The sequence below is a fragment of the Plectropomus leopardus genome, chromosome 24 (assembly GCF_026936395.1).
Source record: "Plectropomus leopardus strain MGB_pleo_1.0 chromosome 24, ASM2693639v1, whole genome shotgun sequence".
Taxonomy (NCBI): domain Eukaryota; kingdom Metazoa; phylum Chordata; class Actinopteri; order Perciformes; family Serranidae; genus Plectropomus; species Plectropomus leopardus.
The window spans coordinates 457,254-599,699 of NC_142199.1; the positions used below are offsets into that span (position 1 = coordinate 457,254).

The following is a 142,446-nucleotide window of genomic DNA, read 5'->3' on the forward strand; positions in this document are numbered from 1 at the left end:
GTTAGTTTTATTTTTTTTTAATTTTCAGGTAATTCTTTCATAGTTTTTTTTCGGAGGGAAAAAATATATTTAAAATTATTATGAATACATATTATATTACAAAATTATTTGTAATTACGTTCCCAGATTCATTTCCTTGTGTTTTTTATTCTTACTTTTCAAATTCTTTTTTTTACAAATTTCAGGTATTCTTCCTGCACGTTTTTATATTATTTTATTTCACTGTTACTTTTTTCCTTGCTTTTTATTTATTTTTAAATTATTTTTCAGGTAGTTTTCTTGTACTTATAACTAATTTCTTCTGTATTTTTGGTTGATTTTTCCTTTTTTGCTCATTGCCTTCTTCTCATGTTTTTGACAGGAAAAACAGCCACTTTGCTCGGGTGTTAAAGGGTTAAGATGAAATCGTGCCTCTCCGGGAGTTTGGTTAATGAATTAAAGAACTTCCTGTTTGTTGTCAGGAGTCCCGGCCGTCGTCATGGCGACCACACTGGGAGCGACGTACAGCGGGGACGATCCCCTGGGATACCGACAGGAGGAATTGTGGGTCCTTTTGTTGTTTTTGTGAATATTTGAATGTTTGTGCGTCTTTAAATAATAAATAACTATTATTGTTGGTTTTCGTCGTGCAGTTGTTGGCTCGCCGCGTTGGATAAGAACAAACACTTTGATTTTGGGAAGCCGATGTTTTGGGGTTTCCTGCTTCCTCTCGCTATGATCCTGATCTACAACGTGGTCCTGCTGGTCCTAGTCTCGCTGACCACCTGCAGGACTGACCCCGCCCTTACCAGGTAACAACGTCCGTCAAAAAACCACACCCAAAAAAAAAAAGGCTCAAAAATACAGAGAATAACTCTGAGGTGTGAAAAATGACTTCACATCAAAAACACAGTCAAAATATTTAGAGAAATCGCTCCACAGTCAGTAGAAAGTCGAATTTCATCACCACAGTTGGAATGTTTGGAAATGAATCAGTAATATTTTAGGAATTAAGTTGTTTTTTGGGTTAGGGTTTTTTTTTAACAAAGTTGCTACGTTTCTAGAAATCTGAAGAAAAAAGTCATATTTTGGTTAGTAAGTCATAATAATTTGACAAAAACGTCATAGTCGTCGGTAAAGTAAATTTGGGCGCAAAATAAACATAAAAATATAACATTTTGAGAAACGTGTAAAAACGTGTAAAAGAAACGTAACAAATTTTTAAGTTGTAAAATTACAAGAAAAAAAATCATTATATTTTTAGCAATATTTTGAGGAAAAAAGTTAAATAACTGTGTAAAGTTAATATTTTTTTCAGAAAAATACGCTGTATTTGAGAGTAAAAATATTAACTTTATATTTTATTTAAAAAGCTGAAAATGTTTACAGTAAATAGGTTGTATTTTGGGTGAGAGGTAAAAATATCTGGACTATAAAGTCACAATATTATATATTAATACTTAAACAATACTAAAAAAGTGTGATATTTTAAGAAAAACGTTTCTATTTTAAGGAATTGAAGTTGTAATATTTGGAGAATAAAAAGTCAACATAATAGGCATAACATTAAGAGAACGAAAGTCTCATGACAATAAAGTTTAAGAGCAAATTTTTTTTAGAAATCTCAGAATAATGCGATTATTCTTATTAATATTAATAATAAATATTATTAATATTATTTCTCTTTATTATCAATATTCTTCAAAACTTCTGACGTTTCTGAATTCACGAAACGTACGACTTCATTCGAGAAATACTGAGTGTTTCTGAAAAACATTTGTCCCCGTGGAAACACGTGTCCCTGCGGAGACACGAGTCCCCGTGGAAACACGTGTCCCTGCGGAGACACGTGTCCCCGTGGAAACACGTGTCCCTGCGGAGACACAAGTCCCCGTAGAAACACGTGTCCATGCGGAGACACGTGTCCATGCGGAGACACGTGTCCCCGTGGAAACACGTGTCCCTGCGGAGACACAAGTCCCCGTAGAAACACGTGTCCATGCGGAGACACGTGTCCCCGTGGAGACACGTGTCTCTGCTGATGAAATCAAATCAATAATCAAAGATTAAATCCACCCACCTGCTTCTGTGCTGCAGCACCAAACCTTTGTCTCTGTGGAAGAAGTTCCTGTCCAGTTTCTCTCTGGCCGTCTTACTGTGTCTGTCCTGGACTCTGGGGTACCTGGTGCTGGTCACCACAGAACAGGCCCACCTGGTCCTCAGCGTCCTCTTCTGTCTCTGCACCACCACACAGGTCAGTTAGTCTCGTCCACCAACGTCAACATCCATCTGTTTGTAAAGTCTCAAGTGCAGAGACCACGTTTTAGGACAAATCTGTGACTTTAGGACATTTCTAGGATTTTAGGACATATCTGGGACTTTAGGACGTTTCTGGGGTTTTTGGACATATCTGGGACTTTAGGACGTTTCTGGGATTTTAGGACGTTTCTGAAAAATTGTAACAATTCCAGGATTTTGAAACTTTCTCAGATTCAGGGACATTTGTAGAATTTGTAGACATTTTTTAAATTTCAGCACGTTCAAGGATTTTAGCTTTTACTGTTTTCAGAATTTTATGAGGTTTGTGAGGATTTTTTTTAATATGGATTTTAGAACATTTCTAGGATTTTGGAACTTTTCTCAAATTCTAGGACATTTGTCTTTTCTGAGGAGCCGTCAGTCCCCCAAAAATGAGCTGCGGTCGGTGTTCAGGCCCTAATTTATCTTTTTTTGTGTTTTCAGGGGTTTCAGATATTCGTCCTCTTCACGGCCAGGACGCCGAGCTTCAGAGCCGCCGTGTCCCGGTCCGTCCAGTACGTCTCATCTGTCAGCATCCCGCTCAAAGAATCAAAGTACAGCCTGCCCGGGAAATGGGCGACAAGCAGATCCGAGTCCTACAGAGACCTGAAAGACATCTAGTCCTCCAGAAACCCTCACAGGGACGAGAACACGATGTCCTCTGGTGGACAAGTGAAATATAAAACACACATTTAAGACTTTTAGAGGAACTCGAACCTTGAATGATCCTCCTGCAGAGCCAGGATCCTCTGGAGGGACTACATTTCCCAGAATGCACTGGAGTCCCCCAGGACAAGGTGGAGCTGAGACAAAATGAGGACAAAAACACGAATGAGCAAAATACAACAGTGAAAATGTGATTTAAAGCAGTCTGCAGGGCAAATATTTATTATATTATAATATTATCTGAGATGCAGCGACTGTTTTTAACCAGCAGGTGGCAGAATTGAGTTCAAATAAATCAGCTTCATTCATGAAGTCCAGAGGAGACGGAGACATGTCCTCCGCGTCCTGTCTCCGCTGATCTTTGACTCAACCTCCTAATTTAAGGCTTCAACATGCAAATGAGCATCCTCTGACTGAATGTGCAGGGATTTATTTTCACAGCCGATTACGTCGGGTTCAACATTTTTGTTTCTTTTATTTATATTTGAATCAAATGTTTTTTTAAAAGACGGATATTTGTTATTTTTTATTTATATTTGTTTTCATCACTCCATAAATCAGATAAATATTGTCCATAAATGACCATAAATAACACATCATCACAATGTTTTTCAGAATAAAAAGCTCTGTAAATCTGACTATGAATGAAATATGAACAAATAAAATAAAATAAAATAAAAAACTAGAGAAACACAAGACAATATCAGTGTGTAATATTTCAGTCGGCTTCTAAGGGTTAAAACTCACATTTTCAACATTTCCTCAGAGGTCCTGTTCGGTCTGATCACGAGTCCTAAAACACAGAGATTCAGTTCCTGTGATACAAATAATGAATAAACACAAATGAAACAATAAATACATAAATAATGAAAAAAATAAATACATTTTAAAAAATGAAAAAAATAAGAAAGAAAGAAAGAAAAGTTTGGCGCCGACGTGACGAATCTTTTAACAGCAGCTCCGTGTTTCCGACACAAACACGACTCGAGTCCAACAAACTGACACCAGGAGCGGCTGCAGCCGCACGCAGCGCCGACAACAAACGACTGTCAATGCACCGAAACAAACGCGATCGGCGCTTTATTTAACGCCACGGCTCCGCAGTGACCTCATCGTCCGAAAACAGACGGCCGAACCAGATCGACGAGGTCGACGAGGTCAAAAAAGCAAAAAGTCCTCGTTCTGTCGAAGCCACAAACACCAGAGAGAGACCGACGCCAAAAATAATCCACCGCCACCGTGACATCACGGAGCGCCACCGCGGCAACGACGAAAACGACGACGACAACGACGGCGACGCTGCTGACAAAGACAGAAACAGGATGATTTTAGGACCAGTGACGCTTTTTAGACTTCAAGCACGATGACGGTGAGGGATTTTTCGGGGCCTGTCGCTGTTTGTTCTTCTTTGTTTTCTTTTGTTGTTTTTTTATGAGCACAAACATGTTTTTTTTGTTTTGGTTTGTTTTTTCAGAGCCTGTCGCTGTTTTCCTCAGTTTCTTTAGACCCCAAACTGAGGTTGTTTTCCTGTGTGCTGGTTTCTGGGGAGGAAGACTCCCATCATGCCTCTGTGGGGAGGAGGACTCCCATCATGCCTCAGTGGGGAGGAGGACTCCCATCATGCCTCTGTGGGGAGGAGGACTCCCATCATGCCTCTGTGGGGAGGAGGACTCCCATCATGCCTCTGTGGGGAGGAGGACTCCCATCATGCCTCTGTGGGGAGGAGGACTCCCATCATGCCTCTGTGGGGAGGAGGACTCCCATCATGCCTCTGTGGGGAGGAGGACTCCCATCATGCCTCTGTGGGGAGGAGGACTCCCATCATGCCTCTGTGGGGAGGAGGACTCCCATCATGCAGCAGCTGCAGTGTCCGTCTCCAGAGTGATGCCGGTTTGTCCGGACTCTGCGGCGTTCAGTGACGCGGCGGCTCTGACACCTGACAGACGTCACGTCGAGGTGGACGCCGTCTCCGCTGCCACACGTGACATCACGCGAACGCCACGTGCCGACCGCTTCACCAAAACCAGAAGTGACAGGAAGCACTTTTTCGGCAGCTTTTGATCATGTCCAGTTTGATGTTAAATTCATTCTTTCCTTACGTCTGTTTTTTGTGTTTCTGGTTGTCTGAAGGCTTTATTCAAACTTTGACATCAGTTTATTTCATAAAGGTCAAAGCAGCGTCTGAGTTCGTCTAAAACTAAGCGACCGCTGCCTGCCGCCGTCGGTGAGCGTTTATAAAACGTACACTTTATACACTTTATACACTTTATACACTTTATACACTTCACTTTATTGTTCTTACGTAACTCCATACGTCCGTCACAGCGCCGCTCCGTCTGTCCGTCCAGCTGACAGAGGACATGTCCACAAAACAGGTTACATAACGAGAGGGGGGGTTTGTTTCCTCTGCGGGGGTGCAGAGGCGGGGCGGGCGGGGACACTGTGTGTGTGTGTGTGAGTGTGTGTGTGTGTGTGTGTGTGCAGTCTGGAGCTGTTTAAACTGCGCTGACTGGAAGCAGATGTGGAGTTAAAGTTAGAGGGGGTTTCCTGAGTGTGTGTGTGTGTGTGTGTGTGTGTGTGCGTGTGTGTGTGTGTGTGTGTGTGTGTGTGTGTGTGTGTGCGTGTGTGTGTGTGTATGTGTGTGTGCGTGTGTGTGTGTGTGTGTGTCCTGAGGCGTGTTCAGACACAGAACAAGCAGATTTTCTCTCCAGTGTTTCATATTGAAACATGAAAACAAGTTTGTTTGTGATGAATCCAACATGTTTGTTGGAGAGTAAACATCACATCTGTCTGCAGGTTTTTTCCCAGCATGCAGCAGGAGCGGAGTTGGTTCAAACCGGAAACACAAATAAAATACACACTTCAAAGAATGTGATACTTTGTTCCAGCAGGACTCAAACGTCCCGTGAACGACGATATCGTCACGTTTCGTTCCCGTTTTGAACTGATGCGTTAAAATCATGAGCGCTCCGTTCCTGCGTCCGGCTGGCTCTTGCATCTATTTGTTCCTTCAGTGTTGTTTGTTTGTTTGTTTGTTTGTTTGTTTGTTTGTTTGTGAATCTGGCTTGTTCCAGTTTGTTCTTGTTTTGGGTTTTTTCTTCTGTTCTGTTTGTTTTAATATCTGAATATCTCCCTGCGTTCATTTTTTTCTGGTGTTTGTTGCTGCGTCTGCTCTCTCCGTGCGTCTGATTTCTCCGTGCGTCTGCTCTCTCCGTGCGTCTGCTCTCTCCGTGCGTCTTCTCTCTTCGTGCGTCTGATTTCTCTGTGCGTCTGCTCTCTCCGTGCGTCTGCTCTCTCCGTGCGTCTGCTCTCTCCGTGCGTCTGCTCTCTCCGTGCGTCTGCTCTCTCCGTGCGTCTGCTCTCTCCGTGCGTCTTCTCTCTTCGTGCTTCGGGTTAATTTGCTTTCACTTTGTCCTGACTTGTTAGTTTCTGCATCAGGTTGCTCTTGTGTTTGGTTTGTTCCCGTCCGGCTTTGTTCTGCTGGGTTTGTTGTTGCTTTTTGTGTGATTTTTGCATCTGATTTGTTCGTGTTCAAAGAGAATTCTTAAATGTTTATATCAGGCCCTCGTGATCCTTGTGAATGGTTAAATGAAAGGGTTAAATTAAAGGGGTTAAATCAGGAGTTCTGTACAGAGAGATCTGACAGTGTTGATGTTGGTCTCCTTCAGCTTGGATGATTTTGGAGCACTGCGGGTCAGATTCACGAACGTTTCCTGACAGTATCATCACTAACGGCGCTGCACACGTCACTGACTTATGAGCTGGATTTGGAGCCAAACTGCGTCTGTCAGGTGTGTGAAAGCGTCTCTTTAATATTCCCCTCGCAGATAAAAACGGCAGCAGATGTGACGTTTGAGGAACAGTGATGACTTTTCAAGAAGGAGCTCTTCGGCGACGTGTTGCAACATTTCCTCTCTGGCTGCCGCCGCTCTCGTTTCCAGTTCCCAGCTGGCTGTTTACTGGTTCGTCTGATTCACGGCGTGCGTTGGTATGTGGGAACCTCGAACAGAATCCCGTGCGTCCTAACCCCACTCTCAACTCCCAGCCAATCAGCTCCGCGGCCGCCACCTGCCAGGGCCAATCAGAGGCGGCGTTCTCCAGGCCGATCCCGGCTGGGTGAGAGCGGCGGCGGTTTGGACGGAGGCCCCGGCTGTCGGAGGCCTCCCCGGCTGCAGAGCGCTCTGCGCTGTAATCTAATTTTCTCTGTAATGGCGGTGATGAGAGCAGCAGAGTGGAAACATGTGGAGCGCCGAGTGATGAAAGCAGGAACCGTCCCTGAAAACGCACAACAAACACACACACACTAAACGACCTGGACCCGGCGCACATCGGAGGCCTCCAGCTGCATCCGAGCGCTCTTTGGGTTCACTTTCACTCGCTCCTTTGTTTACAGGAGCGAGGTTATTTACAGAGCCGTCACATGTTCCCTTCAGGAGCACAAAACTGCGTCAGCGCAATCTTTCAATTGGAGATTAGAGATGTGAACGAGATCCGCACAAAGCGAGGCTAAATCACATCTGATGTTTTGCTTCAGGCGCGTTCGTCCGCAGAGAGAAAATGTTCTGTGCTGCCGAGATTTAAACTTTGGTCGAGTAATTTCATTTTTGTGTGTTCATCCTGAAAGAGAGGAGCTACACTCGAGGATGAAATTACACCAAAATAATACAGTCTGCCAAAAACACAACTTTCTGGGGTCTGGATTTTGTCCACAACTGACTCAAGTCAAAGTCTCGAGAGGTAGATGAGTTTTTGTATTAAAACTGCAGCAAATCCTAAACTCGTCATACTGGCGCAAAACCAGCAGGATTATAGACTGATGCTTGTCATCAGTGTATCGTACCACCGCAGGAGGTGCCACCCAGCCGATCACTGGCAGATCACACTGCCACGACAGGTGCCTCCCGGCTGCATTACAAACTGGCGCCTACTGCCGGCGTATCATACTGCCGTGACGGCTGCCATCCGGCTGAGTGGTGGCTTCTCATACCGCCACAACAGGTGCTGTCCGCCTACCTGGCGACATATCATACTGCCGAGACGGGTGCCTCCAGCTGACCAGTGGTGTATCGTACTGCCGTGAAATCTGTCGTCTGATGGCATCATGAACTCAGACCGCCTGCTAGCGTACCATACACCCACAACAGGTGCTGTCTGGCCAACAAGCAGAGTATCATACCACCTTGAAAGGTGCCATCTGGTTGCATTTTAAACTGACGCCACCCACAAGGGTATCATAGCACTGTAAAAGGTGCTGTCTGGCCAACGGATAGCATATCATACTGCCGCGACATGTCCAAACCAGCTGCCTTTAAAACTGATGCCATCTGATGGCGTATCATACTGCTCTGACAGCTGCTGTCCAGCCAACCAGCGGCGTATTATACTGCCATGAAAGGTGCCGTCTGGTGGCATTATGAACTGCCCCCCCCCGGCAAATCATACCACTGCGAAAGCTGCGCTCTGACCAACTGGCGGCGTATCATACCACCACAGCAGATGCCGACCAGCCAACTGGTGAAGTGTCAGACTTGCACAGCAGCGGCCTCTGGCCGACCAGCAGCACATCACAGGTATCACGAAAGGTGAGATTCTGTCTCCTTTGTTTTGGTCCTTTTAGCTGCTGAATGTTTCACTTTCAGGTGAATTTTTTGAAGGTTTTATTTAAGAACAGTTATGTTCCTAAATAAAACCTTCAAGGAAATTAGAGATGATAAAAAAAGTTAAATACTGAATGGACTCCTGCAGGTGAAACGTGGTGGCTGAGCTGCTTTATTTTCGTCTCCAGCGTCGGTTCAACACGATTAAGTGAAGTTCGAGCTGTTGGCTCACAGATCTGTCGTCTCGGTGTGGAGTCTCTAAATGTCCATCAGCGAGGATCTCTGAATCCATAAATCCCAGAAATCAAACAGCAGGAGGCCCAAATATCTCTGAAATCACACCGTCGACACAAAACCTCCAAACGGAGGCTAAAGAAACTTCAGAGGAGACTGAGCCGTGATCCAGGCACGGCGGGAGGTTTTCAGCTCATTTACAGCAGGAACGCTTCGTTTTCCAGCTCGAGGAGGTGAAGAGGATTTGATCTGATGTACGTTTTAATGTTTCCTTTATGGTTTGGATCTGAATGGCTGGAAAATCTGAGGCCGGCTTCTCAAGAATGCACACAAACTTATTTTTCTCAGTTTCACATTTCAGGTCGAATGCAGGCGTTCACACGCTGTGACTGTCGGAGCTGTTAGTGCACTGATTTCTGACGCTATTTTTCTTAAACACAAAATAAAATAAAAATAAATGACTGAGCAAAAAAAAATTATCAGGTAAATAAAATAAAAATAATAAACAGAAAAACAAAAATGATTAATTAAATGAAAATAAAATAATTGTGCAAAACAAAATCATTAACTGAGTTAATAAACAAAATAAAAATAATGAAATGAATAAAATAAAACTATTTAATGAAGTAAAATGAAAATAATGAATTGAGCTTGTGCTGTAAACTAAAGTAATTAAAATTTTAAAAAATCAACTAAACAAAATAAAAACATAGCTGAGTAAAATTAACGGAAAAAATGTAGTAAAATAAAAAAATTAACCGAGAAAAATAACAAAAAAAATAACAAAATGAAGCAAAAAAAAAATATTTGAGTAAAATAAAAGCAATTCATTAAATAAAATTTGTAAAAATATTAACTGATTGAAATGAGTCAAAAAAATAATCAATAAATAACAAAAATAATAAAACAATTAACTGAGTTAAATAAAATAACCAACTAACTAAAATAAAAATAACTAACTGCGTAAAATAGAAACAGTTCGCTGGAGTCCGAAGTATTTGCAGAAGCTGTTTTCCAGGCCGAGCCCATGATGTTGACGGCAGCGAAGAGCTGCTTGGCGACATCATCATTTTCCAAAGTGAAACCCTCTTGGGTTTCAGCTCCCTGTCACTTTCTGCCTCATTAACCTCCTAAAGAAGATCCAGCCGGCCGCTCCGACACCGAAAACATCCATCAGAGCGCCGCCGCCGGCCCGGACGCCTCCTCGGGTCCCACACAGTCACACTTCCAGAGGAACGTCCATCTGGTGTTTGAGAGCTCGGCAGTAAATCACATTAACGCGTTCAGACTCCATTAATCTTCATCTGAAGGGACAGTTCACCACAAAACCCGTCCTCCGCCAGCTCAGCGCTCACAGATGCTGTGGCTGCAGATACGGGACGTTCCTCCGACAACCATCCACCCGCAGCTGGAGGCGCTGACGGCAGACTTTTTTTCTGATGTTAACATAAATAAATCAGTCACATGATGGATGAAATGAGACGGAGACGGCTGCAGATTCTGATAAATATCGGAGGTGTCGGAAACATCTGTGACGACGTCACTGTGACCTTTGACCACCGAAACCTCATCACTTCATTGCTGAGTCCAAGCGGACGTTTGTGCCAAAATCTAACAAACTGTGACTCCCTCTGTTTGTTTCACAGTGTTGGCCGCCGTGCTGGTGTCGGTTATGATGTCAGTCGTGGTCATGGTCCTGCTGTCGGTCCTGCTGTCGGTCCTGCTGTCGGTCCTGCTGTCGGTCCTGCTGTCGGTCCTGCTGTCGGTCCTGCTGTCGGTCCTGCTGTCGGTCCTGCTGTCGGTCCTGCTGTCGGTCCTGCTGTCGGTCCTGCTGTCGGTCCTGCTGTCGGTCCTGTTGTCGGTTCTGTTGTCAGTCCTGTTGTCGGTTCTGTTGTCGGTCCTGTTGCCGGTCCTGTTGTCGGTCCTGTTGTCGGTCGTGCTGTCGGTCCTGTTGTCGGTCCTGTTGTCAGTTGTGCTGTCAGTCCTGTTGTCAGTCCTGTTGTCAGTTGTGCTGTCAGTCCTGTTGTCGGTCCTGTTGTCGGTCCTGTTGTCAGTTGTGCTGTCAGTCCTGTTGTCGGTCCTGTTGTCGGTCCTGTTGTCAGTCCTGTTGTCGGTCCTGTTGTCAGTTGTGCTGTCAGTCCTGTTGTCAGTCCTGTTGTCGGTCCTGTTGTCAGTCCTGTTGTCGGTCCTGTTGTCAGTCCTGTTGTCAGTCCTGTTGTCGGTTCTGTTGTCGGTCCTGTTGCCGGTCCTGTTGTCGGTCCTGTTGTCGGTTGTGTTGTCGGTTCTGTTGTCGGTCCTGTTGTCAGTTGTGTTGTCAGTCCTGTTGTCGGTTCTGTTGTCAGTTGTGTTGTCGGTTCTGTTGTCGGTTCTGTTGTCGGTCCTGTTGTCAGTTGTGTTGTCAGTCCTGTTGTCAGTCCTGTTGTCGGTTCTGTTGTCAGTCCTGTTGTCAGTCCTGTTGTCAGTTGTGCTGTCAGTCCTGTTGTCAGTCGTGCTGTCGGTCCTGTTGTCGGTCCTGTTGTCAGTTGTGCTGTCGGTCCTGTTGTCAGTCCTGTTGTCGGTCCTGTTGTCAGTCCTGTTGTCGGTCCTGTTGTCGGTCCAGTTGTCAGTCCTGTTGTCAGTTCTGTTGTCGGTTCTGTTGTCAGTTGTGTTGTCAGTCGTGTTGTCAGTCCTGTTGTCGGTTCTGTTGTCAGTCCTGTTGTCAGTCCTGTTGTCGGTCCTGTTGTCAGTCCTGTTGTCGGTCCTGTTGTCGGTCCTGTTGTCGGTCCTGTTGTCGGTCCTGTTGTCGGTCCTGTTGTCGGTCCTGTTGTCAGTTGTGCTGTCAGTCCTGTTGTCAGTTGTGCTGTCAGTCCTGTTGTCGGTCCTGTTGTCGGTCCTGTTGTCGGTCCTGTTGTCGGTCCTGTTGTCAGTTGTGCTGTCAGTCCTGTTGTCAGTCCTGTTGTCGGTTCTGTTGTCAGTTGTGTTGTCGGTCCTGTTGTCAGTCGTGTTGTCAGTCCTGTTGTCAGTTCTGTTGTCAGTTGTGTTGTCAGTCCTGTTGTCAGTTCTGTTGTCAGTCCTGTTGTCGGTCCTGTTGTCAGTCGTGTTGTCAGTCCTGTTGTCGGTTCTGTTGTCAGTTGTGCTGTCGGTCCTGTTGTCGGTCCTGTTGTCAGTCCTGTTGTCGGTCCTGTTGTCGGTCCTGTTGTCGGTCCTGTTGTCGGTTCTGTTGTCAGTTGTGCTGTCGGTCCTGTTGTCAGTCCTGTTGTCGGTCCTGTTGTCGGTCCTGTTGTCAGTTGTGTTGTCGGTCCTGTTGTCAGTTGTGTTGTCAGTCCTGTTGTCGGTCCTGTTGTCAGTTGTGCTGTCAGTCCTGTTGTCAGTTGTGCTGTCAGTCCTGTTGTCAGTTGTGCTGTCAGTCCTGTTGTCAGTCCTGCTGTCGGTCCTGTTGTCGGTCCTGTTGTCAGTCGTGTTGTCAGTCCTGTTGTCGGTTCTGTTGTCAGTTGTGTTGTCAGTCCTGTTGTCAGTTGTGCTGTCAGTCCTGTTGTCGGTCCTGTTGTCAGTCCTGTTGTCAGTTCTGTTGTCAGTTGTGTTGTCGGTCCTGTTGTCAGTTCTGTTGTCAGTCCTGTTGTCGGTCCTGTTGTCAGTCGTGTTGTCAGTCGTGTTGTTGGTCCTGTTGTCAGTCGTGTTGTCAGTCCTGTTGTCAGTTGTGTTGTCGGTTCTGTTGTCAGTTGTGTTGTCGGTTCTGTTGTCAGTTGTGTTGTCGGTTCTGTTGTCAGTCGTGTTGTCGGTCCTGTTGTCAGTCCTGTTGTCAGTCGTATTGTCAGTCCTGTTGTCGGTTCTGTTGTCAGTTGTGTTGTCGGTTCTGTTGTCAGTTGTGTTGTCGGTCCTGTTGTCAGTTCTGTTGTCTGTCCTGTTGTCGGTCCTGTTGTCAGTCGTGTTGTCAGTCGTGTTGTTGGTCCTGTTGTCAGTCGTGTTGTCAGTCCTGTTGTCAGTTGTGTTGTCGGTTCTGTTGTCAGTTGTGTTGTCGGTTCTGTTGTCAGTTGTGTTGTCGGTTCTGTTGTCAGTCGTGTTGTCGGTCCTGTTGTCAGTCCTGTTGTCAGTCGTGTTGTCGGTCCTGTTGTCGGTCCTGTTGTCGGTCCTGTTGTCGGTTCTGTTGTCAGTTGTGTTGTCGGTCGTGTTGTTTCTCCTCCACCATCTGCTCTGGTGAAGATTTTCCTCTCAGTTTCTCGTCTCCTCCAGAAGACATCAGTTAATCAGCGCTGGCCCCCAGATCTCCCAGCGGGGGCCGTCCAAAGCGGGACCCTGATTGCTCGAACAGAGCGGGGGCGGGGCCGGAGGAGCCCTGATTGTTTGAGCAGAGGCCGGCTGTGGCCGCGGGCCGGCTGACGCTCCCACAGGAGGATCTGGATGGGAGGTTTTGGAGCTTTGGCTGGTTGTAATTACGCCTTCAGACCCATGTGGACTGTTGTTGCCTCTGGCTCAGCCCGTAAAGATCTGACGGCCTGAGCGCAGTAAACATCGCCGCACGGTCTTTACAGGCTGAAGAATTAGTTCAAAAAGCGCTTTTAAAATATAATTGGCTGTCCCCCGAGGCCCCCGGGGGCCCGGAGCTGGACGGGGCCTCACGTGAGCTCGCTGTATGTTTTAATAAGACGTTAAAGAGCTGCTGCAGGTCCTGGTCTGGATCCACTTAGCAGGAAAATCCCTCGGAGCAGAGTTATGTAAGAGTGAGGCTGATGGATGACAGCAGGAATCCAACAAGTACATTTCCTCTCTGCAGTACACATCTGAAGTACGAAAACTGCACGAAATTCACGTGAAAAAATTAACGAGTCTATAAAATCTGTCAACGGGTCCGTCAATCATTTAGTGAAAATTAATATCAAACATGTAGGCTAATTTTCCCAATTAACACATTTCACTTTTTTTCCAGGTTAAATAATATTAATAATTGTGGTATTAGTACTTTTACTGCAGTACAAAAATGCAGGATATTTACTTGTACTGAAGATAACCAAAGGCTTCTTACGTTCGTCTCATTCTCATGAACACGATACTTCAAACACGCCTTCAGGAAATTTCTTAGAATTCGGCACAAACGTTCACTTGGACTCAAAAAAGACCTGATTAGATTTTGGAGGAGGTCAAAGGTCACAGTGACCTCGTCTGTCCTTTCGTAACAAGATATTTTTTTAAAAACTCCTTTTAAATAAAGTGAAAATATTTGTCGGCTCCACTTTGAAAGGAATGTTAAAGTGTTTCGTGCGGTCACCGTAATTATGAACACAATTTTACGTTGATTAAAGCGATATTTTACAAACACGCTGAAGAACTTTCTTTAAATTTGGCACAAACGTTCACCTGGACTCAAGAATGAACTGATGAGAATCTGGTGGTTGAAGGTCAAAGGTCAAGGTCACCTTTGATCTCATAGGGCCTCATAAAAAACATGATTTCACAGAAAAGTCTAGCAGGATGAAATGATGAACATTTTATATCCAAAAGGTCAAAGGTCAACATTAGTTTGTTAATTCTAGTAGCAGAGTGATGTCGGCGCTTTGACTGCAGTTTGCTGACGTGACCTTTGACACGCATGTGACGTGTAAAGAGCCTTTAGTCAAAACAAACAGGTTCTGGCGACATAAACGGATCAATAGAAGATCTTTGTTCTCTGAAGCAGGTGAAATAATGACGCAACCACTCAAAGACCGGAGACATTTTAATGGAGACGGACGACGTTCACCAGAGTCCACCGAGACGTTTAGAGACTCTGCAGAGTGAGACGTGACGTCCCTGAGGACCAATCAGCTGTCAGCGAGTGTAAACAGCTTCTGACGGGAAACAAAGAGCTTCATTCACAGCAGGGACCTCTCACTCTGTCACCAGACCGCTGACGGCCTGCAGCCCTCTGTCAACCACCAGAGTCTCACAACACGTGTTTCACACCGAGAGGGAGGAGGAGAAAAGAGGAGGAGCAGAAGGAGGAGGAGAGAGGAGGAGGAGAGAGGTGGAGGAGGAGACGAGAGGAGGAGCAGGAGGAGCAGAAGGGGGAGGAGAGAGGAGGAGGAGGAAGAAAGAAAAGGAGGAGAGAGGAGGAGGAGAAGGAGGAGAGAGGAGGAGGAGAGAGGTGGAGGAGGAGACGAGAGGAGGAGCAGGAGGAGAAGAGAGGTGGAGGAGGAGACGAGAGGAGGAGCAGGAGGAGAGAGGAGGAGGAGAGAGGTGGAGGAGGAGACGAGAGGAGGAGCAGGAGGAGCAGAAGGGGAGGAGAGAGGAGGAGGAGGAGGAAAGAAAAGGAGGAGAGAGGAGGAGGAGGAGGAGAGAGGAGGAGAGAGGAGGAGGAGGAGGAGGAAAGAAAAGGAGGAGGAGGGGGAGGAGAGAGGAGGAGGAGGAGGAAAGAAACGGAGGAGAGAGGAGGAGCAGGAGAGAGGAGGAGGAGGAAAGAAAAGGAGTGGGGGGGAGAGAAGAGGAGGAGAGAGGAGGAGCAGGAGGAGAAAGGAGGAAAGAGGAGGAGGAGAGAGGAAGAGGAGGAGGAGAAGAAGGAGGAGGTGAAGTCCTGCTGCAGCTTCTCATCGCCAAACTGAAGTGAGCTTTTCGGCGCGTCAGTGAACCCTTTAACAGCTGGACCGTCATTAAACATCAAAACCTTCTGAAATATACAGTATATTTTTAGATTCTTGTTTATTTGTTTTTTTAATATTTTTTTGTTGTTTTTTTAATTTTGAGTAATTTCATGTCAAGTTGTTCCCTCCTCTCCTGATGTTTTAAAAAAATAAAAACAATTTGCTCAGGTTTTAAAGGGTTAAAAAAAGAAAAATGTCTTGAAAATTGCATTAATAATTTTCGGCTGTTTTGTTGAGGATTGTGTATTTGTACGAGCGTTTCTTTTCGACGCGCTCCGATCTCTCGTCTCTGTGTTTACGAAGCTTCAGGTGAGGCTCTCTGGGGCTTTTATTTTGAAGGGGCGGAGGAATGAGCGGTATGCGGGCCGTGATTGGCCGGATAAGTCTCTGCGTGTTGGAAACGCACGAGGTCGTCTTTAATGACGGAGGTCGCTGAATCGCAGACCGCAGAGACGGGCAGCCGGCGTGACGGGGACTCTGACGTCCCCCCTCTGGATCCAAGGACCACCGGGCCTGGACTCAGACCAGTCTGTCCTGGATTATGTAACTGGGTTTGATGGAAACCAGCGCCGCGGTTCAAGGACAGACGGCTCCTCAGGTTCCTTCTACACATGGACTCCTCCTGGTCCACGTGTCGGGGGGGCCGAGTCAGCACTCGTCTGGTTTCCCTCCGACACCGAGTCCACGAAACCACCAGCGGCAGGACAGATTTTTATTTATTTATTGTTATTATTTTTTACTATTATGTTCATTATTATTATCATTATCATTATTGTTTTTATTATTGTTATTATTATTATTACGTTTGTTTTTATTAATAAAAACTTGTTATACTACAACTACCACAGCGAGTAGTACTGATGATTATGGTTCTTGGCGTTTGTCAGACGACTGAGACGCTCCGAAATCTGTCGACTCGTAAACTAACAGGACGAGTTTCAAAGTGACAGCAGGTCAAAACATGTTGCGTCAGACAGTTTGACCTTTGACCTCCCCGCTGCCGGCTGTCAGACCTCAGTTTAAGGGAGAAAAGTCAAAAATCTGCGTCCTCTGTGGACAGATCCGGGTGGGAAGGCTCGCCATCGATCTCACCGGACAGGTCCGCACGAAGAAAGGAACCGACACAAAAAACCTGACCTGTCAACAGACCGAAAAACATGAGGAGTCCCCACTTTAAACGGTCCGACTGTTCTAACGTCACAGAACCAGGACGAACATCAGCCGGAGAATTAAAATGATTTCAAATGCTGAAAATTCCTGTGATCTGCAGCTTATTTTTAGTGTACACGCCCTTTAACAGCGCAAATTATAAATGTCATAATTTAGCTGCCGAGTACAAAATTAAACGATTCAGTTCACAGCACGGACCTCGTAAATAAACCTTAAATCCAACAACTGCAGTACACTGAAAAACTCAGACAGTACAATCAATCATTTAATTAAGTGCATTCCCTCCGCTCACAGGTCTGCTGAGCGGCGAGGCCACGCGGCTACTGTACGGTACTCCGCTGTACTGTACTGTACTTCACTGTACTGTTATGTACTTCACTGTACTGTACTTTACTGAGCTTTAATGTACTGTACTGTTCTTCACTTCACTGTACTGTACTTTACTGTGCTTTAATGTACTATACTGTACTTTACTGTACTGTACTTTACTGTGCTTTAATGTACTGTACTTCACTGTACTGTACTGTACTTCACTGTACTGTTATGTACTTCACTGTACTGTACTTTACTGTGCTTTAATGTACTGTACTGTACTTTACTGTGCTTTAATGTACTGTACTTCACTGTACTGTACTGTACTTCACTGTACTGTACTGTCCTGTACTTTACAACATCCACGGAGGAAACACTCGGAAATCTTTGCACTTCCAACAACAGCAGACGACACACACTCAGTTAGCGTAGCACTGCGGAGGTTATCTGAGGTCGGCGTTAAAGCCTCGGACCTCGATTAACGTTTAAAGCTGAACCTCCGGAAACTTCTCTGTCATCTGTCTCAGAGCGGGGGGTTCCCTACACTCCCCTCTGTCCTCCCCTCTGTCCTCCTCTGCCTCCCCTCTGTCCTCCCCCTGTCCTCTCTCTGTCCTCCCCCGTTCTCTCCACTCAGTCGGCCAAGTCCTGATTTTCCTAAAACAGGGAATCCCGGTCCAGATCAGATCCGAGGGGGAGTTCCTCCGAGTCATCACTCATCTGTTTGAGGCACTCGAGGAAACAAAGAGGGAAATAGATGAGGAACTCTGGAGGACACAAAGACGACTACGAACACAGAGAAAACTACGAGTCCTTTCACTTCGAAAAGATCTGAACTGAAATGACATGAAGCCAAGTCGTCCGACACGAGTCCAAACATCTGCTGTTTTTTCTGCACTTTGTCCGATTTCAAGTCCCTGGTCAAAACCAGCGGGTCCCAAGTTAAGACCAACATAATTTATGAGAATGAGACGGATGTAAGGTCACATTTACCTTCGACCACCCAACTCTCATCAGTTCATTCTTCACTCCAACTGAACGTTTGTGCCCAATTTCAGGAAGTTCAATCCTTTCGGACATTTGTGAGAAATGTTGTCATCATTACTGTTTGAATTCTTGAGCTATGGCCAAACACATGTGAGGTCACAGTGACCTTTGACCAACAAATTCTAATCAGTTCATTCTTGAGTTTAAGAGGGCGTTTGTGCCAAATTTAAGGGAACCGGACTTGCTGCTGAAACCTGGTGTGTTGACAGTTATGAACCCGACAGGTGAGACAGCAGGAAGAGTTTGGACTGTACCTGCTCTGTGGAGACGCTCTCTGATCTTTGACGCCTGAAAGACACAAAAACAGCAGCTGTGAAGTTTACTGTGGTCGTGTCTCCTCACCGTCCGTCTGATTTTAGGACAAAAAATGAGATGATTCACGTTGATGTTGGTAATTTAAAAGGTGAGAGTCAGTCGGACTGATGTGAGTCGCAGAGCTCAGAGGAAATCCCTTCCAGCATCAGCAAACCTATTGATTAAATATCCAATATATCCAATATGCAAGTGTTGTAAATTCTTTTGATTTCATTTGATGTGCATGTCTCTGTGCGGTTTCTGTGTGTGGTTTCGTGTTTTAGTGGCTCAGCAGGCGGCAGCGTGACCTCACCCAGCGTTCCCAGTGCGCTTTACTGGGAACGCTCGTGTGTTACATAACGGAGTGAAATTACAGCACAGCTATTATTCCTTTTTTCTTCCTCTGCGGTGAATAAACTTGTCACTTTTTTCCCCCTACGATCTGAAATAATCCACCGGTTGCCATGGCGACGGGACTATAAAGACTAGCGTTGCCCCTGCGGTTGGAAAAGTGATGTCATCCGTCACATCGGACCATGAAGCACAACTCATTCGCTTTTTTACATCGTTTTAATCTTTCCCTCTCTTCTTTGTGTTAGTGCATGAAGCATTAGTACACACTGTACACGCTCAAGAGGTTTGTAGTATCAGTACATAAAGATATGAGCGACGAGGAGCATGTTCCAAAGGCCTGTAGTATTAATACGTGTAGGTTTTAGGGATGCTGAGCAAGTTAAAAAGTATTAGTACGTGAAGATATGAGAGATGTAAGGCAGTTAAAAAGGTTTGTAGTATTAGTACATGAAGATCCGAGGGACGTAGAGCAAGTTAAACAGGTTTGTAGTATTAGTACATGAAGATCCGAGGGACGTAGAGCAAGTTAAACAGGTTTGTAGTATTAGTACTTTAAGATATGAGGGACATAGAGCGAGTTAAAAAGGTATGCAGTATTAGTACATGAACCTTTGAGGGATGTAGAGCAAGTTAAAAATTTTTGCAGTATTAGTACATGAAGTTTTCAAGGTTGTAGGGTAAGTTAAAAGTCTTACAGTATCAGTACACTAAGATATGAGAGATGAAAGGCAGTTAAAAGGTTTTGCAGTATTAGTACATGGACATTTGGGGGATTTAGAGTAAGTACAGTTTACTGAGGGTCTTCCTGACGCGTCTCTATTTTTAACGTAGAGGATAAATGGAGTCCGGTTCGGCGTTTCCCGCCCTGTGCTGCGGACGGTCAAAACGTGACATTTGTCCTCCTCATAACTGAGGGAAAGTGAACACACAAACAGAAGTCATGTCTCATGTCATACATTGGGACTCACGCTTCCCGAGGATGTCTTTATCGATGATGTCTGTCCACAATAAACGTCCAGAAATCCACTTCGAGCTCAGAGAAGAAAGGCGCTGCGGAACTGCGTTAACATTTATCGCGTTTTTACGTTTTCTTCCGTCTCAAAGTAATCTCGTGACAGTTGTCTGAACATGCGCGGGTTAACTAAAAACAGGAGCTCCTAATAGATCATTCGGCATACTTTTAATGGCAGTTTGACTAAATGTGAGAAATATATACTAAAAAACATTTTGCAGCTTACAGCTAACTGTGTAGCTAACTGTCTGTCCGGGTTACATCCCCTAAGGCATTATGGGAACTTTCCAAAACTTTATTGGCCCCAAAGACAAGACAAAAAATGATGACAAAATTAAATCACATTAAATTATGTTTTTCATGTTGTTCTTTCAGCACCGATAGACAACCTACAGCCGCTTATCTACATTACTGAATATGTGGCCCACATCTCAGTAATACTACAAACTTTTTTAACTCACAAATCTTCACGTACTTATACTACAAACCTTTTTAACTCACAAATCTTCACGTACTTATACTACAAACCTTTTTAACTCACAAATCTTCAAATACTAATACTACAAACCTTTTTAACACACAAATCTTCAAATACTAATACTACAAACCTTTTCAACTCACTGTACTTCCCTCAAATCTTCATGTACTAATACTAGAAACCTTTTCAACTTGCTGTATGTCCCTCAAATCTTCGTGTACTAATACTCCAAACCTTTCAAACACGTCGGTAAAATGAAGACATTTCTTTTAAAAAAGGAATCAAAACTTCTTTATTGTTGAAAATCAGTACAGAAAAGTAGAAAAACATCAACAGCATCATGTGTTAACATACATTCTCGTGTTCTTTACAAAGCACTTTTTTGTTTTGGGGTCTACGTATTAATACGGCTGAAAATTAAAGGAACAGTTCCCCGTTTTATGTTGCGGGGACAGCATCCGCCCAGGTGCTGCATCTTGTAGAAGAACGTGAAAATACCCTGCTTGACACCTGACATAATTCTTTTTACCTCACATGGTGCTAAAAAGATTTCATATTATTTTTTGGAATATTTTTTTCTTGTAATAAGTTTCGGAACGCCTAAGAGGCTAAAAGCTAACCTTGCCTTAAATGTGCTTTGCAATACAACAGCTAGAGGTTGGAAGTTCTCCCCAACAAATCGGATATCTTTGGTAATTTTGCAACTTACAATGCTTTATGTGTGATTTTTGGTAAAACTTTACTAAACTAAAAGTTAACCAGACAGCTAGCTGTCAAACAGCATAGTTTGGTCGCTAACAGCCAAACGAGTGGCTATTAGTTCTTGTTAATCTTGCTTTAGATATGCTTTAAGTTACAACTCGTTTAGAAGTTTTCTTCAATAAATTAGATATTTTTGGCAAAATGAAGAACTTTTGCAACTTTTTACAACTAGCTAGCCAAATAAGATAGTCTGGCGGCTAGTTAGCCAAATAACCCTAAAAATGACTGACTGTTAGTCGTTGTTAGCACCACTGTATTTGCGCTCCAAATATGCAAACTTAGAGTTCAGAGCTTTTCCTTCTTCCTCCATAAATCAGATTCAGTTGGTTAAAAAAGTCTTTAGATTTATTAGCCATCATGCTGCACCGTTAGTGTACCCCCCCTCCTGCTTTAGCATGAGGCAACAGGAAGCAGATTATCGTACAGTAAAGAGTAAAAGGCCACGGTAAGGGAAATGCATCTGCAAAAATGTACCGAAAACATTCATTCTCTCATATACATATAAATATATTTCTGTTGTGCAAACTGCAAGTAAAGAAGCCTCCGGACGGCTAAAGGCAGCTGGGTTTGGCACGACGCAGGCTGGACCAACACATCTGGTGTGCTGATTGATTGAATTTTTTTATGTTAATATGAATTTAATTAAACTGCAGAGATTCATGCTGCTAAACTCTAATGTTAGCCTGTAGTTTTTCTTGTCTGAATCTAAAAAAAAAAGTACATTTTGGCACTCTGTCGTCCGCCAAACAAAACAAAACACTGATGAAAACAAACTACATTTGTTAAATTTCGTTGTTATTGCAGCGTCAAAGTATAAATTAGCTTTAATTTGAGGCTAATGAACTCAGAGCGTGAGGCAGAAAAATATCCAGCAAGTTAATCACACTTAGCACATAATCTCCACATCCAGCAGACCTTCGACTGGCCGGCTTGTTGAGGGGACAGCAGAGGACTGGTTTGACTGGTCAGCTGCCAGCGATGAATGTCAAGCAGGACGGTTTCTAAACTACTTCTTCAACCTTTTGCTCGACTTGCAAATGAACAGAAATGAGCTGAAAACAAAACGTAAAAATCGTTGGACCTTTTGATAAATAAGTTATGAAAATAGTATTCCAGGGAGCCAGCTTCCCATTATTTTACACAAAATAAAATATATCTAGCGTGAGTCTGCCCCCCCCCGACGGTCCGGACAGAGACCAGACCTCCACGTATCCTCCTCCTCTTCTACCAGTTTGTTGCTTGATAAATAGTAAAGACGAGGCATGTTTGCTATATTTAAAAATGCTCTCGTGTTACTAATTCCCTGACGAGTATGTCCTGTACATGTTTTTACAGCTCTGGGTAAGGTGGTGGAACAAGTCCAGGAGATCTTTTCGGACTCCTGAAGTCGTCGTCATCCCAGCCAGGGTGACGGTTCCTCCCTGTCCCAAGAACGACTCAGTCCATTCACCATTTCCCGGGGATGGGCGTCCCACACTCGTACCATGAGACGTAGTTTATGTGGGAGTGTCCTCCTATCTGTCCAAAATGGACAGGCTCCTGACGCACAGCTCTGTAGAAACCTGGACCAGGGACAAGAAGATGTAAACCGTGAGGAAGACTTTCTTGGTTCAACAAAACTATGAAATAAAGGTTTTAAAATGTCTGGGCTGACAAGGTTCTACAAGGTCTGGCCGGAATCCCGACTCTATGAAATAAAGGTTTAGGATGTTCACGTTCACGAATCACGTTTTTTACCGGGTCTGGCAGGGAGCTGGTCTGCCCGGAGCTGCCGGCCTGTTTTTCCCTCCAGGAACGAATCCACAAACTGACAGTGGTCCTCACCGAAGCCGGTCTGGTCCCCGATGTTGTGGAATTTACCTGCAGGGTTAAAGAACCAGATCCGAGTAAGAAATTGACCCTGACACCCCCGGACATGAGGTGACACCAGGAACCACTACCCACCGTTGAGGGAGTCGCTTAGGTAGATCTTGTACCTGAGCGAGTTGCACAGCTGGACCCCGACGAACTTCCTGTACCAGGTTCTCTTGACGTACTGCTTACCGTGACAGTCCGAGTACGAGTCCGTCTTAAAGGGGAACTGAGTCCAGATGGCGTCTTTCCCTGCAGAGGTTATCGATTAATGTATTGATCAGTATAATGTACGAATTATCATGACATGTTCAGCAATATAAACTACTATAAACTACTGATCACACTGATGTACTGATTTAATGTATTGATCACACTGATGTACTGATTTAATGTATTGATCACACTGATGTACTGATTTAATGTATTGATCACACTGATGTACTGGTTTAATGTATTGATCACACTGATGTACTGATTTAATGTATTGATCACATTGATGTATTGATGACATTGTGGTTGTTTAATCGTACCTGAGACGTTCTCGCTCACTCGAGGATCCGCTGGTGAAGGAAACAAAGAAAAAGAGACTTTTAAAATTTTGAAAACTACTCTGTTAAAATATAATAAAAATACAATAATGATAATAATAATAATGATAATGATAATAATAATAATAATAATAATAATAATAATAATACTAGACAATGGATTTATGAATGCGTTGTTTACTTGAGAATTTTCAAGTTGAACTGTTTTTTCAGGACTCCTCGTCACGTTTTCTGATCACGTTTCTGTTTTGTATCTATTTCATTTCAATGAAACACGAATCATATGAATTTGGAAATGTTCTGTGGAGAATTTGCGTGTGAACGTCTGACAACATTTTCACTTCGGATGTAAATCAGGCTGCTGGACCGTACCCGACTCTGTGTTGAAGGACACCGGCTCACTGGGAGGACCTTCACCCAGCTCGTTCTTTGGCTTCACCTTAAACTCGTAGCTGTCAAAAAAAAAAAAAAACATAAAAGAGAGAAAGGTTTTGTGATAACTGGCTGAACAGTTACTGAGTTAGGTACATCTCTGTGAAACCACGCCCCCTCTAAAGCTTATTTGTCAGTATTTTTAAAACGCAGAAATTCATCAGTGAGCTTTTTTTAAGTTATGATCAGGTTAATAAAGATCCACAGAAAATGTGTTACAGATGAAACCTAAATCAAAATGAGGAAAGTACCTGAAGGTCTTTCTGTCGAGCATACTGAGCTGTTTTTAATATGACTTAGAGTGTGAGGAGGATGGCCTTAACTTCGTTTTGGGCCTTAATTATAGCGCCCCCATCAGGCCGACTGATGTCACATTTGTTGAGCGGCATTTTCACGCAAGTTTCAAACACGTGATATGTTAAATCGTTTCAAACGATTTAACATATCACGAGAATTTGTGAAAACGTTTCTAAAAATTCACACAAACCCAAAAAACAGAAATGATACAAAAGCAAATGAAGATGAAAATCACGCAGTAAAGTTATGATTAACCCTTTCAAACATGGCTCAAAGGGTTATTTACAATAATAATGAATTACTATAAAACATCAATGTTCTTTTGTTGCATTCGGACTTTTGAAAACCAAGCAAAGTGGTTTGCTTTATTTTGAAAACATACAAAAAAGGCAATGAGCAAATTTCAAGAAATGAGTCAAAGAAAAATCCCCTGAAAAATAAAGGAGAGAGACTATTATTAGAAATTATAAAAGAAACTAAAAGCTTGAAAAAATGCAGAAATCTGTATGAATCTTAGTATAGAACAAAGCAGGATGTTTTCTTGTTTGTTTTCGTATTGGACTTTGGACTTTATTGTTGCAGATTTTCATTTTTTTCAGATTTTTATTTTCTTTCCATTGTGTTTTTTTTGGTTCATTTCTTGGAAAGTTACTCATTTCCTGCTTTTTGCGTTTGAGTTTCAAAGGGTAAAAATACAATCTTATTAAAAAAAACAAATGAAAGCAGAAGACGAATTTGATCATTTTCACAGCTTCCCGTCAGCAGCAGGTTCAGTGTCGAACTGACGCAGCGGACTTTTGTTCCTGAAGACGTCACATACTGACAAACGTCTCGTCTCACCCGATTAAAGACAAACAGTCTGCGGCTCCTGCGTCTCCAGCCAGACCTCCTTCACACCAAATACTCCTCGGGTGTCCAGCCTCATTAAAACTTCAGGGAGCGAAACTGTTATTCTGCTCTGTGGGACGTCTGGCCCTGTTTGGACAGCTGAACGCCCCAAACAGCCGAGTGCAGAAACATCTGCAGAGCTGCAGCAGGTTTCCGGACCGTGGATGAGACCAGGACTCAGAAAGCTGCTTTTATGGACTTTCTAAATCTTATTTTTGTGGGTTATTTTAAATAAAAGAAACACGATGTGGAGCTAAAACCCTCAAAATCCACAAAACCAACAGATCTGTCTCAGAAAGACCCAGTCAGACCAGGGGCCGAAAGAAAGTCCAAAAACAAGTCAGGACCACATTAACAGCCAAAATGCTCAGAACCAGGTCTTTATGTGGGACAGACTCCCATTAAAACCAGGTCTTTATGTGGGACAGACTACCATCAGAACCAGGTCTTTATGTGGGACAGACTCCAATCAGAACCAGGTCTTTATGTTACAGATTTTGTCTTTTGAACAGATATGTTTTGGTTACACTAGTTTGGCTCTGGTTTTGGTCTTGCCTTGGACTTTACCCTCTTGAGACTTGATCCTGACTTTGGGGGACCTGGTCTTGGACTTGTTGACTGAAGTTTTGGACAGAGTCTACATAAGTCGTACCTGCTCTCAGGCTTTAGGTTCTCCACGGCGGTGTGAGTCTGGTTGGTGGTCAGGACGGAGACCTGCTCACCGTCGGGTCCCTTAGCAGTGGAGATGACCTCGTACTCTGAGGACAAGAGGACAAAGTCAACAGAATCATCAGATAGTCCAGAGAGGACGGATAGAAGACACTTCAGTCTACATGTTGACGTCATGTCTTTGTACCGGTTGTGTCGTTGTCAGTTTTCTCCCAGTCCAGGATGACGAAGGACGGGCATCCCTCCACAGTCACCACGGTGAGGTTGGACGGAGGAGACCTAGGCGGAGCCGTCACGTTCGTCTCTCCCGGTTCGTCTCCGGGGAAGTAGTTGAGGGAAGACGTGATGGAGCAAGGCTCATCTGGTTTCTTCCCCGTCTGGTAGACGACGTGAGGCGCTGTGGGACGAAGAGGAGAGGGATCAGTCTGGGTTCAGTCTCTGAATAAATTTTGGGCATCTTCTTGACAGTTTTGATTTCGTTTGAGTTCGTCAATGATCGGGCTGCAACTTACAGTTATTTTAACAATCGAATTATCTGCAGAATATTTTCACGATCAATCTGTGGTCTTTAAAATATCAAACTAGAATAATGTATGCCTCAGTGAACCCGTGAGGTCGAAGAACAGGTCGGTGGGCGTTTGTGCCAAATTTAAAGAAAGTCCCTCAGGGCGTTCTTGAGATATCATGTGGACGACCATGACACGGACGGAAGGTGACGGTGAAACGCCGGACATTTCTTTCTCTTGAACGTACCTACGTAACGCTTCTTCCCCAAGGCGTCGACGTCAGAGGCCGGCTGAGATTTAAACAGGTCCGAGTCCTCCCAGGTCTCCTGTCGAGTCGCTAAAGAAGGACATTTTACAAGATTAGATGGCACCTTTCTGCCAACACAAAGCTTTAAAGGGAAAACTCAACAGGTTTCAGATAGAAAGTCAAAGATCTTTAACCCTTTGAAACCCGGAGACTTCACTTCTCTGGTGCTGTGTTAATGCCTCTCACAAGGATCCAAACTTCTGACACCAGAACAAAATGGTTTAATTCTCTTCATGAGCACCGGGAAGCAAAGGACAATGAGCGAATTACAGGACAAAAGATGAAAAGAAAATAACCTGAAAATTAAAGAATATATATATTTAAGTTTTTTTCAGGTCATTCTCTTGTTTGTTCGTTGTTGGGTTTTTTTGTTGTTGTTTTTTTAACTTATTTTGTGCTTATTTTTGGGTAATTTTCTTATAATTGTTTTACTAATTTGTATTTTCTTTATTTTGTTATATTTGTTAAGTTGCTCATTGTCTTCTTCCAATATTTTTTGAAAGAAATCAAGCCAATTTGTTCAGGTTTCAAAGGGTTAAAAGCATGAAAAAGTTCTCGCCGCTGAATAATAATGACATATGATGCTGCATAGATTCTCATAAATGCATATATATATATATATATATATATACATATACATAGATATTTAAATAATGGTATGACACACCATTAGATTGACATTAATGTACTAATACCATGATGACATCATCAAACTTTAACATTTTTTTTTAATCCCCAAAGTTGAACCAAAGTTGGCGCCAATGCCTGGGGGGAAATTTCCAGGATTTAGGCCGTTTTGCCTGCGTCGCTGTAGAAACGCCGATGTCATTCGTATAAAATGTACAAAGGTAACGCATTAGTTTAATCAGAAATTTCAGCTTCTGCAGAAAGTGAGGATCTCTGTACCGGCTGTTGGCGGCGCTCCGGTCGTGGTCTGCTTCCGGTCCAGTTTGGTGGGCTTGGCGGTCGCCGGCGGGACTTTGGGTTTGAGGATCGGCAGCTTGTCCGTCTGCTTCAGGTTGTTCACCTTATCTGATGGAGAAAAACAAAACCAATAAAGAGACAAAAACGCGTAGATATTGTCTATGATTGTCGGGCTTAGCGTTAGCGCTCACCTGTCTCTCCGGGTTTGTCCACCTGGTTGGGTTTTTTGTTGATGGGGACGGACGGGCGAGCCGGGGATCCTGCAACAAACAGCATGAAGTGTTTTCAGAGCCAGAATCCGTCTGTGGATCAGACATCAGTTTTCCCTGATCTGCTGAAAAAATCTGCTCTTTCCTCCCGACGAACGACTCAAAATACAAACCGACCTGAGAACGCCAAATCCTGAAACCCACCGAGGTCCCGAGTGTTTTTACAAAAAGTCCAGAACCTGCAGCCAATTACCCCCCGCCCCCGCCCCCCGTCTTATTAGAGCCAAAATTCTTCACAATCAAGGAGTTGAGCTCCGTCCAGGTCTAAATGGAATAAATGCCAAGCCAGAAACATGAAAGATGACGGAGTCCTGAAACGTTTTAGCTCGTAACACGAAACAACGGAGACACATTTTTCTCAATCAGCGCCGTGTAAATATGTATGAAGGCGGGGGGGACGCCAGAGCGCCGCCAGTGCTTTCTGCTCACAGTCCAGCTCCCATTGTTCCCTGACATGGAACCAGTATGGACCAGCAGCGTCTGCGCTGGAGCCCGACGCTGGAAACTGTGATCACGCTCCGCACAGTCGGACTAAAGCAAATAAATACTGAGTGATTTTCTCTTTTCACACACAAACAACGAAAAGCAAACATTCAGACAGAATCCGCTCCATGCACGCCATGCCCTGCTGCTGCCGGAGCGTCTCCTCAACACGCCCACGTATCTGAGGCCCGGCGGCGCTCGCCGGCGGACAGGAAGCAGCGGCGCACGAACCAACAGCGGGAGGGTCCGTGTGTGACGGACGGCTCATCGCTCGCGGCTTCTTCTGCGAGAAAAAGCACAAAGCTGCAGCTCCTGATACAGCAGAGACACTCAGCCTGACAGGGGGGCCAGGGGCCAGTCACAGTGGCCCCTGACATGATGCAAGGATTTTAGGATGTTTCTCAGATTTTGGACATGTCTAAGACTTTAAGACATTCAAAAGATTTTCAGACATTCAAAAGATTTTCAGACATTTCTAGGATTTATGGACATTTTTATGAATTTGTGACATTTCTCAGATTTTAAGACATTTGTAGGATTTTAGGACATTAATAAGATTTAAGGACATTTCTAGTATTTCAGGACACTAGTGTCTCAGGTGCATCCTCTGTCGGGGGTGTGGCGGATCCTCCACTGGCTCTTTTTCTGATCAACAGGCTCTATTTTGATCCGGTTTATGCACTCTCTCAACTCTAACAATTCAGTATCAATCATTTCATTTTCACTGTTAATTAGAAACTAGTTGGGGGGCCACCAGGGGCCCCATCAGGGCCATCAGTTGAGTATCACTGCTGTAAAGTAACACAGACTCTGCTGCACAGGCTGGGCTGTAGTTTTCGGCCAAAGCTGATAAACTCTATCTTTGTTGCGTCTGGACTCTAAATCTGATCAAACATGCAGCGTTGGTGGCAAGGAGCAACTGAAGCGGCGGTCAGCCCGCGGTAACGGCGAGATGCGACATTCGTGCCTTTACCAACCATAAAACGGCTCCTCGACGATGGAGCCCGGGAGGCGAAACATGTCAGGGAGCTTCCTTTTCTCCGGCAGCGAGTTGTTGACTGCAGCAGGAAAAGGTCAAACTGACATCAGTCTGTGACTCGACGTCTGAACTCTGAGACTCTGAGACTCTGAACTCTGAGACTCTGAACTCTGAGACTCTGAGACTCTGAACTCTGAGACTCTGAGACTCTGAACTCTGAGACTCTGAACTCTGAGACTCTGAACTCTGAGACTCTGAACTCTGAGACTCTGAGACTCTGAACTCTGAGACTCTGAGACTCTGAGACTCTGAACTCTGAGACTCTGAGACTCTGAGACTCTGAACTCTGAGACTCTGAACTCTGAGACTCTGAACTCTGAGACTCTGAACTCTGACCTCTGAGGCACACTGCACACCACCTCCACAAAAACCACAATCCAGAATCTGCAAACCAGCCACCAGAAGAAATGAAAGAAATGTTTGTTTTTCTGCAAACCACTGAGACGTTACATCCGCACGTTATTTCGCAGCTGAAATTTTATGTTTCCTAACAACATCGAGGTAACGCTTCAGAAAAGATCACGTTTGGGCCTAAAACATCACATTTGTGACTCAGAAATCGGGAAAAAACTACTCCAAAAAGTGCAACAGAATCCAGATCGGAAACTCCGGCGAGGTTCTTGAGACAGAGTCGGTCGCCACAGCAAAATGGCGGTGCACACGGTGAACGGTTTGTGTGGTGAAAAGTGTAAAAACTTCGTGTGGCGTTTCCATTCAGCTGATTTGTGTTTGACAGAAGTCTTTTCGAGTGCATAACAGTCGACTCCTCCCGCGCACGCTCCTGATGTTCGGAGGTTTAGATCAAAAGTAGGAAAAAGCGAATTATCGATGCGATGGAACGCAGCATAAACGTGGACAAAAACACGCCCAAGTTCAGAGTCTCAAACGCTGAACGTGTTTTCGTGTTAAACGGTCCGGTTTGATGGTTTGAAAAATTTGTTGTTAGTAAAAAAATAAGCGTGTTGGCTCAAACGCAGTGTGTGCGAGTTAAATGCCCCGATTCGGTGCTGCAAAGGCTGCTGGGAAAGACCTCGACGTGTCTGTGAAAAACACCACAGAAATCCATGAAACACACGGAAGAGCCGCCCAAAACAACCGACGTCGGTATTTGTTGTTCTGCAGCTCGCGGGCGTAAAGTCAACTCAGACTGCGTCTCTTTAGAAATGTGACAGGAAATCGTGGAAAATCTGGTGGACAAACAAAAGTTTCTACGTTTCTGAAGTTTAAAAGAAAACAGATCCCAAACAAGAGAAAAGAAATAATCACTTTGTGCCCCAGAATTAAGGATTCTTGAAGTGAAAAAGTCCAACAAAAAGAGTTTTAAGATCAAGAAAAAGTCAACATATTAATATTTCTGCGCAACAAACTTTTCACAAGTATTTAAACCTTCGAAACTGGAGCACATTTTTTCCAAAAATGTGAAAAAAAAGAGCAATAAGCAACGTGGTGAAAAACGTCTCACATATTCCAAGAAATACGTAGATTTAGAGATTTTTTTAACAGCTAGGGTTAAACTACGGGTGTAATTATCAGAACTATGTTTTTTCATTTCATCATCGTTTTTCTTCAGGCCATTTCCTTTTTTGTCTTTCTCTTTTTTTAAATTGGAGTAATTTTTTTTGTACTTTTTACAAATTTCTTGCTTTTTTGTTGTTTTTTTTCGGTAATTTCTTGCGTTGCTGATTGCCCTCTTCCCGTGTTTTTGAAAATAAGTTTGCTCAAGTTTCGAAGGGTTAAAATGTTTTCAGACAGCTGACATGTTGAGCAGCCCAAAGAGCCCCAGCAGCTCTAAAACCAGACATTTAACCCCTCCACCACCACACCAGTGCTTCATGTTCTGCTCTTATGTAAGTCAAATAATCAAACTGTCGATTATTTGAGTCTTTGGCAGAAAGCTGAAGACCTGCAGAAGCTGGAGACAGAGGACAATGTGGACGGACAGACCCACGGATGGACGGATGAACAGAAAAGGATTAATAAACAGGATGGATGGAGACAAAAACACCAACAGCAGCTGCAGTGGAGGCGGAGGCGCTGGGGAAGCGAGTGAAGGGTTAATGATGAGACATGAAAACACAAACAGGTTTTTTTTTTTTTTACCCAGTCGAGGTCGGGACCATAAAGCCGGTTTAGGAGGGGAAATGCCCCGGTGCGGCTTTCCGTTTACTGCGGGGAGAAAACTGAGCGTTACCAAGGAGAGAAAACTGAAAACTGACAGCAGAACACCCGGCCGAGTCACACGTTCAGCCAAACGTCACGAGTCAGGGGACATGTCCCCAAATTTACAGGAGGACATATGTCTGGAACCCAAGGGTGAATCCTCAGCCCAGACACCAGAGGAAAACGTTGGCATTATACCTTTCTTACGAGCTGGAAGACAGCATTTTTTCCATTGCAAGAAGAAGTGCTGTTTTTTGCTGCGTTATGTGACGCAATAGTGATCTGCCGTGATAGTGCCACGAAAAGTGGTTTATCTGCCGGGATAGTGCCACGAAAAGTGGTTTATCTGCCGGGATAGTGCCATGAAAAGTTGATCTGTTAGGATAATGTCATGAAAAGTGGTAGTTTTTTACCGAGATGTCGGACCTGTTTTTTTGAACATGACGAACATGATGTTATCGAACAGTAACCGAGCGTGTCTGCGTGTAAACCTAATGACGTCGATGTTGGAAGTGTTAACGATAAGTTTCTACATATGCTCTGGATAAAAACATACAGATGTAATCACGGTTGGAGAAACGTACAACGCCAACTTTATTTTCTGATGACTGAGCTGAAATCAACAGAAGTTTTATGAAAACAGTAAAAGCTGATTCATACTTTTGAGGATTTGGTTGCATCATCCAACTTTTGAAATTTGACAAAGTTCATGTTTCAAACGTAATAATTTAATTTGTTCGTTGCCCAAATGTAAACATTTTATCGTCCCACGATCAGGTTTTTTCTCGTTATGAAGGCAAATGAAATGCTTCGGTCTAAACTGAAGGACTCGTGCTGAGAGGCGAGGGCGTTCGGAGACGGCGGCGCGGTGGTCGAGCTGTCGGCTTCGTTCGGCAGCTCACAGTGAGCCCACACAAACAAACTGTCACAGTGTTGAAAAGAGACAAAATCACAGATGACGGACGAGATCAATCCGTCTGGATTTCTGTCCTTTAAAATAAAGAAGCAGCAAATGATTAAACACAGATCCAGTCACGTCAAACCAAATCCAAAAACCCCAAAATCAGCTGATTCACCTCAACGTCTGCCGGCCAATCACAGCCTGCAGACCTGATCGGCCTGAACTCCACTCGTAAGAGTTTGCAAAAGAACAAAGATTATTGATTATTGGGATCCATTCAGTGATAGGAGGGCACAAAATGTTAGTAAAGGGTGTTTTGGGTCAATAGCACTTTCTGTAACTGAATTTAGTATCAAATCAGGTGATTTAAACAATTAAAAATGACAAAAATTGGCAGCGAATTCAGTTAATTCCAGTTGAAGTGGATTGCTAACTGACTTTGCTTTCTTGGTTAACTTTACGGTCCTTTGTCAATAACTTTCATTGAACAGAAGGGTGCACACTGCACAGAAATTGGTTAAAAGTTGCAAGAAAATTACCTGAAAAATTATCTGGAAAACTGCATCAAAAAAAAAAGAAAAAGAAAAAATAATGACAATTAAATATATATATATTTCTACAAATGTTTGTTCCATAACAACATTTAAAATACATATTTCAAATATTTCTAACTATAGCTTTCTGGATATTTTTACCATTTAAATACTACTACTACTACTACTAATAATAATAATAATAATATCAGATCTAAAAACCTCTTAAAAAAACGAGTTGGTTTTTTTTAAAAAAATGATTTCTTACATTTTATGGGACATTTTTCGCCGTGTTGGTCACTGACTCTTACATTTTGAAGAGAATGATGCAGCATGAGGCCTGAGCTAACACTTCCTGCTGGGTTTCTGCCATAAATGTTTTTTATCAGACGTCGCTGCCATGAAAAGCGATTATCTCGGTGGTTTGTGGTAATGAAAGAAAGTGAAGAGTTGAGGAGAAGGTACAAGGAGGATTACCCCCGAGTATCCCGGAGGTCGGGGGCGAGTTACTGGCTCTAGAGGAAGAGTGCGGCTGTCTGAGGCCGTTAGAGAAAGGAAGGAGGGGGTTTCTCGACGCCGGCCTCGTGGATCCGGCCGCCGTGGGAGCCGACGGGTCGAATGGCTGCAAAGACAGTCGTGGAGAGACATTTCTGTCGCTGCTTTGACCTAAAAGATCAAAAACAGGAGCAGGTCTTTTGTTACAGGCTGATCTTTACCGAAGCGCCAGCTAAGCGAGCTTGCAGCAGACCTGAGCGCCGATGTTAGTGATGGAGGCGTTTATGCTGACGGGCCGTTACAATCAATCAAACTCTGCATGTGATGGGATCATGAGAGCGCCCACAATCTCTGGAAACGACAGTCACTGAAGCTGCGGAGGAGTTTGGACTGTGAGATTGTGCGCCGCATGCAGACACCGAAGCCACGGAGGATGAAACGCGTTTGAAAAGCGCAACTCCGGAGACGAGCCAGCAGCCAGTTTCCTGTGGACAAAAACTTTCTCTGGAAGCTCGAGGGAACGAGAAGGGAACAGCAGACAGACAGAGCAAGACCGCCTCTGATTGCAAGACGCAGGGAGCGTTTGATGAGGTCATCATTACCCCAGCTGTTAGTTTTGGCTCTCTCATTGGCCAGAGCCGATCTCAGCAGCGACGACCCGTCCTGTGATTTGCCGAAAGCTGTGTGGGAAAGAGAGGGTTAAGCACAGAAGATGGTTCACAACCTGATGAATTAAAGTGTAAATTAGCAATGATATTTGGGGAACATCCGCCTGGAAGATTATGGAAAAAAGAGTAGAAAGCTCATTCAGAAGTCAAACTGTTTGCAGATGACGCTCTTATTTACACGGAGGTCCGACAGGACGTTCACCACTTCCTGTTTTCATTGACAGTGAACAAAGCATTCAAAAATCTTTTTTTTCCCCACGCAGAGGTATGAACAGAAGGTGGGACGGGAAACTGAGGCATGAAGGCTGAAGTTGCACCTTCATTTTCCCAAATGAAGGTTAGTTGAACTTTAAGGGGAGACACCGCAGGTGAGTGAGTTTTTAATTTGACATGTTTTATGGACTTATATGTTTAAATATGCAAGTTCAGCATTATTTATATAAAAAATGAAGATTTGCACATTACCACAATCACTTTGGTATGACAAGTTTTATGAAATTTGATTTTTAAATACACAAATGAGGCATTATCTCTTTACAACTGCACTTTTTACACAAATTTCCAGAACAGAAATCGAAACTAAAATAAACCTAAATATGTATAAAGGATTTTTTTTCGTTGGTCTGAGAGAAGACATGTCGCAGAAGCAAAATAGCAATTTATCCAAATTTCTTTTTATTTTTTCTCTAAAAATATTTTGAATTTTATTCTACACATCTTGAAGGGCCATTTTCTCAAAATGAGTTTTGGCTCAAACTCTGAGGCAGAAATCTCCTCTTCAGTTGCACTTATACACACCAAGTTTGAAGGTTTTACTCCTGTCTTTATTCTGAAGGTTTTTATAGAGGGGGAGTACTTCATATGTCCTTCGTGGTCTTCACTGACATCAACTTGGCAAGTTTCTTGACTTCAGTATTTTAGTATTTAGTATAAGTTTTACTGTTCACTCGAGTGTCTCCTCTCAAAGTCATAAAGACAAATCATCAAAAATAAATTCAACCACAGTTTTTTTTACGATGGACATAAACAAGCTCTCCTGAGCGATGAAAGCTGGACACGACCAAATTCAACTTTTCAAACAAATTTGAGACATTTTGAGAGCTCAAAAGCAGAAAAACCCACATATCACGTCCTGGAGCTCATTTCTCAAAGCAACGACCGAGTTTTATCAGTTCCCAAAGCCCTTTAACCACCGAACACACTGAAAGAGCGGAAAGTGTCATTCTTTGCAGATGACGCTCTTATTTTCACAGAGGTGATAAAGTAAATCTCAAAGGGGCTTTTTTCACATTTCCCTCCGCCCAGGCGTGAGCTTTCCAGCACAGTCAGAACCACAAAGTCATTTTCATCAAGATTCAAATCCAGTTTTCCAAAATGTGGCGATTATTTTACAAAAATGAGAACAAAAAGGGGAAGTTCGAAGTGGAAATTACCAGCAGGGTTATGAGGCTTCTCGGCTGGATTAGAGGTCGCCTTCGTGGTCTGAAGGGAGCCGTCATTGGAGGGTAATTTAGGGAGGGGCGTGGTGTTGGCGAGAGGGGGTTTGGTGGGCAGGAGTTGGGGAGACGCAGGAAGTCGATCTGCTGGTCGGTCTGTGTCGTTTCTAACGGCGTTTCCTTCGTCTGGGGCGAGAGAGGACAGAGGTACCGTGATGATGGGATCTGATCTGAGGTTAGTTTGGGGCTGATTGACGGTTTTAATTGGAATAAATGTCATAATGTCCAACAGGAGAAAAGACAGGCACCACATCCATGTCTCTGAAAGTCTTTAAAATCTACTGGGAACTGACCACCACAGTTTTGTTTTTTTTTTGGAAACAACCAAAACGTTTGAGTAGCTTGAAGTAAAACTGTGATTTGCTGTCGTATTCTTTGATTATTTATTTCCTGATTTACATAAACTTTAATTATGTTAAAAAAGTATCTTGTTAAGGTAAAGTACTTTTGTTTATGAAGTACCATTTTTCTCAAACTCAACTCTCCAATTAGCAAACAAAAATCCAGATTTGGTTTCAGTCCCATGATCATGTACCTCGTAGAAAAACAGAAAAGTCCAGAAGACAACAAAGTCCAGAAGACATTGCACTTGAGATGAGACGGACAAGAGGAGGACAGTTTTGAGGAGTTTGCAGAACGACTTGGGTTGTCTCTCCTGGGCGAGAAATCCAACCACGTCTGCGTCTGAACTGCTCGACATGCAGACTGAACATGGAGCAAAACCACAGGACGGACTGCAGACAGACGCAGGGACAGATGGACGGACAGATGGACGGACAGATGGACAGATAGAAAGGGGGAATCATCCATTAGTCTATGACACTGGATTTACCAAATCCCTCTGAACAAGTCGTTTAATCCCAAAATATTTTGGGACTTAAAGAATTTATAAAACTGCTGCTGATTTTTAAATTTATTTTTGATGCTCCAGATCTCAAATGGCTAACTGTTAGCGTGTAGCTAAAACAGCTCCAAAGCCTGGTTTTGCTTCAAATCAGAAAAAAAGAGACATAGTGGGAAAATCTGTACATTAAAATTAATTTTCTTCAAGAATTTGTAATAAGTTTGTAATTTTAGAGGTTGAAAGCAGCACAAAAAATTAAAAATGACTGTTTTTCAGAACGTGTTTCACATTTTGTAGAACAAAAGTCTAAATTAAAGGATAACTTGTTGAAGAAAATTAATTTTAAATGTACAGATTTTTCTACTATTGTCCATTTGATTATCTATTTTACAGAAGAGTTAATTTTCAAATTGAATAAAAAAAAGCAAAGCAACTGTGAGTAAGAAATGTTCCACAAACTGCAAGAAATGACAAGATGTAGAAAACTATTTTTTTTTTATTTATGGGAAAAGTAGAAGAGAACAAAAAGGTGGGGAAACATTTCTGAAGATAAAATTAAAAATCTGGAGGAAACTGTCAAGAATATTAAAAAAAATAAACATTTTGAATTTTTGAGCTGTTTGGAAGCTAAGCGCTAATAGTTAGCCGTTGAGACGTTTGGCACCAAAAGTTTGAGGAGAGACTTAAAGTGACAGTCAGACAACAGGAGGGCGAAAGAGGAAAGGCAGAAGAAGAAAACAGACGCCTTCGGATGCACAGACGAAGCATCGCAGCAGCGCCGTGCTTGAAAACAGCGAGCCGCGGCGGCGCTCAGGGTGGGCGGGGCAAAGTCAACTTACTCATACCACCTGACCTCCAGCGATATCACCTCCACGCCTCACTTTGACTTCCTAAACCGGACTCAAGGCATGCGAGCATGCAGCCAATCACTACCCACAGACCCCGCCCCCGCCCCGGTGCATCATGGGGCTCAGCCAAAGCAGGTGAGAACAGGATGTAGAGGGTTCTTGGTTAACAAAATAAAAGTCTGTCTGGTTACCGAGTGACAGACGAGGCCATTTAGGCTCCGCAGAGCCGAGCGGACGCAGCGTTTCCTGCCAGCTCTCAGGGGGCGCTGCAGGAAGTAATGTGTTTACAGGAAGCAGATGTCAAAATAAAAGTGGTGAAAGGAGAGAAATATCAAAATAATGGATTTAAAGAAGAGACGTCGGGTTTGACTGATCACGTCTAACAAACTTCATTGTAACGTCTGTTTCTGACAAACAGTGAGCAACAAATCTGATTCTGTGACTTTGAGTTTATTTTAATTATTATATTATTATAACAAAAGACGACCAAATTTGAATTTTTCTTTGGAGAACTTTGGAGAACGATTCGCACTGAACTGCAGAAATGTGGAAAAATAAACACTTTGCAATAAAGTCTTTAAGTCCTCAAATGAGACAATACAAACGTCCCAACGTCCTTAAACGAGACAGTAATTAAGTCTTTAAGTCCTCAAACGAGACAATACAAACGTCCCAACGTCCTTAAACGAGACAGTAATTAAGTCTTTAATTCCTCAAACAAGACAATACTAATGTCCCAACGTCCTTAAACGAGACAATAATGAAGTCTTTAATTCCTCAAACAAGACAATACTAATGTCCCAACATCCTTAAACGAGACAATAATGAAGTCTTTACGTTCTCAAACAAGACAATACTAATGTCCCAACGTCCTTAAACGAGACAATAATGAAGTCTTTACGTTCTCAAACAAGACAATACTAATGTCCCAACGTCCTTAAACGAGACAATAATGAAGTCTTTAATTCCTCAAACAAGACAATACTAATGTCCCAACGTCCTTAAACGAGACAATAATGAAGTCTTTACGTTCTCAAACAAGACAATACTAATGTCCCAACGTCCTTAAACGAGACAATAATGAAGTCTTTAATTCCTCAAACAAGACAATACTAATGTCCCAACGTCCTTAAACGAGACAATAATGAAGTCTTTACGTTCTCAAACAAGACAATACTGATGTCCCAACGTCCTTAAACGAGACAATAATGAAGTCTTTAATTCCTCAAACAAGACAATACTGATGTCCCAACGTCCTTAAACGAGACAATAATGAAGTCTTTAATTCCTCAAACAAGACAATACTGATGTCCCAACGTCCTTAAACGAGACAATAATGAAGTCTTTAATTCCTCAAACAAGACAATACTGATGTCCCAACGTCCTTAAACGAGACAATAATGAAGTCTTTAATTCCTCAAACAAGACAATACTAATGTCCCAACGTCCTTAAACGAGACAATAATGAAGTCTTTAATTCCTCAAACAAGACAATACTAATGTCCCAACGTCCTTAAACGAGACAGTAATAAATGAAATTCGACAGATCATTTTTCATAGATCAAGGGTTCTCTTGGTCGTCTCTCGGTTTGTCAGGAACGAAACGTTTGGTATCGATCAGTCTAAACCCAACAGGACGTTTGTGAGGTCAGAGCGTCTCTGCAGACCTGAGAGGGAAAATAAAAAGTGATAATCACCGAAGGACGTGCGAGGAGCTCCGGGGAAAGCGGAGGTTTTCAGCAGAGGAGAGAGTCGAGTCCTGTTGTGAAGAGCTGCGACACAAAATGATCACAGGAAGTAAAAAAAAAAAAACAACACATCTGTTAGTCTGAAATGATTACAGTAAAGTGCAAAGTCAGATCTTTTATTGTCACTTAACCCTTTGAAACCTGGAGCGCTGGCACTTTTCTTTTGCTGCTTTCAGACGTCTTTTACGAGTATTTAATTCTTTGAACCCCAAACTAACTGTTGCGATTTCTTTTTTTTTAAAAAAAAGTAAATTAGCAATGAGCAACCTGGGAATAAATGTTATACAGAATACAAGAAATAATTATATTTTAAAAAATATTTTTTAAAAAAAGAAGCTATCTTAACTTGTATCTGAAACTTTCATCTAAATGAAGATGTTTGCAATTCCTTCATTTGGTCTTTAATTATAAAAATACAAAGATATTTAAAAAAAATAATAATTTGAAATATCTGTCTTTCTTTTAATTATTTGAACCATTTCATTATTAACCAATTTTTTATACATATATTTTATTTTATTTTATTTTATTTATTTTTGTGTTATTCTGTTTATTTTTTGTGTCTGAAAAAAAAAATTGGAATAAGAATAAAAATGATTATTATTCGGCGCCCTTCTGGGCACCCAACGTCACATTACAGAGTAAAAAGTTTTAAAGTTTATTCGAGTTATTTGAGGATTAAATTCTGTTTTCTGCTGCAAATTAAAGAGTTTAGAAGTGAGAGAGAAAACCCTTTAAAATCTCATTAAACTGTTTTACACGTATGCTTAAATTCATATCTTTGCAGCACAGTCAATGATATTTTTTATATGTGATTCATATTTTAAGTCTTTTTTGGTAAAAAGTAATGAAAAAAAGATTTGAAGCTTTTCTTCTTATATAATTGTAATTTCATTTATTTTTAAAAAATTGATTTAAACAAAGAAGAAAACTTACTGTGTTTTCTAGCACTCCCTCTTTTACATTTAATCAAAGAAATCAGTAAATTAACTGATAAAAATAAAAAGAGTTTCCTTATGTAATCAAAGATCCTACAGATGAGTTTTTCTTCTTTGCGGTTGCGTAAACTGTTTTTGGACCTGCTGTTTGTGATATTTTTCCTGCTGCAGACAGTTTCTAACCGGCCCGAACATGAAACATGAAAACAGCTGCTGACTGTAGCTGCTCCGCCATTAAACAGATTCCTAAAACAACGTGAGGCAGAAATAATGAGAGAGTGTGAGCGGCGGCGGCGGCGGCGCCTCGACAGGCTCGGATTTCATGTCAGAACAATCAGAGAGTCTCAGTCTTACCGGGACGAGGAGGGAAGAGAGCGTGAGGACCCAGAGGTTTCTGAAAAACATGAAAACATGTTAAAAACATAAAACTCAATCTACATCAACTACAAGTCCCAGAGTGCACTGCTGTAAAACAAACAAAAAACATCCAATCAGAAGGCATGTTCTGTTGCTGGGCGGATTATCGTGGATTACATTTTGGATCAGTTCTTGAGCTTTGGTGCAACCTTGTAAAGGCTCATGGGTAATGTAGTATTAACATCAGATTAAATATACCTTGACTGATTTTAGGACATTTGCTGGGATTTTAGGATGTTTCTTGGATTTTTAGGACATTACTCAGATTTTAAGACGTTTCTGTGATTTGAGGACATCAGTGTCTCAGCTGTGTCCTCTGTCGGGGGTGTGGGGGATCCTCCTCTGGCTCTTTTTTTGATCAACAAGCTCTATTTTGATGCTGTTTTATGTCTCTGACACCTTATGGAGACTAAAAGGACAAAAACTATTCACAGAGTCAATCACTTTATTTTTACTGTGAATTAGAAAATGGTTAGGGGGCCACCAGGGGCCCTATCAGGGGCCAGATTTGGCCCGCAGGCCCTAAGTTGAGTAGCACTGCTTTAGGGGAATTTCAGGTTGTAATAAATAACAACAAATCAACATTTGGCTGATGAGAAGAGGCTGTAGTTAGATATTATCGGTGACCTACCAGCGGCTTGGCGAGAGGATTTCGCAGCTTGTACGGCTTCTGAGTGTTTTTATCTGAAAGATAGGATGAAGATCAGAGAGACAGCAGAAAGCTCAGGCGGTCACAAACGCTTCATCCGTAAAAACTGACGGACAGAACGAAGCCGGCGTCCTTACTGCCCATGTTGGTGTTGTGAATGATCGGTTTGCTCCACATCCCGCTGCGGTCGTCCTTGTTGGACCGGACGCCAAACTCGTACGCCGTGTTGGGTTTCAGGTTGTCGACCACCGTGTCGCTGGTCGGGCAGGTCTGGTAGATCCACTTCCTGTTCCTCTCCCTGTAGCGGATGGTGTAGAACCTGAAGGGAACGTCACAGTTATTATCTGCTTCAGTTCACCTGTACTTTACCTGTGGGGTTCCTCAGGGTTCCACTCCGGGTCCTTTATATTTTAGTTTACATGCTAATATGTCATTTATGATTCTTTGAAGTATCACACAGGTTGTTATAGATGACAAAAACACCTTTTAGAAGAATCCAAACGAAACCTCAAAGATTTGTTATATTCAGGCATAAAAACAAGTTAATGAAGTTTCTTTAATTGTTAGTTTTTGGCCTTTTGGGAGCAGCAAAACAAACTAAAAACATCTGACGGATTAACATTTAAAAATAGTTGATGCTGACATGTCATCTACTTTCACATCCATCACACACACAGCAACAAAATCCCATTCACAGTGTCTGCTATTACGTTTGGGGTTCCTCAGGGGTTATTTAAGATTGGTAACTTTTTTCTTCTTCAACTTTAATTAATTTATTTTTTGGCTACTTAAAAATAATCGTTTTTATTTTTGGCAAGCATAAAAAAAACTGTTATTTTTTCTTAAATGACATTTTAAACAGAACCATGGATTTGGAAGGCAAAATAAAGAAATTTAAGAAATGTTTTTCTTTTTTTTTTCATTTTTGTAAATTAGAAAACTAGTAAAATGGCAGTCATTTATCATTAATATATTTATTTATTTCTTAATTCATTCATTTATTTATTTAATCTTTTTTGTTAAAAAACAGATTTTTTTTTTCATAGAAAACTGACTAAAATGACATTTTTAAAAAATGTATATTAGGAAGGCATGTTTTCTTTAAATATGCCCCAGAATGAGTCCGAGGGTTCACAGAAGTCACTGGTTTTAATCATTTTGGGATCATGAGCGTCTGAGGCAGATTTCTTGATAATCGCTCGTGTATCCGTGGAGACAGATCAGTGAGGAGTCTCGGTGTTCGCAGTCTAAAACCGCCTCATTGAGGCACTTCATCGTGACGAAGCTGCTTAACGGCCCAAAACTGCATCTGGACCAGAAAACCGCCTTTGCACGGTTCGTTGACTTTTGCCCGTGACTGGAGTTTGGCGCCTCGCTCTCGCCGAGCGTTCGCTCATCAGCCTCAGCCGCTGTTGTTACTTCTGGCCGGCAGAGCTGCACTCTCACTCCATCACATCGTGTTTTCAGGGCAGAAGAATCCGAGGAGGCGGCCAAACCGTCCGCACGCTTTTAATAAGACGTGTAATAAGAGTGGCGGGAAGCTTTCCGACGGCGTCTCCAACTGGTTTGACGGGAGAAAAAAAGGACTGTTGGAGGCGGGACAGCTGATGGAAAAGAGAGCGGGTCGGTGAGACGTCTCTGAATCAAAGCGTTCGCATCGATCAGAAACACGTTTTCTATAAAGACTTCCTCAGCGCTCGTGAATACGGCAGGTTTCATGTTCACGTCGTCCGAAACAAGTCTGATCTGAAACACGTGCGAGCCTCCGTTACACGAGAAAATGACTTCCTCTGATTTTTCTTCCTCACGCACAAGCATCACATCACTTCCTGCTCTTTTCCGTAATTCGAACAAATATTTATCAGATACATTTCTGATAGATATTTGTTTCTAACAAACTTAATAAACATAACATGTTTTTTTGTGACCGTGACGATAAGATCTGACAGCTTTGAGGTATTTTATCGTGATTCTCTCGTCATCATAAACGGTTTCTTCCTTTTCTTGTAACTGCGATGATCGGATAAAGACGAAAAGATATTACCATGTCGTCTTTACAATAAAGACTCGTCGGATCTAATAACTGTAAGAGTTTTTTACATCGGCCATCGGTGTCGTTTTATTAGATATTGTCCAACTATCCGATCTCATAACGAAGATTTTGTTTCGTGATATTGACAGTCGGATATCGGAACCGTAAGTTACGTTCTTGTAATGCAACATCTGGACCTTTTGACCTCAGAATATTCAGGTGTAGACGTTATCAAAGCGCTGGTGTCTCACCCGTCCTCCAGACACTCGTTCATGATGTTGCCCTCGTACGGCGTCTTCAGGTAGTTCCCCCAGGACAGCAGCACCGCCGTGGGACTGACGGAGCCGATCACCAAATGCAGCGGCTTCTCCAGGTTCACCTTTCCTGTGGACACAGGCGAGGACAGAGTCAGACAGACAGGAAGTGTCCCCGTGGACACAGGTGAGGACAGAGTGAGACGGACAGGAAGTGTCCCTGTGGACACAGGCGAGGACAGAGTCAGACGGACAGGAAGTGTCCCCGTGGACACAGGTGAGGACAGAGTGAGACGGACAGGAAGTGTCCCTGTGGACACAGGCGAGGACAGAGTCAGACGGACAGGAAGTGTCCCCGTGGACACAGGTGAGGACAGAGTCAGACAGACAGGAAGTGTCCCCGTGGACACAGGTGAGGACAGAGTGAGACGGACAGGAAGTGTCCCTGTGGACACAGGCGAGGACAGAGTCAGACGGACAGGAAGTGTCCCCGTGGACACAGGTGAGGACAGAGTGAGACGGACAGGAAGTGTCCCTGTGGACACAGGCGAGGACAGAGTCAGACAGACAGGAAGTGTCCCCGTGGACACAGGTGAGGACAGAGTCAGACGGACAGGAAGTGTCCCCGTGGACACAGGTGAGGACAGAGTGAGACGGACAGGAAGTGTCCCCGTGGACACAGGTGAGGACAGAGTGAGACGGACAGGAAGTGTCCCTGTGGACACAGGCGAGGACAGAGTCAGACGGACAGGAAGTGTCCCCGTGGACACAGGCGAGGACAGAGTCAGATGGACAGGAAGTGTCCCCGTGGACACAGGCGAGGACAGAGTCAGACAGACAGGAAGTGGCGGGCGTACCTGTGCAGTGCTTCTTCACGTCGTTGGTCGGGATCGGCTGGACGGCCACCAGGTATTTGGGCTCAGCGTCTGCAGCACAAAGTGATGAAGTCTGATTTAATATCACACATGAAGTCTCACTGCAGGGAATTTAGGAGCTGAAATGAGCCCGAAACACTCTGACCTCTGACCTCTGAACTGTAAAGTGGGATTTTAGGACGGTGTGTAATCAAAGCCTCGGTTGACCCGGCAGCGTTCGTTCGCCTCCTGCTCTTCAGAGCTTCGGACAGGTGCGGACATGCCCCGCCTCCCCCATGACCTCATCAATCACCTGAGCTCACGCACAGGAGCCGTTTGTCTCTCATAATCCTGTCTTCTTTGCCTTCCCGTCTTGTTGGGACATTTATCAGCTGCTGTTTGTCCGGAGGGTCGGGAGCTTTCACTCGGCTGACGGGGATTATTTTTAATCTTTAGCTGGAGGCCAAACATCAGAGATTCGAAAAACAAGCACGAACTCTCTGCCACACGATGAAAAACGCCCGAAGTTCGTCTTTGACGGCGGCTTTCTTTTGAATCATTACTCACTAAGTGAGAGATTAAACGCGGCTCTTTTCTCCGTATGGACTCAAAACACACAAACATTTAGCCAAAGTTTGGCGGACAGATCGACAACAAGCCCAAATATCTACAGGCGATATTATGAACGTACGCTCTTATTTTTCAGGTCAGTTTCTGAGTCTGATCAGCTTCGTTTATCTCCTGCTGAGAGTCAGCTTTAAACAGTGCTCAAATATTACAGTTTAAATTATCAAAGCTAAAGAAATTCAATACATAAATAAAGTAAAATACATATTTGGACATACATACATACAAAATACATACTACAAAATAGAGCATAAATGATTATATTTCACTTTTTTTGTTATTTTTTAAATGTTCTCAGTTGTGAGAGCTTTTGTTGTAATTTGCTTTTTAAAAAAGTTTTAAAAAGTGTCAAAGTTTGGCTGAAGTTTTTATTGTTTTGTATTTTAAGAGCGTTGTTTCTTCGCTGATGATTAACTTTCTAACACACGTTAGAAACGTCGACAGAAACCCAACGTTCACGAACTCTTTGGCGGTGCGTTCGTCGTGGATTGAATCGAGGAGATAAATGATGCGAACGCTTCGCTTTGAGGAGGACGTTTGCTTTTTTCTGAGGTCGACTGCTGGTGAAACGGCGTGTGAGCGTCGCGGCGGCGTTCATGTGGTGTTTACCTTCCTGGTTAAAAGGAAAGCAGCTCGGAGGAGACGACCGCAGCGTCGACTCCTCAGATCCAAACTGGTTTTTGGTTTTTGGCCACGAGACGCAATAATTCAATTTCTGCAGCCGCCGGAAACTTCTGCTTTTCACTGGATCACAGCGAGCGCTCTGACATCAGGACGAGTTTTTATGCTTCCAGAGAAAAAAAAACATCCAGCAGACTAAAGCGAAAATGTTTTTTTTTCTTACTTACCAAATGAAAACTATAATAAATATAATAATAACACCGCACGCCGCATCTGAGCAACCCACAAGATGCAAAACAACAACTAAACATTTGAATGACTTAGATAAAAGGTTTTGCAGCGTCATTGTTGATCTTTTCACCAAACCTAACGTCTCAAAGAAAAATATCCAAACAACCACTAAACTTCAGCGAAATGTCAAAGTTTTTCAACCCATCTAAACAGACGATGCTGATGTCCGTCCACTCTCTTCAGGAGAGAAATGAACTGTTTGAGATTTGACAAGAAACTTAGAGGAGACAAAGTTTTTCATCGTAAAAGCTGTAAATGTTTAAGTCGTTGTTGATCTGTCGCGCAAAATTCAGCCAAATTTAATAAGAAAAGTTTGGCTTTTCACAGTTTACAACTAGAAGGAAAATATCAAACAGCTCATTTTACTACAAGTTGATGTTTTTGAAGCGGATTTATGTGGAAGTAAAGTCAGATTCTCACTGTTGATAAAACACCCAAAAGACAAAAAAAAGTCATTGAGATGTTGGGGACCTTTCAACCAAACTTCAGCCAAAATGGAAGAAAAATAATGAAAACACCAAAAACTTCAGCTAAATTTAGGTGTTTTTAAGCTGACTTATGTGGAGGGAGATCAGATTTCCACAGTTCATAAAACTTGAAGAAAATCACAAAATTCGGCCAAAATCTGGAGCAAAACGTGCTGCAGTCGTTCATGCTGAACAACAGCGAAAAGCTGCTGAACGACGTCGTTCACAGCTTCTCTGTTAACCCCTTCAGTGACGCGCCGCCTCAAACACGGCACAGTTTTCCGTCCTCTGACGGGATAAAGACCGTTGGCCGGCCTTCAGAAACTCGATGAGAACCACCTGCTGCTCCTCAGGGCTTCTCACGTTCGGATTTATTTCCCCAAAGTGTTTCTGCAGAGACTCGCCGTTTCCCACCAAAACGCCACGAGAATCTCTCATTAGATCAGACTGCTGCTGCTCCTGTTTATAAATCAGCCCTTTATCTACTCAGAGACACCGAGTGTAAAATACAGAAAACATCTGTTCAAACATCTGCAGCTGGCAGATTCACACCGAGCACGCTCTGCAAAACGTCTCAGAGACGTCCTCCAACTGCAGCTTTCAGGGAGGTTTTTACCTTAAATCCGGAGCAAATAACAAATAAATAAAATATTTAATTAAACAATATGAAATTTGTAAGATGATGAGTGCAGACTTAATGTCCTCTCCAGGCTTCCATAGAGGCCTGTCCCCGTCCCGTCTTACCCATCTCGGTCTCGTAGGGCTGCCCGTCCTCGGGCAGCGGGATGAGCTGTTTGGAGAACACGCTGCTGCCGTAGCCCAGGATGTAACCCTCCAGCTTCACGTCGGGACTCGGACGCACAAACTTCATGACGATGGTGTCGCCCGTGGCGTTGATCCGAACCTTCATGTTCTGACGCCGAACTGAGGACCACAAAAAGAAGACGGTCAGTAATCCGAACCATGACACCCTGAGACAGTGATACTGGCCCCTGATAGGGCCCCCGGCGGCCCCCCAGCTGTTCTCTAATTCTCTGGAATTTAAGGACACTTCTAATATTTTAGGATATTTCGAGGATTTCGGGACATATTCAGGATTTGCGACGTTTCTAATATTTCAGGATTTCAGGACATTCAGCACGTGAAATGAGGCGTCTTGTCCCTCTACAGGACGGATGAATGGACACGTCTCCGTGTTGTTTTAGCTGATTACTGCTGAGCCGCCGCACACTGAAACAATCAGCTGCGTCATTAGTCCCTCCGTCTCCGTCAGCGTCTCTGTTGGCTCTGTGAGGACAGACGGCTGGGACATGTGCGGTCCTGCAGCCCGCCGCTGACGGCTGATTGACTCCATCAAAGACTCTGTCCTCAACACAAACTCCTAAATCAACCCGTGGTGTTGTTTCAGGCCGACAGCTGCAGGAGCGCGAGTCTGAAACTGTCCCGCTACTGCACAGTACACACCAGAGTACACACAACAGCAGCGCAGGACAAAACGTGCAGTAAAAAAACTCACAAAGAAAAACTGTCCAAAAAAACAGATGCCCAAAAAAATACCACACAGAGGTTCAAGCAAAGTGTCAAAAAGGCCAAAAGTACTACAATAAAACTGCTGCCACAATACAACAGTAACACAAACCACCCTAGTGTACAATAAAGTACCACAAAGTACAAGAAGCTGTTAAAACAATGAATGTTAAGTACTACAAGGAACCATTAAGTGTACACAGAAGTACTACAGGAAGAAACTGCCAGACTCTTATAAGTACCACAAATGTCCAAAAAAACTACCACAAGTGACCCCAAAGTACTACAAACCAATAAAAGTAACACAAAGAAAGTAACATCATGTACTATATTGAACTGCAGAGTGAATAAAACTTTAACCAAGTGTACAGCAAAGTATCAAAGATAGTATCAAAAAGATGCACAAAAGTACCAAAAGACCCACAGTAAATAACCAAGAGTATAACAGTACTACAAGAAATTCAAAAGTACTACAAATCATTAAAAGTAAGACAAAGTAAGTACCATCATGTACTGTAAAGAACTTTAGAGTGTACAAAACTTTAACCTTTAAAGTACTACAAAGAACTTTGAAAGCTCTACACATCACAAACCCCAAAAAGAAGCAAAATAGCAAAACAAGTCCAACAGAAAGTACCACAAAGTACCAAAAGTAAAACAAAGTATCAAAGAATACCACAAAATACAATAGTACTGCAAAGACACTTATCGAGGTGCTTCAAACACATAAAAGTACTGCAACAAACCTGCTTCTGTGAAGAAATATTCACTGCACTGTCACATGTACAACAAAGCCATCAGAGTGCAAAGAATGAAGTATTATGAAGTACCAAGAGGACCGAGGTACTCAGATATACTTTGTGTAGTGTGTATTTCGAGCTGTGTGAGTGCTGCTGTGTGAAGCCCGTAAACTGAAAATAAAACGAGTCTCCAACTGTAAAACTCGAAATTTTTAAAGAGTCTTTCATGTTGTGGACTAACGAGCTGCTGCTGCTTTTACTGGAAACTCAACTCAACTGTTGCAAAATACTCCTCGAATACTCAAAGTACTGCTCTGAGAACATCAGTAAAACTGCAGATATCTGCGCCGCCTACAGGTCGACTCAAGAGACTAGAAACTGCTCCACATTGTTGATTTTTGGGGTAAAATTGTTAAAAACAGTAAGAATACAAACAAAACATAAAACATTGATTAAAGTCAAAAAGAGATGCAAAACAAAACAACAACAAAGAGATGCAAAACAACAAAGAGATGCAAAACAACAAAGAGATGCAAAACAACAAAGAGATGCAAAACAAAACAAAGACAGAGATGCAGAACAGCAACAACAACAAAGAGATGCAAAACAAAACAACAGAGATGCAAAACAACAACAAAGAGATGCAAAACAACAACAACAACAAAGAGATGCAAAACAACAACAGACAGATGCAAAACAACAACAAAGAGATGCACAACAGCAACAACAAAGAGATGCAAAAATACCAGAGATGCAGAAGAACCACAAAAAGATGCAAAAAGACAACAAACAGATGCAAAACAATCAAAATATATATAAAATAAGAAAGAGATGCAAAACAACAGAAAGATGCAAAACAAAAACAAATGCAAAACAAACACAGAAATGCAAAAAGATGACAAACCGAAACAAAACTACCACAAAGAGATGCAAAAAGAACGCAGACAGATGCAAAACGTCATCTGCACATTAATAGAAGTTTCAGGGAAGCGTTGGCGCCGCCTGCAGGAATAAAAAACAGAAAAATCTGAGGTGGCTGCTGTTGTTGCCTCTGATGAAATAAATGGTGGAAAAGCAGAAAAGTACATAATCAAAAGATTTATGGGAAAGTTTACAGCTCCGTGCAGAACCTTCACGTGAAGCTTCATGTTTTTTATTTGTTGTAAACAGTGAAATGGTGAAGCAGCTGTGGGTGTCAAACGTCCCCGCACACTTTAATGAGATGAGAAAATGTCCCCAAACAGCTGCAGCAGGACAGCTGAGGAAAACCCGTCAAAATTGGTAGAATCAAGATGTTACTCAAAACTTAGATTTTTTTTTTTTTTTTTTGCTCACTCTGTAGTTTCGTCGCTCATAAACTTCCATATAAAGAACCTCTCTCTGTTGTTTTTGGCAGCCTCTGGCCCGCTGAGGTAATCCTCTCCTCTGCGAGTTCTCAGACCACCGTGTCGCTCTGCACGGGGATTTGATCGTCTTACATAACTTTGAAAAGCTCAATGAGGCAGAAAAATCACAGGCTATATCATGAATTAGCCCCGCCCCCCTGCGGACGAGCCAAACACCTGTCTGCACGAGTCATCGCTTCACCTCCTAATCGCTCACATGTGCATCGTAAATGCACCAACATGCATTAAAACAACATGCAAAGAAGCTACATCTGATCTCTTTTCCTGCAGCTTCAACTCACAACACCTCAGTACTCTCAGGTACGGAGGATTCTGCACGCCAAAATTACTAAAGTTGGTCCCAAAATAGTGATCTCGTGATAGTTCGTTTCAGAAAAAAATTGGATGCAAAACAATCTAAAATAGACAAAAATGACAGAGAACTGATTTAAAGGAGCTGCAAAATGACCACAAAAAGATGCAAAATGCCCACAAAGAGATGCAAACTGAATTCAATAAGATGCAAAACAACAAAAAGAGATGCAAAATTACAACAAAGAGATGCAACACTATCATGTAAAGATGCAAAACAACCACAATGAGATGCACCACTACCACAAAAAGATGCAAAATGACCACAAAAGATGGAAAAAGACCACAAAGACATGCAACACTACCACAAAAAGATGCAAAACAACCACAAAAAGATGCAACATAACCACAGAGATGAAACACTAGCACAAAAAGATGCAAAATGACCACAAAAGATGCAAAATGACCTCAAAGAGATAAAACACTAACACAAAGAGATGCAAAATCACTGCAAAAATATGCAAAAAAAATTAGCACAAAAACATGTAAAATTACCATGACCATATGCCAAACCACCACAAAGAGACAGAAGACCACCTCAAAAAGATGCAAAATAACACACCTGCCTCAGACTGAACTCCACTTCAGCGTGCATCATTAACGTACAAACGTGAATAAATGTCTAAAAAATCTACCTCTGACGACTCTGCAGCCTCAACATCAAACACCTCCGAACAAACAGGTACGGAGGACTAAACACGCCAAAAATCCTCAATATCAGCGTGTTTGTTTCACCAGAAAACTTGACACAGATTTCTTCCAAACAGAAGTTTAAGCAGATCAAATCAAGTTTCTGACATTTAACTCTGTTTTTTCACATCTGGAGACTCTTCAAACCAGCCGTGCTGCTAAATGCAGGACGGTGAAGATTTTTGAGACATTTTCAGCCCAGAAACTCTTTAACAGTTTTTCCACCTTTTGCTGATTTGAGTCCTGTTAGTGTTTTATAATTTCATTTAAATCTGATTTTTTTTTAAAATTAAGTTTATTGAAGCATTTATGAACATCAGACTTTTGCAGTTTTGTTTTGTCTCTTTGCTTTTTCCTTTTCACGTTTATTCTGATTTTATTTACACTCAGATTCTGTGTTTCTGTTTTTGTTTTTATTTCACTTTTTCTCCTGATCATTTTCTGCCCCTCACTGTCCCTGAGTAAAGTGTGTCCACTTGCCTCTGGTCCTCTGAGCGGGGACGCCCTGCAGGAGCAGCAGCAGGAGGACTCGCAGGAGGAGAGCGACGCTCGCCATGACCTCTCTCAGCTCCGGGAGGATGAAGATGATGAAGAGGAGGGGGGGGATGAAGAGGAGCGACCAGGAGCTGGACAACTTCACTAAGCGTCTTCAGTCTTAGGACTTGTCAGCCGGCGGACGTCCTCAGTGTGCAGAGGACAGCCTCCCAGACGCCTCCATCTATAGGCTCTGCAGGAGGCGGGACTAGAGCGACATCATCACCTTCCTCTCCTCCTGTACACGCCCTCATCCTCCTCCTCCTCTCCTCCTCCTCCTCCTCTCCTCCTCTCCTCCTATACACGCCCTCATCCTCCTCCTCCTCTCCTCCTCTCCTCCTCCTCCTCGTGGTGTTGTTTTTCACTCTCTGGTGGCTGTTTGACTCGTAACTCCTGCCGAGAGCTGAAAACACAAAAACATGAAGAAAACCAAAAACATTGAAACCAGTTTCATTTTTAAAAAAAGAAAATAACAACATTCAACCAGTTTCATTAAAAAATCTCAATCTGAGTCTTTGTGGTCAAAATGCATCTCTTTGTTGTGGTTTTGCATCTCTTATTTGTGGTTTTTGCATCACTTTGTGTTGGTTTTGCATCTCTTTGTTGTGGTTTTTGCATCTCTTTGTTGTGGTTTTGCATCTCTTCATTGTGGTTTTTGCATCTCTTTGTTGTGGTTTTGCATCTCTTCATTCTTTGTGGTCATTTTGCATCTCATTTCGGTAGCTCTGCATCTCTTTGAGGTCATGTTGCATCCCTCTGTGGTGTCTGTGAGTCTCTTTGGTCACTCTAGTCTCTTCCAGCGAGTCTTTGTGGTTGTTTCTTGTCATTTTACTTCGCATTGTGGTGGTTTGCATCTTTGTGTGATTGATTTGTGTCTCCTTGTGGTCACTGAGTGTCTTTGCAGTTGCTTTGAGTCTTTGTTGTGGTTCTGTGCATCTGTTTCGCGCTGTTTTTTGTCTCTTGTTGTTATGCTGCACGTTCATCACTTTGCATCTCTGAGAAGTTGTTTTCTGTCTCTCTGTAGCTGTTGGTGTCTGTGTGTGTGTGTGTGTGTGTGTGTGTCTGTGTGTGTGTGTGTGTGTGTGTGTGTGTGTGTGTGTGTGTGTGTGTGTGTGTGTGTGTGTGTGTGTGTGTCTGTGTGTGTGTGTGTGTCTGTGTGTGTGTGTGTCTGTGTGTGTGTGTGTGTGTGTGTGTGTGTGTGTGTGTCTGTGTCTGTGTGAGTGTGTGTGTGTGTCTGTGTGTCTCTGTGTGTGTGTCTGTGTCTGTGTGTGTCTGTGTGTGTGTGTGTGTGTGTGTGTGTGTGTGTGTGTGTGTGTGTGTGTGTGTGTGTGTGTGTGTGTGTGTGTGTGTGTGTGTGTGTGTGTGTGTGTGTGTGTGTGTGTGTGTGTGTGTGTGTGTGTGTGTGTGTGTGTGTGTGTGTGTGTGTGTGTGTGTGTGTGTGTGTGTGTGTGTGTGTGTGTGTGTGTGTGTGTGTGTGTGTGTGTGTGTGTGTGTGTCTGTGTGTGTGTGTGTCTGTGTGTGTGTGTGTGTGTGTGTGTGTGTGTGTGTGTGTGTGTGTGTGTGTGTGTGTGTGTGTGTGTGTGTGTGTGTGTGTGTGTGTCTGTGTGTGTGTGTGTGTGTGTGTGTGTGTGTGTGTGTGTGTGTGTGTGTGTGTGTGTGTGTGTCTGTGTGTGTGTGTGTGTGTGTGTGTGTGTGTGTGTGTGTGTGTGTGTGTGTGTGTGTGTGTGTGTGTGTGTGTGTGTGTGTGTGTGTGTGTGTGTGTGTGTGGAGTCTCTTGTGGTTGCTTTTGTTCCTGTTTTGACTTAAATTCTGAATAAAAGCTTGTTTGTTTTCAGAGCAGCATCAGCTGCGAGTCAAACATGTGTGAGGAGGACGAAGGCTCCGACTGACAGGAATGTAAATCACACACACACACACACACTGACGCTGCTGCTGCTGCTGGTGTGTGTGGTTGTGTGTGTGTGTGTGTGTGTGTGTGTGTGTGTGTTTGGGTCACTGAGGTTTGGTTCCACGTGCTCACAGTGAAGCTCGTGAAACCAGAGCGTCCTCGGTGGCCTCGCTGCTGCTGGAGCCAAGCATGATGGGAAGAATGAAACACCACAACATCACACACACACACACACACACACACACACACACACATTCAAGCTCACACACACACAGAGACCCCACCCGCATCACAACACATCCGCCTGCTTCACACGTGCATGCTGGGAAAAAAGCCACAGAGCCAGAAACACTGACATGTTTTCTCCGTGTTGGAGACCTGCAGGAGCAGGAGGAGGAGGACGGGGGAGGAGGAGGAGGGGGAGGAGGAGGGAAAACCTGAACACTGGACCTGCACTCTGAGGACGCCGTGGATGCAACACGTGGCGTCACATGCCACATGACGCCGCCGCAGCGCTGCCAGACAGCATTTGACGCAGCAGAAGACGCTCTGCAGGTTTCGGCTCCGCAGAGAGGAAGGGGTTAAATACAGTCTGATCCTGTCCGTCACCGTCTGATCCCAAGAGTTTCTGCAGCATCGGCTGCACCTGCTGCCGCTGCGCCCCCTGCGGACACCTGCAGGACTGCAGCTGACGGGCTGAGAGGACGTTCACATCGCAGCTCAGTGCGGAGGACGCACAACATGACAGTGAACGAGGAGACGCAAAAAGACCACAAAGACACTAAAAACAACTTGGTTGTTTTGAAACCACAAAGAGCTGCAAAGCCACAACTGTGTTTTTGAAGTTGTTTTGCATCTTTATGAGGTCATTTTGTGTCTCTTGAAATGACCTCAAAAGGATGCAAAAGTGACCTTGACGATGGAATCAGAAAACATGGAAATAAAAAGGCAATAATATATGTCCAGAAATAAAGAAAAACAAAAATAAATAAATAAATACAAATGAAAAAAATAGAAATAAAAAATAAAATTCATTAAAAGGAACAAAGACTTGAAAATGAAATGAGGGTGATTATTAGATGTTATCCAAAAAATGAAAAAAAAACTAAAATAGTTAAAAAAAATATTTCCATGTCTTCTAAATACATGTATTTCAAATAAAAAAAAATAGATATAAAAAAATAGATATTTTTCATACTTTCTGAAGGTTAAGAACCAGTGTCTTTTATTTTTATTTTATTTTGTGCTTATTTTAAGGTATTATTATTTCATATTTTAGGATGTTTTTGTGAATATTTTCAGGAAATTATTGTGTTTGTTTTCAGGTCATTTTTGCACTTATTTTCAGGTCGATTTTCTCACGTATTTTCAGGTATTTCGGTGCTCAGGTTTCAACAAACAAATTAACTAATAAATTCAAAACAATATAAAATATGAAGTGAAGTGCAGTAATTTGACTATTAACAATAATTCAAATAATAATTTATCAAAAATATTTTAATTGAAAAACAAATTTAAATGTTTGATTTAATAAATGTAATTTTAAACAATAATAATAATAATAAAAAAATGTTTTTTTTTTGCTTGTTAAAATTCAGCACGGGTTGCAAACGCAAGGACCAGCAGAGCCAGGACCAGCAGAACCAGGACCAGCAGAGCCAGGACCAGCAGAGCCAGGACCAGCAGAGCCAGGACCAGCAGAACCAGGACCAGCAGAGCCAGGACCAGCAGAACCAGGACCAGCAGAACCAGGACCAGCAGAACCAGGACCAGCAGAGCCAGGACCAGCAGAGCCAGGACCAGCAGAGCCAGGACCAGCAGAGCCAGGACCAGCAGAACCAGGACCAGCAGGTCTTGCCGGCCTGTGGCTCTCAGCAGGAGAACAAACAGGCGTTCTCCTCCGTCAGGGTGAAACAAAGCGTCTGTTATTTAAGAGCCAGCAGCAGGAAAACGCTGCCAGCTTCACTTCGACTGCTGACCTTTACCCAAAAACACACACCCCTTCACAATAAAAGCCCCTCACAGCAGCTCAGCAAATTTCAGCTCTGTTGGATGTTTCTGTAAATTCGGACTGAACTTTCGTTAACGTCACGTTGTTCTCGTCGTCAGCTGATCTCTCGGCGTACGGCGCCCTCAGCTGATTGGTCGGGCCGCGAACGATCATTCGTTCATTAAATCAGATCAATTCAGCCGCTTTGACTCTGCAGGAAACTCTTCTTCTTCTGCTGCTGCTGCTGCTGCAGCGAGCTGGAAAGTGTTAGCAGATGTCGCTGAGCGGGCTGAGCTGCTCCCTCCTCCTCCTCGCCAGCCTCCCCCACTTGGAAACGTCTCAGGTTTGGAGCAGCGAGCGGAGCAGAGGACGCTTTATTTTCCACGCCAGCTTACATGAAGAGACAGTCTGTGAGGCCTGAAGACGACCGGGGAGGAAACCCCCGAAAACACCAGAGAGAGAGACAGTTCAAAAAAGAAAAGAAAAAATATCCAGATTTCACATGTTCTAATGGTGTTTCCTGCCGTGATAGTGCCCCCAAAAGTAACCTTTTCCCTGCCGTGATAGTGCCCCCAAAAGTGACATTTTTCCTGCCGTGATAGTGCCCCCAAAAGTGACCTTTTTCCTGCCGTGATAGTACCCCCAAAAGTGACATTTTTCCTGCCGTGATAGTACCCCCAAAAGTGACCTTTTTCCTGCCGTGATAGTACCCCCAAAAGTGACATTTTTCCTGCCGTGATAGTACCCCCAAAAGTGACCTTTTTCCTGCCGTGATAGTATCCCCAAAAGTGACCTTTTTCCTGCCGTGATAGTGTCCCCAAATGTGTCAATTATTGGGATAGTGCCACCAAAAGCAACATTTATTAGGACAGTGCCTCTTAAAGTGACACTTTTCTAGATAGTGCCACTAAAAGTGACATTTATCAGGACAGTGCCACCAAAAGTGACATTATTCTGGATAGTGCCACTAAAAGTGACATTTTTCTGGATAGTGCCACTAAAAGCTACATTTTCCATAAATGATAAAACGCTGCGGTCTCAGACATCACCTGGTCCAGAGTCCAGCTCCTGAACCTGAAGCTGCCTCCGTCAGATGAAACCCAGCACCTCAAAGAACAAAAAAAGGACCTCGCTGTTATGCAACCGAAGCTAACGCCGTCTGACAGGAAGGCGGCGAGGAGGGGAACAATCAGAGGGCCACTTGTTCTCTCTGACGACTGTGTTTCCCATTAAACCCCCGCACGGCCAAGTCCAGATACTTTCCAGTCCCTGTCAGATCTCACAGAGACACCTGCCCCACCAGAACCAGAACAAGAACCAGCAGAAACCTCTGAAAGCCTCTGACCGCTCAGCTCTGACCTCCTGGAAATGACGCACCAGAAAAAGATCCTAAAAACCTGAAGTTCTGGTGTTTTTACATTTAATGTGTGAAAGAAACTTCAGAGAAGCCCAAAACTGTAGAGACGTGACACTCAACCTGCAGACCGCGGGCCAAATCTGGCCCCTGATAGGGTCCCTGGTGGCCCCCAAACCATTTTTTAATTGACAATAAGGTGTAAGGTGTCTCCATAAGGTGTCAGAGACATAAAACAGCATCAAATACAATCCAAAAATACCTTTGAAATGTCCTAAAATCCTCAAAACGTCCTAAAATCCAGATCATAGTCGGATCCTAAGCTGCTGGCTGAAGATGAAATCTGAAACCAAACTCAGAGAGGATTCAGGTAATAGCCCAATCCTTAAAAGTCCTCCTACAGAGACACTCCTGTCCTCAGCAGCCGTCCTTGCTCAGCCTCTGGGTTCTGGTATCAGGTTTCTGGTTTTCCGGTCTGATGGGGGTCAAGGTTAAAAGCTGCGAGAGCCTCCGTTGGGCCCCGGGGCCTCGACAACAGGGACAGAAAAGTATCTGTGATCCTCCGCCTGTCAACACGTCTGTCTCTGATGTCCACATGTGAGCGTCCTGTCGCGGCTGCTTTCAATTACTTAATCATCACCAGTCCCTCTGAGGGACACCGTCCCCTCAGGTCCCTTTTTTATCGTTCACATTGATTACCTCATTTATATTTTAACTTGTGTGTGTGTGTGTGTCTGTGTGTGTGTGTGTGTGTGTGTGTGTGTGTGTGTGTGTGTGTGTGTGTGTGTGTGTGTGTGTGTGTGTGTGTGTGTCTGTGTGTGTGTGTGTGTGTCTGTGTGTGTGTGTGTGTGTGTGTGTGTGTGTGTGTGTGTGTGTGTGTGTGTGTCTGTGTGTGTGTGTGTTGTCTTGCAATTTAAAAATAAATCAATTTAAAAAAGACAATCTGAGTGTGTTTTAAACTCTCTGAACTGAAACTTTGTCTCACGTGTCTCTGCAGCAGCAGGACGTCTCGTCTGTCCAACTCACTGATGACTTTCTCCACTCAGCTGGTCCAAGACCTGAGACACACAACAACAGCAACATGGCAACAACAGCAACACAGCAACAACAGCTACAACAGCAACACAGCAACAACAGCTACAACAGCAACACAGCAACAACAGCTACAACAGCAACACAGCAACAACAGCAACAAGCAATAACAGCAACTACAGCAACAAACAATAACAGCAACAAACAATAACAGCAACTACAGCAACAAACAATAACAGCAACAAACAATAACAGCAACTACAGCAACAAACAATAACAGCAACAAACAATAACAGCAACTACAGCAACAAACAATAACAGCAACTACAGCAACACAGCAACAAACAATGACAGCAACAACAGCAACAAACAATAACAGCAACTACAGCAACACAGCAACAAACAATGACAGCAACAACAGCAACACAGCAACAACAGAAACAATAGCAACAACAGTAAAAAAAAACAGTAACAACAGTTAGATCAGTGTTTCCCAAACAGCTGATTCACATCATCAACTCCTTATGAACTCATTAGAAAAGTCTCATAAAGTCCTTATGAACTCATTAGGAAAGTCTTATGAACTCATTAGGAAAGTCTTATGAACTCATTAGGAAAGTCTTATGAACTCATTAGGAAAGTCTTATGAACTCATTAGAAAGTCTCATAAAGTCGTTATGAACTCATTAGGAAAGTCTTATGAACTCGTTATGAACTCATTAGGAAAGTCTTAAAGTCGTTATGAACTTTCTATGAACTTCTTATTATATTATTAGTTTATTATGTTATAAACTGGTGATAAACTTGCCGTTTTATGAACTCGTCATGAACTCATTATTGACGAGTTATGAACTCGTTATGGACTCATAGAAGTAGAAACTTGTAGAAGGGTTCTCAGGGGGTTCTCGGTGGAACCTTTCACAGATAGTCTTACCTTGTGTTATATGTTGGATTCTATGTAGATCCCTCTGAAGGGTTCCAGTTGAATCCTTTATGAAAGGTTCCATGTGCAGCAGCAGGAGCAGCAGAAGCAGCAGAGCAGAGGATCATGGGTACTGTAGTCCGGTCTGGGACGGCCCTGAAAGAAGAAGAAGAAGAAGAGATGGAGTCCAGCAGCTTTGTCCTGAAACCAAAACAAAAACCAAACTGTGGAAAAATAAAAACCTAAAAATAAACGGAGCTTTTCACATGTTTGACACAAACCAGCTGAGATCAACTTTCCCAAAAGTTTCTCCAAAAACAACCTCATCATCATCATCACTGTCACCATGGAAACAAACAGAGCGGAGCAGAGAGGCCCAACGCTCAGCTGTTCACACGTCGACACAAGAACTTAGTCTTTTAACCCTTTGAGACCAGGATCAGAGACACCTTTCACACACCGTTTAACCCTGAGACCCGGATCACAGAGACTTTTCACACGCTGTTTAACCCTTTGAGACCCAGATCAGACACGTCTTTCACACGCTGCCTCCTGATGACATATACAGAGGGAGCATGTAGAGAATAAAAAGTGTGGGGCCCAAATTTGAGCCTTGGGGCACACCACAGTTTATTTTATAGACTGTCAGTATGGACATTAAATACGAACTAACTATGTTATTAAATTCATTCATTTTTCTGTGAATAAACATAAAACAGTCAATTAAGTCTTTTATTTTATGTATTTTTTTTGTTCGTTTTGTTTTTGCAGATGCCCTTTTTAAACTGAGGAATCGAGTGATGGATTGATATTTCATTTGTAAGTTCTCTTTATTTGATATTTTTATTAAATTACATAATTAGGAGGGAAAAGACCTGAAAACTATCGCTATTATTTTAAAAAGGGCGAAATCAATAAAAACAAGGATACATATCCAGAAAACAGTATTTATAATTATTATAATTATGTATTCAAAGTAATGTTACAAAAAAAAAACTTTTTTATTCTTAGATTTTTTGTATTTTTTTGAGTAATTTCATTTTTGTTTTTACCGTTTGCTGTTTGTTTTGCGTACTTTCAGATCATTTTCTTGTAACTTTTTTGGGCGATATCTTGCTGCTGTGGTTTCAGACCTGGATGTGTCTGTGAGGAGCAGTTTTGGTCTCAGCTGCTTCTCTGTTACACAACGACATTCTTTCCCTCAGCAGCCGACGAAAACTGGAAGATTTACTCTTTTCTCCGTCTGTCAACACTCACATCGTCCTCACATCGTCCTCAGACTGTCCTCACTCATCGTCCTCAGACTGTCCTCACTCATCGTCCTCACTGACAGCTCAGCCAGAGGAAAAAAACAAACAAAAACAAATTAATACAGAATACACCGAAAAATCACAACTTTTATGAATGAAACATAAAGAAAATCTAAAAAGAATAATTTAAAATAAAAAATTAATATTAAATTCATAAAAAAATCATGAAATAAAAGACTGAATCCTGAATGCAATTAAATGAATAGAAATTAAACAAATGTATAGAAAATAAGAATATTAAGAAAATTCAAAAATATTTTCAAAGAAAATGTTAATATAGCACGTTAAAAATAAAAACAGAATTAATGAAGAATAAATCTATGAATCACACCTCTAATGAATAAAACATTAAGAAAATGTAAAAAACAACTCCAAAAAAACCCAAAAAAACATCTAATGTAATAAATATTGAATTATTTAATTTTTAGATTAGTAACTTTTTAAAAAAGAATCATAAAATAAAACTTTAAAAAATGACTAGAAAATGATCGGTCAAATTTAAGAATAAAAAATATATATATAACATCCTCTTAAAAATTAACAAAATTAATCTTAGAAAGTTTATGGAAAAATAATCAAATTAATTTAAAAAAACTAACAACTAAAATAAAATGTTCAAATGAAACTTTGTATTAAACAATGATGATAAAAATAATAGAAAAGAAGAAAAAAAGAACAAACTTTTAAAACAAAATTAATTAAAAGAAACATGAAAACATCTTCAAAAGAAAACATGAAAAACCAAATGAAGATGATGATGAGGATGATGAAGGGCGACCTCTGTCTGACACCTGAAATTCTCTCGCTGTTATTCAAACACGTCTCGGCTGTCATCGCGTCGTCATGACGATGAGTTTGACTGACAGGCGGCAAATCGCTGAACTCAGTCACGTCTGTCAACAAAGAATCAGGCCAAACTTTCCAGGAATTAGACCACTCCCTCAGAAAAACTACAAAAATGGCTGAACAACACGATCTGTGCTCATCTGCAGCCAAAACATCGACATTGTTACATTTATATGATCTGAAATCATGTTTTTCATACAAATGTTTTTATTGATTCACACTTACAGTTTAAACTCGGATGTACGGAGGACCACAAGTGTCACAGAGATTTACTAACTAAATTATAATATGAAAATAGGCATTAATAAAGTTGTACAAAAATTATTAATCTATGCATAAATAATTATTTTTAAACAATCATCAGTTATTAAACAAATAAAAAAAAATCTAAGGTTATAAATTTACAAATGAAATATTGATCCATTAATCAGTTCTTCAACTTTAAAGGGGGTTTGCAAAAATTAAAACAAAACAGTTAAGTAACTGTTTTAAGTTGTTTTTCTACAGACTAATAAATGAAAACTACTATTTTTGCCAATTTTAATAACATAATTAGTTGTTAAGTAACTATATACTGTACTTTATCACATTGTTTTCTGAAACTTCTGGTCCTCCATACTCACAATCAAAGAGACATTAACCCCTTAAATTGTACTTTAATTTACTCATATTTATATGAATTTCTATAATCATGTTTTTTTTAAAAAAAGAACAATTTGAGTCATAAAAATTTTTACAAAACAAAACTGGAAGAATGGTTTCCAGTTTGAGTTGCTGCAGTTTTGCACAAATAAATACATTTGAAAAATATTTAAAAATTTGAATATCAATCTAAACAAACATTCATTACTAAAATAAAGAGGTAATAAATAAATGGATTTTTTTCCCCTTTAAACTACTGCAGATTGTTAGGTGACAGTTAATTGATACTGACATTAAAAATGAAATAAAATGTAATAAATAAATATATTTATATAAAAATAATACAACAAATAGAAAATATTTTCCTTTAAACTACTGCAGATTGTTAAATAAATGTTTATTGACACTCAAATAAAAAAATGAATAAAAACAAACAAATAAATAAATAAACAAAGAAATAAATTTAATGAAACCTACAGGTGGCAGTATTGTGCCAGCCATGACGGGCGACGCAGTAAACACGGCGCAGACGATACAGGATATTAAAAAAGAAAAAATCATCTTTGGAAACGTTCTGTGATGAACATTTTACGTTCACACAAAAGTGTGAAACTGAGCCAACTTTTGTTTGTTTATAAGAAAAATGCAAATCGACATTTCCCATCAGCCCCCTCTGTAAACTTTCTAGCTACTGACAAAAGAAACTGTCAAAATAATGTAAAAAATATGTTGATTTTATTTATAAAAGGTGGCGGTGGCACACACACACACACACACACACACACACACACACATACACACACACACACACACACACACACACACACACACACACACACACACACACACACACACACACACACACACACACACACACACACACACACACACAGACACACACACACACACACACACACACACACACACACACACACACACACACACACACACACACACACACATACACACACACACACACACACACACACACACACACACACACACACACACACACACAGACACACACACACACACACACACACACACAGTCACACACAGACACACACACACACAGACACACACACACACAGACACAGACACAGACACAGACACACACACAGACACACACACACACACAGTCACACACACACACACACAGACACAGACACAGACACACACACAGACACACACACACACAGACACACACAGACACACACACACACACACACACACACACACACACACACAGTCACACACACACACACACACACACACACACACACACACACAGTCACACACACACACACACACACACACACACACAGTCACACACACACACAGACACACACACTGTGGTTTCATCTTCTAACAGCATAGAAAAAAAACACACAATACAAAACACACCGATGAGGATTTTGACTGCTGGAGGAGAGTTTTTGTGAGCGAGTCGCCGCCGAGGCGCTGCGACGTGTTGGACGTGTCGCGACGGGAAAAAAACAAACAAACTAAATCTAAACAACAACAAACATCTTCGGTCAGTCTAACGGACACGTTTCTAACATCCAGGAAATTCTTTCAAGTCGACCCGACAAAAGAAGAAAATTCAAGTCATTAAATCACAGGAACAAACATCGGGCAGAGATCTGATATTTACGTTTAAAACGCCGAAACTTTCGTTTTTAGCTGCGAGGCCAAAAACACGTTCAACCTCCAAAGTCCGTACAGTTTACTTTATTACTTTAAAAAAACGGTTGTTTGAGGCGTCTGCGGCTCAGAAAACTAAATTCACCCTGAAACTCCTGCAGTCGTCACGCGGCAGAGTCCTCGGAAAACATCACAGCTACAGAAATGATAAAATCGGGAATTTGTGAGTAAACGCGACCTGTGAGAACGAGATCAGCGAGAGAACGTCGACGATTTGTGAGAAGAAAATAACGTGACTGCACGCACATACAGTCAAGAGCAAAGATACAAGATCACATTTCTGAAGTCAAGATCATTCGTGAGGAGAACTTTGTTTGTTTGTACAAACGAGAAAACTTTTGCAAAAACAAGCGAGATAACGTTTGCAAACAAATGAACAGCTCGTTCAAACGAGATCCGAACTTCCGAGAGCAACAAGATAACTCAAACAAACCTGAGAATAACGGGCGCTGACGCCGTCACATCCTCAACGAACGAGACCCGAAACGTCCGGGAACACCGAGCAACTCCGAGGTCGGCTGCTTTTTTAGTGAAAGAAAGAAACCATCTGAACCTGCAGACAGAGTTCAGGGCGATTTAACACACGAGATCTGAGCGCGTGAATGTTGCAGAGCGAAGCTGCAGAAAAGTCGGATTCTGACGGAAGATTCGCGCTAAAAACGCTCAAAACATTCAGAAAAAAGCAAAATGAGGATTAAAACACGCAAACAAGCTGGTGTACATTTCTCTGTTTCAGTTTGTCTTTGGAGACAAAATCCCTTCAAAAAAACCACACAGGACACGGAGACACAGAGACACGGAGACACAGAGACAAGGAGACGCCGAGACGCTTGACACGCGGTGCGCTCACACTGCGGCGTGGACGGAGACATGTAAACATGGGCGTTTGAGGAGCAGCTGATTGGTGGCTGAGTGATGATGCGAGGCGTTGTGGAAAAAACAACAGGGCGTGTCCCCCGAGACGCTAACAGAGCGGCAAAGGCACTGACAGGCGGAATCAAACCCACGACACCAAGCGAGACGTGTTGGTGCGACAGGAAGCAGACAGAAGATAAGCATGAAAGTGACGGACAGATGGACAGAGGTATGAGCAGAGACAGTGTCCACACAACAGAGACTGAAGGGTTAAAGACAAACGTCACAGTATTTACAGGACAGCGGACAGACGACCAGCAGAGGTCAAAGTTCACTTCAGACCAGCAGGAAAGTGTCCTTTCAAAATAAACTCCCTGCTCATCACCTTCACCTCCAGGTGAGTCCATCGGACCGTGGACAGAGTCCTCGTCATCCCACCGGTCGGAGACAAAGGCAGGTGTCTGTGGACACACAGTGAGGACGTCACCGTCATTTCTAAATGTTTCTGACCGAAATTCAATGAAGACATGAAAACTGAAGAATGAAGATTATTCAGCCGTAATATTAAAATAAACCTCTATGCTGACGACTCAGGATTGTTCTTTGGCAGAAAACACCAGCGATTCAAGAGAAATCATGTCTTTTACATTTTCTCTCACTGACAAACAAAATTCACAACTGACTGAAGTTATTTCAGCAATTTTAAACATGAAAATAATAAAATATTTAGCTGCAATCTGCCAATGTATTGAGAGTTTTTAATATATTTTTAATGTCCTAAAAATTCTGTTTGTTCCAATTTAATTTTAATTGTCAATATTTTAATGTAACAACAAGAAAAGAGCTCACATTAAAGATTTGGTGTCCCCCAAGGCTCAGTTCTGGGACCACTTCTGTTTTCTGTTTCTATGCTTCAACTGAGCCACAGATTATACAAATTAACATTACGATAAACCTCTGTGCTGATGACACTCTGAAACACGTATGAGGGATTTGAGACAAACTTTGTCAGCGATATAAATGAAAGTTTTTCTTTCCCCACCAACTGATTTCCTATTAACCCTTTGAACTGACCTCTGACCTCTTTGGGTCAGTCCGTTTCAGCCCAGAGAAGATCTGATTTTACAGTTTCTGGCTCTCATAAATCACGTCATTTTGGTGATTTTTTAAAGAAAACATGCCTTACAAACCTTTGAACCAGAAAAATTAAAAAGAAAAAAATAAAATAAAATATGTTTTTAAAAATCACCCAAGAAATTGCGAAATTTTTTGAAGTTAACAAAAATGTCCAAGATTTTACAAAGAAAACCTGCGTTTGGAAACGAGAACAAGCATACAAAAAAAAAAACAAAAAAAACAAAATGCTTTTAAAAGCCGTGATATAATATCCCCTTTCTCGTAAAAAATATGACTTTATTCTCATAAAATTACAACTTTTTATCTCGTTAAATTACGACTTCATTCTCATGCTTTTACGACTTTTTTTCTCTCTTACAATTACAATTTTATTCTCATAATTTTATGACTTTATTCTCATAAATTTACGACTTTTTCTTGTAAAATTACGATTTTTTTAGTCATGTAATATTATGACTTTAATCTCATTGAATTAAAACATTCTCTCATAAAACTACGACTTTATTGTCAAAGTATTATATCTTTTTTTTCTCACAATAGTATGACTTTATTGTCGAAATCTCAAATTAAAAAAAAGAAAATCATCAATGTGGCCCTCAAACTCTTTTGCAAAATTCAGACAAAAAACAATTAAATTGATGAGTTTGGACATTAAACATGTGGCCTGCGGACCGGATTCAGTGAAATCTTCTGTTGGTATTTGAAGAGAGTCCTGAGCCGGCTCGGCACAGACCTGCAGTAAAGTGCTGAATGAAGGCGGACAGAGGCGCCGTTACCTGGAGGCGAGCGGCTCGGCGTCAGGAGCAGCTACGTGCTGGAGCTTCCTCTCCTCTCCAGGAATCTGCCCCACAAACACAAACACCACAAAACCACATTAGTTTGGTGGTTTCTGGCCGGCGAGCGATGTGGTGCAAACGGACGCTGTCCAAACCGCAAATAAAACTGTGGAGAGGCGGAAACATGGCGAGAGGAAGCGAGACGGCCGGCTGTGTACTTCCACACGCCTGAGCCTTGTTTGGTTATTCGATGCCGTTTGTGGAGCGGCTCCAAAACTTCCTGCTATTTTTAAAAGTTTCCTCCAAACATCGGGAGATGGAGCAGATTAGTCGTGTTGAAATCTGTTTCTGGGTAAAAATGCTGCGGTCTGTTTTCTGTGCACAGCTGGAAAACAGCCCTTCAGGCTCACTCTGCTTCTAGTGATGATTTTAGATCAAAAACGATTCCAATAAAGACAAATTCTGGTTGTTATTCATTTTTAATTTGATGGTTTCACTGTTTTGTGGTGAAAAGTCTCTAAAAAAATCTTTCTAAATATGAAAAAACACATCCACGAAAAAAGTTCATGTTCACAGGAAGTCGTCTTTTTTTAAAATATGAAAAACAGGACTTTTTCAATGTAAAAAATTATCAAAAATAAGTCTTTTAAAATGAAACAAAATATAAAAGCAAGTTTTTAAGTTAAAAAATGTTGTTTTTTTAAATAACTTAATTAAAAAAATTAAATGTCAATGTCAAATGTCAAAATTAAATGTTAAAGAAATGACGAACACAAAAAGTTACGTAAAACATTAAAAAATAAGTTAAAGGGTTACAAAGGTTTTTTTAATTATATATATGTACATGTATGTATATGAAGTGTTTTCATCAGTTTAAAAAAGAAACATGATTAAGTGTAAAAAATTTGAAAAAGTTGCATTCATGTTACAATATAATTTTTTTTAGAAATATGAATTAAATTTATAAAATAAATTTAATAAAATAAAATAATTTAAATTTTTACTAAATTCTGGAAAAAGTCATTTTATTTTAAATGTTACAAAGTAAAAATAGATTTCTTTAGGTTAAAACAGAAAAACGAAAAAAGTGATTTTAAATGTGGTGGACAGGTAAACTAGGTATCTATTAGAGTTTAAAATTTCAAAAAAAAAAAAAAAAAAATTCAAATGTTTAATGAATATTAAAAATGTCTAACTAGAAAGTGTTCAAAGTTTTGAATATAAAAAAATGAATTGAAAATAGTTTTAAATAAAAAAAACATATATAAAAGTATTTCCCACTATTAAAAGTATTTAAAGAAGACTTTAAAATGTAAATGTTGAATCTTTTTCGATGTTTAAAGTATGAAAACATGTAATCCCTAATTCCTCAAAAAAGAAAAAAAAAAGCGAAATATTCTTCAGTGTTAGAAAATATGACACATCGCTGACGTGTCTTCACACCTGGTTTTCAGGGTTATCTCAGTTATTTCAGGTGATCTTTCCAAACATTCAAACACTCACACTTGTGTCTGTCGCACGAAGTCTGCGAAGTGTTGATCTCTGGCACAAAGCTCGATTATCCTCAGCCGCTCCTGGATCTCCTGCAGAGGGGTCAGAGGTCACAGAGAGGAAAACATGTTTACGTAACGGCCGCACGGTGACGCCACAACTGAACCGGAGGAGGAGGAACAAATACCTGCTGGGACTGAAAATGTCACAACACGTGTTACTAAACACTTCCTGTGGTTTCACAAACAGAGAAAAAGTAAAAAGACAAAGCGATAAATTTAACTCGAATTTGTTCAAGTCAAGAAAATTCTTCTTGTATTTTGATTTTTTTTAGTTACAAACAAAATCCACAAGTATCTTAATATATATTATTTTTTCTTACCTTTTTAATTTTGGGTTTAAACATGAAATTAACTAAAATAAAATATTTAGCTACAATCTGCCAATTTCTTGAGAGTTTTTACTAGAAAAAAGTTCACATTAAAGATTTGGTGTCCCACAAGGCTCAGTCCTGGGACCACTTCTGTTTTCTCTCTATATGCTTCAACTGGGCCACAGATTATACAAATTAATATTAAAATAAACCTCTATGCTGATGACACCCCTCAGTGTTTAATGTAAAGTCTTGTCCCTTTATTCACAGACTGTGAGTTAGATCTCACTGAAACACGTATGAGTGATTTAAGAGGAATCTTGTTATGCTTGAAACTTTCTCAAGGATAAAAATTAAAGTTTTTCTTCACCCACTGTTTCATTTTCTTATTTACCCATTGAAACCTCTCAGAAGGCATGTTTTTGTTTTTAAAAAAATCCATTAAAATTTTAAGTGATTTTTAAAGAAAACAGTTGAGCAATTTTATTTATTTATTTATTTATTTAGGCGAATTTTGAGGAATATCTTTTGTTTTGTTTTTCCTGAAAATATGCCTTCAAAACCAGTTTTTTTTTCTTCCAAAAATCGTCAAAAGACAGAAACAACTCTGGGATCACTTTTGGTTACTTTATATTCTGATTACACAGACATCATATTAAAATACACCTCTACGCTGATGACACTCGCCTGCATGTAAAGTAGAATCTTGTCTAATCTTTCACAGATAACTTGTTGGATTTCACTGACAAATAAAATAATGTCTTTATAAACATGGAGGTCAGTTTTCGTACCTCTTTAGAGAGCGTGGTGTTCTGGTAGATGTGTCGTATCTCCTCGCTGCTGAGGTCTTTGGATCCATCGGTGCCGACGGAGCTGCTGTACTGGGGCAAGTTGTCATCGTAGCGGCGATAGTACTGGGCGGTCACCGGGTCGCTCTCAAACATGGGGTTGAATTTGGTGGCTCGCTCCAGAGTCGGCACACTGTCGCCACGTCTGATGGAAAAACAATTTAGTTCAGTGATACGCAATGTTCAAGCAAAATCTGGCTCCCAACAGGGCAACCAGTGGCACCTAGCCGTTTTCTAATTCTCAATAAAAAGTGAAAGTAAGTGATTTTTGTACTTTTAGTATCCAGAAGGTGCCAGAGTGCATAAAACAGCATCAAAATGGAGCTTGTTGATAAAAAAGTGCCCACACCCCCCACAGAGGTCCTTGCTGAGACCCTAATGTCCTAAAAATCCTGAAAATGTCCTTAAATCCTAGAAATGTCTTAAAACCCCAGAAATGTACCAAAATCCTACAATGTCCTAAAATCCTAGAAACATGTACGGGGCTGTTGCGACTGGCCCCTGGCCTCCCGTTATTTTGCAAAAGTGGCGCCCAAACAAAGCAAGTCGAGAATTTCTGATTTGGGTTTTATCAACATGAACATTAGATCGTAAACTAAACAGTCTGATGGCGATGCCGCTCACCGTAGAGGGTCCTCGGTGTCCTCCCCATCGTACTGCTCCCGCAGCGTCCTTGCCAGGAAGAAGATGATCCCGGCCGCCACCATGAGGAAGCCGGCCACCGAGGCGATGGCGATGCCGACCACCAGTGGCTCGGAGACGTACTCCTCACAGTGCTCACCACGATACCACCAGTTCTCTCCAACTCGACACCTGTGGCGAATGTCACAGGTTCAATTCCCACAGTTACAGTTAAGAATAACTGTAACTGTTAGAATGTTTGAGCAGAAGCTAAATACCGGACTTTTTTAATAATTAAGAAATTATGTAAAGAACAACAATGTAAAGAATTATTCAAACAAAAGTCACCAGTAACAGTCTTTAAGTGACAAAGTAATCTGAGTACTTCTGTGTCCTGATATGTTTAAATGTAAAGCCTCCGCTGACCTGCAGATGGCGCCCTTGCCCGGGATGACGTCACATTTGCCGTCGTTGAGGCAGAAGTCGGACTGCACCTCACAGATGCTCTGACACGGCAGGCCGTCCACGCTCAGGTACCCGGCGTCGCACACACACTCGGCCTCGCCTGACCACCTGTTCACCATACACCTGGAGAACTCGTTACACGCCTGGAACTTACACGGATCCGCCTGGTCACCTGAGGAGGAAGACACAGAGACAGAGGAAGTTTCAGTCTATCGATTGAAACTATTTTCATGGGCGAGGACACTTTTCCTGTAAAACATTTCAGCGTTCCAGATTCAGAAACATTTCCTAAAAAATGTGAAACACTGTAACGTAGCAGTGATGATGTTAACATCACAAAAAGTTGGGGTACATACACCCTGGGACAAGACCTTGAAACAAGACCCTGGAATGAGAGGTCCTGGGACAAGATGAGATCTGGAGGCTGACAGAGGTACAAGACTGAAGCCATCCAGACAAGACCTCAGGGTAGAACGAAGGACAAGACCCAAGCCCCTGGACAAACCCTTGGAATGAGACCCTGGGAAAAGATCTTGGAGTAGACCCCAGGACAAGACCACAGGACAGGACTTTGGGGAGGACAACAAGATGAGACCTCTGGGCATTCCTCATGACAAGACCTTGGAATCGAGAACTTGGGACAACATCTTGGAGTACACAATACCAAAGGATCTGAAAAGACCTCAGGGCAATCATCATGACAAGACCATGGACTTGAGGACCTGGGTCAAGATCTCAGGGTAGACCCTGTGACGAGACCTTGGAACAAGACCCTGAGACAAGACCATAGAACAAAATGAGATTCAACGAGACCCTTGGATCAGCGTCAGAAGATCTAACAAAACTTGTCATGCTTTGACTGAATCTTTAGAGACCCTGCAACAGTCATTCATGACAACTCCCGAGGGGCACTTTCTGTCAAGTCCAGATCCAGATCCAAAGAACCCATCATGACTCTGTAGGTACAGGTGCTTGTGCAATGGAAAACCTGCATTCAGAGTGATTACCAGCTGACCACAGTGACTCACTGCTGTAGATTAGCGGGCTGTCAGGAGCTGCTCTGATTGGCTCAGACAGATTAAAGGAGCTGCAGCTCAGCAGAGATGGAAGTGACAGTAAATCTCAAGTTACGGTCGAAAGAAACCATCCTGAAAACCAGCCGACACGAATTCACCTCACTCAGGTGTAAATGTGTCGTTTGAATGTGTCGTCCTCTATGCAATGATTCACATGTGCAACACTCTTTCTTCTCTTGAATGTAGGCTGTATTTAAAACATTACACATATAGTAAATATATTGTATACTTTTATTGTTGTTCTTACTCATGTATAAATATTTTGTACATCAAATATTTTGGCATCACACATATTTTAGATCTAAGTTCACATATGGTTTTATAGATAGCATTGTAGCACTAGGCACATTTTTATATTTATACACACTCAGCCATTATTCATTTTTATCATTTAAATATTTACATCCTAGAGCTAATTCTTATTATTACAGTATTTATTTTTAATATTTTTACATACTTCACATACTCAGCACATTAAGCATAGTTATCATTTTTAAATTTTTACATTTTAGTGCTACTTGTTTTTATTATTATTGTATTTCTCTTTTATTTTCTTTACACACTTTACATACTCAGCATGGCAGTGATCAACAGTTAACATCAGTTATTAAGGTATCATAAAGGCATGGGGGGGTGACCGCACAAATACAATACCCCACCCCCCCAACGCCAAACACAGGCCTCTTTAGCAACGAAAAATTCTCACTTTCAACCGTTATTGTCAAAAAAATGAGGATACTCACTTACCCATGCATTTTCCTTGGATTTCAGGATATTTTTAGGATTTTGGGACGTTTCTAGGATTTTAGGATGTTTCTCGGATTTCAGGACATTTCTGGGATTTTTGGACATTTTCGGACAGGTACAAAATTGAGCTTGTTTATCAAAAAGTTTTGGATTAAAACATAAAACAGTTCACCACACTCGCCTCAAGAATAACTCATATGTGCCGGTCTGATCAGTGAACCAACGTCCAGCTGCTGGACCTTCAGGGACAGTCTGGACCCGTTTGAGTGCGGCACTGTGAGCTACTTCCCCACAGTCAGTGTGTTAGTCACAGCTGATGAGGAGCACAGTATCTGAGTACATGTCACAGATAAAGAGAAGCAGAGTGGATCAGAGTGAGTCAGTGTCTGTCCTGCTGCTCTCAGACAGATAATCTCAGGTGTTAGACTCTGACAGCAGCAACACGAGTCACCAAACGTCTCCCACAAACACACACCGACTCACCCGAACCAGCCCACAGCAGTGTTCCTGCACACAGGCCTCGGTTTATTAATCACACTAAAAGTTGTTTGGTGTTTTTGAGGCACAGTTGAACAAATCATCCAAAAAAGCATCTCTTTAGAATTCAGTGAAGAAGTTTTAATCTTTTAGTTTATTTTGAGAGAAACTAAAAGATAAAATTTCTGTCTGGACGTCTTTCTGTCAGTCCTACCTGATTCGACATCCAGCGAGTACTTGTCGATGGCCAGGTTCATCGTGTGGTAGGCGGTGTTGGCGAAGTCCTCCAGGATGAGGTAGACCACGTTGGTGACCCCGCTGGGAACCGGCTTCCCGAACTTCATCCTGCTGTTCACCACGATGCTGCCGTTCCTGAAGTTGAGGATCTCCAGGTTCTGGAAGTTGTTCAGGTTGGACTGAAGGTACGGAACCAGCTGCGGGACGAGGACAGAGACATGTGTCAACAACATTACCTACAAATGTAGATGTTTTTATTCAGCAGATTCTCTGAGCTCTCACCAGCTGCAGGAACCGCTGCTCCAGGGCCTTGTACTCGGGCGAGCTCTTGTTGAAGAGGTCCATGGAGAACGCCATGTTGGTCACCCTGAGGCTGAAGAACACCGTCAGCGCCCTGCCAGGACGAGTCGGGAATGCGAGGGTGTCCAGTTCTGAGCCCTGCGCCCCACTGGAGAAGCCGCTGCTGTCCGCCTCGGTCGCCATGCTGCCGTACTGGAACACATCGAAGCTGACGTCGATGCTTGGTACGTCAGAGAAATCGTGCTCTAAGGGTTGGACCTCGGAGGTTGTCGTTTGGAGGGAATCGCTACTTTCTGAGTCGCCTGGCGATGCTTCTATGACTTCTGTTGGAGTGTGCTCTGTTTTGTTTACAACCACTGATGGCGTCAAATCTTGATTGTTCATTGGAACTGCTTCAACGTCTTCGTGGTTTGGGTGCTCATGGTGCTCCTCATCCTCCGGCGCCGAATCTGACACTCGAGTGAACGGCGAGTCCTTCTCAGGCGACAGGGCAATGTGGTCCAAACTTACAGAGGAAGTGAGGACTGGAGTGGCAGTCGTTGTGGTGACAACCATGACTTCATCCACAACCAGATCCTCCTCTTGGATGCCAACTGCTGACTCCGTTGTTCTCGTAGAATCAACGCCGCCGAGGTGTTGCTCCTCCAAAATCTCAACCTCGTCATTGTCTTCAGTTTCTGGCGGCAGCAGTTTTGGTTTTTCCGTGAGTATCTCGAGTTCTGGAGGCGGTTCTGTGACTATATCAAAAGTGGTTTCTTTGATTGTGACTGCCTGGACTTCAACAAAGAAAGGGGACTCTTCGGTTGAGGAAGTGTCCAGATCAGGTACTTCAGGTGTAATTTCAACCTCCTCCTTATTACCTCCTCCTTCTCCTATTTCTTCTGATTTAACTGTAATCACTGGAAGCTCTGTTGTTGTTTCAGTAGTCGTTTCTACATCTTCGGTGTCTGGAAGCCGAAATGCTGAATCAGTTGGCCCGACAAAAACAGGGGCCTCATGAGTTGAAGCTTCCAGCTCAGGAGAATCTGTGATCTGTGGTCCAGTCGAGGAGTAGTAGTCATAGATAGTGGATGCCTCCTCCGTTTTTACTGAAAGCTCAACGGTCAAGGTTCCTTTGGGTGAAAACACAGGTGCTATGGTGCTGGTTGAGTACCGAGGGTCTGTGCTGATGTGTGGCGTAACCAAAACCTGGTCCAGGAAAGGTTCCTCAACATCTCCATCCAGCACTGGTTCCTCAAAAGCAGATGCTGTGGTCTGCATGGGGGGAGCATCGGTGAACTCAACTTCCATCGCAACTACATCTGCTTTCTCCGTAGCTGGAGACTCAACACCAGCGTCCTCGTCTTCGTCCTCCGTCTCCTCCAGATCAGGGGGCGGTAGCCCCTCCAGGCTGCCATCAGTCTCCTGGTAGAAGCCAGAGGTTGGCGCTGGCTGCCAGGACCAGAGGTCGGCTCCCTGCCCGTCTCCAGAGAACCCAGAGCCAGATCCTTCGTCAGGCGTCGCTTCAGAGCCAGTCTGAGGTTTCAGTGGCTGAGGCGGTGCAGCTGCAGTGGAGCCTCCAGGAACAACGCCGTGGTCTCCTCGGAGGGTGTGGTCTGCGGCGACGGGATCGTTGCTGAGCAGGAATCCTTCATCTTCAAAGTTTCCAGCATCTGTAAAGCAGAGAAACACACTCAAGTTTTACATCCTTCAGACTGAAGCGAAGGATTTATCTCAAAAGTTTTACTCTGATCAAAGTTTGTCTGTTTGTTTGTCTATAAATAAACTCTGACTGATTGATGGATAAGTCTTTGGTGTGTTTGTGTTTTTTGTGTTTGGATTGACATGTGTCATTGCGGTCGTTGCTCACTCTCTCTCCGCAGGTCGCCGGTTTTCTCTGGGATCTCGAGGGTCGGAGGACTCGTGCTCTCATCGAACATGAAGACGTCATTCTCGCTCAGCTCGGCGCCCTGCGGACCTTTCCACTGGTCAAAGGGGTCGAACAGGAAGTCCTCTTTGTTGAGGAAGACGCCGCCGCTGTCTGCCTCGTGGAGCGGAGCGTCGGGAGGTTTCTCTGCAGCGAGGACGTTATCCTGAAACATCACACAGAACCCATGACGATACGAGTGGATGTTTTATTTCTGTCTTCTGAGTTTTCATCTGCGTCGGTGTTACTCACCATGTTGTCGAAGGCGTCGGCTGGGCGACTCGTGGGTTTCACCTCCGGCAACAAGTTCTCCGCTGCAGGATAACATACATTATTATCATCTGTTACTGATCAGGGAACCGAATCTCAACCGAAGCTCAGAGGAACTTAAAGAACATCATCATCAGTTTTGTTGTGCTGCTTTCAGACGCCGTTTCGGGGTCGACAGATCATTGACCTGGACGATATTTAGCATTTTGATGATTATCTGTACCTGCATTTTATTTTAATGATCGCTGGTAAAAATTAATAATTAAAAAGTGCAAAGAAGGTGTCAGCATGCTTTATTTTCAAGTGCAAGGGGACGTTTGTGCTAAATTTGGAGAAGTTTCCCTCCAAGTGTTCTTTAGATGTTGCCTTCATGAGATTGAGACTGACACAAGGTCACAGCAACTTTGACCTTCGAACACCAAATTTTAATCAGTTCATCATGTTCTTGAGAAATTTTGCTCAGGAGAACAACACAGACAAGGTCAGTGACCTTTAACCACCACAATGTTATCAAATTTGATGAAATTCTCTCAAGGCGTTTTAAGATATTGCAATCACGAGAGTGGGACATACGGAGAGATGGACAACCTGAGAACAAACTGCCTTCAGTCACGGCTATCGCCGGCACAGAGGCATAAAAACATTAGTATGAAAAACAAGAATTAGCCATTTTTTTCCAACACGCTATACGCTAACTTTTTCCAACAGTCATTTTTCTACATTAAAGAAGTTTGGCCCTTTTTGGCATTCTTTACAATAACTTTTTTCTTTTCCGTTTTTTGAAATTTCATTCTGTGACTTTTTTTGTCATTAAAAAATGGAAACATTTTTGGTTGTTTTTCAGGACGTTTTTTCGGCATGTTATACTGTTACTTTTTTCTACAGTGGAAACGGCGACTTTGTCGGAAATTTTTTCAGCCGTTTCTAGCCATTTCTTCGACATACCATATAACTAAAAAGTTGCTGTTTTAAATAAAAAAGTCGCTGAAAAATCGGCCAAAAATCTGTTTAAAAAAACAGATTTTTGGCTGATTTTTCAGCGTGCTATGATTTCTTTTTTCGACTTTAAAACTTTTTTCGACATACTACACTGACTTTTTTCGATATTAAAATCGTTGACTTTTTCAGATGTTTTTTTCTGCCATTTTTGACATTAAAAACATAAACTTTTCAGATATTTTTTCGGACATTTTTTGACCCACTGTCTTTGAATCGAAGACGTACCGTTCTCCAGCTGCAGCAGGTCGGGCTGCGTCTCCAGGCTGCCGTTGGACAGGAAGTTGTCCTTGTGCAGCGCCTCGGTGATGTAGTTACGGAAGTCAGTGATGGTGTAGACGACGGTGGGCTGCTCGGCGGCTCCGGGGTAGTTCTTCTCCACCAGGTTGTTCTGCAGGGAGATGAAGTCCAGCGTGTCGTTGGCGATGCCGCTGCCGCTGTCCACCTCCAGGGTGATGGCGTAGTGCACCAGGACCACCAGACCACTGACAGGAAACACCACAAAAAACCGTCAGCGACTTCAACGCTTTCTACGACTGCGGGGTTCAGTTGAGTCAAGAGCGACTCTGGAGGGGAGGGGGCTCTTTCCTGGACAGGGGTTGGGGGCGTCTCAAAACTCCAGCAGCAAACCTTTCACGGTAATGCTGCGGCGGCTGCAGGTGGCCAGCGAGCAGCGAGCGACTTATCCCACTTAAGAGCCGATTGACTATTGTTAAGGACATTAAGGGGAAATTAGAGCAGAGCAACAGCAGAGCTCAGCTGGGGGCTCAGCTTACTTTTAACAGTAAGCAAAGCATTATGGGAAGTGTAGTTTTAGAAATTAAACCAAGACACCGTCTAACAGATCATTTGGCTTTAATTTACATTATTTTGTGGAACTACACTTCCCATAATGCCTTGTGTACCATTAAAAGTGAGCTGAATTACCCATCAGCAGCTCCTGTTTGCGATGTAAACATAAACGTACACACAGCGATCACTGAGTCACTGTGATACTGAAGAAAACCTAAAATCATCAACGTTTTAAAGCAAGTTCTGCAGTGTCTTTTTTCTCTGATTTTTAGGCGTTAATTTTGAACGGACATCAGAGAAAATATTATTCTTTGGAAGTCTAAATCACACTGAATCTAAAATATGTTCGTCATGTCTGTGTGTTCATATTTACTGAGTCAGGAAGGAAACGACAAGCACCAATTCTTAATTCAGACTGGGGCTTCGATCGCTGAGCATTTTTTCATCTTAATTTACGGAGGCTTTCAATTGTATTTTTTTTGTTTTCGTTAAGAACTTGAATGCCTCATCAGAAATGCTCTTTACATGTTGGAAAAACACAAAAAAACCATCAACTTCAAACAGACAGCAAGTGAAGGGTTAATACAGATTTGACTGTTTCTGATAAAACGTTCAGGAAACCAAATGGAGTCAAACATGAAGTAGTGTTGAAAAGTTGGTCAAACGTACCGTTCGAGGTCTTTCTGCGGCCTGAGGACACAAACAGGACGTCACGTGAACACGTTTACAACACGCTTAAAACACGTTTATAACACGTTTACAACATGTTTATAACAGGTTATAAGATGTTAACAGCTTTGAGATGTCGTGTTTACACAAACGTCAGCTGATTGTGCTCACACACTAACATACACGTCAATATTCATGATAAAACACTGTAAAAAGGAGGCAAATGAAAGGAAAACAGCATAACTTTAAACAATAAATATGTAAAATATTATAATAAAATGATAATAATAACAAATAAATAATAAAACATTTAAACTGTAAACAAGAGGAAAATGAAAGGAAAACAGCATAAAGAAAAAAACATTATATATATAAATAAATATATATATATATATATATATATATATATATATATATATATACACACACAAATAAATAATGATAATAATGATAATAATCAGTCAGATCTTGTATTGTAAACAGAGAGTACCTGAACTCGATGACGTAGACGCTCTTGAAGCCCGGCAGACCCCTGAAGGCGTCTTCAATCTGACAGACAGGAGACACGTTTGAGTCTTTCCTCTCAGATTAAATACACATACGTACATATGCATATTTATATATACACAATTACACATAAAGACAGATAAATACACAAAGGTTTGTTGTAGTTAAGCTGTGGATTGACGCCAAACAAACATTTAAATCTGTCAAACCTGAAAAAAAAATGGTTTGATTTCTTTCAAAAAACACACAAAAACCTTAATGAGGAACCTGGTCAGAAATCTGCAAAAACCGAAAAAAACGCAGGAAAAAAAGTAAAAGGTAACAAAGATATGATCCAAAAATCATCTGGGACAAATATTAAATATGATCAAAATATTAAAGAGAAATATGTCCCGAAAATTATATTTACATGTATTTCATAATAATTATACAGATATTTATAGTTATTTAACATTATTATATAGAAAGAGAAAAAAATATCTTGCTGGCAACATCTTTATTTCTGTTATGTAATATTCCCTTTCTTAAAAAATTACAACTTTATTCTCATAAATTCTGACGTTTTTTTCTCTTTGAATTACAACTTTATTCTTGTAAAAGTACAATGTTTTTTTCTCGTAGCATGACGGCTTTATTCTCGTAATTACATTTTTTGTTCTTTATCATTGCCCCAATCCTTCATCGTACTTTCTGGGTCTTTTTTTTCTTTTCTTGTAAGTAAGTAATTTTCATGTAATATTTTCACCAATTCCTTGCTAATTTCTGTTATTTATATATATATATATATATGTGTGTGTGTGTGTGTGCGCGTGTTTGTGTGTGTGTGTGTTTGTGTGTGGTAAAGTGACTTCGAGTTTTTGGACTAAGGTTTTGGGCGCTCTGCACTTTTTATCAGCGTGTTCTCGTATTCCCTCGTTAACGACCTTGACCTCCACATCAGAGGTGGGCGGCGGCTCCTGGACGTCACTGCTGCTGGCGGCGAAGGCAGCTCAGCGGCGCTGCGCTCTTTCCTGGCAGAGCGCCGTTTTTCCACAGTGAGTCAGTGCTCGCTGTGTGTGTGAAGGTTTCCAGCTCCGCTCAGCTCCGCAGAAACACTGCAGCGCCTTTCAAGCTCAGCCAGAGGCCTGAGTCTGCAGATTTTAGGAAACCGCAGGCGAGTAACCGACGTCAGAGAGCGAGCAGAGTCAGGAGGAGAGAACCTGGCTGACGGATCAGAACCAGCTGGAACCGTTTCACACGTTATTGTCGACGTTCAGCCCTCGGGCTGCAAACACCAGCGCTCGCGGCTGTCGCAGTCAAACATTTCTTTGGTAATTTAAAAAAACAACATCTGGATGATTGATGATTTTTTTTCAAGCACATTTTTTGGGAGGATTTGTCAAGAAAAGAAAAAAATTGGCTTTAGAATTTTTTTCCCATTAAATCTTTTTTAGATATTTAAAGAAAACATTTTGGTTATTTTTTTAATTAATTAATATATTTATTTATTCTCCAATTTTAGACATTAAAAAACAGTCAAAATGATAAAAAGCGAAGAATGAAAAGTAAAAAATGCTCCAAAATATTCAACTGACTTAAAAGTAGCCAAAAATAAAAAAATTAAAAAATAAAAACAAATAACCAAATGTTTATTTTAAATATCGGAAACATTTTTAAAGGTCAGTTTTTTGGGTGTTTTTTCTCTCAAATGTTTAAATAATTTTGAGTTCTTAGAATGTTTTTAAATAATTTTGAATTTTTTTTAAAGAATATTTTCTCTCTTTATTTCCCCGACTGTTTAAATAATTTTGGGCTTTTCTTTTCTTTTTTTAATTTTTATGATGTTTTCTTTTTTTTCTCTATAATTTTGAGTTTTTTGTCATTTTTATACAATGTTTACTGTGCGCTTTTTAAAATAGTTTTTCCTGTATTTAGTACTTTTACTTTTAATACTTTAAGTTGTTTTTCCTGAATATACTTACTTACTTTTACATGAGTACGATTTTAAACACAGGACTTTTACTTGTAACTTGTGAGTATTTTTATAATGTGGTATTAGTACCTTTAATTTGAGTAAAGAATCGGAATATTTCTTCCACCAATAATTATACTATAGCTAAAAAAATTTAAATGAATAATTTTTTTGTCAGTAGTTTTTTAACCAGACGCATTTCTCGTCATCCCTCGGATCTTCGGTTTCTTGATTTTTACCAGTTGTAACACTTCTTTAAAAGACATGCGTACCCTGCGTGTGAAGTGTCGGGACAGCTGCTGGTAGTGGAAGCTGCTCGGGTCTCTCAGGGCGTCATTGTAGGTTTCTCCTCTCAGCTTGATGCTCAGCTCCACCACCTGGTCCTTCAGGGGCCTCGGGGGCCACAGCAGGGTGTCGTCTATCTCGTTCCCAATCTGAATGTGCAGAAACATGCAAGTCTGGTGTTGGTGAACCGAATCAACACCGGGGCTGAATATTGATAGCCGGGGAAAAGCTGTTGATCAGAACGATCCGGATTTGTGAATCTCACGCTGGTCTACTTTTGTGCCGGTTTGGATCCCCCGATAAAGATTCAAACTTTTCAAGATTACCAAATCTGGACAACCAGAGCTCTAAACTGGACTACATATTTGACCCAACCCGATCTTCTGAACAGCTGGGCCCAGTCACTCCACAACTGATCAATATTAACTTACCGAGTTCTCGTCCTCCAACCCAAAGCCGTTGTTTCCAAACAAGTTGTCCTCCGAGTCAAAAGGGCCCTCTGTTAGGTCGGGGAAGTTGCCGTTGTTATACTCCACCACGTACTTGGTAGTGACCTCCAGAGAGGCACCTGGGGTGGCCTCCTCAGTGGCGTCCCCAGCAGTGACTTCAGCAACAGATTTGGGGATGATTTCAGTGGCGGACTCTGATGTGACGTCTACTGGAGCCTCCGTCATGATTACATCTGCATCTTCTGTTGCTACATCTGGAGGGAGACCCTCAGCATCCTCCGGCACAACCTGAGCATTGTCTTCTTGTTCAGGTGCACCCTCCAGGATTGCGGGTAACTTATGGTCCTCTTCTTCGGTGATTCCGATGGTAGTCCCTGGAGTTGTTTCAGTCGAAGCCTCTGGGACAATGTCTTTCTCCAGGAAAGATTCGAATTCCTGAACTTCACTTGTAGGATCAACCACCTGCATGATACTGTCGCTGGTGGTTTCTGGTGGTACTTCCATCTCAGGTCCTTCTGGAAGTTCCACTGTTACCTCTGGTTCAGGTGTTTCCTCCACTGCCGTCCCGGGCGACAAACCCTCTGTATCCTCTGGAACAACAACAATAATTGGAGTGATCTCCTCATCAAAAGTTTCATCAACAGTCTCTGGGGCAACTTCCTCAGCAACTTCTGGCTTAGATTCTTCTGCTTCTGGTTCAGAAACAACATCTTCCTTCGCTATCTCCTCAGAAGTTGCTTCTTCTCTTTCCTCAGATGGTTCCACTGCAGCTGTTTCTTGTGCTTCATCAACAGATGCAACATAATCTGCATCAGTTTCTACTTCAGGCTCTCCGTCTTGGTCAGCTTCATCTGGAGGTTCCCTTTCTTCTGCGACTTCTTCTATGTGGTCTTCTTCTTGTGCTGGTTCTCTGGTTGGTTCTGTTGCTTCTGGAATTTCTTCAACAAGTTCTTCTTGTTGTGTTGGTTCCTCTGTGAGTTCTGTTTCTGCTGCAGTTTCTTCCACAGGTTCTACTTCTTGTTCTGGTACCCTTGAGGGTTCTGGTGACTCCTCTGAAGTTTCTTCTGTGAGTTCTGCTTCCTGTGCCGCTTCTTCTGTCTCTTCAGCAGCACCTTCTGTAGGCTCTATAGGTTCTTGTGCAGTTTCATCTGCTTCTTGGTTCTCTGCAGGTTCTACAGGTGCCTCGGATGTTTCTGCACCTTCAGCTGGTTCCTCTGTAGTGTCAGTTGTTCCTTCTTCTTTTGTGGTCTCATCAACCAGCTGTTCTTCTGTGATTTCTGTTTCTATTGTAGCTTCAGCTGATTCTTCTTCTGTGGTGACTGTATCCTCTTCAGCATGCTCCTCTGTTTGCTCAGGTAGTTTTTCCTCTGCCGTTTCGACCGTTTCCCCTTCTGCCACAGTGACGTCTTCTGTCTCAGCTGCTGGTTCTTCTTCTGCTGCTTCATCCGTCTCAGTTATCTCTGTTGTTGTTGTTTTCAACTCAGTAGAGTCGACTTCAGCTGCAGCCTCAGTCGTCTCATCATCTACAACAACCAAAGCATCTTCGTCTACTTCTTCTTCTGTTTCTTCCTCTTCGGGTGTGTCTTCCTCTGTTGCCTCCATCTCGCCCACTGTAGTCTCTGGTGGTTCCTCCTCTGGAACATAGGAGGTCTCCTCATCCGTGTCCTCTTGTAAGACGTCAGGCTCTGATGTAACCTCGTCCATCAGCACTGCTTTGTCCTCTACATCATCTTCACTAACTTCTACTTCTATCTCTTCCGTTATCAGAATCGAGGCCTGGGAAGGAACCTCTATGTCCATATCTAAGACGGTTTCTTGTTCTGGAGTCACATTTATAAATATTTCAGCTTCTTCTTCTGACTCTGTTATCAGAAATACAGTTGGAGTTGCATCTGTGCTAATGTCGGTTTCGTCTTCGACAGCAGCCTCTGGATGATGCTCTACAGGCGGTGTGAATATGTCACCTTCAGGTTCTTCAAGAACTGCTGCCTCAACCAATACAGGTGCATCAGGCACTGCTTCATAGATTGGTGACTCCGCAGTTTGTTCCTCATCAGTCACTGAAACATCTTGGGAGATATCCAAAGAACCGTCTGGAACTCCTTCAACTTCTGGGACCTTGAAAGTTGGTGTGTCTTCGGTCACGACTTCTGGTGGAGCCTCAGCTGCAGGTTCAGGGGATACTTCCTGTCCTAATTCTTCTAGTGTGGCAGTTTCTGTTGCAGGTATCGTCGTGGGTTTTGTAAGAACCACAACAGTCGCTGCTGTGAGCACCTCTTCAGCCATGGCTTTTGAGGGTGGCTCCTCACCTTTTGGGGTGACTTCTTTAATCCCCTCAGACTCAGGCACCTCAGGGATGATCTCCTCTTCGGCTTCGGTTGCATCTGTGAAAGTTTCATCTGGCACTACTTCCTCAACAATCGTATCAAAGGGCTCGTGGGTAACAGAGTCCGTAACCTGCATATCCTCTGCAAAGTCCTCAACATGTACTTCTTCAGACTCACTAATAATCAAAGGAGGACTTTCTGAAGCGATGCCGTCTCCGGTCTCCTCAGCGTCCTCTGGTTCTGCAGCAACTTCAGCCTCAGAGGTCAAATCCACAGGAATCCCGGTTGTAGCTTCTTGAACCAACTCTCCGGCTGTAGGTGTCCGAGCAGTAACCACTGAGCCCGGTGGAAGATCATCTTGGTCTGTCAAGATTATCTCTGATTTGACGACGTCTTCCTCTGCAAAATGACAACAAAGATATAAAGACATAATTAGGACGATGGAAAGTAAAATCAAGGATCTGCATGATGCAGAATTATACCAATAAACTGAAGACTACTTAATAGAGCTGTTAATATTCAGACCTTTTTAGAGAGTTACAATGCCCAGCACTAGTTTTGTGGTATCAAGGTCATAAGTGGTTCTTAAAGTCTTCCTAAGTGGACTGAACATCAAAATCCATTCTGCCCAATGTTCCATGATTTACAAAAAAATCCTACAAGTTTATAAAAACCCAGCAATGAGTCTACAGTCTGAACTGGCTCATCAGTGGTACTTCCTGCTCTTTTCCTTGAGGGTGTGAATGTCCTACTTTTCCCATCTATCCATTTTCATCCTCTTATCTGAGGCCGGTTGCGGGGGCAGCAGGCTGAGCAAAGTGCTCCAGATGTCCTTCTCACCAGTAACTCTGTCCAGCTCCTCCTGGGAGACTAGGTGAGGTATATGACCCCTCCGGTATATTCTGGGTCTTCCCTGATCTAATTTTTTTGGAGCTTATGACCAGAGGTGAAGTTTGGGACATAGATGGACCAGAAAATCAAGAGCTTTGCTTTCTGGCCCAACTCCCTCTGAACCACCACAGTCCGGCGCAGTGCCCTTATAACTGCAGGTGCTGCGCCCATTGTTCCTCATGAATCTGAAGTTTGACGATCGGTTGGAGCCTCCTTTCCAGCATCCTGGAGTTAACTTTCCCGGGGACTCTGAGCAGGGTGATACCCCGATAATTGGAGCACACCCTCCAGTCCCCTTATTTTGAAATCAACAACTATCACCCTGATCTTCCAATCCACTGGCACCGTACCGGATAGGGCTGTGACGCTAACTACATTATTGCAATACCATGGTCATGTGATGCCTTTTGCGGGATTTTCTTTTTTTTTTGTCTTCCTTTTTCTAAATGGTAGCAGGGAAACGGACAGCTGGGTTTCCTGATTTTGGTTGTATTCTGCTTTTGTTTTGGTTGTGAACTGAGAGGGAAGACCTCACATTTGATGCACTTGGTTGAGATTCCTAAAAGACCTGAAGAGGTAAAAGTCCAAAAAACTTGCAGTATTTAGAGCAACTTTATCGCAAACGTGTCATCTTCAGGGTGCACTTTTGTTGGAGTTACACCTCTTGAGACTTTCTCTTTGCGGATCAGAGGCAGATGAAGCTGTAACTCTGAAAGTAGAAGCTGCTTTGGCGAGGACTTCCTCTGCAGCTGGAGCCTGAGCATTTTTCTCTGTAACTCTCTGAAAGCTGATCGGTCTGTGAGGACTTGCTGTGCAGCTGCTGTCAGTGACCCTGATGGGTGTCCTGCAGTGACTCCGTCACGTCTGCACCTCGCTGCTCATTGACCAGACTGCTGCCTGCAAATAAGCTTACTGATCTATTCTGAGGCCAGCGTGTGACGGGAATCAGCTCCTCCTCCTCCTGCTCCTCCTCCTGAGGAGGAGAGGTGGCAGTAAGCCAGCAGCAGACTCTTAAACCTGTACGGACATTTCGGGTCGTACAAACATTGTTGTTCAAGGCGTGGTCCGCCACCCGTCGAGGGGTCATTAAAGACTATCAGTGCATCAGCGGTAAGACAGCGTGAACCAGCCGCTGTCCCTCCGAGGACCAGCCGTCCACATCTGAACCCTCTCATTAAAATATCGAAAATACAAACACATTCCTGCTGACTAAACGATGCGCTCTCTCTGATAAATGTTTACTGAGAGGTATGTGAGGCGGCGCGGGGGTGAATGGACGGTTTGTAAATCTCTTAAATCTCAAAGTGACACTGAGCGGATTCAGAGAGTGAGCGTCAGGTGAGGGTTTACCTGCTGCAGTCACGGACGCTGCGCTCTGGACGGTGGTTGACTCAGAGCTGCAGGACACAAACACAGACAGGAAGACATTAGAGGACAAACGTCTCTGGAAAATACGGCAGTTTAAATATTCTGCGCACACACACACACACACACACACACACACACACACACACACACACTGTCCTGATTTTGGGGTTAATGTGATATATACATACATACATACATACATACATACATACATACATACATATATATAGAGAGAGATATATAGAGATAGAGATATATAACCATAACAAATACATATTTATAATCTAGATATGTAACTATTTTCAATTGCCTTATACATGTAAAACATATGACGTTTTATATATACACACACACACACACACATACATACATACATATATTTATATACATATATATACACGTTTAATTTCCATGTTCTTATTTTTTCTATATTTTTATATATAATATAGGTATATATGTAAATGACATTAACCACAAGTTTAGTTTTAATATAGACATATTTCTTTATAAAAAATACATGCAACTAGTTTGTATTTGATATATATATATGTGTATTACACATATATACATATGTGTAGTTTACATATACACTTTTTTGTCATTTATAGTTTTATGTAAATGACATATTTATGTGTAATTTACCTATATACTCACATATATCTGATTATATATGTATATATGATCTTTTTGTATCTAATGACACGTGTTGGTATACAATGACATATATGACGAATGGGTGAAGTTTATTTCGGTCGTGCTGTCAGTTTGAGCGGTTTCTGTGTTTAAGGCTGGTCACTAGTCAGTGGTCAGTGTTCAGTGTTCAGTGGTCAGTGGTCAGTGGTCAGTGGTCAGTGTTCAGTGGTCAGTGGTCACTGGTCAGTGGTCAGTGGTCAGTGTTCAGTGGTCATTGGTCAGTGGTCAGTGGTCACTAGTCAGTGGTCATTGTTCAGTGGTCATTGGTCAGTGGTCACTAGTCAGTCGTCAGTGGTCAGTGGTCATTGGTCAGTGGTCAGTGGTCATTGGTCAGTGGTCAGTGGTCAGTGGTCAGTGGTCAGTGGTCAGTGGTCAGTGTTCAGTGGTCAGTGGTCAGTGTTCAGTGTTCAGTGGTCATTGGTCAGTGGTCAGTGGTCAGTGGTCAGTGGTCATTGGTCAGTGGTCACTGGTCAGTGGTCACTGGTCATTGGTCAGTGGTCATTGGTCAGTGGTCAGTGGTCACTAGTCAGTGGTCATTGTTCAGTGGTCAGTGGTCACTAGTCAGTCGTCAGTGGTCAGTGGTCATTGGTCAGTGGTCAGTGGTCAGTGGTCAGTGGTCAGTGGTCAGTGTTCAGTGGTCAGTGGTCAGTGTTCAGTGGTCAGTGGTCAGTGGTCATTGGTCAGTGGTCATTGGTCATTGGTCAGTGATCAGTGGTCATTGGTCAGTGGTCAGTGGCCATTGGTCATTGGTCAGTGGTCAGTGGTCATTGGTCACTGGTCACTGGTCAGTGGTCACTGGTCATTGGTCAGTGGTCAGTGGTCATTGGTCAGTGGTCAGTGGTCAGTGGTCATTGGTCAGTGGTCAGTGGTCATTGGTCAGTGGTCAGTGGTCATTGGTCATTGGTCAGTGGTCACTGGTCAGTGGTCACTGGTCATTGGTCAGTGGTCAGTGTTAAGGTGGTCACTGGTCATTGGTCAGTGGTCACTGGTCATTGGTCAGTGGTCAGTGGTCAGTGGTCATTGGTCAGTGGTCATTGGTCATTGGTCACTGGTCAGTGGTCAGTGGTCATTGGTCACTGGTCAGTGGTCACTGGTCATTGGTCAGTGGTCAGTGGTCAGTGTTCAGGTGGTCAGTGGTGTTTGCAGGCCTACCTGCAGGGCGGCGGTCCTGAGGTGACGGGCACACTGCAGCAGGTGATGAAACAGCACAGGTGTCAGAAGTCTCATTCATACTAACTGACATCACATTTTTCAGCAGTAGTAATATTAATATTAGTAATATTTTGAGTCGTTAAAAGTTGTAGCTCTGGAATCAATAACTTCATTAAAGAAACTTCGAACTCTCGCAAAGCAACATCAGATTGTTTTTAACGTTTGTCAAGAAAATAAGACGGTAAGGAGTCAAAGACACTTAGCTTGATAAGACGGAGAATTTGTGTCGACTCGTCACTAAAAGTCGATGTCAAATGTTAAATTAATAACTTTTTGTAACAGCTTCGTGAAAAGAGGCACAACAACACATGACTATGAGACGTTTAAATAAACACATAAACTGACCTGTTCATCTCCGCTGCCATGGCAACCCTCTGAAATAAAGAGTCACATCGTCAGCAAAGAAAAGGATCAAAGTTTGTAAATTATAAAAAGAAAAGCACAAACACTCTGTTGCTCCGCAGCGACATTAAAAATGACACGAACAGGCGAGCTGAGGTCAGTTTGAAGTTTTACTTGAAGATTTATCACGAGCTTACCGGATATCGACATATATATTATATTTATTCAAAGAGAAGTGAAACAGATTTGGATCTTTAGTGAAACGCCCATCTCTGTTGATATTTTGGTAAATTTTATACATGAAGTTTTTGAGAGGAAAAATGCTTATTCATTTCATCTAACGCCTCGATGTTATTTAGTTTTTTATTAAGTGAAAAACAAAACGTATAGTATAAAGATAAATCTGTCTTTTTTATTGAACATATTGACAATGTGTGTGTTAGTGTGTAATCTGCAAATATGAAAAAACTTCCACAAATACAACAAACGATTCGTAAATTTAAAAAAAGCTTCTTTAAAAATATAAATCGGATTTGCAAATATAAAGAGTCATTCAATAAATTAAAAAGAGACTCAGCATGTTTAAAAAAAATGCAAATCTCTAAATAAAAATGAAAATATTACTGACACTAATCTATCTCCATAAATTTGTCAATTTTGTCATGAAAGATAATAAAGTTCATTTGCCATTATTACATTTTACTTTTTATTTATTAGTGTGACGATTTGTTTAGTATGCTGTTTTTTGATTTTGTCATTTCTATCTTTCTGGTTTTTCATTTTGCAGGCACAAGTGGGCTTCCATACTTTTACACTACAAATACAGAACAAAGATTCGTAAACATACAAAAACATTTATATATTAATATAAAACTGATCTGCAAATACACAAACAAGTGTTTGTCTTATACCATGTATAAAAAAGTATTTTATACATTTTACTAGTTAATATTTTGATTGCTTATCGTAGTACATTATTTGATTATTTTTTTATATTATTATGACTATTATTTTAGAATTTTAAATGTTATTTTTCGTTAAATTTTATTTGTATTAAACAAATTTTTGGTTAAAATACTCACACTCTTGATGAGGCTGATGTGCTCCTCTGATTGGCTGAAGGAGCGTCCGATGTCCATGACGCCGACGGAGCCGTTCATGCAGCGAGCGACCCAGTCCTGGTACTCGTCCCGCTCCGGCAGCCGGTCCCAGAAGATCTTAAAGGCCTCCCACACCGTCTCCTGACACACTGAGACACAAAAACGTCTCCTGACGCACTGAGACACAAAAACGTCTCCTGGCACACTGAGACAAACATGTTTTATAACATAGCAAGACGATTACGTGAATATTTCCACAAATAACAGGAAAGTAATTTTTATTTATTAAAATTTATTTTTACAAAATGTAAATCCATCGTTTCGGACAGCGCCGTGTTCATTTTTTGGGGATATCCAAAGTTTGGGTTCGGTTTGGTCGGCGGGGCTGAAGTGTGTCAGCGTCTCGTGCTTGTGTGTGTGCTGCTCCTGTTTTTTTATATTCTGACGCACGATGTTTTTCACACACCAAACAGTGAAGATAAAAACGGCTAAATTCACCTGCTGACTCAGCAGAAGCAGCGCCGAACAAACGTCAACAAACATCAGCTGATTCTGACTGAAGGTTGTCTCGGTCCACATGACCTGAAGCCTCACACAACACAAGCCAAACCGTTTCCACGACGACCGTCAGAGACCGTCAGATCTGACAGAAAGCTCCGGAGACACGCAGCAAGGAGGTATGAGGAGTTTGGGTTTTTGTTAAAAGACTCCTGAGATCAACACGTGAACGTCCACGCCTGTTTGTGTCTCAGCTCAGAAGTGTCTGACCTCAGATCCACATGAGACTGAGTCAGTCCAACACCAACGCTCATCCAAGGCCCAAAACAACCTCAACATGTCCGGAAAACAACCTCAACATGTCCTGAAAAAAAACAACTCAACATGTCCGGAAAACAACCTCAACATGTCCTGAAAACAACCTCAACATGTCCGGAAAACAACCTCAACATGTCCTGAAAAAAAACAACTCAACATGTCCGGAAAACAACCTCAACATGTCCGGAAAACAACCTCAACATGTCCTGAAAAAAAACAACGTCAACATGTCCGGAAAACAACCTCAACATGTCCAGAAAACAACCTCAACATGTCCTGAAAAAAAACAACTCAACATGTCCGGAAAACAACCTCAACATGTCCTGAAAACAACCTCAACATGTCCGGAAAACAACCTCAAAATGTCCTAACAAACAACGTCAACATGTCCGGAAAACAACCTCAACATGTCCTGAAAAAAAACAACTCAACATGTCCTGAAAACAACCTCAACATGTCCAGAAAACAACCTCAACATGTTCTGAAAAAAAACAACTCAACATGTCCGGAAAACAACCTCAACATGTCCTGAAAAAAAAACAACCTCAACATGTCTGGAAAACAACCTCAACATGTCCTGAAAACAACCTCAACATGTCCGGAAAACAACCTCAAAATGTCCTAACAAACAACGTCAACATGTCCGGAAAACAACCTCAACATGTCCTGAAAAAAAACAACTCAACATGTCCTGAAAACAACCTCAACATGTCCAGAAAACAACCTCAAAATGTCCGGAAAAAAAACCAACTCAACATGTCCTGAAAACAACCTCAACATGTCCGGAAAACAACCTCAACATGTCCGGAAAACAACATGTCCTGAAAACAACCTCAACATGTCCAGAAAACAACCTCAAAATGTCCGGAAAAAAAACCAACTCAACATGTCCTGAAAACAACCTCAACATGTCCGGAAAACAACATGTCCTGAAAACAACCTCAACATGTCCTGAAAACAACCTCAACATGTCCTGAAAACAACCTCAACATGTCCGGAAAACAACCTCAACATGTCCTGAAAACAACCTCAACATGTCCTGAAAAAAAACCTCAAAATGACCTGAAAACAACCTCAACATGTCCTGAAAAAAAACAACTCAACATGTCCGGAAAACAACCTCAACATGTCCGGAAAACAACCTCAACATGTCCTGAAAAAAAACAACGTCAACATGTCCGGAAAACAACCTCAACATGTCCAGAAAACAACCTCAACATGTCCTGAAAAAAAACAACTCAACATGTCCGGAAAACAACCTCAACATGTCCTGAAAACAACCTCAACATGTCCGGAAAACAACCTCAAAATGTCCTAACAAACAACGTCAACATGTCCGGAAAACAACCTCAACATGTCCTGAAAAAAAACAACTCAACATGTCCTGAAAACAACCTCAACATGTCCAGAAAACAACCTCAACATGTTCTGAAAAAAAACAACTCAACATGTCCGGAAAACAACCTCAACATGTCCTGAAAAAAAAACAACCTCAACATGTCTGGAAAACAACCTCAACATGTCCTGAAAACAACCTCAACATGTCCGGAAAACAACCTCAAAATGTCCTAACAAACAACGTCAACATGTCCGGAAAACAACCTCAACATGTCCTGAAAAAAAACAACTCAACATGTCCTGAAAACAACCTCAACATGTCCAGAAAACAACCTCAAAATGTCCGGAAAAAAAACCAACTCAACATGTCCTGAAAACAACCTCAACATGTCCGGAAAACAACCTCAACATGTCCGGAAAACAACATGTCCTGAAAACAACCTCAACATGTCCAGAAAACAACCTCAAAATGTCCGGAAAAAAAACCAACTCAACATGTCCTGAAAACAACCTCAACATGTCCGGAAAACAACATGTCCTGAAAATGACCTCAACATGTCCTGAAAACAACCTCAACATGTCCTGAAAACAACCTCAACATGTCCGGAAAACAACCTCAACATGTCCTGAAAACAACCTCAACATGTCCTGAAAAAAAACCTCAAAATGACCTGAAAACAACCTCAACATGTCCTGAAAAAAAAACTCAAAATGACCTGAAAACAACCTCAACATGTCCTGAAAAAAAAACTCAAAATGACCTGAAAACAACCTCAACATGTCCTGAAAAAAACCCTCAAAATGACCTGAAAACAACCTCAACATGTCCTGAAAAAAAACCTCAAAATGACCTGAAAACAACCTCAACATGTCCTGAAAAAAAACCTCAAAATGACCTGAAAACAACCTCAACATGTCCTGAAAAAAAAACTCAAAATGACCTGAAAACAACCTCAACATGTCCTGAAAAAAAAAACTCAAAATGACCTGAAAACAACCTCAACATGTCCTGAAAAAAAAACTCAAAATGACCTGAAAACAACCTCAACATGTCCTGAAAATGATGTGAAAATGACCTGAAAATCAGCTGAAAAAAAATTAGGGGAATTACTTCATTGAGCAAAGTAGAGACAAATGGAGACAAAGGACTACATTTTTAATTCAATAACTATGTTCTTAAAATTATGTTTCAGGATTTTTTAAAATATTTTGACAACTTAAGCACTTTTTCGAGGACTTTTTTTAAGGTAATTTTTGGGTAGTTTTTTTTTTTTTTTAGTTTTTTGTTTTACAAAAGTTGTTAAAAAGTGAATTAAAGCTTTTTGTTGCGGTGAAACTGATGAAATCAACTTATTTTTCTCTAAATTTGGGGCCTTGAGACTCGGCGTTAAGACGAGTTTTCTCCGCGCAGCTGCTCTGAGTGACCTCTGACCTCTGAGGGATCGCCCGCCTTTAATGACGGCAGACTCGGGATTAACTCGCCCGGATCAGAGCTTCAAACACCTCTGACCGGACCTGCCCAGGCCCCGCCCCCCAGCCCAGGCCCCGCCCCCGTACCTCTGAGGTGGAAGAAGGTGAGGTGGTTGGCGACGGCCTGGTCGAAGGTCTCCTGGGTGCAGAACTTGACTCCGCTGGGGAACAAAATATTCCTTTTTCTGCGAGTGAGAGCGGCGTGTCGTCGGTAAAGAAGCTGATCTGAGTCCACGAGTCCAGCGGGATCCTGCGAGTCCACGAGTCCAGCAGGATCTTCCATTTCTAACGTCCACTCCCGCGTCGCATCTGCAGGGAAAACACAAAAGATTTACTCTACAATTTATATTTTCTGCTGTTTTCTGCTTTAAATTAAATTAAATTTTCAGTTTTAAGGTGGATTTCCAACATTTATCTCACAGCTGTTGTAATTTTTTTTTTATCTTAAAAAGAGTAAATACACACAGGACAAATACTTTCACTGCTGATACTTTAACCCTTTGAACCTTGAGCAAATTGTCTTGATTTCTTAAAAAATAAAAACATTGGACGAAGACAATGAAGACAAATGGCCCCGAAATTTGCAAGAAATTAGTGAAAAGTACAAGAATGTATTTAAATGACCTGAATATTGGTAACATTTTTCCTGTTTTTTTCTCTTTTCATTGACACTTTCCCGGTTAGTGGCAGTATTTGTACCTGTGTAGCAGTATTTGTACCTGTGTGGCAGTATTTGTACCTGTGCAGCAGTAGTAGTAGTATTTGTACCTGTGCAGTAATAGTATTTGTACCTGTGCAGTAGTAGTAATTGTACCTGTGCAGTAGTATTTGTACCGTAGTAGTATTTGTACCTGAGCAGTGGTAGTAATTGTACCTGTGCAGTTGTAGTATTTGTACCTGTGCAGTAGTAGTATTTGTACCTGTGCAGTAGTAGTATTTGTACCTGAGCAGTAGTAGTATTTGTACCTGTGCAGTAGTAGTATTTGTACCTGTGCAGTAGTAGTATTTGTACCTGTGCAGCAGTAGTATTTGTACCTGAGCAGCAGTAGTATTTGTACCTGTGCAGCAGTAGTATTTGTACCTGTGCAGCAGTAGTATTTGTACCTGTGCAGCAGTAGTATTTGTACCTGTGCAGTAGTAGTATTTGTACCTGTGCAGTAGTAGTATTTGTACCTGAGCAGTAGTAGTATTTGTACCTGTGCAGTAGTAGTATTTGTACCTGAGCAGTAGTAGTATTTGTACCTGTGCAGTAGTAGTATTTGTACCTGAGCAGTAGTAGTATTTGTACCTGTGCAGTAGTAGTATTTGTACCTGTGCAGCAGTAGTATTTGTACCTGTGCAGCAGTAGTATTTGTACCTGTGCAGTAGAACCCTGCCAGCAGCAGAGCTCCGGCGGTCCACAGCAGCAGCCTCCCGCTCCTCGCGGCGCTCCGTCCAGCGCTCCTTCCTGCCATCTCTCGGTGAATCTGGTCGTCCGTCCGGACTCTGCGTCTGGGTTTCGGCGTCCTCAGCTCATCAGCCGCTGCGTCTGGGTCTCGGCGTCCTCAGCTCGTCAGCCGCTGCGTCTCGCGCCCGTCCATGCGGCAGGTCCGGTGAGCGGTGAAGTGTGGCGGAGCCGGCGTGGCGTCGGGGCGCTGCTCGCTGCTCTCTCAGGTGAGCAGATGGGAGATTTTTTCTCTTTAATCCGATTTGTTAAGCTGCTGGAGTGGATGACTGTCAGAGCCGCGCGGTGCTACAGGTCAGTCTTGCTTAAAGGAAACCAAGCGGAGTGATTATGGACAACGGCGGGGGTCACACTTCAACAAAAGTTCAGCACCAACAGTCCGTTATCTTCCAGTCATTCCAGTTTACATCCCGAAGACAGTAAAGTGTTTCTGGGAAGCTCAAAGACAGGAATACTGCCACTGAGTACCAGGAGTACTGCCAACTGCATTCCTCTCAGCTCTGGCCCAGCAGCTTTCGTTGGATATAAGATCGAACTGGAATCCAGCTGGAAGCCAAATCATACTGAGTCGGAACATTTCAGACACCCAACTGGATCCTGACCAGAGTCCGGCCAGAATCCAACTGGAATCTAACTGGAATTCAGCCAGAATCAGGCCGGCATAAGGCCAGAATCCAGCCAGAATTCAGACCAGAATCCAGCCAGAATTCAGACCAGAATCCAGCCAGAATTCAGACCAGAATCCAGCCAGAATCTAACTGGGATCAGGGCCAGAATGTAGCTGGGTTCAGAGGCGTCAGGTGGCTGGTCAGCCAGGTGGTCGTTAGCGCAGACTGATCTGAGGATTACCTGAACACCCTGCGAGGTCACACTCTGCATTAAAAGGTCAGAGGTGATCGTGGAGCGCATCGGAGCCGCTGCTTTCCCCCGCTCGTTTTCACTAAACCAGTTTAAACTCTGGTTCTGGTTCCAACTGAGGCTGATCTCAGTGGAAAAAAAACGTAAAAACACAAATGACAGAACGCGTCCAGGATGTAAAATATTATTAATAAAAACAACATCACTAAAAACCTGATGATGGTTAATGATGACACGAGGAGTTTATATTTGATACTTGTGTGACTCTGGTTTTTTTCTCTCAGCAGACGGGTGATTAAATTAGAAACTCTATAATTGGACCGGTCCTCCTGCGGACGGTGACCCCCCGCTGCGCCACCGTCAACAATGGCGGGCATCCTTTATTGGATAATGGGATTAACGGGAGACGAAAGAAAACTTCTAAAAGAATCCAACTCTGCAGCTGACTGCAGTATTACCAGGCAATACTGTCCCTGTTTCTGCAGTATTTTTACACGCTGACATGTTTCCAGAGACAGACGTGGTTTTGTGAAGGACTCTTCTTCCAGCAGAGAACCAGGATCAGTTTCCCGTTCTTCAGGACTCTGATTATTTTTGGGAAGCGGGATGGAAGCTTCACGGAGTCCCTAAATCTGTCTAATCTGAACCTCCTGTCGCTCAGATTAGCTACTCTACGGTAACTGAGGCAAAACACGAACTCACCACCGTCTATGGAGCGGGACCGGACCGGGCACAGACCAGGACCAGACCACAGTCAGACCAGGACCAGACTGGCACCAGACCGGGACCAGAACCACAGTCAGACCAGGACCAGACCAGGACCAGACCACAGTCAGACCAGGGCAAGACCAGGGTCAGACCAGGACCAGACCGGGGCTAGACTGGCACTAGACCGGGACCATAACCACAGTCAAACCAGGACCAGACCAGGTCCAGATTAAGGCCAGACCAGGCCCAAACTGAGGCCAGACCAGGGTTCAAAGGGTTAGAATAAATCGTGCTAAATAAAGGTTGATTATGGTCAAACACGTCCGCTCACACAGCTGATCTGCTGTTTGTCCTTAAATGTGTAAAATCGACTTCAGCCTTTAACCCCTTCTCCTCCAGTCTGATCCCATTAATGAGCTGGAAGCTGATTGGTCCTCAGCAGGGGGGCTACGCTTAAACCCCAAGATTACCCTACACACACACACACACACACACACACACACACACAGACACACACAGACACACACACACACAGACACAGTCACACACACACACACACACACACACACACACACACACACACACACACACACACACACACACACACACACACACACACACACACACACACACACACACACACAGTCACACACACACACACACACACACACACACACACACACAGTCACACACACACACACACACACAGACAGACAGACAGACAGACACACACACACACACACACACACACACACAGACAGACACACACACAGACACACACACACACACACACACACACACACACAGTCACACACACACACACACACAGACACACACACACTCACAGACACACACAGACAGACACACACACACAGACACACACACACAGACACACACACACACACAGACACACACACACACACACACACACACACACACACACACACACACACACACACACACACACACACACACACACACACACACACACACACACACACACACACACAGACACACACAGTCACACACACACACACACACACACACACACACACAGTCACACACACACACACACTCACACAGTCACACACACACACACGCGCATCAGTGATGATGATGATGAGGGCAGCGTCAGTGATGATGATGATGATGAAGGCAGCGTCAGTGATGATGATGATGAAGGCAGCGTCAGTGATGATGATGATGAGGGCAGCGTCAGTGATGATGATGATGAAGGCAGCGTCAGTGATGATGATGATGAAGGCAGCGTCAGTGATGATGATGATGAAGGCAGCGTCAGTGATGATGATGATGATGAAGGCAGCGTCAGTGATGATGATGATGATGAGGGCAGCGTCAGTGATGATGATGATGAAGGCAGCGTCAGTGATGATGATGATGAAGGCAGCGTCAGTGATGATGATGATGAAGGCAGCGTCAGTGATGATGATGATGAAGGCAGCGTCAGTGATGATGATGATGAAGGCGTCAGTGATGATGATGAAAGCGTCAGTGATGATGATGAGGAAGAGAGCAGCGGAAGTGATGATGATGATGAAGGCAGCGTCAGTGATGATGATGATGAAGGCAGCGTCAGTGATGATGATGAAGGCAGCGTCAGTGATGATGATGATGAAGGCAGAGTCAGTGATGATGATGATGAAGGCAGCGTCAGTGATGATGATGATGAGGGCAGCGTCAGTGATGATGATGATGAAGGCAGCGTCAGTGATGATGATGAAGGCAGCGTCAGTGATGATGATGATGAAGGCAGCGTCAGTGATGATGATGATGAAGGCAGCGTCAGTGATGATGATGATGAAGGCAGCGTCAGTGATGATGATGATGAAGGCAGCGTCAGTGATGATGATGAAGGCAGCGTCAGTGATGATGATGATGAGGGCAGCGTCAGTGATGATGATGATGAAGGCAGCGTCAGTGATGATGATGAAGGCAGCGTCAGTGATGATGATGATGAAGGCAGCGTCAGTGATGATGATGATGAAGGCAGAGTCAGTGATGATGATGATGAAGGCAGCGTCAGTGATGATGATGATGATGAGGGCAGCGTCAGTGATGATGATGATGAAGGCAGCGTCAGTGATGATGATGATGAGGGCAGCGTCAGTGATGATGATGAAGGCAGCGTCAGTGATGATGATGAGGGAGCGTCAGTGATGATGATGATGAAGGCAGCGTCAGTGATGATGATGATGAGGGCAGCGTCAGTGATGATGATGATGAAGGCAGCGTCAGTGATGATGATGAGGGCAGCGTCAGTGATGATGATGATGATGAAGGTGTCTGAGCACATTCTGAATGGTTGAATTAACCCTTTGAAACCCGAGCAGATCGGCTTCATTTCTTTTAAAAACTACAAAAGGAGAAAATGAGCTAGGAAAGGAGGAAATCTTCCAAAAAGAAATTTGAAAAAAAAGTGAGAAAATTACCTGAACATTGGTTTTATTTTAAAATTATACATATAAATATAATATAATAACTTATATACATATAAATAAACAAGGAAACGAACCATACAAAGCGTTAAATGCCGAGGACTCCGTGACTGCGAGAGATTTAAAACATTTAAAGGTTAAATAAATAAAATGAGAAATTCACTCACACAACTTTTTATTTGGGTTTAAAGTAATAAAAGATACAGTTCTTCCCGACACATTTTCCCTGTTTTTTTCCGAAAAATGTTGCCCTGGCGACCTCTTCACCTGGAGCGTCGAGGTAAATCGTTTTTATCTGAGATCTGACTGCAAATTACAATTCTGTGAGTCAGTTTCAAAATAAGAGCCACACTCCTTTGACAAAAGACTCGCACTTCAAAATGAAAAAAAAAGTTGGTTTTTTTTAAATTTTTATTTACAATGTCACAAAAACAAAAGTAAACAATGAGGCATTTTTTACTTAAACAACTGAACAATTTAAATTAATAACATAGAAAAAATATTTTAAAAATTATTGCACAGGAGACTTCCACCAGTTTGTTGTTTTGTGTTTTTTTGGTCCTCGCCGGTTCACTCGTTGCTCTGACCGCGGTGCATCCTCATTATAAGAGTTCTGATCTCCTCGCGCTTCCTGTGCACATGTTGCATGGAAACCAGTTTTCCAAACGTATCGGGAGGTCAAAGTGCACCACAGGGTTCTGAGGAGCCAATCGGAGAGCTCGATTTAGTGTGTTCGCCATAAATGCCCCTAAAAACAGTGTGCCATTTCGCCCCATTTCAGATTATTTTTATTTTATTTCATTTTAAAAATATATATATATATATATATATATATATAACATTTGTATTTATTATTTCTATCATATTTTCAACATGTTTGGAAACACTCGATATTTAAAGGAGACTTCACTCTTTTGTCTTTGTGGAGAAGATTTCTGCAGGTGAAATTAAATTTAATACGTTTTATGACTTTTGAAATTCTGCAATAACAATAAATTTAACTATAACTAAAACTACAAAAAACAAACAAAAAAAAAAAACCTTACACCAACATTTTCTTTTTCAGAGTTCAGAACAATTTTAGCCCGAATGTTTATTGTGAAATGAAACAAAAATACTCTTCTGGTCCAGCGGGAAAGCCACATCTGGTTAGATTTGAGAGATTTCAGGCGTTTATTGGTTATTTTTATGACCGATTTTGTGCGTCTCACTCTGCACGAGGGATTATTCCGCTGATTTAACCCTTTGAAACCCGGATCGACATCAGTTTTCTTGTGCTCAGTCAGAAGCCTTTCACACGCGCTTACACCTTTTTGAAACGAGCGAATCAGTTTGATTTCTTTCAAAAACGTGGTGGAAAAAAAAAACCTCCAAACAAATGTCCCACAAATCTAAAACAAATACTAAAAGGAAAAAAGAGGCAGAGAGACAGAATCTTTGAAAATGATCAAATATATGTATATATAGAAATATATATAATAGATTTAAAATTAGGTCACAGAAAACACTTATATTTTATTGTCCTTTTCTAGGTCACTTTCTGTTTTTGTTTTTTACTTTTTTTGCTGATTTCAGGTCATTTTCTTGTGACATTTCACTGATTTCTTGCTAATTTTGGGCTCATTTCTTGTTGAGCTGCTCATCGTTTTCTTTCTGTTTTTAGAAAAAAAATCATGTTACATTGCTCAGGTTTCAAAGGGTTAATTCCCATCATCAAGAGTTAAAGAAGAGACTTTTGATATCATTTTTAAAATGTTAGGAAAAAAGTAATCCAGAAAATCATAAAGCCCATTTTTCAGCATTTTAAAGACTTTTGTAAAAATGTATTTAAGGCATTTTAATACCAATGAAGGGTTAATTAATCAACAAATGCAAGGATTTTTAAAACTGTGTGTGTGTGTGTGTGTGTGTGTGTGTGTGTGTGTGTGTGTGTGTGTGTGTGTACCTGCAGGAAGCTCTCGGTGTACTGCAGCAGGTAGAGTGTGTGTGTGTGTGTGTGTGTGTGTGTGTGTGTGTGTGTGTGTGTGTGTGTGTGTACCTGCAGGAAGCTCTCGGTGTACTGCAGCAGGTAGAGTGTGTGTGTGTGTGTGTGTGTGTGTGTACCTGCAGGAAGCTCTCGGTGTACTGCAGCAGGTAGAGTGTGTGTGTGTGTGTGTGTGTGTGTGTGTGTGTGTGTGTGTGTACCTGCAGGAAGCTCTCAGTGTACTGCAGCAGGTAGAGTGTGTGTGTGTGTGTGTGTGTGTGTGTACCTGCAGGAAGCTCTCGGTGTACTGCAGCAGGTAGAGTGTGTGAGTGTGTGAGTGTGTGTGTGTGTGTGTGTGTGTGTGTGTGTGTACCTGCAGGAAGCTCTCGGTGTACTGCAGCAGGTAGAGTCCACAGTCGCTGCTGTTGTCCTGCTGAGGGACTCTGCAGCTGCTCGTCTTCATGGTCTCCGTGGTGAAGAGACGAGGTGTCCCCCGGCGGACGTCCCACTCCACCTGCAGGTAGCTGCACGCCACCGCAGAGAAATCACTCCATTATCTGCACGCTTTACACATTTACTCCCCAAAAATAAACATCATTGACCTTTAAACTCTAATTATTGTCATCAGTGAAGGTTCTGGTTCTGGTTCTGGTTCAGGTTCAGGTTGAAAATGCGGTAAAAACCTTGCTGACAGTAACTCAATCGTCTGTTCAGGTGTCTCAGGTGGAAATTGGGGCAGATATTGGAAATATTCATCTTCAAACAGGTTAGAAATGAAAAATCATTTTTTCCACATAAAGACTTCTTGAGTTTGAAAATAAAGAAAAATAAAGTAAATCACAAAAATAAATAATTGGAGCTTTTAAACTGTTGCTGATGGTTTTTATGAAAACCTGCTGTGACGGATTCATCGGTCGGTCCTCTGGCGCCACCAAGTGGTTTACCCCTGAAATGTGACATTTAAAGCTTCAAGATTTAAATGTCACATTTAGCACCAAATGTTTTAGTTTAACCCTTTGAAACCTGCACTGACATCATGACTGACAGTGTTTTCTCGTGCTGCGTTCAGACGCCTTTTACACGCCGTTTAACCATTTAGAAACTGAGCAAACTGGTTTGTTTACGTGTGACATCACGAGGGGAAAGACCACCAACAACTGACAGAAACGTCCTACAAAATCAACGAAATTACTAAAAAAAACGAGAAAAGACCAGATTTTTGTTTTTTAAAGGGGAAATAAAAAAGAAAATTAAAAATGTCCAGAAAACTAGTCTTTTAGTTATCATCATTATATATTTTAAATAACATTAGAGAAAATATAAATAACTATAAAAAACTGGTTTAATTTCTTTCAAAAATACTGAAAAAAAAGAGCAACTTTGTGAGAAATAAAATAAAAAGTGACGAGGAAATGATCTGAAAATTAACAGGGAGAATATTAAATGTGATCAAGAGACGAGGAAAAAATATCCAGAAAACAATATTTATAATGCTGTTGAATATATTCATTTAATTATGTTAAAGATTTTTTTCCATTTTCACACATTTTGTGGTGAGTTTCTTGTTTCTTTTCTTTTTTTTAAATATTCATTTTAATGAATGAATGATTTTGATATTTCTTGTTAAGTAGCTCAATTTTTCAAGAATTTCTTGTGAATTTTTTGGTCCGTGCCTCGTTAAGCGGCTTCTCTGCCCTCTGTCCGTTTTTTTCAGGAAACCAAACCGGTTTGTTCAGGTTTCAAAGGGTTAAGTCATTTCATTGACTGTGAAAATGTGAAGTTCAAAGCACGAGACTAACCGGTAAAACATTAAATAAAAAAAGACAGATTTTTCCATAAAAGTGTGAAGTGTTCAGCTTGATAGTCTTCACTGAGTGTTGCAGCTGTTGTGGTTTTTATTGAAACAGAATCACGCAAACGACGTCGACCGGCGGAGGCTGGCCTCTTCAGGGTTAAAGTGACGGCTGTGAAACTCACTCTCGGAGGAGCCTGCAGACGTTGTCGTGGTTGGACAGCTTCAGTGAGTCCATGACGAGGATGCACGGCCTGCAGACCAACAAATCTGCATTATTTCTGCGTTCTCGAGAGGACGCAGCCTCCTCGTGTCTGCGGTTTCTGTCCGCTCTGCTCTTCAATGAAGAAGATTTCTATTTTAACATCAGTTTGAAATGAAATCGATCGAGACGACTCACCTCTTTAACACGGCGTCCCTCCGGCAGCTCTGCTGAGTGCACGGCTGCAAAACACACAAACAAAACACGCTCACGTTTCATTTCATCCCGAAAAACTCAACAAAACACAAAGAGAAAAAAGACAAACAAGTCTTTTACTATTACAAAGGCAATAAAAGAGTCATAATTAAACATCGTGTTTTTGAAATTGACGTCAATTATGCAACATAAATAAAATGTAGGAATAAATACATGAATCGTATAAAATTATAGATTAGATTAAAAAAGTGATTTAGTTCTTAAAAACAAACATTAAATTAAAAAGAGATGTATAATGGAATATATAAATATTAATTAAAATAGTCAAATGAAAATAATAAAAATGACATGAAGGGATTAAGTATTAAATAAAAATATGGCAAAATGTCTCAATAATAAAGCAAAAAAAAATGTTGCCAAAAATAAGTGAAAATTTCAGACACCTAACCAATAAAAAAATATACAAATATGGCACAAATGTTGTTTCTTTCACTTCAATCTTTCTTTTTTTAATAACCAAAGAAATGATAGACAACAAGAGTCTCGCCTGGCTTCAATTCAGACTTCAGATGGACTTAAAAGAACAGATTTTAAAAACAAAAATAAATGAACGTCTGGCAAATCCAAAATGTGGGTTTCGTTGTTGGGTTAACGGAGTCAAATGAAGCCTGACGTTAACGTTCGGATGTGTTCGTGTCGGCTGAGCTGAATCTTTACCGGCAGCTGCTGAGATCTCACGCTGAACGAGGATTTTTCAGCAGCTCGCTCGAATCCACCTGAGACCAAAAACAACAAACTTTAACTCCGTCATTTTAACCTGCTTTCACCACACTGTCCCCGCCTACCTGTGACGAAAAAAATTATACAAAAAAGATATAAATACCACAAAAAAATGCACCAAAAATGACAAAAATAATGAAAAACTAAAATTAATCACAAAAATGATTTAAAAAATCTTCCTACAAAATGATACAAAACGTGAGTGAATCTGTCAGAAACATTTGATTCTGTGCAGGTGAATCAGAGAATCAACAGCAGCTCACCTGTCGGCCGAAACTCCTCGTACTGAGGCTCCTCCAGACCCGGAAAACAGACCACCACCAGGAACCAGTGAGCTCTGTCCGCACAAACGCAACCAAACGTTACAGCACGCAACGTTACGGCACGCAACGTTACAGCACCAAACATTACAACACGCAACGTTACAGCACCAAACATTACAACACGCAACGTTACAGCACCAAACATTACAACACGCAACGTTACGGCACGCAACATACAGCACGCAACGTTACAGCACGCAACATACAGCACGCAACGTTACAGCACCAAACGTTACAGCACGCAACGTTACAGCACGCAACGTTACAGCACGCAACGTTACAGCACCAAACATTACAGCACGCAACGTTACAGCACGCAACATACAGCACGCAACGTTACAGCACGCAACATACAGCACGCAATGTTACAGCACCAAACATTACAGCACGCAACGTTACGGCACGCAACGTTACGGCACGCAACGTTACAGCACGCAACGTTACAGCACCAAACATTACAGCACGCAACGTTACAGCAGGCAACGTTACAGCAGGCAACGTTACAGCACGCAACGTTACAGCAGGCAACGTTACAGCACGCAACGTTACAGCAGGCAACGTTACAGCAGGCAACGTTACAGCAGGCAACGTTACAGCACGCAACGTTACAGCAGGCAACGTTACAGCAGGCAACGTTACAGCAGGCAACGTTACAGCACACAACGTTAAAGCACGCGACTTTACAGTATGCGACTTTACAGCGCGCAACGCAACGTTACAGCAGCAAACATTACAACACCAAAGAGTACAGCACGCGACTTTACAGCACGCAATTTTGCAGCATGCAACTTTACAGCACCAAACGTTACAGCACGCAGAAAAATGCAGGGAAGGTCGTGTGAATTTGGTGTCTCTAAATGTGGGACAAAACACACACACACACACACACACACACACACACACACACACTTCTATGACGGACTCTTACTCTTGATTGACAGGCACAAACAGGAAGTCTTTGGCAAAGATGTCGACTTGCCGCGTCCACGTCTTCACCCTCTGATGCCTCATGTGTCGGTCTCTGAGAAAACACAAAGAAACCCGCGTGAGACGGACAAACTCTGGACCCGAGACACAAAGACAAGCTTGAAAAGTCATGAAGCTTCGTCATCAGACTTTGTGTTGCAGATTTTAATTCTTTAAATTCACTTTAAACACGTAAAACTATTGATCACATCCTGTAAACTCATCAAGATAAAGAAGCACATCGTCTGCGTAAAGTGAGAACTTTTCTCTTCATATGAAACTGTGACAATAAAAGGGAATAATTATAGTTTGATTTGTAGAAAATATAGTCGAAATAACCAACTCGTCAATCTACAGAAAGTGTATCTAAAACTGTTGAGATATAAGGATCAAAACTAACGGCTTCATGGTTCAAAAGGAGTAAAAGATTTTCAGATTATTGGACAAAAAATGGAAACGTCACAAACCTTAACCACAAGAATGTGTCAAAATCACCAAAACGTTGCAGAAAACTGTGCAAAAAAGCCGAAACATGCCACCACGATGTCACATAAACTACAAAAACAACACAACTATACGCCAAATGTTCCAGAAAATGGAGCAAAAATGGCACCAGAACGGAAACACAAAAATTGTTCAAAAATGTGGAAATAACCCAAAATTTCAGTCCAGAGATCGCTGACTGCTGTTGACTTCGTTAAACTCAGTCAAAGCTGATTATTGTCAGTGTCAGATCAATATTTCACACATATTGATTTATGGCTGCTGACTCTTACGGGACGGAGGGGGCGTCGTCCTCTCCGGCGGCTCGCCGTCTGCTCAGCTGTTTGTAGAAGAAACTGCTGAAGACGTGACTCCTCTCAGGCACCGAGCCTCCCACTCCCTCCAGGAGGAGGAACCTGAGGAGGAGGAGGACACGGTGAGGACATGGTGAGGACACGAGGAGGACCTGGTGAGGACACTCAGGAAGAGGTAACGTGCAGGCAGAGGGGAGATGCAGACGGGTAGGAGGTGCAGGAGGAGGGGAGGTGCAGGAGGAGGGGAGGTGCAGGAGGAGGTGCAGGAGGAGGTAAGGTGCAGGCGGAGGGGAGGTGCAGGCGAAGAGGAGGTGCAGGAGGAGGGGAGGTGCAGGAGGAAGGGAGGTGCAGGCGGAGTTGAGGTGCAGGCGAAGGGGAGGTGCAGGAGGAGGACTGACTTGAGGTAGAAGTCGATGATGACATCGTTGAGGAACTCTCCTCCTCTCAGACAGGCCAGGTCCTCCTTAGTGACGGTGATCCGTCCTTTGGAGGGAGGAGCCGGGTACTGGATCAACCTGAGGAGCAGAAGGAGACACATCAGACCTCCTGCTCCTCCTCACACCTGGATGCAGGAGGTCCGGGTGGAGTTACCTGGAGGGGAGCTGCTGCAGACCGGAGCCCGTCTTCCTCCTCAGACTGGCTCTCACCTGGACCACAGAGAGAGGAGGTGAAGGAGGAGGGGAAGGAGAAGGAGAAGGTGAAGGAGGAACACAGGAGGAAGGAGTCTTACCGCAGAGTGTCCCAGCAGTCCCAGGAGGTGCTGGTCCAGAGGAGGAGGGCAGCTGTGGAGGAGCAGCAGGCCATCGGTCCAGTCCAGAGGGGAGGAGGGTCCAGCAGAGGAGGAGCAGCCCCTCCTGTACTCCTCCATGTCCAGTATGGAGGCCAGAAGGGCGGCCTGGAGCTCCTGCAGCTGCTCCTTCAGCACCAGCAGGAGGAAGGAGCACACCGGACCTGAGGGAGCAGGAGGAGCCATTAACACCAGACTTCCTCCATAATTCATTTATATCATTTTACTCTGTTTTCTTTTTTTAGTTTTAGTGAATTTTAAGGAAATATTTTTTAAATTTTAAAATGTTGTTTTTTTTGCAATTAAAAAACAAAACTATTTCTTTATCTTTAAAAAATGGAGATTATTAAGTAAATATTTTGGCTTTTTTACCCTTTAAACAATTGTGGTGATATTTTTAAAGAATAAGTTTTTGAGGATTTTCAAGAAAAAAAAAGGTTTTTTTCCCCCTTTCAAGATATGTGGCAATCACTTCAATTTTTAAAAAACATTTGGTAATTTTTCAAGAAAAAAAAATTTAATTTGGCAATTGAAAAAAAATTAAGTTTTGTTTTTTTTTTCTTAAAAAATTTCTGGTGACTTTTCAAAACCATTTTTCAGAAACTGTCAAATCTGAAATTGTCTTTCGGGGTATATTTAGTTTTTCTGAATTTTTTCCAGGCCTGGAATCTGCTATTTCACATGACTTCTCCAGGTTTTCCAGGCAGTATGAACCCTTTACATGTCTGCATTTACCTGACGCGCTCTGGGCGGCGCTCTGGGCGGCGCTCTGGATGGCGGTCAGCTCCCTCTGCAGGACGTTGGCCTGAGCGTCACTCACCCTCAGGAAGAGCAGCGAGGGGGCGGGGCCTTTCCAACCGGCCAGCAGAGTCCCGCCCCTGGCCACGCCCCCGTCCCAGACGCCGTAACCCTGAACCTGAGACGCCACCACGCTGACCTCGCCCTCCTCCGATCCTGACAGACGCACGATAACAATCACTTCCTGTTTATGTTTTAACTCCGTCAGAGACGAAAATCAAAATCACAACGAATATTTGCTCTGTTAGCGTCATCAGATTATATAAAGAAATTTTTTTTTTAAAAAACGTCACATTTACAACTCGGATCTCAAATAAACTGGAAACATTTTGAAAGAATTAAGTTGAATATTTTTAGAAATAGTAGCAATTTTCTGAAAATATTCTAATAATAAAAAAATCTAAATATTTCTGAGAAGATTTTTTTTTTAAAATAAAGTATTTTGACATAAAAAACTGTGCCATTTAAGAGTTTAAATATAATTAGCGAAATATAAAGTATCATCACAAGAACAAACATCGTAGTATTTTAAGAAAATGATTCTACCGGAAGTCGTAATTTTTCACAACAAAAAACTCAATATTTCTATCAATCTCAATAATGATGAGCTAGAAATATGGCAATATTTTTTTTAAAAAGTCACTGTATTTTAAGAAAAAAAAGTTGCAGCATTATAAAAAAAATTTCAGAAAAAAAATCCTAAAAATGTATATTGTGATATTTTGAGAATAAACGTTTTTATTGATAAATATTTTACAATTTTTAAAATATTATTATGTGCAAATTTAAGAAAAGTTTGACTATTTTGAGTGCGGAGTGAAAAGAGTTTTTACCTTTCAGAGGAATCGTGATGCTGCTCTCACTGATCTGCACACACACACACACACACACACACACACACACACATACATCATTAAATACATAAACACAGGCCTGACCTCTGACCTCTGACCTCTGACCTCGGTCTCAAATCACCCTTCATGTGTCACGCCTGCTCACCATCAGCTGCCCGTTGGCGTCGATGTGCGTCAGGCCGGCGTGGAGCGAGGTGAAGTCCAGCTGCAGGAAGGAAGGCGGCGGCGGCGGCGAGCTGGAGGAACGGGCCTGCTGAGCCTGTCAGACGAGACGCAGGGTTTGAGCTTTGTTTTTTTTTTTGGTCATTATTTCTTTTACTATTTTGTCTTTTTTTCTCATATATAAATATAAATATATATATATATATATAATTTCTCTGACTTTTCACTTTTTTTCAAATTCTCATATTTCCAAAAAAAATCATCTTTTTTTCTCATAGCTTTTTTTTTAAAAAAACTTTTTGAATTTTTTGTCTCTTCTTTTTTCCTCATGGTTTCTTTTACTGTTTTTCTCATAATTTTTTTTGCTCTTTTTAAAAAAAAACATTTTTCTCATATATTTTTGACGTTCTCGTTTTATCTTTTTTCTTTTTCTTGAAACATCACAATAAAAATATTTTAATTTTTTACTCACAAAAAGCTTTTTCTTGTTTCTAAAGTTTTACGACCTTTTTCATCAACACCTCCTGACTTTATTATTTACCTTCTCCGAACTTTCACCATTTTCTCGACACTTTACGACTTTCACTCATTAAATTCTGAATCTTTTTAAATGACAACATCGAGGTTGTTTTTGAAGCATTAACATTTTTCTTCAGCTTTTGACGTTTCAGAAACATTTTCACCTAAAACTGTGATAACTCTTTCATTTTCCCCCTTTTTCAATTTATTTTTAATATATTTTTTAATATTTATCCAACCTTTTTACTTTTGCATTTTTGCTGATTTATTTCACTTTTATTACTTTTATATTTCACATTTTTACTTCTATGTGTCTCTTTAATATTTCTCTTTTAACGTTTTCATTCTACTTTGATATTTCAGTTTCATATTTATAAGATTGTGAATTTTTTCATGACACATTTGAAAACTACGACTTTTTTCTGGAAAACGAAGCTGAAGCAGTTCGTCTCCTACCCGAATCTCGGCTGAGCCTCGTGGACCGGAGTCCTGCGTCCCGCTCTGTGACGTCCTCTGTCCCCTCCTGTCCCCTCCGTCCCCTCCGTCCTCAGCCTCGTCTTCCTCCTCACTCGACAGGACAACTGCGGGACGACAGACGATCACAGAGACGCTCGGTCTGTTACTGTTCCTCCTTAAAGAGGGACTTTTTTCTTCAAACAGTGAAACTTTATTTAAACAGACGGCGACTTTTTGCCGATCTGTCATTTTGCCCTCGTGACGCTCAGAACATCGACGCCTCTTTCTCATAAATTTGTGACTTTCTTTCCCGAAACGTTACGACTCTTTTTCAAAAACAAACAACAAAATCACATTTTTTTTTAACATGCAACAACTTGGTTCCCATAACAACGACTTTTGTCTCTGAAATTTAGTTTTTTAGTTTAAAAAAAAAAAAAAAACAAACATTTTGACTTCTTTTTTAAGAAATTTTATACTTTTTTCCAGAAACATTACGACTTTTGTCCATAAAACTGTGACTTAAAAAAAAACATTACAACTTTTCATCGTGCAAAACCTTGATTTCCATAATATTAATGTTGATTTAAAAAATATATATTTAAAAAATCGAAAACATGAGGACTCCTTCCTCAACATGGACGGCTTGTTTTTCATTTCATAATGACTTCTTCTTTTTACTTTTTTTCTAAATATTACAGCTTTTTTCTCATAAAATTGGGACTTTTTTCTTGAGACATTAAGACTTTTTTTTAAAAAAAACATCAAAATTTTTCTCCAAACGTTACTCTTTTTTTCACCGAAAATTGTAACTTTTTCTTTAAAAAAATGCGACTTTTTTTCTTGAAATGTACTTTTTTTTTAAAGTGGCCGTCTGTTATTATTATTATTGTTATTGTTGTTGTTACTGTTGTTGTTGTTGTTGTTTACAGGTTGGACTCACTGGGTTCTGTCAGCATCTGTTTGGGTTTGTTTTGTTTATTTTGTGTTTCTGTGTTGTTGTTATTATTGTTGTAACTGTTGTTGTTGTTATTATTGTTGTTACTGTTGTTGCTGTTATTATTGTTGTTACTGTTGTTGCTGTTATTATTGTTGTTGTTATTATTGTTGTTGTTATTGTTGTTGTTGTTATTATTGTTGTTGCTGTTATTGTTGTTGTTATTGTTGTTACTGTTGTTGTTATTGTTGTTACTGTTATTGTTGTTATTGTTGTTACTGTTGTTGTTATTGTTGTTACTGTTGTTGTTGTTATTATTGTTGTTATTGTTGTTGTTATTATTGTTGTTGTTATTGTTGTTGCTGTTGTTACTGTTGTTGCTGTTATTATTGTTGTTATTATTGTTGTTGTTATTGTTGTTGTTGTTGCTGTTATTGTTGTTGTTATTGTTGTTGTTATTGTTGTTACTGTTGTTGTTATAGTTGTTGTTGTTATTGTTGTTGCTGTTATTGTTGTTGTTATTGTTGTTACTGTTGTTGTTATAGTTGTTGTTGTTATTGTTGTTGTTGTTATTGTTGTTACTGTTGTTGCTGTTATTATTGTTGTTGTTATTGTTGTTGTTATTATTGTTGTTACTGTTGTTGTTGTTGTTGTTATTGTTGTTGTTGTTGTTATTGTTGTTGTTATTGTTGTTACTGTTGTTGTTATTGTTGTTGTTATTGTTGTTGTTATTGTTGTTATTGTTGTTGTTATTGTTGTTACTGTTGTTGTTGCTGTTATTATTGTTGTTGTTATTGTTGTTGTTATTGTTGTTGCTGTTGTTGTTTACAGGTTGGACTCACTGGGTTCTGTCGGCGTCTGTTTGGGTTTTTTGGGTCGAGGCTGCAGAACAGCTGATCTGTTCTTCTTCTTCTTCTCTCTGAACTCCCTCCATCGCTCCCTCTCTTTCTCCCGCCGCTCCTCCATCAGGCCGCTCGCCGTCAGCAGCGGCGCCCGCTCCAGACTCCGCCCCTCGCCGGCCGGCGTCCTCAGTGAGGTTGAAGACGGTTTGTTTCTGGACGGAAACGTGAAGACGTCCTCTGAGTCCTGGTCTGAACCGGAGGCCGGCGACTTCTTCTTCTGCTGCTGATTTAGAGGTTCGGGAGAGCTTCCTGCGTCGCTCTGAAACAAGAAAACATGTTTTTATTTTTCACATTTTTCCCCAAAAATACGTTTGAGAAATTTTCATTCTAATGATCAAATTTTTTGCTGTAATTTGATTTATTCTCGTCATATTCTGAGAAACTGTTTACACCAAAACATCATAAAGTTCAAACATCAGTGAAAGATGACAAACTTTATCTAAAAGACGCTTTTCATCACCGTTTCATCCTCTGACCCTCACCTTCCTCTCGACCGCGTCCCGGCGGCCGGACTCCTCCCTCCTCCAGCTCCTCTCTCCCTCCGGCCAGGGACTCAAACTCCCAGCATGCTCCTCTCCTCGCAGCTCTGCCAGAGAGTCACATGACGTCACAGAGATCCTTCGAGCCGACGAGCCTGAAGGTTCGAATTTAACGACGATTATTGATCCCACAACCGTTTATTTTCACTTATTATTCGTCATTTTAGACTTTTATATTTCACTTTTTTATGTTTAGATTTAATAGTGTTATTATTATTTTATTTTTTTACACAGTTTTTATTTTTTTCACTTTTATTGTTTCTCTTTAGTCACGTTTAGATTTGATATTTCACTTTTTTCTTCACTTTACTTTTTTTTCATTTATATGTTTCTACATGTTTGAAGTAAAAGTACTGTATAGAGGAGAATATAACAAAACAACAACAACAACAACAACAACAACAACAACAACAATAATAGACAGTTCTGTGTTAAAGTCAAAAATCTGACTTGCTGTTACCGCTGAGCTGCGTTTTCTTCTTCTGTGGTGGAGACGCAGGCTGCAGCAGGCGGTCTGACGCTCTCTTCGGACGCCACCTGCTGGACAAAAAACACCGAAACTCAGACACTGACACCGTTAAACATGGACGCCACTGCAGAGACGGCGAGGACCGACCCGTTTGACAACGACTCCGCCCTCTGCCCGCCGCACCCTCTCTGACTGGCCGCCGGCGTCCCTCCGCTGGGAGACTTGATTCCCAGCAGCGTTTTGACGTAGTCCCTGAAGAACGGCCGAGACGGCGTGCTGGACGACAGAGTCGCAGTGATGTCAGAGGTTTATATCGTTACTGTGTGTGATGTCATTGTGATGTCATACGGCCTGCGGGGGGCGCCATACTGACCTCAGTCTGCTCCCAGCATGCACGCTGTCAGCTCCGCCTCTGCTGAACCCGCCCTCGTAACCCTGAATACACACAACACACATCAATGTATGTCGTACCACCTTAAAAAAACACATATCAGTACACATCAAACCACCTTTAAACACAACCAACGCATCATTAGTGATCATGCCACCTTAAAAAACAACATGTCAATATACATCATACCACCTTAAAACACAACCAACGCATCATTAGCGATCATGCCACCTTAAAAAACATGTCAATATACATCATACCACCTTAAAACACAACCAACGCATCATTAGTGATCATGCCACCTTAAAAAACAACATGTCAATATACATCATACCACCTTAAAACACAACCAACGCATCATTAGTGATCATGCCACCTTAAAAAACATGTCAATATACATCATACCACCTTAAAACACAACCAACGCATCATTAGTGATCATGCCACCTTAAAAAACAACATGTCAATATACATCATACCACCTTAAAAAAAACAATCAACAGATCAACAGACTTTGTACCACCTTAAAAAAAGAACACATCAATCTACATCATACCCCAGCAGAAGTGTTAACAAATCAGTAATACCACCTTAAGGTTGGGGGCGGGGCTCTGGAGGCGGGACAGCGGTGATGCGTGCAGGGGGGCGGAGTCAGCAGCTGACATCTGTTTCTTTTTGGGGATTTTAAATGGCGATGCCATCCTGAAAACAAAACCAAACTCAGACCAAACCTCAGAGAGAAAACACACAAAATAAAGGCAACTATCCCATTCACCTGCTGCGTGGACATCAGGCAGTGCATGGAGGTTACCATGCCAAACTCCATTTCAAATTAGTAGTTTTTAAAGACAGCAATCGATATTGGATCCAAATATAATTCTACCATTCCAGGAAAGTGTGCAGCTTTTTCCTGCGATTTAGTTTTAGACTACAATACACAAAAAACAAACACTTATTTTTCAATTCTCCCACTGAATATGTAATGTTAGCTTTGGGCACTAGATGGGAGTGAAAACAGTTTATTTGAAAAAAGTTTAGCTTTGTAAATGACATTTAGTAAATGATTTTCTGTGCCGAATTTCTGAGAATACTATATATAACTATAAATAATACTTACTTACAATCAAATGTGTATTTAGATTTTTATGTAAGCAGTGACGTTTTAGATCGCAGTGTTTCTGAGCGAGGATCCTAATTCGGTTGCTCAGTTTAAGCTCTCAGAACTGTTAGATTTTTTTATATAAATTTATTCTTGCTGTGAATGCGTAACAGTAATAAAAGTATATTTTTACTTTGTAAATGACATTTAGTAGATTATTTGACTGATGTATTAATCAGAACAGTTAAATAATAGCTATTTATATACCAACGTTTGTGTAACTTTTTAATTCAATCAGTTAAATTTAAAATATGAGTCATGCTTTAGGATCCTGAAGCTGCTGCATTGTTGACTATGTCAGAACTGTTAGATCTTAAACACATTTAGTTTCTCAGTCAAAAGCAGCAAAAACCAGAGCTGAAAAACGAAGCAGGAAATGATTACTCATCGTTTTACCTTCAGTTCACGCGCTGAGATGGTCTGCTGCGACCCAACTATAAAAGTTGACATTTTTACTTTGTAAATTAAATTAGGCGAATTATTTTCGCGCCGAATTTATCAAAACAATCAACATAACTGTAAACAACACACAGAAATATTCCAGTATCTCTGTAAGTTTGTATTTAAGCAAGTACATTTACAATTTGACTCATTCTTAAGGAGGATCCTGATTTGGGTGGATTATTTTCAGTTTAAGCTCTCACAACTATTACAATATTTAGATGTAAATTTAAAGTTAAAGATTTGAGTACACCAAAAACAAGAACTTCGCGTAAACTAAGATGAAATGATTATTAGCGTTATTTTATCTGTAGTTCAGTATGTAGCATTAGCTCCCGGCTAACTAACTGGGAGCATTTAAAAATACATCAGTATTTACTTCGCCAGTGACAGTAACTGTGGTATTTGAGAGCCGAACTCACAGGAATACTCCGCATAACTACAGATAACTTTTACTTTTACTCCTGTGTGTGTCAAACGTGTATTTTAGGCGCTGAAACGTAAAGCGGCGGTGAACCTCCGCGGGGCTCGAACCTTTTTCCGCAGCACGCTTCTGTTTCTTTGACCGCTGGACGATTATTTCTGTGCCGAATTTTCCAGAATGCTGCAATTACTGACGGAAACTCTTTACTTTTATTTAGACGCGTGATGAGGTCTCCGTCTGAGGCGGAGACGCGTAAATCTGCGGTGTTTGCGGGGGGATCCGGCGGCGGCTCGCGCTGTTAGCGCTCCGCCGCGGACTCACAGAGCTCCGGGGACTTCCGCCCGCTCTTCTCCGCCGCGCCGTGACCGCCCGCTGAGGCCTGTCTGGGGTCCATGTGGTTCAGACCGCGTGCTGTCTGTCTGTACCACAGACTGTAGGTAAAAATACGCAGTTTATGCAGTACTTCGGTATACTCGGTATACGGTCCGTACCCCGCGCAAGCACTCCGCCATCTTTGACTGCTACCTACGGCAGCCTCACTTGGACAAACGGTACCTGATCCGTGCCTCCGAAACGCGAATGTGTCTGTGAAATCCTGCTTGAAAATCTGTGAAAAGAGAGATCGTCTCAGCAAAAACGAGAGCACGAGACCACAATATCATTACTATACTGATTATATATACTGACAGTAAATCAGCGACCTTTCATGGGCGCTTTTTGGAGGTTATTTTAGATGCTGATATTTTCAGACGTGTGTGTGTTTTTTAAGTCTGCATATTCTACCGGCTGATTTTGATGAACTGTTATTCAGTTTACAGAGTGAATTGTCTGCATTAGACAGACAGCTTACTGAAATCGACATATTGTAGCTTGCAGAGACACGTCAAAGCAAACAAAGTGAAAAACGGCCCAAAACGTCAGAATTTATGGTGTCAGAAAAAGGCAGAAAACACCATAGTATCGTAGCCTATGTCGAAAACTTTAAGGATCAAGGACAACTGTAATTTAAATTCTTAAACTTTGTTTTAAATCTACCTTCTGTTTCACTTACAAATATCTGCAAACACCTCCTCTCATCTATCCATCTGATCAGCTGTGATCGGATCGACCGATCAATTATCCGCCTCACGGGCATTTTTGACACTGACCACACCAGTAAATGTTAAATGACTGTAAAGTTTTCTGCTTCTACTCAGCGATAATAACTGACGACTTTTTTAACATCACTATTTACTATTAAAGTTAAAACAACATCAGGTTTTTCAGGGTTAAAAAGGAGCCCGAGGGAAGAAAAAGCAGCAAAACACATCAGAAAACAATGTTCAAGTGAGTCATCAACAAGCTGGCGAGCTGGCTGATGACTCACATGAACATTGTTTTCTGGGCATAATTTTGGGGACGTGCACGCTCATCTAAAGGGACGTGCACGTTTATCTGTATCTGCAGACAGCCGATAGGACCGCCCTTCGCTCCGAAAAGACCTGAGTGGACAAAGTCTCCTGACAGCAGCAGGAGGTGCAGACGTTTCTCTCGTGTGCTTCAGTCACGAAATGCTCCGACTTTATTTTCCAGAAGCCGAAATTCAGCTGCAGCTGGAACCAAAAAAAAGCTAAAACACGAGTCAAAAACGATCAAACAACAAACTGAGCCAACGTGAGACATGAAGACGACCCTCTGCTCTTAACGTCCCAAATCTGAAGTGGCCACACACACACACACACACACACACACACACACACACCGTCCCATCTGATCTGCTCAATGACTTCCTGTCCTCAGCTGCTGTTGGACTCAGATGAAAAGAGGCTCTTTTGTTCCCGACTGTTACAATACTGGGAGCTCTGGTCCACACTCTGCTTCCCCGAGAACAATGTGACACACACACACACACACACACACACACACACACACACACACACACACACACACACACACATGCCATGTCCAGGGCTGGAACAAGCATTCAGATCCTTTCCTGCACTAAAATATCACACCGTGAAAATAACGAACTTCAGTCAGGTTCTTATGTTAAGCATTAAAAACAAATTTTTTTTTAAGATTTTTGGGGGATTTTAGTTTGATTTTTTAATTTATAGCTCAAAATGATGCAAGATGCCCCCTACAAGATTTTCACGTTTGTGCCAAAACAACTAAAAGGGCTGCTGCACCTCAGCTCTCCCAGAGTGTGCTGGTTCACGGATCCGCGTCCTTTTCTCGCTGAAAACTAAATCTATTTGAATTATAAACTAAACGGACTTTTTCTTTAGGGGGACGTCGCCCCTCATCTTACCCGACTTCACAAAACCTACTTTACAATCAGCTACGTACTTCAATAAAACTTAAAGCACTTCACAAACAGTTACATAATTCACACAAACTTACTTTACAATCAGTTACGCACTTCACAAAAAGATGCACCCTTAAAAAAACTGAGGTACTTCACTAAAACTTACTTTACAAAAGGCTGTGCACGTCACAAAAACTTACATACTTAACAAAAACGCATGTACTTCAAAACAACTTCAATAGTACACAAAAACTTGCATACGACACAGAAACTTACATGTAACATAAAAACGTGTCTACTCAGAGAAAACTTACTTCACAAAAAATTACGCACTTCACTTTTTTCACGACTTTCAAGAAAAGTTGTGTACTTCAAAAGTTACATCACTAAAACTTGCATACTTTACAAAAACTTCACAAAAACTGACGTACTTCACAAAAAGTTACACACTTCACAAAAAACAAACTGCAGGCTGTAAATTTGCAAAGCGGGTTTTCGAAATAGGACTTTAACAATCAAACGTACTTTTCTTAAATTCCTTGTTTTTTGTTCTCATGCTCGGCTTTTCTTCTGTTCGCTCTGATTATTTTTTACGATTCAGTTTGAAGGAAAAAGGTTGAAATCGCTGATTTTATTAACAAAGACCTTTTCAAAACAAAACCGCCGTGCATTTTTCAAGCGTGACAGATATTTTTGTTTTAATGAATGTGAGCTTGACGATTCTGGACTCCTGAGGATTTACGGCTCTGTTTTTGTTTTAATTTGAGGCGTTTCTGGAGATCAGCGCTGATTTCTTTCCTTCCTCCTCTGCGGCTGCAGTATTTGCAGAGTTCAGTCTGATTCAGGCTCAGCGACATGATGTCGACTCCTTTCATTTCTTTAAAAATCATAAAAACGCCTCTGTGAATATCTCCCGAACACTTTCACTCTCAAAAAGGTATTTGTGAATCCAGTTTTACGCACACTGAGTCTTTCAGATTTTATTTTGTGAAATTTGTTTTATGTTTGTAAAATGACTGTGAGTTTACATTTCACATTTATTTATCTTTTTTTTTTTGGTATTTGCAAGAAAAAATCAGAATACAACTTCCACCTCTGGAAACAAACAACTGCCTGGTCATAATGATAAAAATATGGTTATATTTAAATGAAAAGTGTTCAGTTTGAAACAATATACACATATTAAATCATGAGCTTCTTTGCTTTATAAAACTTTATATCATCTAGAAAATATAACCTCAATCCCAAAAAGTCTGGACGCTGTGTAAAACATAAATAAAAACCGAATGCAAAGATTAGTAAATCCTTTCTGGCCTACACTCACAAAATATTTTTATATTTCATGTTCAAACTGATAAACTTTATTGTTTTTTGTCTGAACTGGATGTCTGCAGCACGCCTCAGAGAGCTGGGACGTTCAGTTTCTCTGATACTGGCAGCTGTGATGAATGATCAAATAAGTGATTGTCAAATTTCTGTAATTAAAAAACAAGCCACATAAATAATAATAATATATAAAATGTATTTGCATAGCACTTTTTTAACCCTTTGATGCACAACACATGCACGCTCCTTCTAATGCACAACATTAGCATTCATTTCCCAGGTTATTTCATGCCGGCTGAGTTTTTCTTTGTTCTGTCCTTTGAAATCAATGTTTCATGATGAGTATTTCAAGAAGTCTTTAAATACCTTGTTTTTGTTCACCACCGATCATTATTTCCATTTTCCCTCTCAGACTTTATGAACAAAAATGTTTTTTATATTCCTACATTATGTTTACACTCAAAAATGACCCATTCAACACTGAATGCTGTAATAATAATTAGTGTTAAGTAATTAGTTTATCAGTGAGTGGAGTCAAACTCGTATTCCTGTATTCAATATTTGCAGCGTGTTTATTTGTCATCGTGTCACACACACCTCTGATCACAGACGACACGGCGATTGAACCGAACTGTATCTGCGGTTTAACAACTGTGACCTGGTGAAATGTGACCAAACAAATAAAACACAACTCAACACATGACCAGAGCACAGATTTCCATCTCAGTTTTTACAGAAGTGTTTGTGCTCCCTGCACACGGACCTGGTGCACGGCGAACACCAGCTGCTGACTTTCTGTCTTTGGAAACTGGGCAGATGGCGCACCTCTTCCCTTTCCTTTGGCCCTCCTGTCTCATGTCCTCTTGTGGCTGGGTGGTGGCTGTGTTTTTTTTTTTTTTTAATCCACGTCTTCCCATTTCCTCATTAATACGCTTTTGGAGTTTGGCCGTGCCCTCCGTGCGGCTCTTCATATGTGGCGCGACACGCTCTTTGCCCAGCTTCCTGATGGATGTGAACGCTGCTCATAATCAGGGTGCTGTGCGGTGAAGTTGGTGCATATCGTACCAGAGAACCGTGGTTCACCTCGAGGTTCTCCGCTGACATGAGTAGTTGCCTGCCATCAGACCCGCCGTGTCCGCTCCTCCTTTTGTTCTGTTCTGGTTTCATCATGCTGGGCGCTCAGGACGGCAGCCTTTCCCCTCGTCTGCACAGAGCTCACCGCGGTCATGTTGCCACTGAATCCAAATTCGGAGCTATGAATCTCCCGTGATTCGGATGGCTTCGTGATCGGTGGTATGTCCGTCTCGTTCCGGCGAAGAGTCCCAACGGTGGTCAGGTTCTTGTCGAGGAGCTCCTCAGCCGGAGGGACTCTGGTGAAGAAGTTGTCCTTTATGATGTTGCGACCTATGAGAGGGGAAAAGACTGTAAATTTACTCAAAATTGAGTTATTTAAATTCTAACGCCATAATCTGTTGCATTGCATTTTATTCTATGCCACTATTTTGCTTATAGAGAAGTCAAATAAAAAAATAAAATAAAATACACATTATGAAATATTGGGAAAAGTTATGTAGGTATTTTTCTAAAACGTATACATTCATTTCTCTGTACTGCATATTCACCCGTCCGTCTGATTCCTCTGCACAACTGTTGGACGACACTCTGAGCGTCCTCTCCGTCTCTCCCCGTATGGACCATTACATCTATTGCAGAAGGTACCCTTGCGTCGCACATCCAGAAGATTTTTATCCCATATTTTGCAGGTTTGCTGGGCCTGTATTGGCAGAACTTGCACGAGCCGCTCATCTTTGGTGAGACAGTCGCTGCGGGACGAACCGTCTTCTGCAGTTGTCCAGGAAACGTCCCACACGTACCTAAATGCCGCCATGTGGTCTGTTTCCAGTCGCAGAGCTCTGGTCCTCTTGTCGTCAAACCGTATGACGCGGCGGATATCTTCACATCTCCTGAGCCCCACGGTGGCCTTGTAAATCGGATTTTGCAGCGGATCCACAAACAGCTGCCGCAAAGCCGCGCAAAGCCACGCAAAGCCGCGCTCGTTCATAACGTAGGAAAGAAAAATGAAAATGACGATTTGTGCTGAGCAAAAACAAGACATTCACTGCATACATACAGAGTACATGATAAAGTTTATTTCAAAGATGTATCATAGAAACACTCAGCCATCCATGAAATAACATAGAAAGTGGATATGGGTCATTTTTTACCCATGTTGTGCATCAAAGGGTTAAAAACACAGTTACAAAGTGCTTTACAGGGCAATAAAATCCAAAGTACAGTAAAAGATTAAACAGTGTGGAAAACATACAAACCCACAGACACATGGACATATTCACACACACACACACACACACACACACACACACACACAATAATACAAATACATATGCATATACACATGTATATATATGTATATATATATGTACATATATATATACACACACACACACACACACACATATATATATATATATATATATATATATATATATATATACACACATATATAGCAGCAGTTAAGCTCACAGGACATCAGTAAATCTAAGATGTAATCTGGAGCGACACCATGTGGAGCTTTAAAAGTGAAATTACTGTGTTTTATATGTTTTATTTGTTTATATGTATATGTTTTATATGACGCATTTATTGTTTTGGTCAGCTCTTTAAAACCTGCTCAAACTGAAGTTTCTCTCACAGACATGGAAAGACAGCAATGAGCAACAAAAGAGGCAACTACCCCAAAATCTGACAGAAATTAGTAAAAAATAAAAATTAAAAAAGAGTACAAGAAAATTACCTGAAATTCAAAAAGTTAAATTGGTTTTCTCTTTATTCCAGAGACATTTTCCTAACTGTTTTTGTTTTTTCCCTTACTTTTTCTTTCTTTTTTAAAATTTTTTTTAATACATTTTCAGCTTTCTCCTTTTTTCCCTAGCTTTCCCTTTTTTTGCCTTGACATTTTCCATAACTTTCTCTTTTTTACCCTACACAACTTTCCCTATTTTCCCTCTTTTCCCTGGACATTTTCCCTAACAGCCCTTTTCTAAATGGAGTACTTTCTTACAATCTGTGTAAGATTTTAAGTCGCTGGTTGCTCTTTTTCCTTTGTTTTCTAAAGAAATCGAACCAGCTCGCTCAGTGTTCAAAGGGTTAAACAGTAGTGACAGGCGTCTGAACACTTAAAAAAACAAGCCTGAAAGTAAACCTGTTAAGTGTCTCTTCACACGGCGGCGTTACGGTTTTATCATAAAAACAGCTCAGTAATGAGTCCTAACGACACACACGTCCGTCGGCTTCATGACGGCGAGCCAGCGGCGATAATGAGCGGCGATAATGAGCGGCGATAATGAGCGGCGATAATGAGCGAGCGAAGCGCTTCTCTGTGAGGGCAGAGCGAGCGCAGCGATTGTCCATTTTGGCAGAGCGAGCGGACGGTGGCAGCGTTTCCCTGTTGGCCTCGACGGTGAGAGCCGCGGTGAAACAATGTGGGAGAGAGGGGGTCCACTTCCTGTCCGTCCACCAGGTTTGTGTAAGTCGTGGCTCCATTGTCTCGAAAAGGAAAAGAGTAATTAAAGCGAAGTCGGCGGGCTTCAGGTCCCGCAGCGCCGTCTCTTTCATGTTTGTTCAGGGGGTGTGTTACTCTGCGTGTTTATGTAGCGCTGTGAGGACCCTCGGCTGGCTGAGGACGGTCCTCCGAAAACCATGTTTTACACCGCTGATAGTTTGTTTGGGGCCCTTCTGCAAAACGACAGGACGCCAGGGGCCACTCAGAGCGGCTCCATACGTGTTTCTAGGACGTTTCTGGGGTTTGGGGCATTTCTAGGATTTAAGAGTGTTTCTAGGATTTTAGGCCCTTTCTAGGAATTAGAGATGTTTTAGGATTTTAGGAACTTTGTAGGACTTTAGGAGATTTTTTGATTGTAAGGAAACTTCTAGGCTTTAACAACGTTAGTCGGATTTTAGGACATTCCTAAAAATTCAGGACATTCCTTGGATTTATGGGCATTTCTAGGATTTAACAATGTTTTGAGGATTTTAGGACGTTTTAGGATTTTATGACATTTCTGGGATTTCAGGACATTACTGAGATTTTATGACATTACTAGTATTTTAGGACATCAGTGTCTCAGCTGTGTCCTCTGTCGGGGGTGTGGGGGATCTATTTTGATGCTGTTTTATGTCTCTGACACCTTATGGAGACTAAAAGGACAAAAACTATTTACAGAGTCACTTTATTTTTTAATTGAGGCCCTATCAGGAGCCAGATTTGGGCTGCGGGCCGTAAGGCGACTTTTCGTGGATCCTGTCAGCAGGACGACAGTGATGGTGATTCACGTTTCTGCAGAGTCACCATTTGTTTGCTGACGATTCATTTTTTTAAAAATGTATTTTTTTTATTTGTGTGATAAAGTTGAGTGATGCGGTTGCTGCGGTTGCTGCGGTTGCTGCGGCGCTCCATGTGGAAGTCACGTGGTGCGGTTGGTGGACTGATGTGGTTCCAGCTGCTGGCTGGAGGCAGATTTCGGGGAGAAAGAGTCGATTGTGAAGCAGAACAAAGGCGTCTGTCAGCTCTCATTGGTCGACGCAGCAGAGCCGTTATTCATGCGGAGAGGAGCCAATGAGACGAGGACACAAACAAGACGTGTGATTCACCTTCACACAGAAAACAATAAACAATAATTACCTGATTAACCCTTTGAAACCCGGAGCCACACCGCTCTCCTCCACACGCCTTTCACAAGCATTTAACCCTTAAACAGCCAGCAAATTCATTTCATTTCTTTCACAAACTGGAAAAAAAGGCACTGAGCACCTTCATCAGAGGAATCCCACAAACTGCAACTAATTAGGACATTTAGAAAATTAGTTTTTTTCCAGACAACTCTATTTTTAATAATAATAATTATAGTATTTGTTAGTTGGTTGATTGTTGATTTTATGGAGTTTTTATTGATTTTTGCAGCTTATTCGGTTGTTTGGTTTTGGAAGAAATCCGGCCACTTTGCTCGGCTTTTGAAGGATCATTGCAGAAAATAATCTAAAAATAAAGAAATGAAAACAAGCAGGAGGCATATTTATGTGAGATTTATTTTTATTTACAATCATCAGCTCGGTGACATGATTCAAAGCGTAATAATCACAAGAATCAATAATCAATCTGATTGAACGTTAAGTGATTTGAAACATCAGCAGCTTGTTTTCTAGACTTTGATTTCACTTCTCATTCAGCTCGTTTTCCAACCAGTCGACGACCGAGAGTCCGAATCAACCCAAAAACCAGCTGCGATCAGGTACAACCAATCGTTAACAAGTGAGCATTGATCTCGTGTAATCAATGCTTTGTTCAGGTCCGACGTGCCGGCAGACGTCTGCTGTTGTTTTTCTGAGGAAGAGAAGCGATAAAAGCCGAAAATCAGCAGCACGTTTCGTCTCTTTGGCTCCGATGAACATTTCTAACTAAATATTTGATTTTTCTAAACATGGAAACAGTTTTCCAAAACTCAAAAAGCTGAGTGAGCAAACTTTGTTCAAACCCCCAAAACTTTGATTTCTTTCCCAAAAAAATGGATAAAAGACAACAAGCAACTTTACAAGAAATTACCCAAAAATGAACAAAAATGACCAAAAACTGGACAGAAAACAAGAACATCAACTAAGTACTTTGAGATAATATTTTTATGATAAAAAAAACTATAATTTTACATATATAATCATAGTAATTATAATAAATATAGGGTTGTTTTTTGTAGTTTTTTTCCCTTCAAAAACCTAATTTTCCAAATCTACGTTTCTTTGTTTTTGCAGCAGGTTTTATATCTCAGAGACACAAACTGGGAGACAAAACCTGCGTTTCCGCTCTGAAGTTTCAATAAAGTTTCTCGTTCTGAAACGTTTGTTTTCTTTGTGAACTTGAGAATTAATCCGTCAGCTCAAAGCGTTTAACCCTTTGAATTCTGAGCTAATGGGTTTGATTTCTTTCAAAAACCAGAGAAAGACGTCAGCGAGCAACTTGGTAAGAAATGTTCCATGAATTACAAAAAAAACAAGAAAAACAGACTTTAAATTTATATTTTTTAACTAGTGAATAAAAATTCACAACTAAATATTTATGTTGCAGAATTATTATCATTTCTAAGCACTTTTTCAGGTTTTGTTTCTTTAGTTTCTTTTTCTTTTTTCTCTTTTTCTTTGTTTTTTTGTTCCTAAATTTAGATATTTCCTTCAACTGTTTACTCATTTCTTGCTAATTTTGGAGGTTAAAAACATCTTTAAGTTTTTTGTCTCTAAAATGTCTAATTTTCTTCATGAACTTTGGTTTATTCGTTTTAAAACTTGTAATTATTAAGAACTTTAGTGGTAAAAACAAACTTTTTAGCAAACTTGGATTTGTGTCTGTATCTGAAAATTATTTTAAATTTTACAAAAAGGAGAAATATCCAAAAACTATGAATAATTATCATAATCAAACGCCTGTAATTATTTCACTTTTTCTTTTTTCCAACTAATTTTAAAATAGTCTTATACTTTGACCTTTTTTACTCGTTTTTGGGTCATTTTGTTCTGAAGCCGCTCGTCTTCTTCTCGTGTTTCTTGAGAGAAATCGAGCTGCACCTTCAGTTTTCGAAGGGTTAAATCGTTTCGTGTGTCAGTCCGAGCGTCACTGGGAAAATAAACATGACTGCAGTTCTGCTGAAATTTGGAAAATAATTTTGAATTTAAAAAAGGGAAAAATATCCCAAAAACATTTACAATGATCACGATCATAAACCTTTAATGATTTCACTAAATGAAATAATTAAAACTGACGGGAAGAACTTTTCTCCCTCTTATTTAAAAATGTTTTTACTGCAGCTGTGTTTTCTTTTCAGCTCCAAAAAAACTGGACCTGAGGCTCTGATGAGAGTCTGAACTCTGACCTTCAAAATGTCAAAACGTCCTAATTTGTGGAGAAACTCGAGACGTCTCTCAAACATTTGACTCAGAAGTTAAAACTCCTTCTGCTCCAAAAAGCTGAATTTGTTCCTTGAAGTTTTGCTTTTCGGCCGCAGAAAAGCTCGAAGTCTCGGAAAAGTGGGATTTTCTTTCCGTGAGTTTCAGCCGCTGTCTTTAACCCCTTCAGTCCCGGAGCTGCACCGGCTCTCTCAGCCGATCGCTGTGCTTTATTTCAAAAAGACAAAGAGCAGCTGGGACAGAGCGGGTCTGCAAACTGCACCAAAACAGAGGCTTCGGAAAAAGGAATTCTTTAAAAAGTCAAACTATCACATCCATAAACCTGGAAACCTGGAATTATTTTAGACAATTATTATTCTTTTCAAGCACTTTTTTCCAGGTTGCTTTTTCTGCTTTTTTCTTTTTCCCACTAATTCTTTAAGACATTTTCTTGCACTTTTGAACTTTCTTTGTGTCCAAAGTTGCTCAGTGTCTCTGAGCTGAAAGGGTTAAACGCTCTGATCGCCGACGGCGTCTCGTCTCTCTGCAGACCGTCTGATGGAGGTCTCGGGGTCTGAAGCGGTTTTTGGAGCAGACTGGTCTCAGACGTACTCGGTTTTGGTCCTGATGTGGGGCCCTCCCGGCGGCGTCCTCACCCTCACCAGGGGGACGTGGACGTGCGCGTTGCAGCGGTCCTTCTGCAGACACAAGCAGGACGCCAGCAGCAGCGTCCCCGCCGCCAGGTGCAGCACGCCGGCCGTCCAGCCGCAGAACAGAGCGTCCCCGAACTCCCAGCGCGGCACCATCTCCGGCACCGTCTCGTCGAAGAACCGCAGCACCGCCATGTGGGCGATGTAGGAGACCGGGACGAGCCCCAGGACGCCCGCCGCCAGGCACAGCGCCCCCGCCGCCATCTTCAGCGCCCTCTTGTCCAGCCGGTCGTGGCAGCTGTTGACGGTGCGCATGCCGGGGATGGCGAGCAGGAGCCCCAGCAGCCCCGCCGCCAGCGTGACGCACATGAGGATGCGGGCCAGCTTGATGTCGGGCGGCAGGCCCAGCAGGCCGTCGTAGGGGCGGCACTCGATCGTGCCGAGGTCCTGCACCACGCACGTCTCCCACAGGCCCAGCTCGTAGCTCTCGGTCGGCAGCAGGTCGGTGGACAGCGTCAGCCAGGTGGACATCAGCGTGGTGGCCAGCGAGCACAGCCAGGCGGCGCCGCACACCAGCACCCCCGACAGCTCCAGAGCGTGAGCGCCCGGGTCCATGACGGCGCCGAGTCTGCGGCCGCTCTGCGCGTCTTCACCTCCTCGCCGTCGGGAGGCGGGCGCTCCTCGTTGCTCCTCCGGGGGACATCCTGCGCCGGCTGCCAGCTCCGAGTCCTCACAGAGCAGCTCTCTGAGAGGGAGCCCCCCCCCCTTTGGCGAGGCGGAGAAAGTGATTGGCCGGAGCTGGAAACAACAGCATCATTGAGCGGGCTGCGAGGCCGCCTGCACACAGGATGTCGTTCAAACGCGCTCAGGATGTTATCAGCGAGCAAGTCTTTGTTTGAAGTTAATGACATCGCCCCCCGCCCATCCGCCCCCCCGCCACTTTTACACGCCGTCTGCTTTGTTCAAAGAAAACAGGAAAAAAGAGGGTTTCCATGGCGACCAGACGCACATTTCACACAACAACTGTGTTTACAGTCGAGCGTCTGCGGCCGCCGATTATTGATTTATTGATTAATTGAGACGAAATCGGAAAAGTTCCAACATTTAAACTGGAACAGAGTTCAGACAGTTCGGCCAAAAACATTCTCAGCTTCGGGTTTTTTCGAGGAAATTTACTCGTTTTTGAAAACATTTTGGAAATTTTCAAAGAAAACATTTTTTTGTTTTTCTTTAAAATATTTGAGATTTTGACTTTTTTTTTTCAAAACACAAATTATCGTTTAGCTTTTTGAATTTCCGTCCTTGAATACATCATGTTTTATTTTACAGGTTTTCCAGGACTTTTCTAACGCTTTTCCAGGCCTGGAAATTGTTATTTACATGTTATGAAAGAAAAACCACATAATTTGTGGTTTCTGGTTCAGTTGAAGTTGTGCGGGTTTGTTTGACTCTGACTTATTGAAACTATTTCAGGTGATGAAAACGACTTTTAAAGACTTTAAACATTTAAAAAGAACTTAAAAAAACTAAGCTAGCATTTTTTTTCAGTTTATTCTCTTTAAATTATATGTTTTTAAAAAATCATATTTTTGAAAACTTCAAGATTCGGACTGAAAACGTAAAATCGTGCCAGTTTCAGTGAAGTTTTCACTTTTCACTCAGATTTCAGGTGCAAACAATTTTGAACTTTAAAGACTCAACAAGTATTTTTTACTTTTTTACAACAAGTATTTTTTACTTTTTAGGTTTTTCTGTTTAAAAATGATGAAAAAAAAACAGTTTAAAACTTTCCAATAAAGACCGTCACAGTTTGAGTCGCCAGCTCGGCGTGTTTTCATGTTTCTGCAGAACTAGATTCATGAAAAGCTGATTTTTTGGGAGACTCACCTGTCAGCTGATGGTTTCAGGTGTGACGGCGTCCTCTGGTGGACATCAGCAGGAACCACACACACACACACACACACACACACACATTAAACACACTTTGTTTCTCTCAATTTCTCATTTTTATTTAAAATTATTATGAAATATTTCATATTTACTTTGGTAAATACTGATTCCTTTTTTAAAGTCTTTTTAATTTAATCATTTAAAGTGTATTTATCTAAATTACAGACCACTTTGATTTTATTCCTTTTTTATTCATATTTTAATGTATTATTTAAAGCAATAAGTGCCATTATCATTTATTTATGTGGCATAAACAGAGTTTTTAGTGGTAATAAGATAATATTTTCATTTTCTGCCTTTTTTTAAATACTAAAACCCATTAATGAAAGTATTTTAAAGGTTATTTTGATGCATTATTTTAAATATTTAATCCCTTTAATTTATTTATGTTGCTTAAACACAGTTAATTTGAACCACATTGTGTTTTATTATTTTCAAAGTGATAAAATATAAATAATTACAATAATATTTTAAAAAATCCTCCTTTGACTCCGAAATATGTTGCAGAATTTAGGGACAAATTTTAATTTCATTTAATTTCAATTTTTAGTTTTAAAAAAATGACAAATAAATCAACCTTGTAAAATACTGTTTTGATCATTATCGTCATAGATGATAATAATTATAAAAATAATAATAATAATTTAATAGAGAGTATGAAACGGTGAGATTCACCTGTGAGCTGCAGGTGTCCTGGCGCCCTCTGCTGGACACCGGCGGAGCTGCAACACAAACACATGTTAAAACACACTTTGTTTCTCTCATTTTCTGACTTTAATTCTATTTTTTCTGCCCAATGAAGCGGCCGAACTTTAGGTCAAAGGTCACAGGTTGTTATTTCAGCAGCAGTCTTGCTAAATCAGCAGCTAGCACAAAGAAATCCTAAAAATGAGCTTTTTCTCATCGAGGTTTTGCGGACAGACGGAGACAGACTGCGGTTATCGCCGGGACAGTGGACTCTGCGGGACAGCAGGACAGATCGTCTCCGTGTCTTCGTCATATTTTAACTCCTCCGTGTCTCTTTAGTCGAAAAACGATTTTTAACCCGAAAAACTGCGCGCGAAACCAGAAAACTGTCCGTCGTTTCAGCGTTTGAAATGTTGCGTCACGCGCCTCGCACACCTGCGTCATCACCTCGCGCCGCTTCACACGCGCTCACAGATCAGATGTGGCGCTAGCAGCTAGCCTAGCATCGCGTCTTGTTGTTTTTTGCGCAAAATGTCGGTGTTTCACGACGAGATCGAGATCGAGGACTTCGAGTATGACGAAGAGACGGAGACGTATTATTTCCCGTGTCCCTGCGGAGACAAGTTCGCCATAACGAAAGTACGTGCTAACAGCGAGCGCACCAAACTGCGTTTAAAATCCGCTCCCTTTAAAAGGTTTTCCGCGTTATTCAGCCTTTTACGTAGAAATTAAGATTTTTAATAACTGTTGGGTAATACTCGTTAATTTATCGTGAACTCGGCACAGATTTGGTGAACATTTGTGTTTTTAACTCAAAGTTATTAAGTCATGTTTACGAGGAAAGTGTTCAGAAAGCGCCGGGAGAGGGCCTGTAAAATCTCAGTTTTTTTAAAGGACTTTGGTTCGATTTTTCTCATCAAAAGCTACCAGCGTTTCCTCAAAATAAACCGACATTTAGTGATTTTTAGTAATTCATTAAGAACCTCAATTAATGCGGTTTGCGGCGCAATCAAAGATCACACCAAACTCTTCAAAGTCACATCATTGAAGTGTTTTTTTCACTGTCGTATTTTCACAGACATGAAAGATGATTTTTAATGTTTTCAATAATCACTGAGCTGCGAAAAAGCTTGATGTCTTCAAGGATTGTCACTTATTTGATACCAATAAAAATTCAATTAAAAATAAATAAATTGCCACAAATTTTTTTTTTTTAAAAATCGCCAGAAAAATGTTAAAAACAGTTTTAAAAATCACTTCAACTATTTAAAAAAATCAGTTTTTAAAGAAAACAAACAAACAAAAAAATCACCAACAACAACAACAACAATGTTAACAATGTTGTTTGTTGTTGTTGTTGTTGTTTACAGGAGGACCTGGAGAACGGCGAGGAGGTGGCCACCTGTCCCAGCTGCTCGCTCATCGTTAAAGTCGTCTACGACCAGGTGAGTAAACGCCGCCTCCTGTCAGAATAAGAGCCCTGACAGGAAGTCTTCACTGATGTTTGTTTGTTTGTTTGTTTGTTTGTTTGTTTGTTTGTTTGTTTGTTTCAGGAGTTGTTTGTGTCCGGAGAGATCGTTGAAGCTCCGACATCTTCAGAGAGCAAACTGGAGCTGGTCCAGTCCTGACCCCCTTCGTCTTCGTCTTCTTCTTCATGTGGAAAACCGCAGACTGCTCCTTTAAAGCCACTTTACAGACGCAACATTTTACCTTCTCCTTCTCCTCCTCTTCCTCCTCCTTCTCCTCCTCCTCCTCCTCCTCCTTCTGTGGTTTCGGCTGGTCCTCAGACTCGTCTCCAGCAGAAACCTGTCGCTGTTTTTCGGCGCTGCACATACTTCAGCAGCAGGTGCTGCTGGGAGAAAATATTCAGCTTAAACAAAGATTGTAAATATGTGTCATATGAGAATATTAACTTATGTTTGTGGCGTCGTGTTGTGTGAATATCTGAACAGAATTAAAATGTCCTATTTCCCGTTGTCCTTTTTTTTTATCAGATTTTTAATATTTCTCATGTTTTTTTAAATGTTTTCAGTCATTTCATATTTAATGTCAAATACTGTTCGTTTCGCGGCTTTTTTCTTCTGTCACTGATACAAATATCTTGGATCAACAAAATAAAAATATTTCAAATTTAATCATTTTAAATATACAAAAACAAAAAGTCACAATACAGTAAAATACTCAAAAATATTTTATGGTTTAAATATTACATACATAAATAAAAGTAACATTTTAATTTAAAAATGCTGAACAATACCTATATTGATTAATTTAAAAAATATTAAGAATATAAAATAATTATATAATAAAATAATAGTTTGAAACAAATGTTGAACTAAAAGCAAGAAAAACAATTTCAAAATGTTGATCAACATTTATAATCATTATAAAATTATTAACAAGAACACAGAAATACGGATCAAACAAATTAGTAGATAAAAGAAATTGTAAGATAAAACAATTTCAAATGTAATATTTTTAACGGAAAATATTTGAACTATTGGTATAACACAAAAAAATGTTCTGATTAAAATTTAAATAAAGATCAACAACTACAAGAAATATAAAAATGAAATAAATTTACAAATGGACCGTGTTTCTAATAATTATAAGAAATATCACAAGAACAAGAATACAAAAACCAGAAAGGATCAAATGCATTATGATAAATTTAAACAACTGTATAAAGCCAAAGTAATGATTTATTGGCTTGAATTACTAAACAAAAGAAAAATCTAAAAAATAAAAATAAAATAATTCTGTGAAATAAAAACGACGAGGAGCCTAAAACAATGTAAAAATACAGTAAAGTATAAATGTTATTTAACAGTTTTAATAATGTGAACAAAATCAAACAAAATACACAAGATGGAAAATTCTAATAAATATATTAGAATTAGATGAATTACTAGTTACACCAACATTAAAAAATAAAATAAAATGAACAGTATAATAACAAATTGTAATTGTTTTTAACAAGAATTCAAAAATGAAGCTTCAGAAATACGAATCAAACTGATCATTATAATTTGCACTTTTAAAAATAATAATTTAAAGGCTTTAAGATAAAGAATAATAAAGAATCACTGCAGATGATTTTATCCGAATATTAGCAGAGTAACTGAGTTATTGTTCCAGCGGTCCCTGACGCTGTCCACCGGGGGACAGCACACACTCAGTGCGCTGAATGGACCCTGTTGTTCTGGACTGAGAGACAGAGACGGTCATGGGACCCTGTTTGCTCGTCCTCAACCATGTGAGTCATATGAGACGGAGGGAGGAGGAGAGGAGGAGGAAGAGGAGGAGGAGGAGAGGTGGAGAGGAGTAAAGACGGAGAAAAGATGGAGGACTTGTCTCGGTGGGTAATGGAGGCCGGGTGGTGGGTGAGGAGGTGCTGCTGTGGGGAGGAAGAGGAGGCTGAGGAGGAGAAAGGAAGACGGGATGAAGAAGAGCAGGAGGAGGAGGAGGAGGAGGAGGAGGAGGTGAAGATGGAAGAGCTCAACTTGAGAAAGAGCAGGAGTTCAACTTCCCTTCCGCCGGCTGAGGTACTCACAACATTACTCCTGTCAGAGTAACAGTACTCCTGTCAGAGTAAAAGTACTCCTGTCTGAGTAACAGTACTCCTGTCAGAGTAACAGTATGCCTGTCTGAGTAACAGTACTCCTGTTAGAGTAACAGTATGCCTGTCTGAGTAACAGTACTCCTGTCTGAGTAACAGTACTCCTGTGTGAGTAACAGTATGCCTGTCTGAGTAACAGTACTCCTGTTAGAGTAACAGTATGCCTGTCTGAGTAACAGTACTCCTGTCTGAGTAACAGTACTCCTGTCTGAGTAACAGTACTCCTGTTAAAGTAACAGTATGCCTGTCTGAGTAACAGTACTCCTGTCTGAGTAACAGTACTCCTGTCTGAGTAACAGTACTCCTGTGTGAGTAACAGTACTCCCGTTTAAGGAACATTACTCCTATCTGAGTACCATCACTCCTGTTAAAGTAACAGTACTCCCGTTTGAGTAACAGTACTCCTGTTAAAGTAACAGGAGTACATAACAGTAGTTGTCTTTTAGAAACATTACTCTCGTTAGGTTAACAATACTCCCCTTTGAGTAACTTTACTCCAGTTTGAGCAACAGTAGTTATGTTTTAGAAACATTACTCTCGTTGGGTTAACAATACTCCCCCCTTTGAGTAACAGTACTCCTGTCTGAGTAACTTTACTCCAGTTTGAATAACATACCTTGTTGTCTTTTTAAAAGTTTTTAAAGGTGGTTTATTACCGTTTAAAGGCAGTCCCGTCGATATGGTCTCTGTCTCTGTGTCCTAGCTGGATCCGGACCGGTCCAGCTCGTCCCCCTCGGGGTCCCAGCCTCACTGGTTCCACACCCTGCAGGTCCGACGGTTCAGAGTCCGGCGAGGACGCAGCAACAGTGACCCGCTTGGAGGGAACAACTGCGAGGACCACTTCACCTGGGTCAGAAACAGACCTGTCCCCATGTCCCCCTGTCACTTGACCCTGTCTGTCCACCACATGTCCCCCTGTCACTTGACCCTGTCTGTCCACCACATGTCCTCCTGTCACTTGACCCTGTCTGTCCACCACATGTCCCCCTGTCAGTTGACCCTGTCTGTCCACCACATGTCCTCTCCGTCCCTCGTCAGCTCCTCTCTCCCCGCTTGCCGTCGTTTTGTCTCCTCTTGAACATTTGACCTTTGACCTGCCGTGTCTCGTGTGTCCTCTGAGCAGAAACCGGGTCTTCGGTTCGGAGCGTCCCACTCGTACCTGAGTCTGGAGAAACTCGGCGAGGGAGCGTACGCGTCGGTCTACAAAGGCATCAGCAGGTCAGTGAGTCAGAGTACGGTGAGGTGAGACTGTGGCTGCGTTCTGTGTCACTGACTGTCAGCGTCTGTCGTTGAGGATCAACGGGCAGCTGGTGGCGCTGAAGGTGATCCGGACCAAGACGGAGGAGGGCGTCCCGTTCACCGCCATCCGAGAGGGTGACCACTGCACGCACACGCACACGCACACGCACATTTATTTACACATTCCACCTTAAACGGCAACCTAAAGGGGGTTTAAAGGTTTAAGGTGGAATTGATTTCTGAGGTGGTTTTAAGGTGTAATGTGGTTAAAACTGTTACAGTGGTGTCACGGCGGAGGAAGGATTTTTAAGGTCATATTTAAGTTGGTGGTTGATTTTTATTTTTATTTTATTTTTTAATGTAGTATTTATATTTAAGGTAGAATCAGATTTTTAAGGTAGTATTTGGATTTTTGAAGTGGAATTTATATTTGAAGAGGTTTAGGAATTTTAAAGGTGGAATTTGTGTTTTTTAAGGATGAATTTAAGTTGGTTTTAGCACCATTTTTTAAAAAACCTTTTTAATTTTAAAGGTGGTATTTGGATTTTTGAAATTGCATTTACATTTGGGGATTTTTAAGGTGGTATTTTAGGGTTTTATTTCGGCCAGAGTGGTATTTCAAAACAGTTTATGGTGGCATTTATATTTAAGGTAGAATAGTAGTTTAAAAAGGTCAAGGTCTAAATGGTGTTTGATTTTTTTTTTAAAATTTCTATTTAAGGAGGAATCATATTAGTTTATGTGGTATTTTAATTTGGCATTTAAAGATGTTTTGGGATTTTTATGGTGGAATTTGTATTTTTAAGGTAGTATTAAGGTCAAGGAGGTATTTGACTTATTTTTAACTAGCATTTATATTTAGGGTAGAATCACAATTTTTAAGCGGTATTTAGGTCAAAGTAATATTCAATTTTTTTCCGTAGAATTTACATTTAAGGTGGAATAAAAACTTTTAAGGTGGTATTAAGGTTAAGGTGGCATTTAACTTTTAATGGATTTTTTTATATTTCATGTGGAATTTGAATTTTAGGTGGTATTTAGGTATAAAGTGATACTTAGCAATAATATTTAAGGAGATTTGGGGATTTTAAAGGTGGTATCATAAATTTGAAGGTCATATTTAAAGTGATATGTGGATATTTTTAGTAGGCATTTATATTTTAGGTGGTTGTTTTTTAGTATAAAAGGTTTAAGGTGCTGTTAAGGTGGTATTAGGGTTTTCAAGGCAGAACTGAGCTTAAATGTGGTTTTGAATTTTAAGTTGCTCTTAAAATATTTAAAATGATTTTAAAGTTTTATCTTGGGATGTTTCAGGTGGTATTAAGGTCAAGGTGTATTTGACTTTGTTTTCTACGTAGCATTAATATTTAAGGTGGAATCCAATATTTGTGTGTGCAGCGTCTCTGCTCAAAGGCCTGAAACACGCCAACATCGTTGTCCTGCATGACATCATTCACACCAGAGACTCTCTGACCTTCGTCTTCGAATACGTGGTGAGAAATGTGTTTCAAAAAAATAGATACGTTTAAAAAGACAAAAACCATCTTAACGGGTTGTTTCTTCTTCTCTTGCAGCAGACAGATCTGGCTCAGTACCTCACCGACCACCCCGGAGGACTGCACTCACACAACATCAGGGTCCGTTCACACCTTCAGCACACAATGTCACGGTCCGTTCACACCTTATTCACAACTCAGGGTCCATTCACTCCTTAAACACACAATGTCAGGGTCTGTTCACACCATATTCACACCTCAGGGTCTGTTCACACCATATTCACACCTCAGGGTCTGTTCACACCATATTCACACCTCAGGGGCTGTTCACACCATATTCACACCTCAGGGTCCGTTCACTCCTTAAACACACAATGTCAGGGTCTGTTCACACCATATTCACACCTCAGGGGCTGTTCACACCATATTCACACCTCAGGGGCTGTTCACACCATATTCACACCTCAGGGGCTGTTCACACCATATTCACACCTCAGGGGCTGTTCACACCATATTCACACCTCAGGGGCTGTTCACACCATATTCACACCTCAGGGGCTGTTCACACGTTAAACGCAATGTTATGTTTGTCCATATCTTAAACACACAACGTCGGGGTCCGTTCTCCCCTTAAACACACTACGTCAATGTCTGTTCACACCTTAAACGTTAGGGTCCATTTACACGTTAAACACACAACCTCAGGGTCCTTTCACACCTTAAACACACATCATAGTCCACTCAAATCTGCACTCATACAACATCCAGCTGTTTTGATCGACAGCAAGATCAATCAATCAGTTTGTTAATAATCAAACACCTGTCGTTGTTGCTGTTGTCTTTGTTGTCGTTTTTGTTTTTTGCTGTTGTCGGTGTCGGTGTCTTGGTCTTGTTGTTGCTGGTATTGTTCTTGCTGCTGTTGTTGTCACTCTTGTTCTTGTTGTTGTCATTGTTGTCGTCATTGTTGTTGTCGTTGTTGTTGCCATTTTTACTGTTGTTTTTGTTATTGTGGTGGTTTTGTTGTCAGTGTCGTTGATGTTGCCGTTATTGTTGTTGTGTTATCACTACTGTTGTTGTTTTGTGGTTGTTAATGTTGTTGTTGTTGTTGTTATCACTATTGTTGTTGTTTTGTGGTTGTTAATGTTGTTGTTGTTATCACTACTGTTGTTTTGTGGTTGTTAATGTTGTTGTTGTTATCACTGCTGTTGTTGTTTTGTGGTTGTTAATGTTGTTGTTATCACTATTGTTGTTTTGTGGTTGTTAATGTTGTTGTTGTGTTATCACTACTGTTGTTGTTTTGTGGTTGTTAATGTTGTTGTTGTTGTTATCACTATTGTTGTTGTTTTGTGGTTGTTAATGTTGTTGTTATCACTACTGTTGTTGTTTTGTGGTTGTTAATGTTGTTGTTGTTATCACTACTGTTGTTGTTTTGTGGTTGTTAATGTTGTTGTTATCACTACTGTTGTTGTTTTGTGGTTGTTAATGTTGTTGTTATCACTACTGTTGTTGTTTTGTGGTTGTTAATGTTGTTGTTATCACTACTGTTGTTGTTTTGTGGTTGTTAATGTTGTTGTTATCACTATTGTTGTTGTTTTGTGGTTGTTAATGTTGTTGGTGGTGTTGTCGTCATTATTGTCGTTGTTGTTGTCTTTGTTGTCGGCGGCGGTGTTGTGGTCATTGTTGTTGTTGTCGTGGTTATTGTCGTTGCTGTTATCCTTGTTGTTGTTGTTGTTGTTGTTGTTGTTGTTGTTGTTGTTGTTGTTGTTGTAGCTGTTTATGTTCCAGCTGCTGCGCGCTCTGCGCTTCATCCACAGCAGGAGGATCCTCCACAGAGACCTGAAGCCTCACAACCTGCTCATCAGCTACCTGGGAGAACTCAAGCTGGCCGACTTTGGTCAGGAAACACCGCAGCACGTCAACACGCGTGTTCACCTCACGTCATGTTTACCGCAACACCAACAAGCTAAAGACAACAGAGCATCTTTGTTTCATCATTACTAAAATCAACAATCGCTGTTTGACTATTTAGAATTCCAGCGAGACAGCTAGCACAAAAAAAATGTCCACGAAGGAGGACAGCAGGTCCAAGCTGAGCAGAATGAAGTATAAGGTGCAGATAGTTTTGTTGGTACTAACTGGTTCTGGTGGTGGTTGTGGTTTCAGGTCTGGCTCGGTCCAAGTCCATTCCCAGTCAGACCTTCTCCTCTGAGGTGGTGACGCTGTGGTACCGGCCCCCCGACGTCCTGCTGGGGTCCACAGATTACTCCACCGCCCTGGACATCTGGTCAGCACCCACACACTGGATCACACCCACTGACAGATGTTAGAAGAATTATTTTTATTATCATAAAGAAAGAATAAATGAGAGACATTTGACCTGTATTACACGTTCTCAAGTACTGTATAAATGTACTGTATGTACTGTATGAGTACCATTTTGAGGTACAGATCCTAAGTATTTCCATTTGATGCTAGTTTATTATTTACTCATTAATACTTGATGATAATAAAAATAATGTTGTAATTTGCCAGTAAAACAGGACTTTTACTTGAGTATTTTTACACTGTGGTAATACTACTTTTACTGAAGTACTTAAAAGCACAGTGTATATAACTGGTGGTGTACCACAGAGAGCTGCTTTAGGTCCTCTGTTATTCAGGTCACCGATGCTTCTGGCACATCTGCGGTTTTTCTGTTTTATGGTTCCGTTTTTGGAAATAAAGAATAATGTGACGGTGTGATTTTTATAATCAAGTTTTTTTTGTGTTTGAAATCAGGGGGGCTGGGTGTATCTTTGTAGAAATGCTGCAGGGGGCGCCGGCATTCCCCGGGGTCACTGATGTGTTTGAGCAGCTACAGAAGATCTGGATGGTGAGGATGTGCTGAAAGCACATTATCATTATTATCATTATTATTATTATTATTATTATGAAATACCAATAATTATAGAATGAGACTAAAATAAAAGTCCCATGTCCCTGCAGGTCCTGGGCCTCCCCTCAGAGGAAAGCTGGCCTGGAGTCACTCAGCTACCAAATTATAAACCAGGTCACTTTAAGTTATAATTTTATTATGTATTCCGAACTATCAATGTATTTTTTATTTTTTACATTCAATATTTTTTTTATTGTGGACATCACACTGCTTTGTGCCGCTATTTCATTAAGATTAAAAACTGTACATTCATAGCATTATTATTATTTTCATTAAAATGATGGTAATATAACAAACAAAAACAGCTGGTTTCTCTCCACAGAGTGGTTTCATCGCTCTGAGCCCAAACAGTTCAGAAGCGTTTGGAAAAGGTAAGGAAACAAAACAACAAGAAAAATTGGTGGTAAAACATTAGCATGTTAGCATGTAGCTTATTGTTGTACAATGAACTGTATAGTAAAGTGTTAGCTTGTTAGCATGTAGCTTATTGTTGAAAAGTAAAGTGTTAGCATGTAGCTTGTTGTTAAATTAAGTGTACAGTGAGTGTTCGCATGTTAGCGTTTCGCCTACAGTTGTTTAATGAAGTATATGGTAAAACATTAGCATGTTAGCATGTAGCTTAATGTTGTATCATGAAGTGTATGAAAAAGTTTTACTATGCTGACATGAAGGAAATGATTGTGTAATAAAAGTATATGGTTAAATGTTGACTTGTTAGCATTTAGCCTATCGTTGCTTAATGAAGTGTAATGTAAATTGTTAGCATGTTAGAATGTAGCTTACTGATGTATTGTACAATGTTAGCATGTAGCTTACTGCTGTATGGCAAAGTGTTAGCCTGTTAGCATGTAACTGACCGAACATTGTAAAGTGTTAGCCTGTTAGCATGTAACTGACCGAACATTGTAAAGTGTTAGCCTGTTAGCATGTAACTGACCGAACATTGTAAAGTGTTAGCCTGTTGACCCATTAGCCTGTTAGCAGTTAGCCTGTCAGCGTATTAGCCAGTTAGCATGTAACTGACTTAACATAGTAAAGTGTGAGTGTGTTAACCAGTTAGCCTGTTAGCTTATTAGCAGTTAGCTGACCGCTCTTATGTGGACCAGGTTGGACCAGCTGCCCTATAAGACAGAGGATCTGGTCCAGAGGATGCTGAGGGGGGTCCCTGCAGCCCGGATCTCAGCTCAGGATGCCCTGAGGCACCCGTACTTCAGCACGCTGCCTGCCCCCATTATGCACCTCAGAGACAGTAAGAGTGCCGTTCACACGGTTACGCTAACCGCGCCACTTCCTCTGACGTCATTCTTCTCTGTTTTTCAGCCGTGTCCATTTTCAAGGTGCCAGGTGTCCGACTGGAGACGGAAGTCAGAGACGTCTTCAACCGGGGACAGAGGGTCAAACCCTCCCTGCTGTCCGCCGCCAAGTTCTGGTGAAAAAACTCGGACCTTCAACCGGACCAGACGACCGGAGGGGTGAACGGGGATCGTACAGTCAGGGAAAACCTGGAAAAGTCATAGAATGTAAAAAGTCATTGAAAATTAAATATACCCTAAAAGTTTTGAAAAAAAGAAAGAAAAAATCAACAAAATGTTTTCTTCAACAATGGCCAATTTTTTAAAAGAAAAGTAAACATAATAAAACGTTTAAATCGGCAAAGCCAAAATAAAAAACACAAGTCCCACCCCAGTGCTTAAAAAATTATTTGGCATGCCTCCCCCTTTTTTTGCACCCCCCCCTTCATACATAACGAACAGTCCCTAAGTTATATTTAAATATTCAGCTCTAATCCTGCTCTGAATTCATTATTTTTTCAATAATATAGATTTTAAAAAGCTATTTTATGACATGAAAAAGAGTCGATAAAAAGTATTGATTGTACTTTCAGAGAAGGTTTGGTCTTTAACATTTGTCTCAAAGTCCTGGAAAATTCCTGGAAAGTTGTTGGAATTTATTGGTTAAACTGTGTATGAACCTTGTGTGAAAAACCCTTCAACCATCAACCTGAAGAGACGAGCCGAGGGGAGAAAAAGCCTCTTTATAAACTCATTCCTATCATTTGTGTATATATGATCTGTATTTTAAATTATATAACTATTCTATTGCATATTTAATATAAATAATGATGTTTAATTTACGCATTTGTTGATTCAAAATGTTCCTTTCATGACTTTCGGTCCTTCGGGACGTCGCTCTCCTCCCGTTAGCATTTGTTAGCATGTGTTAGCAGAGAATAATGAAGATTTATTCATGAGTTTGAAACTGCTGATGAATTATTGAGTGAATAATGTTTATCTGGAGCTCCCCGTTGACAAATAAAAACAGTCACAAAAAGATGATTGTGGGTTTGGTTGCGCTTCACGTGTGAACGTTAATATTGTGACATTTTTGAATCCCACAGAAACCGATCATTGAGCTGTTTATCAATAGTTTTACACTGTATAAAACACGAAACGCTAAAAAAATAAATGAAATAAAGTGACTGAAAAAAAAAACAGGCAGTGCCGGACAATTATATTAATTATTGTAAGTATTGGATTTATTAATAAAAAACAGGAGATTATGACAAAAAAACAACTCTTGCATGACGACTTAATGTCGCAGAATTGTGTAGAGTAGATATTTTGTTTTGCAGTGAATTTTAGATCTTTTTGCATTTTTTGGAGACAAAAATGACATGTCTCGGTTTCCATGTACTTTGCACTTTTTAAAAAAATATTTTTGTGACGAAATGATACAAGGTGGATTTCTTGCAGTGTACTTTAGACATTTTTGCATATTTTTTTGTGACAAAATGACATGAGGTGAATTTTTTCCACTTTTTCGCATAATGTTTTTAAAGAAATTACTGTCTTCAACCAAAATCAGTGCTGACAGTTCTGTTCTATGTCGTTTTACCCTGAAATATTATGTCCCCAAATTGACTGTTTTCATGGAAAAACTGACAATGGAAAATCAATTAAGGGCCTTTGTGGTGGAGGACAAAATTCGAGTATGGCGGGGGAAGGGTCAAACAAACACGGACTTTCACCCAGGACACCAGTGTAACTGTCCTGTGTGAAAAGCAAATGTTACATATGTACCTTTACATCACGTATATCCTGTACAAGGGTATTTCAACCAAAACCACAAAGTTTTTCCAAATCCTAACCAAGTTTTTTCTTCCCTGAAGCTAAACTTAACTGCAACCTCTTCACAACAGCATGAAATTTGGTGCCACCACGAAATTTTTAAATATTACCTGCCAGCGTCATGTCATGCGCTGTTAAGAGTTCGCGGTCGCTTCACGTATTTATGTGGGACTGTTTTGGGATGCAAAGCTAGAACTGGACTTGTGTGGTGTTTTTGGGAGTTAACTGGTTCAGTTTGGGAGGTCTGAGAAAAAGCTCAAGCTGCTCTTCTAATGAAATAACCAGTTTTTACTGAGAAAACATGTTCTTTTCAACATGTAGACAGGGTAATACTCCAAAATGTGTGTGTGAAGATGTGAGTACTTTATTGCTTGTCGTCTGACACAAAGCTTTACCTTTATAATTTAACAAATGTAATACTCTCCAAATATGTATTTATTGTAATATTGGTAGTTATTGTGTTTATGCAGCGGACGAACAGACTCACTTTGCTTTAAAGTTCGTGCTGGTTTCACCGTCGGCTCGTTTGTTCTCGTGTTTGTTTTTCGTGTTCGTCTCAAAGTCAAATTAGCTTGCAACATTCAAATGAGTGTTTGTGCGACTTAAGAAACTTCGCTAACAAAACAAGAACAAAAACTTGTCCCTTCGAGTTAATGTGAACATTAAATATTATTTAAATATATCTGTGTGACTGACAGGAACATGAAACATCGAAGTTTGATTGATTGTTGAGATAAAAGAGAAACTCGAAGGTGTTTGTGCATATTCAAATCTGTTTTTGTTTTGCCGTATGTCACATAGCGTTTGATGAGAGAAAATTCATTCACGACACTTGAACAAATATCATCATAAATAAATCAAAATGCACAGCAGCCTTTGATATCTGGCCTCTAAAGAATCAGACGTTTGACAAGTTGGACTGGAGTTATTTTTAAATCTACAAAACAGTTTTTGTTTGTTTTCTTCCAATAAGTTTCCCAACTCTCACCAGGCCGCTGTGTTGTTGCTAATATGTCTTCTAAAACTAAAAACAATAAGGGCGAACTTTTCTGTCCGACAAAGCTAAAATGTGTTTGAATCTGACCAAAATCTGACTCGGAGGCGACTTGTTTTACCACAGAACGGAACCTTAAAAACCTTCAAACCGTCAACCGTAAAATCAGCACGTTAAATTTGCAGTTACTTAAAGACAGCGCTAAAAACCAAACTGAGGTTGTTAAAGTAAGACTTAGCTTTGACCTTAGGTTTGTTGTTTGGTATAACTAATGAGGTGGCAGCTAAATACACGTGTGCTAACTCCTGCTAAAGCTAACGTAACGGAGCAGTAGCTGCATCTTAGCTTCTGAAAACCTGTGGAATCCACAAAATTACCTTGGCTACAAATATGTAAAACTAAAATAAAAACACACAGTGGTACTACGAATATAAAACTTTTTTAAAACTTAGTTATTGAGAACAAAACCTGACGTTCAGGTGTCTGTTTTATCAAACAAACAATGACATAAACACAATAGTCAAAGCTAGCCCCTGAGATTGGCACTGACGCAAGCTAACGTAAACTAAAGCTAACACAACTAGCCTGCACAGCGGAAGTTGCATTTTAACTTCAAAAAATACTTATATTTCATATTTATAGGTATTTAATTTAGTATTCATGAATGGCTTGGATATGAATATGCATAAAGTCAAAACAGACAATAATACTATAAAGATGAAACTAAGTAAGTACAAAACTGAACTTTTTGGCATCTGAAGTACCAAATACACAAATACTAAAAACTACAAGAAAGCCCAAAAAGTCAAAGCTAGGTTCTGAGACAGCTTTCTGCCGACTTAAGCAGATGTGACTTAAAGCTAACGTATCTTCGTAGTTGTTCTTACCCTCTGAAAATGTGGGGAATTTGTGAAATTTGGTTTGGAAGTGGATTTCTAAAAACAGCAACAGGTCTGGTTTTGGTGAGACCAAAACTTTCAGTCATCTGTTTTACCACATAAAAAAATAAACCTTAAAACGGCTGCAGCTATAAGACAGAGCTAACGACCAAAGACGGCTCAGAAAGTGAAAGCAGCTGCTGAGCACTGCGAACTTTACTCAGAGCTAACACATTTATGTTTTCCTGTCTCCTCTCTCCTGTTGTTTCCTCTCTCCTGTTGTTTCCTCTCTCCTGTTGTTTCCTCTCTCCTCCTCTCTCTTTTTTCCTCTCTCCTCCTCTCTCCTGTTTCCTCTCTCCTCCTCTCTCCTGTTGTTTCCTCTCTCCTGTTGTTTCCTCTCTCCTCCTCTCTCTTTTTTCCTCTCTCCTCCTCTCTCCTGTTTCCTCTCTCCTCCTCTCTGCTGTTGTTTCCTCTCTCCTGTTGTTTCCTCTCTCCTCCTCTCTCTTTTTTCCTCTCTCCTCCTCTCTCCTGTTTCCTCTCTCCTCCTCTCTGCTGTTGTTTCCTCTCTCCTGTTGTTTCCTCTCTCCTCCTCTCTCTTTTTTCCTCTCTCCTCCTCTCTCCTGTTTCCTCTCTCCTCCTCTCTGCTGTTGTTTCCTCTCTCCTGTTGTTTCCTCTCTCCTCCTCTCTGCTGTTGTTTCCTCTCTCCTGTTTCCTCTCTCCTGTTTCCTCTCTCCTATTGTTTCCTCTCTCCTGTTTCCTCTCTCCTGTTGTTTCCTCTCTCCTCCTCTCTCCTATTGTTTCCTCTCTCCTCCTCTCTCCTGTTGTTTCCTCTCTCCTGTTGTTTCCTCTCTCCTCCTCTCTCTTTTTTCCTCTCTCCCCCTCTCTGTTTCCTCTCTCCTCCTCTCTCCTGTTTCCTCTCTCCTGTTTCCTCTCTCCTCCTCTCTCCTGTTTCCTCTCTCCTCCTCTCTCCTGTTTCCTCTCTCCTGTTGTTTCCTCTCTCCTCCTCTCTGCTGTTGTTTCCTCTCTCCTCCTCTCTCCTGTTGTTTCCTCTCTCCTCCTCTCTGCTGTTGTTTCCTGTCTCCTGTTGTTTCCTCTCTCCTCCTCTCTCCTGTTGTTTCCTCTCTCCTGTTGTTTCCTCTCTCCCCCTCTCTCCTGTTTCCTCTCTCCTCCTCTCTCCTGTTTCCTCTCTCCTCCTCTCTCCTGTTTCCTCTCTCCTCCTCTCTCCTGTTTCCTCTCTCCTGTTGTTTCCTCTCTCCTCCTCTCTGCTGTTGTTTCCTCTCTCCTCCTCTCTGCTGTTGTTTCCTCTCTCCTCCTCTCTCCTGTTGTTTCCTCTCTCCTCCTCTCTGCTGTTGTTTCCTCTCTCCTCTCTGCTGTTGTTTCCTGTCTCCTGTTGTTT

The 142,446-nt window shown here is 41.6% G+C and overlaps 7 protein-coding genes and 1 long non-coding RNA gene across 31 annotated transcripts in view; 3 read left to right on the top strand and 5 right to left on the bottom strand.

Annotated features, from left to right (window-relative positions):
- LOC121938224 (uncharacterized) overlaps nt 1-3,644 on the top strand; it is a 13,910-nt gene extending 10,266 nt beyond the window's left edge. Inside the window, exons 13-16 of the mRNA XM_088074805.1 lie at nt 462-543; nt 633-791; nt 2,077-2,233; nt 2,722-3,644. Coding sequence (XP_087930931.1) covers nt 462-543; nt 633-791; nt 2,077-2,233; nt 2,722-2,898 — 575 coding nt within the window. The 3' untranslated portion in view covers nt 2,899-3,644. The remainder of the gene's footprint in view (nt 1-461; nt 544-632; nt 792-2,076; nt 2,234-2,721) is intronic.
- Nucleotides 3,645-20,291: 16,647 nt separating this feature from the next.
- On the bottom strand, nt 20,292-51,382 carry abi3bpb (ABI family member 3 binding protein b). 19 transcript variants are annotated; one of them, XM_088074467.1, is made up of 24 exons: nt 51,044-51,382; nt 46,594-46,773; nt 43,847-43,915; nt 42,987-43,119; nt 40,841-41,022; nt 40,686-40,738; nt 39,992-40,031; nt 38,649-38,723; nt 37,143-37,217; nt 35,197-35,385; nt 33,698-33,775; nt 33,078-33,266; nt 31,107-31,172; nt 28,945-29,025; nt 27,407-27,475; nt 27,198-27,323; nt 26,232-26,321; nt 25,666-25,875; nt 25,462-25,567; nt 23,565-23,644; nt 23,175-23,204; nt 22,735-22,893; nt 22,528-22,650; nt 20,292-22,352 (listed from the first exon to the last, which is right to left on the bottom strand). In XM_088074467.1, the coding sequence occupies exons 1-24, from the start codon at nt 51,117-51,119 to the stop codon at nt 22,237-22,239; spliced, it is 2,595 nt and encodes an 864-aa protein (XP_087930593.1). In that variant the 5' UTR covers nt 51,120-51,382; the 3' UTR covers nt 20,292-22,236. The 19 variants fall into 19 exon arrangements, with proteins under 19 accessions (XP_087930593.1, XP_087930594.1, XP_087930597.1 ...); XM_088074468.1 differs by lacking the exon at nt 37,143-37,217; XM_088074471.1 differs by lacking the exon at nt 33,078-33,266.
- Nucleotides 51,383-51,427: 45 nt separating this feature from the next.
- Nucleotides 51,428-95,046, bottom strand: LOC121966368 (uncharacterized). 3 transcript variants are annotated; one of them, XR_015775886.1, is made up of 24 exons: nt 92,928-95,046; nt 91,658-91,879; nt 87,929-88,095; nt 86,850-86,878; nt 86,445-86,477; nt 84,582-84,628; nt 79,996-82,739; nt 79,552-79,713; nt 77,312-77,370; nt 76,822-76,842; nt 75,589-75,845; nt 74,347-74,408; nt 74,038-74,260; nt 72,171-73,840; nt 71,866-72,085; nt 69,313-69,523; nt 68,890-69,078; nt 68,209-68,410; nt 67,057-67,136; nt 65,554-65,618; nt 64,026-64,101; nt 58,296-58,439; nt 57,315-57,685; nt 51,428-51,500 (listed from the first exon to the last, which is right to left on the bottom strand). XR_015775886.1 is itself a non-coding variant. In XM_088074551.1 (21 exons), exons 1-20 carry the CDS (start codon nt 93,022-93,024, stop codon nt 65,585-65,587), a joined length of 6,729 nt encoding a protein of 2,242 aa, XP_087930677.1. In that variant the 5' UTR covers nt 93,025-95,045; the 3' UTR covers nt 62,282-64,101; nt 65,554-65,584. The 3 variants fall into 3 exon arrangements, 1 of the variants encoding a protein (XP_087930677.1); XR_015775885.1 differs by having other exon boundaries at nt 57,315-57,743; XM_088074551.1 differs by lacking the exons at nt 51,428-51,500; nt 57,315-57,685; nt 58,296-58,439 and having other exon boundaries at nt 62,282-64,101; nt 92,928-95,045.
- A 2,179-nt stretch (nt 95,047-97,225) lies between these two features.
- LOC121939248 (uncharacterized) lies at nt 97,226-111,591 on the bottom strand. Its single transcript, XM_088074562.1, is given in 22 exon segments — nt 97,226-97,683; nt 97,686-97,734; nt 99,373-99,523; nt 100,977-101,045; nt 101,192-101,235; nt 101,927-101,985; nt 102,253-102,326; nt 103,241-103,333; nt 104,055-104,177; nt 104,474-104,590; nt 104,667-104,722; nt 104,806-105,026; nt 105,598-105,816; nt 106,494-106,527; nt 106,660-106,773; nt 107,652-107,776; nt 109,431-109,749; nt 109,973-110,124; nt 110,490-110,566; nt 110,646-110,774; nt 110,872-110,933; nt 111,480-111,591. Coding segments are annotated over 22 exon segments (2,475 nt in total). The 5' UTR covers nt 111,591; the 3' UTR covers nt 97,226-97,606.
- Nucleotides 111,592-121,618: 10,027 nt separating this feature from the next.
- On the bottom strand, nt 121,619-127,158 carry LOC121965958 (claudin-24-like). Of its 2 annotated transcripts, none has more exons than XR_015775887.1 (4): nt 127,020-127,158; nt 126,750-126,796; nt 126,012-126,046; nt 121,619-123,234 (listed from the first exon to the last, which is right to left on the bottom strand). XR_015775887.1 is itself a non-coding variant. In XM_088074561.1 (4 exons), the coding sequence occupies exon 4, from the start codon at nt 124,737-124,739 to the stop codon at nt 124,077-124,079; it is 663 nt and encodes a 220-aa protein (XP_087930687.1). In that variant the 5' UTR covers nt 124,740-124,922; nt 126,012-126,046; nt 126,750-126,796; nt 127,020-127,158; the 3' UTR covers nt 121,619-124,076. The 2 variants fall into 2 exon arrangements, 1 of the variants encoding a protein (XP_087930687.1); XM_088074561.1 differs by having other exon boundaries at nt 121,619-124,922.
- Nucleotides 127,159-127,180: 22 nt separating this feature from the next.
- Nucleotides 127,181-128,738, top strand: dph3 (diphthamide biosynthesis 3). Its single transcript, XM_042513111.2, has 3 exons — nt 127,181-127,400; nt 128,132-128,206; nt 128,315-128,738. The coding sequence occupies exons 1-3, from the start codon at nt 127,293-127,295 to the stop codon at nt 128,387-128,389; spliced, it is 258 nt and encodes an 85-aa protein (XP_042369045.2). The 5' UTR covers nt 127,181-127,292; the 3' UTR covers nt 128,390-128,738.
- Nucleotides 128,739-129,690: 952 nt separating this feature from the next.
- cdk15 (cyclin-dependent kinase 15) lies at nt 129,691-138,180 on the top strand. Of its 3 annotated transcripts, XM_088074559.1 has the most exons (13): nt 129,691-130,306; nt 131,084-131,230; nt 131,504-131,598; nt 131,675-131,754; nt 133,018-133,112; nt 133,194-133,256; nt 134,886-135,009; nt 135,279-135,399; nt 135,894-135,987; nt 136,101-136,164; nt 136,373-136,421; nt 137,157-137,299; nt 137,371-138,180. In XM_088074559.1, the coding sequence occupies exons 1-13, from the start codon at nt 130,103-130,105 to the stop codon at nt 137,481-137,483; spliced, it is 1,392 nt and encodes a 463-aa protein (XP_087930685.1). In that variant the 5' UTR covers nt 129,691-130,102; the 3' UTR covers nt 137,484-138,180. The 3 variants fall into 3 exon arrangements, with proteins under 3 accessions (XP_087930685.1, XP_087930684.1, XP_087930683.1); XM_088074558.1 differs by having other exon boundaries at nt 129,701-130,306; nt 133,194-133,288; nt 134,930-135,009; nt 137,157-138,180; XM_088074557.1 differs by having other exon boundaries at nt 129,702-130,306; nt 137,157-138,180.
- Nucleotides 136,171-142,446, bottom strand: part of LOC148185446 (uncharacterized) — a 17,728-nt gene continuing 11,452 nt past the window's right edge. Inside the window, exons 2-3 of the long non-coding RNA XR_015775888.1 lie at nt 136,969-137,552; nt 136,171-136,888 (exon numbers count right to left, since the gene is read on the bottom strand). This is a non-coding gene — a long non-coding RNA (uncharacterized LOC148185446). The remainder of the gene's footprint in view (nt 136,889-136,968; nt 137,553-142,446) is intronic.

Excerpts from the sequence above, each read along its gene's own strand:
- abi3bpb (XM_088074467.1), bottom strand. The coding sequence starts at position 51,119 with ATGGCGAGCGTCGCTCTCCTCCTGCGAGTCCTCCTGCTGCTGCTCCTG. Across the intron at positions 40,032-40,685 it reads ATCCTCTCGCCAAGCCGCTG|AAACCTCTGGGTCCTCACGC; the intron begins GTAGGTCACCGA and ends CATGTTTTTCAG. Across the intron at positions 33,776-35,196 it reads GAAGCCTCATAACCCTGCTG|CTTTCGGCAAATCACAGGAC; the intron begins GTAATTTCCACT and ends TTTCCCACACAG.
- LOC121966368 (XM_088074551.1), bottom strand. The coding sequence starts at position 93,024 with ATGGCAGGAAGGAGCGCTGGACGGAGCGCCGCGAGGAGCGGGAGGCTG. Across the intron at positions 86,879-87,928 it reads ACATCAGCCTCATCAAGAGT|AGGGTTGCCATGGCAGCGGA; the intron begins GTGAGTATTTTA and ends TCTTTATTTCAG. Across the intron at positions 69,524-71,865 it reads CTCGCTGGATGTCGAATCAG|GTGACCAGGCGGATCCGTGT; the intron begins GTAGGACTGACA and ends CTTCCTCCTCAG.
- LOC121965958 (XM_088074561.1), bottom strand. The coding sequence starts at position 124,739 with ATGGACCCGGGCGCTCACGCTCTGGAGCTGTCGGGGGTGCTGGTGTGC.
- dph3 (XM_042513111.2), top strand. The coding sequence starts at position 127,293 with ATGTCGGTGTTTCACGACGAGATCGAGATCGAGGACTTCGAGTATGAC. Across the intron at positions 127,401-128,131 it reads ACAAGTTCGCCATAACGAAA|GAGGACCTGGAGAACGGCGA; the intron begins GTACGTGCTAAC and ends TGTTGTTTACAG. Across the intron at positions 128,207-128,314 it reads TTAAAGTCGTCTACGACCAG|GAGTTGTTTGTGTCCGGAGA; the intron begins GTGAGTAAACGC and ends TGTTTGTTTCAG.
- cdk15 (XM_088074557.1), top strand. The coding sequence starts at position 130,103 with ATGGAGGACTTGTCTCGGTGGGTAATGGAGGCCGGGTGGTGGGTGAGG. Across the intron at positions 135,010-135,278 it reads ACTCAAGCTGGCCGACTTTG|GTCTGGCTCGGTCCAAGTCC; the intron begins GTCAGGAAACAC and ends TTGTGGTTTCAG. Across the intron at positions 136,422-137,156 it reads TTCAGAAGCGTTTGGAAAAG|GTTGGACCAGCTGCCCTATA; the intron begins GTAAGGAAACAA and ends TATGTGGACCAG.